We start from the raw sequence: 119,661 nt of genomic DNA on the forward strand, positions 1-119,661 counted from the left end.
CAGTTTTAACTTATTATTTAATATTGCTGTAGGCAAGAATGTACTGATAAACATAGAAGAACCAACTTGTGATGTCTTTGGGGAAGAATTTGAACTTGTTGTTTCTGAAAGGGTGGACAGAGCTCTGAATAAGCTGCCAAAGATGTGACAGGAAGGATGGTGAATGTCTTGATATGCCTCCTGGATCTAGTGATGACAGATAACTATTGCTGACTCTTTAAACTTCTCTTTAAGGAAAAGATATTTGGGAAAGATGGTAGAGCAAAGCTTACAAAGCTCAGTAGAAGAAGATTATCTTAAGTTTGTTGCCAGGATTTAGACCTGGGTACTGGAGATAAACTTTAATAGTAAATTTCATTAATAATCTGTGGTGGAAATGCAACCTTATTACTACACTGGATCGTTCTACAATCTTCAGTAGAATTGAACATAGTACCTTTCTGATGATTTGCAAAGGTTGGGGATTAGAGCCACAATTTATGGAGGTTCAGCTACTTCCTAAGTCTCTCTCTCTCTCTCTGTGTGTGTGTGTGTGTGTGTTTGTGTGTGTGTGTGGTTCAGCCTTTGGGCACTCCGATATGTGGTGCCTCAAGGCTTAGTCCTCTCTCTTGTTGAATATCTACAGGAAACCACTGGAAAAGGTAATCTGATACCGTGTTGTCATTATGTTGATGATAGTCAATTATACATCTCTACCCAAGACTGAACTCTTATTTTGACCTGGTGTTCAGAGGATATATGGATTTGGATGGCAAAGAATAAGTTGAAGCTTAATCCAAACAAGATGCAGTGACTGCTGATCCAGAAGTCAACTGATCTTGGGACTATTCCAGCTTTCAGTTTGATGTGGTTGTGCTTCCCCTAAAGGAGCTGGTTCATAATTTGGGTGTCTTTTTGGATTCACTGCTCCCTAGATACAGTTAGTCAGAATGGCCTTTGTACAATGTAGGTATTAGCAGGTTATTCACGTCTTGCTGGTGTTTGGACTATGTACCGTATTTTCCAGCGTATAAGACGACTGGGCGTATAAGATGACCCCCCAACTTTTGAGGTGATTTTCATGGGTTAAAAATTCGTCTTATACGCCGGAAAATACGGTAGTAAACTCTGTACAGGACTACCTAGGACTACCCAGGAATTGTAATTGCTCAGGATATGGTGGCCCTCTATACTTTCACATAGCAACTGCATTGGTTATCATTTGTTACCCAGTACAGCTCAGTATGCGGCTTATAATCTACAAGCTTCTATGTGATTTAGAATCTGGGGCAACAATAATAGAGCCTTGGTGGAGCAGTGGGATAATGCCTCCTTAAGTAACACCAGCTGCCTGCAATTAGTGCAGGTTCGCATCCCACCAGACTCAAGGTTGACTCAGCCTTCCATCCTTCCGAGGTAGGTAAAATGAGGACCCAGATTGTTGGGGGCAATAAGCTGACTTTGTAATAATGCTGCTTGGGGGGGGGGGGCGAAAGCCCTAAATAAGCAGGCATATACATTGAATGAAGGCTATTGCTAAGCACATTGGTTTGTGCTTAAAACTGTAAACCGCCCTGAGTCTTCGGAGAAGGGCGGGATATAAATGGGATTAAAAAAAATACTATTTGCTGTGAATATAAACTTTCAGCTGGAGGTATGATAGAAGAAAACATATAAAATATAAAAAAGAAAATCCTTGACTTTTTATGTGACATCGATATGGAAATTTGAAGTGTTGCCGTCAACTGTATAATTTTCCAGAGTCATCTTTTCTAAACATATCCAACTTCTTGTTTTCAGAGGGCTTAATTGATCATTTTCATGGCCATGCTCCGAATCCTTCTTAAGGTGCAGTGTCAGTTGTTTTCAAGGTGCTTATCAATCAGTCTCTTTGTGATATGCTCTAGATTCTTTCCAGGTATCAACATCAGACTGACAGTATTTTATTGAACCTTCGTTCTTCCCTTTTTTGAAGAGATGTTTGCTTTCATATCCAAGTTCTGCCACCTGTTCTCCAAATTTTTGGAACATAATGTAACCCTTCAATACTCTAGGATGCAAATTATTTAGCTCTGAAGGTTTAAACACAAAATACACATTCTCTTACTACGTTTCTATCAGTCTCAGGCTAATTTCTGTCTTGATTCTGCTTATCACACTTCTGATGGGGGGATTGGGGGAGGATTGAATTACAATATATTTGAGAAGTACTTTGTTTTCAATGTTCCCTTTTAGAATTTAACTGGTTTCACTAAACAGCCGGTATACTAATTATTTTCTTTGTATTTTAGTTGGCATATACTTATTTCTGTTATTCCTAGAATTTTTTTTAAATATATCTGTTTTTGGGTTCCTGGCACAAGCTCTACAGAACAAGACAATCTGTTTTTACTCTTGCTTTATGATCTGGCTTTTTTCATTTCCTGTATGGATTTTAAAAAAATGTTTCCAGTTCTGTATGACTTCTGTGTGTGTGTGTGTGTGTGTGTGTGTGTGTGTGTGTGTGTGTGTGTGTGTGTGAGAGAGAGAGAGAGAGAGAGAGAGAGAGAGAGAGAGAGAGAGAGAGAGAGCGCCCACATCAACGTCTTGGCAGGCTTTCAGGATTCTGTTTTGATAACCTATAATAAAGTTGCATTTCTGTAATCCTTAATCGCTAAAGAAAAGCTTTCTGTAAAAAGGTCATTAGGTTTTATTAAGTAATAATTTGTAAACTGCCAATAACATAGACAAGACTTAATGGAGTAACTTTTCCTCTGAGAAGTAGGCACATTGCATATTGCAGCTAAAATAGGTCATCTTGAATGCTATACTTCAACAAAATGGTCCAATACTGGAAATATTTAAGAAGAAACTGGCCAGCCATTTGTCTGAAATGGTATAGGGTTTCCTGCCTGAGCAGGGGGTTGGACTAGATGACCTCCAAGGTCCCTTCCAACATTATTATTATTAAAAGTGTATTAGAAAGCAGCCCGCTCCCCCTTATATTAGGATGAATATGCAATCTTTCAAATGTTGGTGGACTACAGCTCCCACGAGTTCTCAGCACTGGACAAACTGGCAAAGAATGATAGAAGTCAACAACATCTGGATCCCTTCCTGCAGATTCCTATTGTGTACTGGTGGATCAAGGATACCTGCCAAGCGTTAATTAACTAGACAGCTCAGACAAGAATTACAGCTAGAAGTTGTTTTTGTTTCTTTATGACACAATCCCATGTGTTTTCAGTGATTTTTCTTTCACTTTGCATTCCTTCTTAGTTATCTAATACTTGTAGATCAGTAATTTCTGGCAAAAACTCACCTAGCTGATATTTTAAAAAATGCTAGAAGTGTAGTCATCCTGACAGCATCAGTTAAGTTTGTGGAATGAATTTTTTAAGATCAAAAATCCTTTTCAAAACAGGACATGCTGACTTTCCTGTTTTTGTAGGAACTCCCATGTTCCTAGAATAGCATAGCAAGTTGTTTCCTGCTATGCTATAAACATGAGTATCAACTGATTAATTAATTAATTAATTAAGATTTATATACCGCCCTTTCCCGAAGGACTCAGGGCGGTTTACAGGGTATTTAAAAGAAAATCAATACAAAAGTTAAAACAAAAGTTAAAAAGATTAAATGAAACCCTGAGAAAAAATAAAAACCCAGTTAAAATTAAAAATTAAAAAATTCTCAGCCTGCAGACTTTTTAAGTTCCTCTTACAAATTGCCACTCTTGTCAAATCATTTTATATACTTTGCTCTGAACTGCAACCAGCACAAGTCACATACGTATATTTATTTTACTTGATCCTTTGGGGACACTTGTGTCATAGAGAAATACAGTAAACCAATTAAGGCCATACCCTCCTTTAGGAAGGAAAGATCTGAGAAAAACAAACAATATCTATCACATCTTACCATCACCTGAAGTCTTGGGGTATGTGGAATTTCTAGAAAATGGCAATTAGAATAACTTGTTAGGGCTTAATTCAGAGCCGAGAGAAAAGTGTGTGAACAGAGACAATACAAAGATTACATTAATAATAACATGCTTTATTCTCTTTTCAAGAGATTTATAAAGTTAACTCTTAAAAATTAGCTGCTGGGTGTTTCAGAATATTGGCACTTCTTGGATGTTGCAGATAATACTAGGCAGGCAAACACCACTGAATCTCTCATCTCACAATCTCCAGCAGATGCATGATGAATAGAAAAATTTACTCCAGATGCATGCAAACTCTATGGTACCCTATACCTATACATTAGCTGGGGCTAAAATCATCTCATTTATAATCACACATTTCCTCTCATACATATGCAGGGCAATTTATTTGTATGTTCTTCTACTTATACATAGAGTCAATTTGATGGAGTAGTTAAGTCACCAGCTCAGAAACTGGGAGATCATGAGTTCTAGTCCTTCTCTCCTGGCCCTAGGAAGGAGGCAAGGGCAAACTACTTCTGAAAAACATTCCCAATAAAATTGCAGGCAGTTTATCCAGGCAGTTGCCATGGGTCAAAAATGCCTGTTAAAAGACAAATTTAGAACAATATAATGCATTGGAACTAGAGAGCTGCTCAGAATTTGGTACAAGATGGGGGGCCTAGATAGATATTTTAAATAAATAAACTTATAACGTAAGAGGACTGTGTGAATTTTAAACTATAATAAGTATAATTTGATTTTATAGAATCTTTTTTAAAAGTAGCAATGGAACAAAATGACAAAGTGTAAAATGTGTCAGAATGTTGTGCTTTTACTTGCTAAATAGAAGTAAAGCAATATTTTGGATGGGGGACATAGCAACTGATCCCTTTAGAGCAGGGGTCCCCAACCCCTGGTCTGTAGACTGGTACCAGGCTGCGGCATGCCAGCAACCAGTCTGCACAAACAAAGCCCCATCCGTGGGACACAGGCAGCACACAAAACCACACACTCTCTGGTCTGTGGAAAACCTTTCTCCACAGAACTGGTCCATGGTGCTCAAAAGGTTGGGGATCTCTTGTTTTAGAGGGTTGTTTATAGGCCTATCATGCTCGACATACAAAATAATTCTCTTTTCTGAAACTTCTATTTGAAGAGATCAAATAGAGCTTTAGATGCATACAACAATAATGCAGTTTTCATGCACTTAATGCAGTGTCACTCATAACAATGTACAAGTCAGTTCAGACAATATGAATGCAATATCTGTCTCTCCAACAGTCTAGTCTCCATTTGCTTTCATATTATTTTATGTTATATTTTGCAATTGCCCATTCCTATATGGCACACTTTGGACACCAAAAAATTCAGGCAGAAGATGGTTAGCAAAATAAGAACAGTAGTTTAATATTGGTTTAAGAAAGCTTGATATAACATGGTTTTGATTTATAGGTATCCTGAAAGAAATCCTAAGGAATAAATAGCTTTTATTACCTTGTTATGGCATTTGCAGAATAGCAGAATAACTTCTACTGTTTTACAATTTCTAATTCCTGGGTACTATAAGTGTTTTATAATACACTCAATCAACTGCACAAAATCTAAACAACCATTAGTGGTAATAGTTTTATGAAAAATTATCCTATTACTAAAGAATTCTTACGCTATATAAAGAGCAAAATTAACTTCAGTGGGAAAGCAAAAAAGGTGGCTAATCTTTGTACTCTAAAAAATTTGTAGCAATCAAAGCATTGCTTGAGAAATTAGTCTTACTAATTTAACTTTATTCAGTCTCCTCTAATCTTCATTAAACATTCCTAATCAGAGAAATATTCATCATAGCCTGCCTTATAGCAACTAAAACATGTTACTTTAAGAACAAAATTTTCCTAAATGATTTTTTTCATAAAAATATAACACATATAGCAGATAAATGTAATATGTTTATATTTCCAATGATAATTATAATCACATATATAGAAGCATTGAATGCTTCTAACCGTTGGACTACTTGAAAGTGCTGTCTAGAAACTGTGCAATTCCTCTTCCACTTCTACGGATGGGTTCACGCATCATTTTCACTCCTGAGGGAATTACACCTTAAAAAAATGCACTACTGTCAATATATAAGCTACATTGCTTTACATAGGATTACACAGAATTTACACAAATTTAACACACATACACACTCCATAAACTCACCCATCACAATTTAAAATAAGTATGCCTTGGAAATAAAAAGAATCTCTATTCTACAGAACTTTAGCAGATAAGGAATGGAATATTTTTTTCAAAATGGGAAAATAGGAAAGGTACACTGAAATTGAGTCCAGTTCTTGTGATGATACGGACACAGCCCTTACATTTTCCTGGGAATGGCTTGCCACTGGCTTCTTCCAGAATGAGCTGTGATTTCCTAACTTAGCTATCTGAATTGTGTTGCCAATAGTTTCCTATCCAAGTTCTACCCAAGCCTGACCCACATAATTTCCAAGCCGAGACAAAACTGGCTAAGTGCTCTCTTGAAGCCAAAGATAATATAACCACATTAGGTAACTGAACTTCAAACAGGGTTATATTTAGAATTATTAGAAATTATTGTAACATTTTAATTTGTTCAAGAATAAACAAGCCTAACTGAGGTGCCAGTAAATACAATTGGTCAACAAGACATTTATTTGTGATTGAGTACAGCCTGTCTTCCTTCCCAGCCCCGGGAACGGAGGGGAGAACAGTTTGTCAGATTTCTCCATGGAAAACAGGACAGCATCTGAAAATGCAGCTATTATTATGGCAATCCCAAAGAATTAAGCAGGAAGCGAATGACTTTATTTAACACCTTTTGCCAGAACAATATCATCAGCTAGCTTGAGAAAGGTCAAGGTCACATTTTCTTCCAAAGCAAAAGAAACAGGGACACAGTGGATCAGTGGGTTAGGACACTGAGCTTGTCGATCAGAAGGTCGGCAGTTTGGCAGGTCGAATCCTGAGTGCTGCATAACAGAGTGAATGCCTGTTACTCGTACCAGCTTCTGCCAACCTAGCAGTTCGAAAGCACATAAAAATGCAAGTAGAAAAATAGGGACCACTACGGTGGGAAGGTAACAGTGTTCCGTGCGCCTTTGGTGTCTAGTCATGCCGGCCACATGACCACGGAGTCCTCAGACAAGCGCTGGCTCTTTGGCTTTGAAATGGAGATGAGCACCGGCCCCTAGAGTTGGAAACGACTAGCACGCATGTGCGGGGGAACCTTTACCTTTTTAGTAGATGAAGCTTATTAAGACCAGACATACGTAAGGATATACTTCAATGAGGAGAAATGTTATTGGATTTCAATTAGTATTATTTTTTAAGAGTAGTATGTTATCCTCACATTTGAATTTGCAAAATAAATCTCTACTTACCACTATGGGGTGTGGCACCATGATCCGTATTGAGAGATCTGAAACAGTTATCATTTCCAATGCTCTCAACGTTCCCTTTCTGCAATTCAAACATAAGATCACCTATATAGGTATGCTATGAAGAGACTGAATTTTGCAAGCTTTCCCTTTCCCACCTCATTCATTTGGTCTTCACTGTATTTTTTGCAAAGAAAGGCAAAGTGGATTTAATACTTAAGTGTGCCAACAACCAAAACCATTAAGCTACTTACAAATTTGTATCTTGAAATTCAAATTTTCCAAAACAACTTACGTACTGTACTATTAGTAGTAAAGCATTTTGAAATAATTATTAAAAACAGAAACATAAATAACGTATCTGCAAATACTAAAACTTGGCAAAGAGTCTACAAAAGATATAAACAATATTCATTTGTCCATAGACCATTCTTCCAAAGATGAAAGGTTCAACCAAACATTTTTTACGGTGAACTTCAGTCAAGTGGCAATGTTCTTAATGAGCAATGTTTTCTGCCTTGCTATTTTCCCATGAATCCATTTTACTGAGAATGAAGTGATGACATAAAATTTACCCAAGATAAAAGAGCCTGGAGTTCCCTTGATATTTTTCTGAGATTTTCTGGATACTTTTAAGCAGCACTCATAAAATTATTTTGCAAGATGACTATTCTTAGGAAAACTTGTTATTGACCCAAATCAATTCAAAATGGTATATTATCAAATTAGAGAATATTTACAACCAAACTACCAAGCTCAGAGAACACCAAGAATTCAACAATTTAATCCAGTTACATATAATCTAGTAAAACTATTTTTCAGACTAAGGATTGAGGAAGACCCAGACCTTTAGAAATAGTTTTGTAACTTTTCTATACAATATATACCTTTAAAACTCTACATGACATGGGTCCAGGGTAACTAAGGAGCCTGCCCCACTTGTGCCATTGGAAGAGGCCTGCTGCAGACCTTGTCTGTTAAGGCAGGGGTTCCTAACCTGTGGGGTGTTCATGGCCCCTTGCGCGTCGCCACATAGCAGGCGTTTGTGGCCTCACTCGTGCGAGCGCTCACGGTCCCATTCACGTGAGCAACAAGTGTTCGTACACGCATGTGTTCATCTCCCCCACAAAACCATCCCTTCTTTTCCCCCTCCCTCCCCCACCGCTCCAGGCCACCAATCCTGAAAGGTTGGGAACTCTGTGCTAAGGAACTGAAGGAAGTGGGATGAAGGAGAGGAGTTTTTCGGCCCAAGCAGAACATTCTACCACAAGGGGTGAGAACTCCCCCTCCCTTTTGGTCTTCCAGAAGGGTATCAAAACTTGGCTTCACTGGCTGGCCTCTTGTTCGTTTTAATCTTTTAATTTTTAAACTATTTTTTACTTGTTTCTGTAAGGTATCCTGCCCTAAGTTGCCTTGTAGGGGAGATGTGTGGTACAGACATTTAATAAATAAAAATAAATAAAAAATCAATAAATTTGGTGGAAAACTTCAGATATCTCTATAGAGTTGTAAACCATGTGCTTCTGAAATCTCTGGGTTAACAACTTCACTGTAAATAGGCAAAGGAAATAAAGAGTTATGAGATTCATAAAGGACATAGCTGTCCCAAATTAGTCCTGCTTGTTTAATGAAGTGTTCACACAACTGGCCCTAGTTATTGTTTTAAATGAATTGAACAGGGGAGATATTGGATGATTTTACAAAATAAATGAAAGAACCAAACTTTGATATTATTTGTTCATTAAGACTCCCTTTATGTATTTGTAGGACCCATGCTGATAACTTCCAATGGAAAACGGGAAGGGAAAAAACACTTAGCTGAAGACCTAATGGCATCACTTTAAAGCATAACCCAACAATCATTCTCATTCTTTCTCTCTCTCTCTCACACACACACAATCAAAATAAGCAGTATATCAGAAGAAAGAAAAAACAGTTAAATTAGTAAACTGACCTGGAAGCGTCCAGCATCCAGCACTATCATCTTAGGGTTTGTTGTGTTCTTGCAGTTATTCTCAGTTAGCGGTAAATGAGATGCAGTTAATTGGATTTCATACATATTTGCTAGAGAATTACTGATGCAGTATCTAAATTGAATATCAAAAACCAAATACTGAGACAACCTGTGTAACTGTCATAGCTGAAGAAAAATCCAAATGTAATTAATTCAAGTAATATGACCTGTACCAAGATGGCATCCAACTGGAAGTAAATCTAAGTAATTTTGTCTGACATGGTCTGCAAATTTCTCCACTTAGCCCTGTAGCTGCACCCCAGTGTTCTTCCTATACAAAAGGGTTGAAGTCACCTGAAATAGGGTTGCCAGTCAGCTGAGACACAATAAAGGCAGAAAAATACTGTTGTTTTAACACCCTTACCGCCATAAGTTGGGTATTAATAGTGGATCTAAACTACTACTGATCAAGTTTGTTCTTTGCTGACTGCCAGCAGTGCTCTAGGATTTTTAATCTGCTTCATCACCCTCAAGACTTCTGTAAATCATGGAGAATGGGATCCATGAAAGAAGAGGCTGCATGAGTATGATCCAATCCAAGGTGTTGGCTGCACTCCTATTCCAGGTGATAACCAAGACCTCAGTTGGATCATGCAGCAAACCATCAGGAAATAACCACAGCTTCCTTTGGAACTCATATAGGCCAATCAGTCACTGGGAGCAGGGAACTGAATAGGTATTCCTCCCTAGGTAGTGCAAGAAAATCCCAGTTACTAGGCTGTGATCTGAGCCTGAGAAAGGAGTCACAGAGAAATGGGTCTCATATCTTGGGGTGCAGTGCCCTGAATGCCCTAAAAAATTCTCAGATAAAAATTGCCACTCCCCTATCCTCACCTGGGCTCCCGGCTGATGCCACATCTGAAACCCAACACGACACATTTCCGAAAGGGAAACCCCCCTCCCCCATTTCCAGGCACACCCAGATCTCAATACACGGGCTCAACTGTGTATTATTTAAAGCCACTGCTACATTATGCATTTTTGTATTTCACTGTGCAGTAAAATCTTGCTTTCAGAGACTAAGGGAAAAATGTGCTTGTACAATTCAAATTTACGTAGCTACTTTGATCTGTATCATTCAAGTAGTTCCATTAGAGGGTAATACCACTTGCACCAATTAACATCATTTGTACCATAATATAATTTGCTCATTGAAACTTAACATTAAGAAAACCAAGATCATGGCATCCGGCCCTCTCAATTCCTGGCAAATAGATGGGGAAGAAATGGAGGTAGTGACAGATTTTATTTTCCTGGGCTCCAAGATCACTGCAGACGGGGACTGCACCCAAGAAATTAAAAGACGCTTGCTCCTGGGGAGGAAAGACACAGCAAATATAGACAGCACACTAAAAAGCAGAGACATCACCCTGCCAACAAAAGTGCATATAGTCCAGGCCATGGTCTTCCCAGTTGCAATGTATGGCTGTGAAAGTTAGACCATAAGAAAGGCTGAGCGCCAAAGAATTGAGGCCTTTGAACTATGGTGCTGGAGAAGACTCCTGCGAGTCCCTTGGACTGCAAGGCGATCAAATTGGTGAATCCTAGAGGAAATCAACCTTGACTGCTATTTAGAAGGCCAGATCCTGAAGTTGAAACTCAAATTCTTTGGCCACCTAATGAGAAGGAAGGACTCACTGGAGAAAAGCCTAATGCTGGGAAAGGTTGAGGGCAAGAGAAGAAGGGGACGACAGAGAATGAGGTGGCTGGATGGAGTCACTGAAGCGGCAGGCGTGAGCTTAAATGGACTCCAGAAGATGGTACAGGACAGGAAGGCCTGGAGGAACGTTGTCCATGGGGTTGCGATGGGTCAGACACAACTTCGCAACTAACAAAAACAAATAATTTGCTCAAATAACACAAAGGATTAATTATTAATGAAAATTATACTAATTGTCTGAATTACACATTGGAAAGTAATGGACTTTGTTCGTTGTTTGAGAGTAAAGTCTGAAAAAAACATTTGATATATCCTGAATAGAGGTCCAGGGAATTAAAGTTATATTTTGTTAACTGTTTTTAATTTTGCACTCGCTTTGTCCAGTCTAGCACTAATACATCTGATTTTAACTCTTAAGAAATCTCATGTAGCAGATTTGGCTAAATAGGTGGAGTTTCTGAGTGCTCTATATCTCTGAAGGACACATAAGTTAAATAAGACTTTTTATAACAGTAAGAAATACATTTCATAATATATACTCACACACATTACACTTATATATATATATAAATTCATGAAATATTTAAAAAGAAAGAAAACAATCAGGACATCACAAATTATAGATATATCCTCTTACTTAACGTTTAACATTACTGACAACATAAGCCTAGTAGTTGACTAGCACTTTACACCTGGAAATTTAAGATCAAAAACCTTGGGTAGAATTTAGCAACACAAAGTTCTGTTCACATAACATTTTTGAATCCTCTCTTCCTTCCTGCATCCCCTCAAAATCTGCTCAAGAGATTTGAGAGCAATGACAATTCAAATTCCATCACCAGAAATGAATATTGATTTTAGTTAACTTAAAATATATTCTTTCTTTAACATCATCAACAATACAAAAATAGCAGAACCTTAAGATAATTGCCAATTGTCAGAAAAGTCCACAAATTATTTGGAAAATAGCCTCAGACATCATACAACTGACATTCCATTCCAAAAATAGTTTTTTTTCTTCTTCTATTCAATTGTGTCTAATTGTTAGAAGCTGCATGGAGAAGTCCCTACAGTTTTCTTGGCAAGTTTTTCAGAACCAGTTTGCCATTGTCTCCTTCCTAGGGCTGAATGAATGTGTCTGGCCCAAGGTCACAGTTGTTTTATTATTATTATTTATTGGATTTATATACCGCCCTTCTCCCGAAGGACTCGGGGCGGTGTACAGGGCAATTAAAACACAATGTACAATATACACTATACAAAGTTAAAATAAATTAAGTTAAATTAGCCCTAATAAGTAAAACACATTCTAAAAGTTTAAAAATTAAAAAAAATTAAAATCCCAATCCCTCAGTCTAGGCCGGCAAGCTCAAATAACCACGTTTTCAGGTCACGGCGAAAGGAGCAAAGGTCGGGAGCCATCCGGAGCTCAACAGGGAGTTGGTTCCATAGGGCAGGCGCACCCACAGAGAATGCTCTCCCCCTGGGGGCCGCCAGTCGGTATTCCCTGACCGACGGCACCCTGAGGAGGCCCTCTGTGGGAGCGCACAGGATGGGAGGTTGACGCCGGCAGAAGGTGCTCCCGTAAATAATCTGGACCCATGCCATTTAGGGCTTTATAGGTCATCACCAGCACCTTGAATCTCACCCGGTTTGTGTGTAAAGTAGCCCTAGAAGTCAGTCTTTTAATTTCTCACTTCTTGCCTTAACCATTATACCAAAGAGCTTTTTATGTTTAACCAAAGTGCCAAAGCTTTATACAAAGTAAAATAAAAATGTATACTTACGCAATTTTCTTGCATGTAGCAAGAGCACAGAATACAATATCATTTTTTTCATGCCACTGACACCTAAATATAAGCCATATTTTTATAATGAATCCAGAATTTCAAATACATATTGAAACAATTAAGACAGAATTTAGAATGTTAAAAAAATGAATAATGTTGAGCTAATACATGGGAACCAACGTTAAGTACGGGGGATCTTGCAATTTTCTATTTAAATAGATTTTTAAACATTTTCAAAAGCATCTCAAACGTCTAGGTCTATTTTAGCCAGAAGACTAAAATCAAATCTACTTAGGTTAATCCCAATGTTTTCTGCATCAAAATATAAAACTTGCTAAAAAGGTAAATTTAAAATATACACGTGTACATATTTTACACATACACAATGTCTAAGTATTATAGTTCTATTGAAAAACTAAGTAAAATCACCCCCACAGTAATTATTAGCTGTTCACTCTATATATCGAACTCTTGGCAACTGTTTAGCAGATTAAACATTATACTTCTTGACTATTTTGTTAAATCCCTTAAACCAGTGCTTTCCAAACTTTTTCTTTCATTACCCAAAATCATTATCAGAAAGTCCCATCACACTTCAAAAACTGATTGCAAGTCCTTTCTCGGAGTACTGTACTAACTCTGAACGGTTTCTAAATGAATGCTAACTTGAGGGTAACCTGCATCATTAAAAACAACATTGCTGAATGATCTTTACATCAATTCTACAAATTATCCTTGAGAATTTCATTGATTTTCATCTTAATAAGAATACTTTGGGAGATTTTCTCATTTTAAAGCACGTGGCAAGTCAATTTAAATATGCTTGTTATGAGGCGTAATAGGTTTGTTGCTATCTAAAGAAAAAATATTTTTTACCCAATTTGGGGTAGGTTTCCCAGATTTCAGAAGCACTGCCTCAAAGACGACTTTGTGCTTTTGATCAAGAGAGATTTACGTAATGTACTTAGGTTATTACACGTTTTTATCCAATTCTAGTCACCGAATACAGGTAGTTCTTGGGTTACAACCCTAATTTCTGTCACTAAGCAAAGCAGTTAAACAAAACATCACAAGTGGGCTACTTAATGATAGCAGCCCTGGATGTAGTTGTAAGGATCTAACATTTTTCCTGCCCTAGATGAAATGCCTCTCCACTTCAACTCTTCCACCAACCTATCTCCTCCCCCATCTCTGTCATTTTGATGTACTCACCCAGCATGGATAAGATGGTACACACCATATTCTATCACCTACCTGCTGCTGCTCTTCCCCATCGCTCCCAACTAACCTTTCTCTCCTTTGCCTGTTCTCCACTGCCTCTGACGGCTGTCACAGAGCGGGCAGGGCACCAGATTCATTTCCCCCACACCCCGTCACCTTACCTGCAGGGCTCCTGGTAGGCCTGCCAGACACCAGCAATCTCAGCCTGTCACTGGCCTAGAGGGGGCTCTACATGCTCTGCACAAAATTCTACTGTTGTCCTGCACAAAAGGGGCAGCTATCTAAAGAGTAGCTCTCTGGATCCTGCTGCCCACCTGGACAGGGCTGCAAGTTTTCCATGCCACTTGCTGGCCTGGGTGAGCCTTCCACGGAGTAGGTAGAAGGGAGTGTTTTTGCAAGGAGCAAAGACTGCTGAAGCAGGATAGGTCCACCAGGAGCTGGGCAGTTAGGGAGGCACTGGTGAGGGATACCCTGCAGAGAGCATGGCTGACAGAGGCCCCACGCAGTAGATCTTGAGGCTGGCTGGTGTCAATGAGTCCAACAGAGGACAGGCAAAGCAAAGACAACAACAAACCTAAGCTGGGAACAGAGAGGATGGCAGCAGATAGAGGGCAACAGCAGAAGACAGTGGCTTTTTCATCTCAGTTGTACTGTGTAGGGTAGCCAAAGACAGAAATATGGGGAGGGGGAGGAATCAGTCGGAGGGTGGAACTGAAGTGGGCAGAGAAGAAGGAAATGAATGTGGGGTTCTGCAACGATCATAAATGCACATGGTGGCAAAACAATTAACACATATCAGCGTGGTATCTTTGGGAATCTTAACCACCAAGCATTAAATTTACCGTATATACTTGAGTATAAGCCGAATTTTTCAGCCCACTTTTTGGGCTGAAAAACTCCACTTCGGCTTATACTCCAGTCAACAAAAAAAAAGAACTGTCCGTTCGTTCGGAACAGGCTGCTGAGAGAAGCTGCCTCGCCTGCTGCGCCCCCAACAACCGCCGCTGCCGCTTTCCCCCCCCATCGCTCACCCGCTGCCCCCGAAAATGCCGCTGCCGCTTTCCCCCCCATCGCTCACCCGCTGCCCCCGAAAATGCCGCTGCCGCTTTCCCCCCCCCATCGCTCACCCGCTGCCCCCGAAAATGCCGCTGCCGCTTCCCCCCCCCCATCGCTCACCCGCTGCCCCCGAAAATGCCGCTGCCGCTTTCCCCCCCCATCGCTCACCCGTGCTTTCCCCCCCATCGCTCACCCGTGCTTTCCCCCCCCATCGCTCACCCGTGCTTTCTCTCCCCATCGCTCACCCGTGCTTTCCCCCCCCATCGCTCACCCGTGCTTTCTCTCCCCATCGCTCACCCGTGCCGCCCCGAAAATGCCGCTGCCGCTCGCCCGCTTGCTCGCTTCCTCGCCCGGGGACCAGCACCAGCCAGCCAGCCCGCCGGCGAGAAGCCCGGCCCGGAGGTGAGGGGAGGGAGCGGAGTCGCTCACCCGTGCTTTCCCCCCCCCATCGCTCACCCGTGCTTTCTCTCCCCATCGCTCACCCGTGCTTTCCCCCCCCATCGCTCACCCGTGCTTTCTCTCCCCATCGCTCACCCGTGCCGCCCCGAAAATGCCGCTGCCGCTCGCCCGCTTGCTCGCTTCCTCGCCCGGGGACCAGCACCAGCCAGCCAGCCCGCCGGCGAGAAGCCCGGCCCGGAGGTGAGGGGAGGGAGCGGAGTCGCTCACCCGTGCTTTCCCCCCCCCATCGCTCACCCGTGCTTTCTCTCCCCATCAAAGATTCTTGGAAGTAATGGTTGGAAAAGTTTGCAAGTCTTTGGGAAAGTTCAAGAAGTGAAAGGAATACCCTCCTCTTGAAAGACCAGATAAGGCAGACAGGGAGATGAAGAGTTCAACCGAGTTTCCTCTTTTGTTCAGGCATCTGCACCCGCTGCTTTTAAACTCGCCTGGCGCTGCAACGGCACCCGTTTCCCCCGGCGAGTTTTCCCTACCTGGCCCCTGCAGAATCGCGGCGGCGCCCCCGGAGAAGCCTACCCCGAGGCTGCGGCCGATTTTTCCTTCTCCTAGACTCTGCCGCCCAGAGCGTTGTTTCTCCCCCTCATGCGTGCATGGGATGAGGCGAGAAACCAACAGCCTGCGTCCGTCTCTCTTTATGTATATTTCTGTATATATCTTATCTCGGGATCTAGACCTTTCGAAGGAGAAGGGGCGGCTGGAGTTCGTGAGTTGCTGTGGGACCCAAGGGTTGGGGGAAGAGAGATGGGAGGGAAAAGGGGAGAAACCTGCCGCTGGCTAGTTCTTTGTCTGATCGGGGAGCCTGAACAAAAGAGGAAACTCGGTTGAACTCTTCATCTCCCTGTCTGCCTTATCTGGCTTTTTGAAACGCACCACCGGCTGCTCCGTCCAGAAGCCCAGATTCGGGAGGGCTGCTTGGCTTCCACTTGAGCCCATCTATGTCCGCGGGCCCCCCCCCCACTACCCCTAGACCTCCGCCGCCGGCGGAGGCTGGATCCGCGCTCCGCAGCGGCAGGGCGCGGATCCAGCAGAAAGAAGCAGGCAGGCAAGGCACGGAGATCCGGAGACCTGCTGATGATTGGGGAGGTTTGGGCACCTCCCCAAACCTCAGCAGGTCTTCGGATCTCCGTGCCTTGCCTGCCTGCTTCTTTCTGCTGGATCCGCGCCCTGCCGCCGGCAGAGGCTTGTGGAGCACGGATCCAGCCTCCGCCGGCATGCAGGCAAATCCTGCTAAAGGGCTTTCCCCCCCCCCCACACTGGATCCGCGCTCCGCAAGCCTCTGCCGGCGGCAGGGCGCGGATCCAGCAGAAAGAAGCAGGCAGGCAAGGCACGGAGATCCGAAGACCTGCCGAGGTTTGGGGAGGTGCCCAAACCTCCCCAATCATCAGCAGGTCTCCGGATCTCCGTGCCTTGCCTGCCTGCTTCTTTCTGCTGGATCCGCGCCCTGCCGCTGCGGAGCGCGGATCCAGCCTCCGCCGGCGGCGGAGGTCTAGGGGTAGTGGGGGGGGGCCCGCGGACATAGATGGGCTCAAGTGGAAGCCAAGCAGCCCTCCCGAATCTGGGCTTCTGGACGGAGCAGCCGGTGGTGCGTTTCAAAAAGCCAGATAAGGCAGACAGGGAGATGAAGAGTTCAACCGAGTTTCCTCTTTTGTTCAGGCTCCCCGATCAGACAAAGAACTAGCCAGCGGCAGGTTTCTCCCCTTTTCCCTCCCATCTCTCTTCCCCCAACCCTTGGGTCCCACAGCAACTCACGAACTCCAGCCGCCCCTTCTCCTTCGAAAGGTCTAGATCCCGAGATAAGATATATACAGAAATATACATAAAGAGAGACGGACGCAGGCTGTTGGTTTCTCGCCTCATCCCATGCACGCACGAGGGGGAGAAACAACGCTCTGGGCGGCAGAGTCTAGGAGAAGGAAAAATCGGCCGCAGCCTCGGGGTAGGCTTCTCCGGGGGCGCCGCCGCGATTCTGCAGGGGCCAGGTAGGGAAAACTCGCCGGGGAAAACGGGTGCCGTTGCAGCGCCAGGCGAGTTTAAAAGCAGCGGGTGCAGATGCCTGAACAAAAGAGGAAACTCGGTTGAACTCTTCATCTCCCTGTCTGCCTTATCTGGTCTTTCAAGAGGAGGGTATTCCTTTCACTTCTTGAACTTTCCCAAAGACTTGCAAACTTTTCCAACCATTACTTCCAAGAATCTTTGATGGGGAGAGAAAGCACGGGTGAGCGATGGGGGGGGGGAAAGCACGGGTGAGCGACTCCGCTCCCTCCCCTCACCTCCGGGCCGGGCTTCTCGCCGGCGGGCTGGCTGGCTGGTGCTGGTCCCCGGGCGAGGAAGCGAGCAAGCGGGCGAGCGGCAGCGGCATTTTCGGGGCGGCACGGGTGAGCGATGGGGAGAGAAAGCACGGGTGAGCGATGGGGGGGGAAAGCACGGGTGAGCGATGGGGAGAGAAAGCACGGGTGAGCGATGGGGGGGGGAAAGCACGGGTGAGCGACTCCGCTCCCTCCCCTCACCTCCGGGCCGGGCTTCTCGCCGGCGGGCTGGCTGGCTGGTGCTGGTCCCCGGGCGAGGAAGCGAGCAAGCGGGCGAGCGGCAGCGGCATTTTCGGGGCGGCACGGGTGAGCGATGGGGAGAGAAAGCACGGGTGAGCGATGGGGGGGGAAAGCACGGGTGAGCGATGGGGAGAGAAAGCACGGGTGAGCGATGGGGGGGGAAAGCACGGGTGAGCGATGGGGGGGGAAAGCACGGGTGAGCGATGGGGGGGGAAAGCACGGGTGAGCGATGGGGGGGGAAAGCACGGGTGAGCGATGGGGGGGGAAAGCACGGGTGAGCGATGGGGAGAGAAAGCACGGGTGAGCGAAAGAAGCAGGCAGGCAAGGCACGGAGATCCGGAGACCTGCTGACGTTTGGGGAGGTTTGGGGAGGTGCGCGCGCACCTCCCCAAATCTCCCCAAACTTCGGCAGGTCTCCGGACGGCGGCGGCTTGGGAGAGGTGCGCGCGATCCTGGAAGCACCGAAGCCTCGGCCGCGCGCAAGTCCTCGGTAAGTTCCGGGCGGTCACTTGCTTCGCGTCTCCTGAGGGAAGGGGGGGCGACTGGAGCGGGCGTGTTTCCTCGCCTGCTGGGCGCCGCGATTTGCCCAGGGAACGCGCGGGCCCCGAATGGCAGCGTGGAACGAGGAAGCGGACAGCCAGGGCTTCCCCGAGAGCCGCGGCCACACAGGGTATTCCTGTGTATTCAGGCTTGCAAAATGGCGGATCGAGCCTCTGCTGGCGGCGGAGGCTTGCAGAACGGCGGATCGGCTTATACTCGAGTCACGAACTTTTTCCAGTTTTTGGGGGTGAAAATGGGGGTCTCGGCTTATACTCGAGTCGGCTTATACTCAAGTATATACGGTAATTACTTGAAGATTTCCCCCCCCTCCCTGGTCATAGGAATAATGCATCCCTTTATAATTTTAAAAGTACTCTATTCCCCTGCTAATGGTCTTGTATGTTCTGAGAGTTTCAAGATACAAACTGAAATAATTATTTCTATGAACATTATGCAGTAAGGTAAAGAATCATCAAAACCATATTAAGGTGTAATTTGGGGGGGGAAAATTATTTAGAGTAGATAAAGCACTGCAACAGAGATGTGCAAATTTATGGCTTTTTCAGAATGTGAAAAGAAAAAGGGAGCAGATTAGAAAATATACCTAGTATTTCCTGAGTAATCCCACATGGAGGCATCCAGTGTGTTACACACCCAAGTTTTAGAAGGTTCTTTTTGAAGTTTCTGATAATACAGTTCCACAACAAGATCCTCCACATTTAAAAGCTTTAGATGATTGACTGCGCCTATTAAGAAAATAAGTTTTAACATCAAGAATATTAAGATATGTGTAACGGTATTTTCTCTATTATAAAGGTAGCAGTTTCTTACCCGTTTCTTTAGCCATATATTTTAGGCACCAGTTAACTCTGAAGACATCATCAGACTACAAAAATAAAAATTTGGAATTAAACATCTATTTACATAGATACTGAAGAGAAACAGAAGAACTTGCTTTCTCATGAAATGTCTTAAATCTATTATGGCTGCAATTTACTTAATTAGATCACCTTCACATTAAGATTAGCTAAAATGTTGTTTGATGCATTCTGTACATATGGATCAACAGCCCCTAAATCTCCAAACAAGAAATACAAATAATTATGTACAATATAGAAATAGAAATCTATAAAGTACCAATGTATTACAAAAACTAAATATTCAAAACCATGGAATAAGTTCTTACAATGATTGCCTTCCCATGCCTTTGTCAACTAATTTTTAACAAGATTTAATTATTGTTGCCTCTTTGAATTTTTTTATAATTTTAAAATTTTAACTTAATATTTCAATTTTTATAGTGTTCTATATTTTGATACTTTATTGTATACTGCCCAGAGTCCCTCTTTGAGGAAGATGGACAGTTCAGAAATGTAAAATATAAACAGACAGGCAGACAGTTGGATAGATAGTACATGAACTTAAATGGAAATGATTTTGATACCTATGTGAATCTTTTAATAGCGGGTCAAATGTTGGACATGTAGTGCTCAAAATTTGCCCTTGGTTTACATAAAGTTAGCAAGGCTTAGAATACTTTAATAATGGTAGAAGCATCAGACACCTATTTACTCTTAAATGTTTGAGGAACAAAACAGCCAAGAACTTTTTTAACTCTGAAAGCTCAGATTAGATGAGTTGAACAAATGCCTTTTAATTAATTAATGTAAGCAAAAGGCTTTATCCCTGTGGATGAAATCCTCTATGTGAAAACATATTTGGATGGACTTCTCAGAAATTTGAATGTCAAGTCAATGTACCTTACAATATACAGATGGCCAGTTGCCCCTTTGTGGTTTGATGAATGCATATAGGTCATGCAACACAACTGAGTAACTTGCAGTTGCAATATCAAATCCAGATATTGGAATTTTATGAGTAGCATCACCTAAAGGAACATTTGAAATATTTTAAGATGCAAAGTATCATTCATACATATTCTAATCCTAAGTATATTTATAGATTGTAAGATCTATATATCAGCTCTATGACCAAAGCTCAAATATCTTAATGATTTGATTTTTATTAAAATATTCAATAAGAACAAAACTAGTCTCATAGACAAGTAAATGTTTGTCATAAACATACAATACAATGTCCCTATATAAGGCATCTTTTTGAAATAACACCTTTTTGAACTTTGCTATATTATTGATTTAAAGTACTACCCATAAACAGTTTGCTTTATCATTCAGGGGAAATTCTAGCTTGAATTTTACCAAAAAATGTAATATTTAATGTTCAATCAATTCTTTAGATCAGATAATACAAGTGCCACAATGAGAGCTAAAAAAAAACTAAATGAAAGCTTTAAAAAAGGTATATAATTGTAAGGTTGCTGACATTTCCTAACAATGGCATGCTACACTGAAATGTTCCAGAAAAGCTGATACAATACCCAACTGCGGAAAAAAATGAGTAAAAATTTGTTCAAATTTCTTGACTAATTCTTTGTTTCAGCTTTTGTGTAATACTCACCTGCAGCCTGGCAATGAAACCGAAAACCTCGTGGTACTTCTCCTGCAGAGCACCAAAATCAAACAAAATACATTAACTTTGTAGGATAGCTAAATTCTTACTCAAATACCTATAATTTACTGTCAACTTCTTATGGTCACTGAATGAGAATTACCTGTACTTCTCTAGCAAGACATTAGCCAGATTTTAAGAAATTAAAAAAAAAAAGATCATAGGAAGTTTGCACTGACAAAACACTTTTTTTCCTGGAGATATAATGATCAATTAATCACAATAATATTGTCAGAGTTTTGGCCATTACAATTTTTATTTTTTCAGTATGCAGGAGTTACCAAACCAGATTGCTTGAACAATCCGAAACCTATTTCTTTTAGAATAGAACTGAATCTCTATGCCCCTTCTACTTTCAGATGAACCAGAACAAATTCATTCTCCCCTTTTTCCAACACTCACCAGGATTTATAAAATGATGCAATTCTGTAATTATGCCATCCTTAAGTGAATATTTGATACATCCAATTTCACAAGGGAGGAAACGCTGACTACAGTGAGGGGGCAACACTCCATGACTGAAGATATTCAGAAAGTAAAACGGAGTTTCGAACACAACTGAAAAAATGATTTGAATCAAATTAGCAATATATTTTATGTGATATATATATTGCTTCTAGATGATATGGGAGGGAGAAAAATCTAATAACAATAAATAAAATTTTAACAAAATATTTCAGAATGTTTAAAATTAGGATTCTAGAAAACTGAATGTCTGCATTTCATTGACTAAAATCTTGGTTGATTGGCCTAACTATTCAAGTTTCATTTCATATTGTTTCTCAATCTATGCTCTTTTATTAAAATTCTTGAAACATTTAAATGTTAAAACAAAACAATACAAAACCACAAATAACATGAAATGATTTATAATTAAAAATAGTTCATGGAATTAATCTGTCAACTCATGAAATAAGGATTAAGCAGTTACCAATCAATGTAAACAAAAACACAAGGTCAAAATAACTTATTTCAATACTAATTACCATTTGTTCCAACTCATTTAGTAGTGATTATCCCATCAGCTCAATAGCTTTACTTGACTTATCCTATAATCAGGCCCTTTTCATTCTTTGCATGCTGCTACATTTCTTGGACACTATTAAGGCCTTACTTTATATAAATTTCATTTTTATAATTTTCCCTACTGTTTCCTTGGGACCTCTCCTGAAACATATATCATCGCCTGACTCCTACCCCATTCACAGAACATTTAGACTAAACTGCTCAAGAGATGGCTTGTCTTTATGCTATACTTTACCTTGTTCATACTTAAATGGGCTTGTACGGTTTGTAACAGGAATCGTATCCTGACTTTGAGTAGGAAACGGTACTGGGACTTCTCTAGGTAGCTAAAAAAAAAATTGTTCATTCAATATTTACCAAATCAAGAAAAAACGTATCTAGAATGTTCCCTTCTAGGTACAATGCTGTTTGATTTGACAATATACATAGAAACCTGTGAATGAGCTTATGCCATGATACATACCATACAGAACTCAATTTATGAACATTTGTTCAGTGACGATTCTAATTTATGATAGCAGCAAATGAAAGGATGTACGACCTCTGCCTGAAGTTACAGCTGCTGTAACACCCTCAGTCATATGAGCAAAATTCAGGTATTTGGCAATTCATCCATCCTTATGACAGACTGCAGACTGTCTATCTTCCTCCATCCCATCTTGGGCCTTGTTTGGGCATTTTATTTTCTCTGTACAATTCCTTCAGGAAGCAGCTGATCCATTGTGTAGTCTTCCTGCACTGAGGCTGTTTGACTCCACCATCGCATAACTCGGTGCCGTTTTGGGAAATTCAGGAGATTGACTTTGGAATGGAGAGCTGGCTGCTCCATCCCTTGGCTTCCCTATGTAGTACAGAGGTCATGGGGCACAGTCCTGAAATGGGCACCATTTAGGAGTAGTCCTAATTCATTGCAGCTAGACCCAGCAAGGTGAGACAGACCCAAGGCCTGTGGGGACTCAATGGGGAAACAAATCAGACCCAGGGTAAGCAAAACATGGGGTGTCTCAGGGGGTGGGTGAGGCCCTAGGCCTCATATGAGTCAAGAAGGTACTGCAATGGGATATTGAGTTAAGCCTCTTCCACCAGAGGCACCACATGCTCCTTTTAGCAGCCCACATATTCGCCTAATGAGCATAAGGAGAGCAGGAACTGGAGTCGTTAAGTGATCACATGGCCACCTGACTTAACAACCATCACAACTTGTGACTGTTAACAGGCAGGCTCTGTTATGGTCATAAGTCAAGAACTACTGATATATGGGATTGTCATTTATGTAAACGTGTAGCTTTCTACATGTATACAGTATGTAAATGGAATAATAGCAGCATTATTGAATTTATTATGTGTATATCCGTTTATAATATTTTCATGCAAACACAGCAGGGCTGACACTATCAAGAATGCTGGGCAGCTCACTAAAATAAATTAAGTTTCTAGAAACATTGCTTTAAGCTACACATACATCCATGTTATCAGAATAGGAGCCATGCCATTTGCCTTTCCTCAGTTGAGCAAAAAAAAGTCTTTAGGAATGGGAGGACAGTAATACCTCTACTTTTACATTTTTCCTTCTATTCTTGTAATTCTGAATATCCTCGCAGGACCTAGAAGTAATTATAACACATATTTCCAAACATTGCTAGAAACCTTGCTATTGAAACTTCCCTTCTATTTTTAATAGAGTAGCAAGGAAAAAAATTCAATGTATAAATATGACATTAAGGCTCTAATAATGGGGAAAGTGGAAAGAAAATTATAAGCAGCAAGGTGGATAGACTCCATTACAGTGGCAACAGGTGCATTATTTGGGAGACTTGAAAAAAAGGTTATGGATAAATTATCATAGAAAAAATTATATGGTTATCAGGCATCAAAAACAATTTGATAGCACATAATCATAGGCTGCTAAACAACCACTGTAGCTATCTTCATTTTTTTTTATAAAACTCAATCTACTGAGATGAACCTAGACTAATCTGCTCTCCATTACAAACATGGGGAAAAATGCAGAATCCATCCAACAAGAACCTTCACTCTGTACCTTTCTCTACATACCTACAGATAAATTTTATTATTTATTCTCCAATTTAAACTCAATTGTGCTTGAAAGTAAGCATATTTACAGGCTTTAAATATTTCATTCTTCTATTTACCTTTTCTGCTACTTCTGACTTGGTAGCTTTCCACTGACGAGCCATTTCTGCATACTTTTCTTTTTGCTCTTTATTAAGCATCTTAGGAGTAAAAAAACAATTAAAAAAAGCCTTGAATTCTCTCTCAATGATGTTTTCTGCCAAATCATCCACTGACTTAATCCAACAGGTTTTGGGCAGTACTGATTTGGGAAAGTCAAACGTGCCTAACGTTCACCCTAGTCAAATGTTAGATTTAAGTTCAGTTACTTCCATATGGTGCTCTTTCCCAAGTGTTATGTAATAGATCAACGCACCTTACTCTGAATAAATAGTGTCAGTGAAAGGCTGAAACATCATTCTAACAATAATTATTTTAAAAGTAATATATCTTGTTTCTACATCCAAAAACTGAGGTAGGAAACAATTTATGTACTGTAGTGCTGCCTAGAAAACAGGCATGAAAGGCGTTTGGATGATTAGGCATGAAAGGCGTTTGGATGATTATGGGCAGCCTCACCTTTTCAACCCAACTCACCTCTCAGGATAGTTCCTTTGGGGAAAATAGGAACAGGAACAGGGAGGAGTATTAGGTTTGTTTGCTGCCTTGAGCTTCAGCTAAAATAGTGAAGGTAGGATAAAAATCTAACAAACTAAAATTCTATTTTAGAATAGTGAAATTGCTACTGCTGACATTTAAGGATTCTAGCAACGCAGGTATAGTTGGAAAGCGAATCTTGCTTAGGTCAGAAAACAAATTTGCCAATCCCATCAGTATGGCTAAATAGCGGTTATTACAGCGCTTGGGAAAGTTTACTCAGATCAATTCCGTTGGAAAGAGTTTAAGCAGGTGTTCACGTTTTGCAGCTTTCCTCAGCAAGGTTCGGAAAGCAGTAAAGAACAAAAAACGTCTTAAATTTAGGAAGAAGCCTTTTTTTTCTTTTAAGCAGTGAGCACGAAGCCCCATTTCTGAAAGACCTGTAACTATGGCTACCAGATCTCAGCTGCAAAAAAAATCTAAAAAAGAAACCGACATAACCACCGGCCTGATTTTCGCCCTCCAGATCCGACGGCTTTATTACTTCTTAACTCTGCGACCTTCCCTTGCCTCACTTCAAAGCGGCTTCTAGCGTTACGCAAAGAATCTCGTAGCGGCGACATTTAAGCTTTTTCCTTGCATTATATATATACTAGGAACGGTCGGACTACGTTATGAGACGCTACAAATAACGAGTAAGGAAATAGCAGGTCTTTTCAAGTCGAAGGGCTGGCCCATTCCCAGGACACTCCCTTCGGGTCGCCGGGGCTCCCTCACCGCCCAGGCATCGGAGCAATACGGGATGGCGTCAGCGACGCTAGCCACAGTCAGGCCCTGCCGCCTCAGTTCCGGCAGCTTCTCCAGCACGAAGAAATAATAAGCGTTCCGCGCTCCTCTACGGCCCGCCATTTTTCCCCAGCACGCCTGTGGAGAAATTGGCGGGTAAAGAGAGGGGCGGCTCGCCTTTTTAAGGGAAGAAAGGGCCAATCCTGTTCCGCCTTTCTGCGTCCGAGGCAGCAGGTGGCTAACGAGAAATAAAAAAGCGGGGCCGAAGGAGTTCATCGGTCACCTGAACGCGGTCGGGAATGATTTTTGCTGTCTTCTTTCCAGGGTCTTTCAAACACCCCCCAACCCACGCCTTCACCCGCACCCAAAGGGCCGTCGTTTAAGGCTTTCGTATCTGGGCTGCAAAAGTCGGGTCGATCGCTAGGTGGCGGGAAAGAGTTTTTGAGTTCTGTCCCAATGCCTAGCTAGGGGTGTTGGAGAAAAAAACGGTTATTTGTTTGGTTTTCCCAAAAAGGGGTGAGAAAGCAACCGTGGTGAACAGACTGCTCGGTATTTTAAAATCAAAGCAAAAAAGAGTACCTCAGTCTGTTCAAATGTTTGTTTTTCTCTTCTTGCTAGAACAAACAACATAATGTTACCTTTGGAGAGTAAAGCCCCACTCCCACTCTCGTTAATACTTTGGTGGAAGAAGACTAAAGTTAACAGTATGGTAACGGATCTAATAATTAGAATTAGATCTGATAGACACAGCGCCTGAAGGACTATGGACAGAGGTTCGCAACATTGTAGAACAGGTAGCAACCCAAACCATTCCCAAAGAAAAAGAAATGCAAGAAAGCGAAATGGCTGTCTGAGGAAGCTTTGCAAATAGCTGAGGAAAGGAAGGAAGCGAAAGGCAAGGGAGAAAAAGAAAGATACACCCAATTGAATGCAGAATTCCAGAGAATAGCTAGAAGAGATAAGAATGCCTTCTTAAATGAACAGTGCAAAGGAATAGAAGGAAACAATAGAATAGGGAGGACCAGAGATCTTTTCAAGAAAATTGGAGAGATGAGGGGAATGTTTAATGTAAAAATGGGCATAATAAAGGACCAAAATGGCAGGGACATTTCAGAGGCAGAAGAGATGGCAAAATTACACAGAAGAACTATACAAGAATGAGCTTAACATCCCTGATAATCACAGTGAGGTGGTCACTGACCTCGAGCCAGACATCCTAGAATGTGAAGTGAAGTGGGCCTTAGAAAAGCTGAGCAACAACAAAGCTAGTGGAGGTGACAGTATTCCAGCTGAGCTATTCAAAATCTTAATAGCTGACGCAGTAAAAGTGCTACACTCAATTTGCCAGCAAATTTGGAAAACTCAACAGTGGCCACAGGATTGGAAAAGATCAGTTTACATTCCAGTGCCAAAGAATGTTCAAACTATCGCACCATTGATCTCTAGGAACTAGAGATCAAATTGCCAATATATGCTGGATCATGGAGAAAGCTAGAGAGTTCCAGAAAAACATCTACTTCTGCTTCATTGACTATGCTAAAGCCTTTGATTGTGTGGATTATAACAAACTGGCAAGTTCTTAAAGAGATGGGCGTACCAGACCATCTTAATTGTCTCTTGAGAAACCTATATGTGGACCAAGAAGCAACAGTGAGAACTGGACACGGAACCACTGATTGGTTTAAAATTGGGAAAGGAGTCCGGCAAGGCTGTATACTGTTGCCCTGCCTATTTAACTTATATGCAGAGCACATCATGAGAAAGGCAGGGCTAGATGAATCCAAAGTTGGAATTAAGATTGCTGGAAGAAATATCAACAACCTAAGATATGCAGATGATACCACTCTAATGGCAGAAAGTGAAGAAGAACTAAAGAGCCTCTTGTTGCAGGTGAAGAAGGAAAGTGCAAAAGTTGGGTTGAAACTTAACATTAAGAAAACCAAGATCATGGCATCTGGCCCTCTCAATTCCTGGCAAATAGATGGGGGAGAAATGGAGGTAGTGACAGATTTTATTTTCCTGGGCTCCAAGATCACTGCAGATGGGGACTGTAGCCAAGAAATTAAAAGACATGGCAAATCTAGACAGCATACTAAAAAGTAGAGTGATCACCCTGTCAACAAAAGTGCGTTTAGTCAAGACTGTGGTCTTCCCAGTTGCAATGTATGGCAGTGAAAGTTGGACCATTAAAAAGGCTGAGCGCCAAAGAATTGAGGCCTTTGAACTATGGTGCTGGAGAAGTCCCTTGGACTGCAAGGAGATCAAACTGGTCAGTCCTAGAGGAGATCAACCCTGACTGCTCTTTAGAAGGCCAGATCCTGAAGCTAAAACTCAAATACTTTGGCCACCTAATGAGAAGGAAGGACTCACTGGAGAAGAGTCCAATGCTGGGAAAGATTGAGGGCAATAGAAGAAGGGGACGACAGAGAATGAGGTGGCTGGATGGAGTCACTGAAGCAGTAGGTGTGAGCTTAAATGGACTCCAGAAGATGGTAGAGGACAGGAAGGCCTGGAAGAACATTGTCCCTAGGGTCGCGATGGATCGGACATGACTTCGTAGCTAACAACAACAACAACAGATCTAAACCAAAAACTCACTTCTGCAATTTTTTATCTTACTGAAGGAATCAACATAGCATATTTTATTTTTACTTATTCATTCATTCATAGTCCACTTTTACCATTTTTATAAATAACTCAAGGTGGTGAATATGCCTAATACATCCTATTTTTTTTTACCACAACAACCACTTTGTGAGGTGGTTAGGCTGAGAATGATTGGTCCAAAGTGACTCAGCTAGCTTTCATGTCTAAAGTAGGACTAGAACTCACTGTCTCTTGGTTTCTAGTCAAATGGAGCTCGTGCGGGCATACTTGCCCATTGCTTGTGCAAGTGGGAATCCTCATGAGTGCGCTCACTGGCCATTTCCACAGTGCAGTTGCAATCCCCTTATGGCCCACAGGTTGGGGACCCCTGCCTTGACAGGTAGATCAAGCTGGCCCTATTAATTTTTTTAATATTTATTTTTTTAAAGAAAAGTCTTCAACAGGGTCCAGTCCAAGCTGGAAGTAAACAAAATGGAGACTGCTTTAGAAAGAAGGTTGTAGTTTATTGAAGAGCAAAGCCAGACAGAAGCATGGCTCTGGGAAAACTGACCACATTGTGGTGGGAGTGGTAGGTTTTTATACCTTCCTGGCTTTTGTGTTTGGAATTGTTCCTGTTTGAGGCTTTGTATTTCCTGTATCATGTACTTTCACCTGACTCTTAGTGTGCCTTTCTGGTATTCTGATGGCTCTGGGTTAATCCTTTTATGTCCTAAAGGTCATTTCATGCTTCCCTGGGTCTGTGGCTGATGGCTATGTCCTGTGTTGGGTTTTTTTGGGGTGAGAGGTTGTTGATTCTAAGGATCTTTGTCTTTTTAATCCCATCAGCTCCAGATTCCTGGCTCCAACCTTCCTGAATGGATTATGATATCTGCATTTCTACAGAGTTGGTTTCTGCTTGTGGGAGGAATTGTTGGGGCTATTAGGAAAAACTGGGCACCCTTTTCTGCCTTTTAAAGATCCTTTGAGGAAATATATTTGGCCTTTTTAAGATTTCCTACTCTGGGGGGGGGGATGACTTCCCACATATTTATTTATTACTACTCTGGACATTGGGCCCCTGCTGATTTGAGGTGCTATTCATTTATCCTTGAGTCAGCAAGAAAGTACTTGGAATTTAAGCCTGTTTCAAATCACTGCAGTCATTCAACTTACTTCTTGGATGGATATTGAAGCATTGGGTGTGTTTATGTTGTTACTGAGAGTGTGAATTAAATCCAAGCAAAGATTATGATTATGTGCCATCAAGTCATTCCTTAGCAATCACATAGATAGTATTTTTCCAGGATAAGACAAAGGATTAACAAAGCAATTTTATAATTTTATAGAAAGGAAATAAATATATAATTTATTCAACTTATAGGTAAAGGTAAAGTGCTAGTTGTTTCCGACTCTAGGAGCTGGTGCTCATCTCCATTTCAAAGCCGAAGAGCCAGCATTTGTCCGAGGACGTCTTCCGTGGTCATGTGGCCAGCATGACTAGACGCCAAAGGTGCACGGAACTCTGTTACCTTCCCACTGTAGTGGTCCCTATTTTTCTACTTGCATTTTTACGTGCTTTCGAACTGCTAGGTTGGCAGAAGCTGGGACGAGTGCTCACTCTGTTACGCGGCACTCGGGATTTGACCCGCCAAACTACCGACCTTCTGATCGACAAGCTCAGCATCCTAACCCACTGAGCCACCGCGTCCCTCAAATTCAACTTATAGGGACAGGCAAGATCTATCTACTAGTTATAGCGTGTATGATAAGAGTCCAACAGAACATGCCCTTCATATGTGCCGAGAAAGAAAAGCAAAAGGAAATGGTATTAAATAGCTCTTCATTTAGGCCTTAGACAAGGAGAAGTGAGACCCTGGTTGCATCATTCTTATCAGTGTTTATCTTTTTTATGTTTTATTGGTTTGATGTAATTGTGAGCTGCCCAGATTCATTGAAAATCAAGTGGCTTACAAGTTTAATAAATTATTATGTTAGCAATTTCTTAGAGAACAGGCAGAATAATAGAGAAGACAGAGAAATTCTATAAATCTGTACATAACTTTCTAGTCAAGCTCCACTGCCTCTTTGTGGCCAGTAGATCACAATGTGTCTTGAAGATAACTGGTGACTAATAGGTTTTTTTTGCCTACCATGAGGCTTTTTCTGAACAGTATTGAAATAAATGAACCTAATCCAATCTGGTCTAACCTCAGTACAGATAAGGGTATCTTAAGTGTCTCCTGCTATTTTTGTTTTTGAAGTAGATCACTTATAACACATTCAGCCTGAAACTGCAAAATCTACTAATTTGTGGAGAGACATTCCACGCCAATCTTGAGTTCATAGATTCAGTGTCAGTCGCACAAAGAGCCACCATTAACTTGAAATGGTAGCAATACTAAAAACTAACTTATACTAGTGTTCTCTCCTACCCTCCAGCTCATTTACAAGGGAAATCATATTTCTCAGTACCATTTTCCCCAAAGAAACTACTTTTATGAGAATTTTTGTGATTTTCCTTTACTGCTAAGTTACGTGTATCTAGGAGCAGAAATTTGTGGGTGACAACTCTGGCACCTGTTCTGCTATACCACATCGTGCAAATAAAAAAGACTGCTTTTGGAATGCTAGCTAATCTATAAGTATGCAATCTATAAGTACGCAAAGCTGTTGTATGGAATAAAAGAGCAGAGGAGATTGGGAATGAGTCCTATACTAATTTTTTGGCCAACAAAATGTGCTTCGACTGGTTGGAAGCTTTTATTGTGCAGTTAAACAAAGAGACTTAAGCATTGTGTAGTTAATAGTCTTGAGGAAATAATGGCTAGAAAAGAATACCCATACTTTTAGTTTTTGACAGATTAAATTGCTTTCCTAAAGTCAAGAACCTACATTTCCCTTGTTCCATTTGCTCTATTAGTCAGCATAAGCAGTTTCTTTTCTGTGATCTTAGGATAACTTAACCACCTTCTTTGAAATGCTCAACAATTCATTACTTTCAAATGATTAATTTGAATAGTTTAATTTCAAGTGATTTATATTTTTTTGTTTTGTCCTCAAATAAGAGTAGGTTACATTGAGGGCATGCTAAACTTGGTTAAAGTGTGTTATAGAAAGTACATTTGTGACAATGGTTAACCACAGAGGTTTTCGGTAGTTTGTGACAAAAGTACTTTCCTCAGTTTCTTCAAGGCTTTTTCTAGTTTTTATAAAATCTAGTTTATTGACATCATTAAAGAGGCTGGAAAATGGTTTTATATTAGAACATCTGTATGTGCCTGTATGCAATAGCATTAAATAGGTGCACTGCACAGCTTGGGAAAGAGAAGTCTTTTCCCATACTGTCTATGGTGCTTCAATTTCTTTCATGACTCTTTAAATTTTAATTTACTTTGATTAAACCTAGGTGGCTCAGTGGGTTAGGACGCTGAGCTTGTCGATCAGAAGGTCGGCAGTTTGGCGGGTCGAATCCCGAGTGCCGCGTAACAGAGTGAGTGCCTGTTACTCGTACCAGCTTCTGCCAACCTAGCAGTTCGAAAGCACATAAAAATGCAAGTAGAAAAATAGGGACCACTACGGTGGGAAGGTAACAGCATTCCGTGCGCCTTTGGCGTCTAGTCATGCCGGCCACATGACCATGGAGACGTCCTCGGACAAGCGCTGGCTCTTCGGCTTTGAAACGGAGATGAGCACTGGCCCCTAGAGTCGGAAACGACTAGCATGCATGTGCGGGGGAACCTTTACCTTTTTAAAGTTACTGGAATATCAACTAAACTATGCAAACCAACAAGTCAGGACTGGAATCATTTTATAGTACTGTCTAGCATCAGTAATGTCATATTTGGCTGATTTTTCTGTGTAAATACACTCATATGGTGTTTCCATTGTTAATCTGCGCGATTGTTGGTTATTAAGTAAAAATTGTGCAATTATGCCCTTGTAATAGTGATTTTTCTCAGATCAATTCCCTATTATTCTTGGCTGGCAGCAAATTTGAAAAGGCGTCAAGTTATAAAAGATATTATATTGTAATCTCCAAAGCCAGGAACTCTGTTGCTGTTACTTATCAAATGTCATGTTGTAAGAATTGCAGCATATAGATATTAATAAAGTCAGATATCAGGTGACAGCACCCAGTAGGATCCAATAGCAAACTCTTTTTCTACAATATTTGACAGAGCTTTTTGCTTTGTAAATATAGATAGCTTCATGACCTTCAAAGCAGGAAACTAAATATAGACCTTGGTAGTGGTGGGATTCAAATATGTGAACAACTGGTTCTCTGTGTGGATGCCACTTCCAGAAGTCCATTCTGGGCCTGGGCAACAAAACATTAGCTACCGGTTCTGCCGAAGTGATGTGAACTGGCTGAATCCCACCACTGGATCTTGGGGAGACATGCATTGTCTGACACTCTTCTAAATAGTTTTTGCTTTGTCCTTTATTGTACAGTGCTTGATAGTATGTTGTCCTTAGAAGACCAACATGGCAACAGCTTCAAAATATCTGATGAGCATGTACAGATTACATCCCTGTTTCTGATTGTTGTTAAAATGAAAGACTGCATAACATACATTCATTGAATTCAGCCAGAAACGATATAATATGAATTAAAAAGCTTCAACTGTAATTTATTTATGGTTTAAAAACATTTGCATAAAATCAACTCAGGCCAATTTATTGTAATGTGAGGTGAAAGATTCCACATAGAGCGCAAGCACAAGGGAGTGGTTATAGTGCATGAAGAAATTCACTTATTGAATAATATGAAATCAATGCATGCATTCACGGGTACTTTCTGTGACATGCCAGTGAATGCAATGAAGTAATTTAGCAACATCTATTTGTTGAGGGCTGCCCGATACTCACAGAGCTATAGAAATCACTGTTTCTATGGAAATTGCTGCAAGGTAAAAGTAGTGCTGAAAAAATGGGTAGATAGACATAAAGGAACAGCTAATTTCCAAGTACAAAATTTCTGCAACATAATTAAGGGTCTGAGTACTTCAGTATTTCTTAAGCACAAGCCAGATGATTCATAGTTAATTGTGGGACAAACATTTTGTACCACTTTGATCCTGAAATATGCATATATGAAGATGAATTGTTGATTATAGCTATATCTCATATTTTATCTGATACTGCTCTACATTACTACATTAACCTCCTATTTTATTCCTGTACAAACACTGGAGAAAGTGCAATACAATACACAGCTTTTATAGAAGTGTGGTTATTTTGATTGAGCCCTGGTGGTGCAGTGGTTAGAATACAGTATTGCATGCAAAGTCTGCCCACAGTCTGGAATTCAGTCCGTTCCATCTTTCCGAGGTCAGTAAAATGAGGATCCAGATTGTTGGGGGCAATATGCTGAGTTGTAAACCAACCAGAGTGCTGTAAAGCACTATGGGGTGGTATATAAGTCTGAGTGCTAGTGCTGTTACTATTGATTTACTAATAGAAGAAAACTGCTTTAGAAGTATTTGTAGTTATGTTCAGAGAAAATCCATCTTCCTGTATTGAATCATTGTCCTTCCTTTTTACCACAATGTAAAATATATCTGACAGCTGAATTAGGTATTTTTCTTTACATAATACAGTAGGTAGATTGATACTGACAGTGTTCTTTGGAGAAAAATATTTTTCCCAAATGTTCTGTTTCAACCCAAAATAAGTGTGCAGTCAGTTAAGAACTGAACTAGTAGTTGGGATGGCATCAAAGGAACTGAAAATTAAATGTATGTTTATGAAAGCAGGTGTCCTATCTGAGATGGTTTGAGATCTTCTACTATTCAATATTTTTAATACGGTAGTGATTTGAATGTAAAGAGGGTGTGGGATACTTACCTTATTTGCAAATGACACAATATAGGATAGAGTAGCTAACATATAAGAATACAGAAATACCACTTATAATGAGTTTGGTAGTTGGAGAAGTGGTTTGAAAATAACAAAATATAATTTTATGTAGACATATACAAGTGTCTTCACTTTAGAAACAAAATAAGATGCTCAGATATAGTTTGGAGGACATCTGGATAATAATAATTGTGAAAAAGTGCAATAGTAATTGATTGCAAACTATTAGCCAGCTATGTGATATTACTGCAAAATAGCAAATGAAGTGTTGGAAACTTTTGCATCAATAAACATTTCTAAATCACAGGAACTATTTTCCATTTTTTCTGCTCTAGTCAGATTCCATCTTGACTTACTGGGTTGAGTTATAAGTATCTTAAGAAGACTTCAGAAAAAAAACGAACAGGATCAGAAGGGCAACAGAGATGATCCTGGGATTAGTTTTATGAAGAGAATAAAATAGTTTCAGGGGGGGAAAATAACTCAAGGGGAATATGGTAGCATTCTTTAAAAATTGAAGGACTTTGCCTAAATGGAAGCTAAAGATTCATTCTACAGTCCAGACATAAAAAAGCCCCTCATTATAGTAGGGAAAATTCCAACAATATAAAAACCTGCCTTTCCAATATAAAAACACTTCAGCAGTGCAAGCATTTATTGAGAGACGGAGTAGAATATAGTCAAGAAGTGGCAACACGATCATAGGTCTGGGCTGTTTTAATTTTAATTTTTTTTGAAAGGAATTTCAACTTGATGACCTAAATCAGGGCTTTTCAAACTTTTCACCCATTGTACCACTTTTAGGATATGGCAACATCAGAGTACCACCAGTTGCCTAGCAAGATGTCAAAAACTTGACGACCAAAAAAAACAAAGGGAAAAGTGATGAAGTAGTAGTCCTTGACTTACAACAGTAGTAGTCCTTGACTTACAACAGTTCACTTAATGACTGTCTGAAGTTACAATGGCACTGAAAAAAGTGCCCCCCAAGCCACAGCTGAGCAAGACACCTGCCTGCCTGCCTGGCGGCGCTCTTCCTCCTGTCCGAGGTTTTCATTGTTGTGAGCATTTTTGTTGAGGATTGGCAGCGGGGGTGGGGTGGGGGGTGTTTAGTTTTTATTTTTTCCCCCCCTCTGCTGGGTGGTTGCAGCAGGTTTTGGTCACTTCACATGACCCTGGGACACTGTGACCATCATAAATATGAATCAGTTGCCAAGCATCTGAATGTAAATCACAAGACCCTGCAGATGCTGCAACATTCCAGCTGATCGGTGCTTCTTCTGGGCTCAGAAGAAGCGCCAGGATCAGTGCTGAGCTCCAGCTGGAGCCTGGTGCTGATCCTGGTGCCTCCACTGAGCCCCGACAGCCCTGCAGCTCCAGCCATCTCTTGCTCAGGCTTGTGCGGTGCTGCCACCAGCTCAGCTCATTCCCCTCCCCCACTACCACTTTTCTAGGATGGTCGCGTACCACCTGCCAGGTGCCAATGTTACACAGGTGGTACCCGTACCACTGGTTGAAAAGCCCTGACCTAAATGACCACTTTCCCCATTCTGATTCTATGATTCAGTGCCCCCTGCTAAAAATGGCTCCCAGGGATGTCAACGTTGAATAACAAATAAGATAATTGTTTCCCTTCACTTTGAACGTGTAAGTAGTCCGTGGTATTTCATGTATATCCTCTCTTTAGAGCAACAGGGGTCCCCAACCTGTGGGCCATGGCCCACTACTGTGCTCAGGCTGGCCAGTGCACGCAGGTGTGTGCATGCACTCATCCCTACTTGTGCTAGTGCTGCTGCCGCGCAAAAAACGGGGTGCCGCACGGTGAAAATGGGGCGGTGCTAGCACCTGCATGGTGAAAATGGGGCGCTGCTAGCGAGTGTCACACGAGCGCTAGCTCCGCCCCTTTGCATCATGCGTGCTTACGGTCCCATTTGTGTGTGCGCATATGCATGCGCATAAAATGCTTCACCCTCCCTTTCCCTCTGGTCCGCCAACCGAAAAAGGTTGCAGACATCTGATTTAAACAATTTTTTTTAAAAAAAAAAATGCAATACCTCCTACAGTGCACTGGGTGGTAATATAGAATGTTCTGTTACAGCTTAATTTGTCTTTGTCCCTTCTGTTTCAGCCATATTATTACAAAGTATAAATAGATACATTTAAAAATGTATTATAAATCCCTTAGCCAGTGAAAAGAAAACAGTCAAGTAGACAATATTAATGGAGTGGGTTTTGAATGCAAATGATTTAAATAAAAATAAATTAAATTGGGTAAGCCAGTGGGGGCTGTGTCATTATTCCAAATTGAGATATATTTGTTTTATAGGTACATTTGTTTCAACTTTTGGTGCTTCATGAGTTGATGCTTGCTCTTCCAGCAGGGTACATCAGCCAGTAAGTTTTGATTGGGGAAGAAAAGAGAAAATTGCATATTAAAAGACTTTTTTAAATGTTTGGAAATTACAGCATATAGAATAATATGCACAGTATTATCCCACGTCTATTATTGTTACTAAATGTATAAAATATATAGGGAAATCATTCATATTTTAATAACATTACTTTGTGGTACATTACAGCTTGAAGGAGATTTCACCACTAGATTTAATGGAATAAGACTAGAACAGGGGTCTTCTAACTTGTCCCTTTTATGACTTGTGGACTTCAACTCCCAGAATTCCTCAGCCGATGTTCCTGGCTGAGGAATTCTGGGAATTGAAGTCCACAAGTCAGAAAAGGGCCAAGTTTGAAGACCCCTGGACTAGAACATGAACAGCACAATAATCTATAGAGTTTTAACAGTTTGTACTTGATAATTGCAATTACCTGTTACAAACGGCATCTCCCACTAGCAACTTACAGTGTCTTCTACAGTAGGGCTTTTCAACCAGTGGTACGGGTACCGCCTGTAGTACATTGGCACCAAGCAGGCGATACGTGACCATCCTAGAAAAGTGGTAGCGGGGGGGGGGAATGAGTTGAACCAGTGGTAGCACCGCACACCACCTGAGTGAGAGATGGCTGGAGCTGCACGGCTATCAGGGCTCGGTGGAAATGCCAGGATCAACGTCAGGCTCCAGCTGGAGCTCGGTGCTGATCCTGGCGCTTCTGCTGAGCCCAGAAGAAGCGCCGATCAACTGGAATGTTGCAGCATCTCCAGGGTCTTGTGATTTACATTCAGATGCTTGGCAACTGATTCATATTTATGACAGTCACAGTGTCCCAGAGTCATGTGAAGCAACCACCCAGCAGATGGGGGGAATAAAAACCAAACACCCCCCCCCACACCCCCACTGCCAATCCTCAACAGAAATGCTCAACAATGAAAACCTCGGACAGGAGGAAGAGTGCCGCTGGGTGGGCAGGCAGGTGTCTTGTTTGGCTGTGGCTTGGGGGGCACTTTTTTCAGTGCCACTGTAACTTCGAACAGTCACTAAGCCAACTGTTGTAAATCGAAGACTACCTGTACTTCATCACTTTTTTCCTTTTTTTTTTTTGTTCATCAAGTTTTTGACACCTTGCTAGGCGACTGGTGGCACTCGGATGTTGCCATATCCCAAAAGTGGTACAATGGGTGAAAAGGTTGAAAAGCCCTGTTCTACAGTAATTCAATTAGTGTTCTGCCAAAAATCATAGTGTCAAGGACAGCCTTTACAACAGTTCAACAATGGCTGGAAGATGCTATGAAGACATTATAAATCACTTGGAGGGAAATGGGCACAGAATTTCCATTGCTTACTTCTTCCCTCTCTCTAATTTGTGCAAACACAGAGATAAATGTAGATAACTACTCCCTTTTTCAGTTTTTCTATAGTAGTGTAAAATTAACCACATGAAAATCATGCAACTTGATCTAAAACTTTAGTTTCTTCTTTTAATTTTCACCCACACCATTTTAGATACGGTTGGTCTTTTCAGGCAGGCTGTTTGACCCTAAGAATCTCCAGTGATGAACTCCTCTCTTTTCCTGGACACTTTCAATTGGACTGCCATGTGATTTGGAAACTCTTGTTAGCCTAAGAATGATGTCAGGGGAGGTGATAGTTTAAAACACGATAAAGTTGAAGCTTATTTTGAATCTGAATTTGGTTCGAATAAAGCAACTGGCTAACAGTGATTTTCTCCCCTGCCCAAGATTTGTAAACAAAGCAAGAGAGAATAGGATTATTAGAAGAGAGCATTGCATGCTTTTGTTTCCCCCCCTAGCAAAATGGTAGCTCCCATTCAGAACTCTTGTCTATTCACACACTGAGTTGTGTGGTGGGAGACTTGCAGATAACGGAAAGAACTCTTCTACGTGCCACTTCCCAGTATTCAAAGCAAGGAGCTTTATTTACTTTCTGGCTCTGCTTTCTTCCCTGCTCTTCTTCTGCTCTGGACACACTGCAAGATGGATAGGGTCTCACTGGGCTGGACCACTTTCCTGTGGATGACAGGTAAGGTGTTTTTTTCTTCCTTTTCTTTCAGTTTCATTGTGGATTAAGAACTTTTTTGGATTGCAAACGAAGATTTTTGGATTTCTTTGCAGGCACGCTGTTTCCTTGATATTATATAAAGGTTCAAACAGTGAGAGGCACAGAGAGCAAAATGCTGAGCAAATAGAAAACAGCGTATTGGACATGCAGTCTTGTTCTATATATCAATAATGTGCCTGTTTCTTCATCACATAACCGTTTAAGAGATTTTTTTCTCCCCCTTTCTTGAAGTTCCCCTCTTGATTTGATTCAGTGAGACTTAATCTGGGAATAAATTGCCACAGTACTTAGTGAGATGAAAAGCATAGATTACTGGAATATTTTTCTTTTCCTAAGGTTGCCATCTCTGGAATTTCTTTGTAGTTGATTCCATGCAAAGAAATACATTTTGTAAATCCAGAGAAAATATGCAGAATTAGTATGGCAAGGGCAGGCTGAAGATTTCTTTGAGCTCTAAGACAGAAACAGTTTCCCACACAAATGTCTTGATTAGAAAAGCTGTCATGATTACCCCTTTTGTCCGTGCACCACTAATACAAATTAATATTCTCAATTCTTTTATAAACGTTGAAGAATCTACAGATCATAAATCTACAATAAGGAGGAAATTATTTTAAAGCCATCCTGTAAAAATCTAGCATGTCTTGATACGGATGGGAATGGGTAAACATTCCAAATAATATCAACCAATCAGCCTTCCAATTCTTGCCTTAGTCTGCAATTGTCTGACTCTAAGAGCTGGAAAACTGGAGGAGATTTTTAAGCTTTCAGAAAGTTTACCCCCCATTGTAGTTCTCATCCCTATCTGGGCTACAGCTTGCCAGCATAAGAAAGTTTGCTGTTTCTATCTATGTCTATCAAAGCTCTCTGATACCCTGAAGATCCAGGTAATCTATATTTCCTTCTGTTTTATGGAACTTCTACAAATAGTTGTTCTTGCTTTTAAAGCCAGTGTTCACTTTGTCTCCCAAATCCACTATGCTCAGTCATTGAGCCGTTCTGTTTGCAGATTGCTGAAACTGTAGTGTGCTGATGGAAGCCCGGAAGCCCTGTACTTGTGTGTTTTCTAACACAACAGTGGCTTAATTTAGAGAGGTTAAGGAGTGTTACATTAAGGTGAACGAATGATAGCTTACTTGAGGCATTCTAGGTAGCTCTGCAGTACAAAATAATTCTTGGTGTCAGTGTATACAGTGTGAAGAAATGATTAAGAGGCAGGGGTCATGAAATACCCAGTTGCTGGCATAGGCATAATGATGGCACCCCGATGTGTTTTTCTGCCTCCATTTGTTCTCAAGGAGATATCTATCCAACTTTACTGTCTACTAACTGCAATGGCTTGGAATTTTAAAAAAAGGAAGGGTCATATAAAGTGCATGAGGGTAATCCTAAAAAAGGGAGATTAAAATACTCTAGCATTGGATAATATGCCTTTATTGGTTGATTCTGACTGTTCTGAAATTCTGTTTGAAATAATATACTCCATTATATCTTTTAAAACTGCTATTTTCCTTATTACTCCTCAGGACTCCCTCAAAAAACATGCTATCTAGCTTTGCTTTTATCAAATCTGTTACTGTATAGAATTATATACATAGCGGTGCAAAATGACTTTTGCTATATGTAAAATAATCTCATTAATTTTATACAGCGAAGTATAAAATTTAACAGAATTGCTTTCAGAAATCATACCTATATAAAAATAATGCCCGGAGATGCCTTGGGATAATTCTGTGTCTAAAGAAGTGGGAAAGAAATCTTCAGGTTCCCTGTAAGATTGACACTTCTATGAACAGAATGTCATCTAGTTATTTCTACTAGGAGTGGAGGAAAAATATTATTTTGGATCTAAGTATAGCTAGAGAGGATCCTAGGGTTGCCAGTACTGCAATATTGAAGTTACATAAATAGGTTTAGGTTTATGCAACTACATATAGGGTACAAGAACATACATGAACCAAGGAATTTTAGCATAAAAATAATCTGAAAAGATTACCGTACTATTGCTAGTATCTTTGAATAAATAAAATATAGGATTGGTAGTTAGGTCTGGTAGAGGTATGTCAGTCATCTATCTATCTATCTATCTATCTATCTTCATTGCATATGGTCGTCCTTTGTTTGCTAGTATCTTTGAATAAATAAAATATAGGATTGGTAGTTAGGTCTGGTAGAGGTATGTCAGTCATCTATCTATCTATCTATCTATCTATCTATCTATCTATCTATCATCTATCTATCTATCTATCTATCTATCTATCTATCTATCTATCTATTTCTTCATTGCATATGGTCGTCCTTTGTTTATTTAATTTATACACTGCCCATATCTATACAATGATTCTGCCAATTGACTATAGGTAGTTAACAAAATTTAAGGGTTAAAAGCATCCTAAAACAAAACGGTAAAATAATAAAACATAATAAGGTGAAACATACTGTGATAGAGGACCAGCCAAAGGACTCATACACAGCACATTCATCTAATTTCTTGAACTAGCACCTGAGAGAAGAAACATGTCTTCAGGGTGTTCTTAAAGGCTGGCAAGATGGGGATAATGAATTTTATTTGCGGCTGGGGGAATTGTTCCATAGGGAAGGGTTTATGACAGAGAAGGCATTATTTAATTGATGGGACTTGATACATGTTAGCCATGCCAGGTTGTATATGGGAGGCAGAGACAACTGGAGACCTATGATTCTATAAATAACCATGCAGTATGCTATGAAGAACTTCATAGTCAACTACCATCAACTTTAATTGTACTTGGAAGCCCAGTGTCAGCCAGTACAATTCATGCAATAATAGTGTGACATAGTTACACCAAAGCGCATATTCTGAATAAAATGTAATTTCTGGGTGTTCTTCAAGAGAGGGTTGCTGATCATAAGATTCCACAGGGTAGTTATAATCTTAGTAAACAATTAGTTTTTTTCTATTTTAAACATCTTTTCAATCACCTTCATTGGACGAATGCTAGTGTCTATGGAGATTCTCAGTCATGTTCCAAAGGAGCTTTTTAATTCAGGAGGCAACTGGACTTTCTTGTTTTTGTTTGAAGATACTTTGCTTCTCATCCAAGAAGCTTCTTCAGCTCTGACCATCTTCTTCAACTCTCCACCATCAAGTCAGAGCTGAAGAAGCTTCTTGGATGAGAAGCGAAATGTCTTCAAAGAAAAAAAAGAAAGACCAATTGCCTTCTGAAAAAGCACCTTTGAGAGGAATGCTAGTATTAGTCATTTGAAACAGGAGAAAATTATCCCTGTTCAGTTTCTCCTTGCACAAGTTTGTATAATTCAATTATATCACCTCTGATCATTTGTTCTTTTTTGTGTTAAATAGTGCCAGATATTCATGTCCTTTCTTATTAAAGCCCTTGATGACTTTAGTTTCCTTTTTTCCTAGCTCTTCCTTTTCAAAAGTAATGACTAGAACTGAACACAGTACTGGAAATATAGATGAATTCAATAAAAACACATTATAATGCTGACAATTTCATTTCCAGTCTCATTCCTAATAATTCCATAGCATGGATTTGACTTTTCTCACAATTCTGGATGAGTTGACATTCTATGACATTAAGGTCTATTTCTTGTTAGTTATAGACAGCTTAAGAAATTAAAAGACGCTTGCTCCTTGGGAGGAAAGCCATGGCAAATCTAGACAGCACACTAAAAAGCAGAGACATCACCCTGTCAACAAAAGTGCGTATAGTCAAGGCTATGGTCTTCCCAGTTGCAATGTATGGCAGTGAAAGCTGGACCATAAGAAAGGCTGAGCACCAAAGAATTGAAGTCTTTGAACTATGGTGCTGGAGAAGACTCCTGCGAGTCCCTTGGACTGCAAGGCGATCAAACCGGTCAGTCCTAGAGGAGATCAACCCTGACTGCTCTTTAGAAGGCCAGATCCTGAAGCTAAAACTCAAATACTTTGGTCACCTAATGAGAAGGAAGGACTCACTGGAGAAGAGCCTAATGCTGGGAAAGATTGAGGGCAATAGAAGAAGGGGACGACAGAAAATGAGGTGGCTGGATGCAGTCACTGAAGCAGTAGGCGTGAGCTTAAATGGACTCCAGAAGATGGTAGAGGACAGGAAGGCCTGGAGGAACGTTGTCCATAGGGTCGTGATGGGTTGGACACGACTTTGCAACTAACAACAACAATAGACAGCTTAGAACAGAGCTTTTGGCCACCAGGGACTGTTTCTGTGGAGAGAGGTTTTTCGTGGACCGGAGGGGGTGTGGTTTTGTGTGCTGCCTGCATCCTGCAGATGCGGCTTTGCTTGTTTGTGTGGCCTGGGTGCTGGCATGCCATGGATGGGTACTGGTCCACGGACTGCGGGTTGGGGACCTCTGGCTAAGAAACACCATCTGGTATATATGTGATGTTTCTTTTCCATCTTCCTTGTGTATCACTTTGTATTTATTTAAATTGATAATCATTTGCCACTTGGCTGGCCATTTACCCAGCTTAAAACAGTTCACAATTTTTGTTTTTCACTACTATATGATCTGGTATTAACTGCAAACTTGACCAGCTTCACTTCTTATTTTTTCTTCTCTTTGCTTTTTTTTTAACCAATTAGCAGTCCATGAAAGGGCAGATCCTGTTGTCCCATGATGGCTAAGATTACTCAGAGTTTTTGATGAAGAACTTAGTCAGAAACTCTTTGAAAGTTCAAGAGTACAATTTCAACAGAATCACCTCTATCCATGTAGTAGTCAAAGAATAAGTTACATATTTATGTTCAGAGGTGAAAAACTCTGTTCAGTTCTTTAAAGAAGGTAGTTGCCATTGTGGTCGAGTGATTAATTATTATGTGGTTTCTATGCTATCGCAGAATATACTTATTATCTCAGCCTGCTTTAAATATGTTGATTCTTCCCAGAAAAAATTAGTAATGGTTTGGGAATGTATCCTATATCTCCGTAGGAAATACAAAGACTTCATTTAATTTATAATAAATTGTTGCTTAAGTTGATTCCTTAGGCCAGACATGTAAAACACAAGGCCTGGGGGCTGGATCTGGCCCGCAAAGTGGTTTCATGTGGCCTGCGAAGCCATCCTGGAAACAGGGAGGGAACGGCCCCCACTGCCTTGGCCCTGGCCCAGAGACCCTCCTTCTGCCAGAGACCTCAGATCTGTCCCACTCCTGCCCAGGCCCCCACAGGCACCCTTGATGCAAACCATGTAGAGCTGGCCACGCCCACCCAGTAGGTCATATGCACTCTGGCCACGCCCACCCAATAGGCCACACCCACCCGGCCCCCTGAGGGCAACCGCAATGCTGATGCGGCCCTCAATGAAATTGAGTTTGACACCCCTGCCTTAGGCAGTTACCTCTTAGAATATATTTAAAACTGCACTTAATTCTCTTTAAAGTTTTTTTTGTCATAATGTTTCTCAAATTTTTGTTTTTATTTCTTATTGTTACCTTACATTTTTTTGTGCATTTGTTTATGCCTCTTATTAGTTCAGGCTTTCAGTCACCTGAAAGAAATTTAACTTTTACAGTTTTTTAGAAGCTGCTGGTCTATTCTTGAACTTGGACCACTTTTTAATAATTCAGTTGAGTCTCATTAGTGTGGTTTTAAATAATCTCTGTAGAGATTTTACCTTATTGAGTTTTAATTTCAATTTCTTTTGTTCTAGTTTCTTCATTTTTGAGAATTGTTCTCCTATGGTGAATCATTACTGTGGAATCAAGATTTTTAAAAAAAATCTTACTAAAATTCCCATAAAATAAGATTCCTATAGGCAGTATTTGCTACTTTCCCCCACAAAGGAACAGATTATCCTAAATAAAACTGTTGATGCAGTGTTTGCCAATGTAGTAAATGCAAAGAAGTAAGAATGTTTTTCCACACTTGTTCCTGAGGTTACCCTTGAATGTGAGTTTGTTTGGTGAAGTTTGCTACTAGTCTATTTCCATAAATAGGAAACAATTTATTTCTCAGAACTTCTTGGAATCTCAGAATAAGCAAACAATAAAATGCTGCTTAGGAGCATCATCATCAAATGCTCTCATCATTTCCACATTCTGGGCAGAACTTGGTGCGTAGCAAAATTGCCTAACACATCCCTGGGGAAAGTCCCAGGGATGACTCAATGCCACTAGCTAGATGCAACCATCTCTTTGCAGGACATCTCAACAAATAAATTCGCTGCAAGAATTTACAGTATTGAAATGTCCTGCAAAGGGATGGCGGTAGCAAGTTTGCAGTGAGGACTCAGCAGCGAGAAGGCTGCCCCCTGCTGGCTGCATCGAGCCAGCGGCATAAAGTCTTCTCATTCTGGTCCTAACTACCTGTTGCAGTCCTTAAAATCTATAAAGTACTATATCTTGGACATACCTCTTTGATTGTCCTCCTGTCCTGCAGTTGTTTGATGTATCAGGTGAATCAGGAAATGATTTGTCCACAACAAAAGACTAAAAACCAAATCATTAGTTTTCAAATCATAATACAATTACTAAGAGATGAAAAACTAGATTTCATGTATGACCACTTCCATGTAACAGGCCAGAAATATTCCGGAACAAATCCATAGTTGCTATGCTACAAATTCATGAACTCCACTCAAACTCCAACCCAAGGATTCAAAATTGAAGACCCCAGTATCCAGTGAATTTTTACCATGCGCCAGAAAATTAGGCCTAAGAATAAATGAAAAGTGTACAGGAAAGTGGTTGTACACAATCAGAATACCTTATCCAGCGTCAAAACAGCATCAGCGTCAAAACAGCATCATGTCCTATTCAGTAAGTTACAAAGACTACTGGCTTGTATGGATGGTTGAAAATGGTCTCTCATGTTCCTTATATGCATATAATATAAGTGTAGACCCTGCACTTATAGACAAAATGCTTGGAGGAAGAAATATAACATGATGTAAGATGGTGGGAAATAGAATATACTCAAATAGATAAGATGTGTACTTTGAATAATAGATTTTGTTAAGAATTGTGATAAAGGAAACTGGATACCAAAAATTTGGAAATTATAAATATCAAATGTCAATTTAAATATTGACAGGAAACTAAAAATTGGGAAAAACTAACTACAGAACATTGACTGTTTACAAAGATTGAATGTTAAAATAACTAGGATATGTATAAGCTAAAAAATTATTGATAAATGTAACAATGCTATCTTTACTTAATGGATATAATAAGAATTGTATTAGTTTAAATATGAGACAGCAGATATTAAGGGAAAGGAGAGGAAATATTTGATGTGGTAGTTTGAGATTTGTACTAAAGATTTTTGTTTGTTATTGAATTATTGATTAACCCAGCCGCCACATTGCTTTTTAAATACTTAAATGTAAAATTAGAAAATCAATAAAATATTACCCCCCCACCCCCCAAAAAAAACATCATTTTTGCCAATGTCTTTACCTGAAATACTTTTGAGACTGTTATATTTTACAGGACTAATACAAAATAGGTTTTTCTATATACCCCAAAATGTTATATTTAGCAGTTGAAAATAAGCAATTGAGATCTATTCTTCCTCCCCCCCTGTCCTTTTTTTTGATGACACTACTGCTGTTTCTTTCATTTCTAATTATTTACTTTTTGCATTTTGAGGCTTTTCTTTTCAAAATATCTTTTTATGTAAAGTATTAGCCACCTCCGGAAATTTTGCAATTAAAAGACTCAGTTCTTTAGAGAGCTGTGAAGTAAGAACAATACCATAACTATGTGTAAATCTCCTGTAAAATAAGCCACATATTCTTGATTGCAATCAGAATTTTATTTATTAACATGACTTTTATTTTTTCCCCTATAAAATATTCAAGGTGTCTTAGAGTAAGCCAAATTTGCTTGGCCTTGCTCTTATTGCAATACTGGCAACAGCAGTTCATTTCAGTCAAATTGCAACATATGTAGGTTACCTATTTCTTTTTAAATGCTAACGAGACATTTTGAATTCTCTTGATGCTGGTATCTTTCTTTTTAGCTAAATTTCTAAATTTTCATGGTATTATTTCAAGTGTTTATTTGAATCTTAGCACAATAGGAAGAGAGATTTTCTATCGACCTGCCTATGGCATCTGTCAAATGTCTCCTCCCCTTTCGGTGACTAATGCCATGCTGTGATCTGTTTGTATATTTCTTATAAGGTTTCTTTATCAGTTTGAAAAGGAAAGGTTGGAATTAAATAAAATGTATGTAAAGCTGAAAATAAATGCTTGAAATTCGAGTTTTGTGATACAAACATCTTTTAATACTGTTATATTGAGTTAGTGATTAAATAGATGACTGCAGGAAATTCAAAAATATATCAACATAGTTGCCAAGAAGTGTCACCTGTTCATATTTTATGGAATTGGCCAACATTATCCCTTCAATATTTGAAGTAACATTTAGCCATTGTGACTACCAATTGTTGATAAGTAGCTTAAAATTAATGAAGCTTAATTTTTCCCTCAATTTTTCTTTATATTATTTTTTGTTCACCTATGACCAATAACATATAGCATATGTTGCCTGATTTTTCTTGAATCACAGAGGGAAAAAGGCATGATGCTTAAGCAGTGCACTATGTAATGACTTATTATAATATATGAGTAAACTAAGCTTGCATAATATAGGAAATTTAGTTTTTAAAAGTAATTCAGCTACAACCCATGATTTGAAGACGATTTGTTTGAAGTAACTCAGAATTAAGATTAGCCTCATTTTGCTTCATGGTTCATTGAAAATGGAAGCAAATCTAATTCATAGATACGACTTGACAAGCCACTGTTATTTATGGTTGATAAAACAGCAACTTATCATTTTCTAGCATTAGCATTTTCTGTTATCTTGCTATCCATGTTCTTTTGGCATAGTTTCTTCTAATGTCACAATTAGATGATAAGTCTTAGAAAGTAGCCACCTCCCATTTATCATTTGGGAATGGGCATATTGAAGAGATGATTTATACCTTACAAGTTGGTAACATTTATGGTTTTGCTTTGTAGCTGTGACTGAAGCAGTGCATGTTATGGTGCCTGACAAGAAACAGGTAGCAATGCTCTTTCAACCAATTGTGCTTCGATGCCGCTTTTCAACTTCTTCCACACAACCAGCTGTGGTGCAATGGAAATTTAAATCCTACTGCCAAGATCGCATGGGAGAAGCTCTGGGAGTTGTCTCTGCCGGGATCCAGGCAATAAACAAGAGGAACTTGGAATGGGATCCGTACTTGGACTGTGTGGATAGCAGGAGAACAGTCCGCATTGTGGCATCCAAACAGGGTTCGGTAGTCACGACTGGAGAGTTCTACAAAGGAAGAGAAATCTCCATTCTCCATGGTAATTCAACCTGCTTATCATTTTATTATGACTGAAGTTTTTCTTTCGCTATTATGAATAGTAGCATATAAAATGAGGTAATAGTATATTATGTTATGAATAGTACAATAGTACAGTATATTATGAATAAAGGTAAAGGTAAAGGTTCCCCCACACATGTGTGCTAGTCGTTTCCGACTCTAGGGGTTGGTGCTCATCTCCGTTTCAAAGCCGAAGTGCCAGTGCTTGTCCGAGGACGTCTCCGTGGTCATGTGGCCGGCATGACTAGACGCCAAAGGCGCACAGAACGCTGTTACCTTTCCACCATAGTGGTCCCTATTTTTCTACTTGCATTTTTACGTGCTTTCGAACTGCTAGGTTGGCAGAAGCTGGGACGAGTAACAGGCACTCACTCTGTTACGCGGCACTTAGGATTCGACCCGCCAAACTGCCGATCATCTGATCGACAAGCTCAGCATCCTATCCCACTGAGCCACCGCGTTCCTATATATTACCTTTATATTATGAATAGTTGCATATAAAATCAGGAGCATACAAAATCAGGAGCTTATGAAATGAGAGCCAGTTAAGGCACCAGACTAGAAAGCAGAAGATCATGAGTTCAAGTCCTGCCTTAGCCATGAAAACCAACGGGGTGACTGGGCAGTCACTCTCTCTCAGTCCAATCCATCTTGTTGTGAGGAAAACAGGTGGAGGAAGGTGTGTTGGATATGTTCGCCCCCTTGTATTATTTGTAAAAAATAATAAAGGCAGATACAAATGAATAAATAATAATAAATATATTTTATTTTAGAGCTTAGTATACTGCTTTAATTATAAAGGTAAAGGTTCCCCCGCACATGCGTGCTAGTCGTTTCCGACTCTAGGGGCCAGTGCTCATCTCCGTTTCAAAGCCGAAGAGCCAGCGCTTGTCCAAGGACGTCTTCGTGGTCATGTGGCCGGCATGACTAGACACCAAAGGTGCACGGAACGCTAGTTTATTATAAATATTTAATAGCACTCTTCATAATACCCTGTAAAGTTTACATTTAAAGGTATCTACACATTTTAAAAAACATTAAAATGAACAGGGCAGTTGCAAATGATGGCAATATAACTACATTCTAAGACATGTAGAAACAATTATCAAAAGTAAATAATTCTTAAAAACATGATAAAATGAAAAAAGATATTTTACTCATAAAAAGGAAACACAGTAAACACTAATCAAATTTTTGGGGAAAAGCATGACAGAATTTTGGATATTATAATTGAGAAGAATTATATAAAAATAGCTAATTTCTTTCCTGATTACAATTCGTCTAGTATCATGCAGTTGAGAATAAAAAAAAATGAAAAGTTGTTTCATTGAGTTGCAATTTTATTCTCACTAACTTTATTCCAATATCTTTGATTCTTGTTTCAAGTACATAAGGGGAAATAATTTCCTGTATACCACTCATCAAAGTTTTACATAAATCTTGTATATCTTTCATTTGTGTCCACAAGCTCTTTAATTTTTTCCCGATTTTTTTTAACTTTTGGTTCCTTCTCCATGAGTTGTAAAAGCAGTAATATATACAATAAATTTTAAAGACATTCCAAATACTGTAAGCAATACATTTGCAAATGTTTGCAGAATCTATTTAATAAAAACAATCAAGTCATATTGCATCTGTATGGGATGAATGTGGATAAATGATAGACAATAGAATCAGTTTGTTGACGTGAGAAATCAGAGTTCAGTTTGCCCTTCAATAAACTAGTGAGCAGTTTGAGGGTTATTTATCATAAGAGATTATGTTGCTCAAATACTTGTTATCTTTAACTTTTCCTGGGTAAGGATAAGGATTACTTTGCCATAGGCATCCTTTAGTAAATTTTGGCTATATAGGAATTATATAGCCTTGAAAGTGGTTTAAACTTTAAAGCATCATCTCACGCAGAATTCAGTCACTACAATTTTGTGTAATTTATCTAGATAGAGCCATTTTTATAATTCTTAAATATTTATTGGCTTCCTTTTTGTTACTAGACCCGATTGATTTTGCTGATTTACTCCTTTAAATTTCTAAATGGTTTGGAAACGAAAGTGAAAACACACTTCCCTTCATTCTGTCCTTTCTTGCATTAAGATTTTCAGAGGAGTTCCTACAGTATAAGATTTCATTATGCATGTTGAAAGAAATTAGCTTGTTTGGGTACTGCTCAGGCATTGAATGCTTTCTGAAGGAGGTATAATTGTTGCCAATAATTGTCCTTTCCTAGGTTTATAAAATGTTTTTAATTGAGTCACTTTGTTTCCTGATCTGATAATAGTACAGTAATGCTCTTATTTTGTAATTTCATGTTGTTATAGCACAACCCTTTGTGTGTTAAAGGTTGAAATGTCTTCACTCTGCAATGACACACAAGTACACACACACACACACACATACACACACACAGAGGGGGAGAGAAAGAGAGAGAGAGACTCTCTCAGGAAATGTTTCATTTAATCTCAGCAAAGTATTTCTATATTGGAACAAGCTGTTCCAATCTTACCAAAAGTGTCCCACCCTAAAACAGGTTGTTCTGACTGTGGAATGATTTTCAGTGTGAGATTTAGGGTTGGAAAATTCCAGTCTTGTAGTATTTAGCAGACCTCCACTGGATGAGCCTGCATTCACTTTGAATAATATATTTTTTCAACGCAGTATTGAAAAGCATCAGATCTAGATAGTCTAATTCAAATTTCTGGTGCAAAATTATTTCTTATTTTCCCCTGTAGTCTCTAATTTTGATCTGAAATTCATACGATTTGAAAAAAAGGCTGTAGTTTCTTTTTATACATGTAGTCCTTGACTTACAACAGTTCATTTAGTGTTCAAAGTTACAGTGGCACTGAAAAAAGTGACTTATAACCATTTTTAACACTTATGACCATTGCAGCATCCTCATGATCACATGATTTACATTCAAATGCTTGACAACTGCTTCATATTTATGACAGTTGCAGTGTCCGGGCTCATGTGACCATATTTTGTGATCTTCTGACAAGCAAAGTCAATGGGGAAGCTAGATTCATTTAACAACCATGTTACTAATTTAACTGCACTGATTCACTTAACAAATGTGTCAAGCAAAGTTGTAAAATGGGGCAAAACTCACTTAATAAATTTCTCACTTAGCAACATAAATTCTGGGCTCAATTGTAGTCTTAATTTTGATGTCTCAGAAGCTGAAAATGCTACGGGTACAGAGAATGTTGTTAACAAATGTCGTAGTTGTAAATATGGCCACTGAATTACATCTGCTAAATGATACTTGTCTCTTAACACAGTGTAAGAAATCAAAGACAAAGCTAATAGCATGAGAAAGGGGTAAAAGGTAAAAGAAAAATGGAAAAGAAAAAAGATTCAAAGTAGTAACAGTTATAAGTACAATTATCAATTACCTCTTATTCAATGGGTACAACATGCAGAAGCTATTTTTTCTGCATGGTAATCCTCAGTTAGTGATTGGTTGCTTAGTAACTGTTTGGAGTTACAATGGACCTCCTCATATGAAAGAAATCGATCGATCTTATTTTATAAAGTTCTCTCCAAAATTCATAATCTTCCAAAATCTTGAATAAGAAAGCCCAACTCAAATTGTCAAGGGCCTTCTCTGCATATAAGAAAATCAGTGCTGCTTGTTTTTCATTACATTGCTTCAAATATTCCAATATCTTCAAAACATTTCTGACAATGTCATTTACTTTTCCTGTTAGGTAAAACCCCACATTGATCCTCATTAATAATTTGTTGCTAAAGTGGTTGTGAACAATTTGAAATGACTATTCAATAATGATATCAGCCTAAAGCAGGGGTGTCAAACTGCCGGCCCGCGGCCTGGATGCGTCATGGTGAAACTGCCCCCACCCCATTGCCAGCAATGGAAAAAAAGTTGCAATACATCGTGACACGTCACGTGATGTTGCGAGTTTGACACCCCTGGTCAAACGTACTTGTGAAGTAAAATAGTTAAAAAAAACTTGTGTGACAGTCGCTGTTTCAAAAAACTTAATTGCCTTACTCTCTGAAGAGTTCTTGATTTTTCATGTAGTATTTTTAATGAATTAAATTTCATTATTCCAGATAAGAAAAATCAATATTGTTAATAAAATCTAGATTTTAGGTCTCTCTGTCTCTCTGATTCCTATGTCATGGTTCCAACAGATGCAATTCTTCAGAGAACCTTGAGGCATTGTTTACTTTAAGGCGTCTTTAATCAAAAGAGCATAGCTTTCACACATACATGGTCAAGCCGAAATCTGGATTCCCCACCCCTAAGCACACAGTATCAAAGCACAGTTCCTCCCTCTAATTAACTGTCATAAATCACATTCTCCAATTAGTTTGAATTGTAAGCTTTCCCTCCTGTTAAAGAAACCGCCAAATTCTTATCTTCTCTTATTTCCAAACAGCCTTGAGACACATTCTTCCTACTCCCCCTCAGCATCAACTAATTCTATCTCTAAAAGTAACATACAAGTTTTCAAGAAGCAAAGCTGCCTCTCCACATGTTGTCAGAGCAAGAACATCTGATGTTAGCAGCGTTGACATCCTGCTTGTTTTATATTTTCTGTTAGATGCAGACCTCCATATTGGAAAATTGATGTGGGGAGACAGTGGATTGTATTACTGTCTTGTCATCACACCTGATGATGTAGAAGGCAAGAATGAGGAATCAGTGGAGCTACTTGTTTTGGGTGAGTTTTCTTCCGTACTTATATCTTATGTAAATGTGTATTTATTCCATAAATATTAAGAAAAACAATTCTTGTAAATCTGCATCAGTATCATTCATGGGTTCTGCACTTTGCATTGCTTTTTGATGTAAGATGAGGCCGGCAATACTGTTTCACAGTCACTTTGCACTAATTTAACAGTACTGTAGTGTAATAACTGGCACATAAGTGTCGATTTTTTAAAAGAATAAACACTAGATGATCAAATTAAAAAGAATGCCAGAGGAAATGTATATTTTAATGTTCAGATACAAAATTTAAAATATACCGGTAGCATATTTTATATGGCCCTCAAAATGCTTGAAACATTGTTTTAAAAGATAACAGTAAGAAAAATCTTCCAATCAAGCCAAACTAAATAAATCTCAAAATTTGGGGACAGTATAAATGGATTGACACAGTAGCTAATTGTCTTATTTTTCAAGCTAGATGTCAACCTCCAGCTGAAAAGCCCAACTAAGAAAAACACCAGAGCCATTAAATCCTCTAATGTAATTTTTATTGAGCATAATCATTTGGTAGGATCAAAGTGAAAGCTAGCTCTGAAGAAAAGGCGGGAAGCAAGTAATTAAAAGAATGAATCTTCTCCTCTCCTCTCTGACAGTTCAGGTCACATTGTCCAATACATCTCCCAGTAATTGTTATGAGAAGAAACTTTGGTTCGCCAAAACAACTTTTCCACAGTTCCAGCTTTCTCACAATGATAAGAACACCTATGGATCCAAATTTCTCTCTGTCTCCTTCCCTGCTCTCTTGGCAAGCTAGAAGCACACAGCAGTCCTAAAGGCAGTAGGGTTCATAGCTTAACACTAGAATTGAACCGGAAAGCAGCTACAGACCAGATGATACTGTGTGAAATATGTGTATCCTAGTGTGATGGTGCTTGATTTGTTCCTGAATGCAGATTGGCAGATTTTACAGGCCAGCTACTGGTTCTGCCCATTACTCTGAGGGGCTGCCACAAAGAAGAGGGGGGGTCACGTTATTCACCAGAGCACCAGAGGGAAGGATGAGAAACAATGGTTGGAAACTGATCAAAGAGAGAAGCAACCTGGAATTAAGGAGAAACTTCCTGACAGTGAGAACAATTAACCAGTGAAACAGCTTGCCTCCAGAAATTGTGGGTGCTCCATCACTGGAGATTTTTAAGAAGAGACTAGACAGTTACCTGTCAAAATGGTATAGGTTCTCCTGCTTCAGCAGGGGGCTGGACTAGAAGACCTCTAAGGTCCCTTCCAGCTTCTATTCTATTCTATTCTATTCTATTCTATTCTATTCTATTCTATTCTATTCTATTCTATTCTATTCTATTCTATTCTATTCTATTCTATTCTATTCTATTCTATTCTATTCTATTCTATTCTGCCACCATATATATCAATTTAAACAAATTCTTTTGAGAAATGGTATATAGAGCAACAAATAGGCTTTATTATATAAAATTTAACAAAACTTTTTTTCCTAATTTCTACCTTGACATTTATGACTGATCTTTGATATGTTATTTATTTATTATTTATTATTAATATTTCTATACCGCCCTTCTCCCGAAGGACTCAGGGCGGTGCACAGGGCAAGAATAAAATACAAAATTACAAATATTAAAAGAAGATTAAATAAATGCCCATTAAAACAATTAATACACTGCATTTATAAAAAACCCCAAAATACAACAATAAAAATACAAAAATAAAAACCCCACCAATCCCCCATCAGGCCAGGCCGGCTTGTTCGAACAAAAACGTCTTCAGATCGCGGCGAAAGGAGTTATCCTATATTTATATTTATTTATTTATTTATTTTAATTCCATTTATATCCCGCCCTTCTCCGAAGACTCAGGGCGGCTTACAAGCTTAGCAGTAGCCTTCATTCTATGTATATGCCTGCTTATTAGGGCTTTCACACACACCCCAAGCGGCATTATTACAAAGTCAGCTTAATTGCCCCCAACAATATTGTCTATAACTTGCTCCTAAACACCTTATACCAATTCTATTGTCTTTTATTGCTTGAGCTTAAGTCAAAATCTCCACCCACCATTTAACCACCTTCAGTTTGGCTTCTTGTGCTGTCAGCTGCTGTTCTAAACTGCAGCTGAAAGGTTGACTTGGCAGTTTCTCAGTCTATGTTGGCAATAAGAAAAAGAAGGTACTTTACCAGCTGGCTAAAGCTTTTCAGCATTTCTGCTGGAGCAGTGAAGCTTCTGGGCTGTGCTTCTCCTTTCAACTTGTCTGATGCTGGTTTCTGAAGTCCAAGCTTGCTCCTCCTATATCATCAGTTGCCCATTGGAGCTGATGACACCACTCCCTCAGCTAAAATCCATTATTTCTCTTCCCATACAAAATAAATCTTTCTTCAAATGCACATACACACTCACACTCTGGACCTCACAGCTTTTCCTTTTATAATTGGAGTCCAAGTGTGGTGCAGTGTTCTTCAGCTCCTGCTTGTCACTGCAAGGTTTTCCTTCCACAGGATTGAAAGATGCTTTTCTGCTTATGGGAAAAGCCCTTTAAATTTCATGACAGCAGCAGATTTTTTGGGTCTGAATCCTTCCATCCTTTCCATAGTTCATGAAAAAAATAACCAATATGTTTTTGCTGAACTTCCAAAAATTTGTTTTTTAAATAGAGTTAGCTGGTAACAAATACTACCGTATTTTTCGGACCATAGGACGCACCTGACCATAAGACGCACCCAGTTTTTAGAGCAGGAAAACAAGAAAAAAAATATTCTGAACCAAATAGTATCAGTATACTAAAACAGGGCTTTTCAACCTTTTCATCCATTGTACCACTTTTTTTCTATTTATTCGAATAGAAAAAAGATTATTGGAAGATTAACCTTTTCTTAAATGGGTATAAATTTTGTCTTCACAATTTGAAGATCTACCAATATTGGTATTTGGTGTTGTTTTTTTTTGAAAAACTGTGCCACATGTGTTTTGCTTAGTTTTTTGTTAAAAGATTTAAACTTGTATTATACTATGATTGCTCAGTGAGACAGTGTCAAATACAGTTCTTGACTTATGACTACAGTTGAGCCCAAAATCTTTTTTGATAAGTGAGACTTTTGTGAAATTAATTTTGTCCCATTTTACAACCTTGCTAGCCGCAGTTGTTAAGTGAATCACTGGAGTTTTAAGTTAGTCACATGGTAATTAAGTGAATCTGGCTTCCCCATTGACTTTGCTTGTCGGATGGTCACAAAGGTTGATCACATGACCCCTAGTCATTGCAATTGTCATAAATATCAGACTGATGCCATGCATCTGAATTTTTATCATGTGACATTGGAGATGCTGCAACAGTCATTACTGTGGTAAATGGTCGTAAGTTGCTTTTTGCAGTGTCGTAATTTTGAATGGTCACTAAATGAACTGTTGTAAGTCAAGGACTATCTATAAGTAATCTTTCTGTTGCCAATGGACTGTGTAACAATTTCTGATTTAAAAAAGAATATTTTAATACATTTGGCACAAATGAAAGAAACTTTATTTTTGAATGTGTGATATATGATCTTTATAGAAAAATTCAATAAGAGATACATAAATGTAGTATTTGTTACTAAATGTTTTCGAATTAAAAGGCTGCATCATGAATATGATTTACAGTTGAAATTAAAAATGATTCTAATACAAGTTATAAAATAACATTCAGAGGAATTCTAGGACAGTAGGTGATATGATTCAAACAGTTGTCCATTTAGCCACCTATCACAATGCAGTATACATTTGCTGCTTGGAAATAAGTGTAGAAACCTCCTATTACTGTTATCCTTAAATTGCAGTTTTTTGAGTGCTAAAATAATGCAATTTCATTGCAGCTAGTGCCTCACTTGGAGAAATGTTCTTTGAATTTGCCTTAGTAACTGGAGTATTGATTAAATTTTATAATTTATTACTCTGAAGGTTTCAGTTGCTTATATTGTGTTTAATACTATTCCAGTTACTAACTGTCTAAGATAGTGAAACAACATGATTTCTGAACTGTAAGATCCATAGTAGTCAGTAAAATAGGTAGAAAACTTATTATTTTTCTCTTATAGTACCTGGCATAATGTTTAGAGGTAATAAGGACTATTATCTGGCTGAAATTCCCCAACATTAGCTTGGAAGCCGAGAAAAAAAATTGTCCCCTAGAACTGTACCCTAATTTCCCAGATCTGCAAAAGATCAACACAAATAGCTTGTTGAAAAGGTTATCTGATTCTGAAGAGTTGTCCGTAGGTCCACAGTAAAGCATTGTTTATATCGCAGCGATCTTCATCAAAAAGTTGACAGAAGGAAACCTTCATCAGAAAAGTATTATCTAAATACTTCAGGTAAGCCTGAAACAATTGGGAACAATATTTTTTGGAGTGATGAAACAGAAATGGAATTGTTTCACCATAATCACAAAAGATATACTTGGAGAAAAAAAGGATGAAGCATTTAAAGAAGAGAACATCCTCTTAGGCATGGGGGTGGCTCTATTAATGGCACCAAGTGGCACAGAAAATACTTGTGTGGGTGGACAGAAGAACTGATTCCATTAAATATCAATACATCCTAGAAGCTAATGTCCTACAATCAGCAAAAAAAAAGAAAAAAGAAAAGAAGCTAAAAGGTTTGGGATGACTTTACAGTTCCTAGATTTGGATATTATTGAGAATCTATGGGAAAATCTCAAACGATAAGTGTGTACAAGGAGACCTGATTATTTCTAAGACAGAAAAGTTCTATAAGGAAGCGGGGTGGGGGAACAGCAACAATAGTCTGCTAGGTACCCACAGGAAACATTTGGAACTATTATTTCTACCAGAAGAGGATTTACAAAGTACTAACTGAAAATGCACCTGTCATATTCACCTGCCATATTTACATATTATTTTGAATATGTACATAATTGCACATAAATAACATATATTCAAATTTGCAGAAAGATTGATTTATATTTGTATTCTGCCATAAATCAAGACTCAGTGGTTAAAAATATAGAAGTTGTGACAGATCCTGTTTACTTAAAAAGGTAAAGGTAAAGGTTCCCCTGCACATGCGTGCTAGTCGTTTCCGACTCTAGGGGCCGGTGCTCATCTCCGTTTCAAAGCCAAAGAGCCAGCGCTTGTCCGAGAACATCTCCGTGGTCATGTGGCCGGCATGACTAGACGCCAAAGGCACACGGAACGCTGTTACCTTCCCACCGTAGTGGTCCCTATTTTTCTACTTGCATTTTTACGTGCTTTCGAACTGCTAGGTTGGCAGAAGCTGGGACGAATAACAGGTGCTCACTCTGTTACGCGGCACTCGGGATTCGACCCGCCAAACTGCCGACCATCTGATCGACAATCAGCGTCCTAACCCACTGAGCCAACGCGTCCCTCCTGTTTACTTAGGAATCATTAAAACCTAAAAATTGAGGAAGAGAACTCTATAGAAAAGCCAGGTTTGAGTAGTTTCCTAGAACGTTTGGAATATTCTTTACTTCGGGATAAAGAGAAGGCAATTGTCAAGTTCTCATTCACTTCATCTCATGTGGATTAGGAACCCTAAGTTAGGCCTGTCCCTGTATGGAGTAGGCTAATTCTTCTTGGAAAAGATGGTCCTTTCGCTATCTAAAGGGGATAACCAGAATTTTGAAATGGACCAAGTTATTAACTAATACAGTGACTGAGATGTTGGGATTATGTATAGATAGATAAAAATCTATATTTAATTATTGTAATATAGGCAGAAAACATCCAGATTCAGTCACAGTTTTATTCCATACAAGAGGGTTCCCCAACCCCCGGTCCATGGATCAGTACCAGGCCGCGGCATGCCAGCAACTGGGCCGCGCAAACAAAGCCCCATCTGCGAGATGCAGGCAGCACACAAAACCACGCACCCTCTGGTCTGCGGGATAACCTCTCTCCACAGAACTGGTCCCTGGTGCCCAAAAGGGACCTTTGCCATACAGTATTAACCTTGTGAACTCTAAAGCTTCCTCCTTCCGTTACATATTCAAGATGGACAGTGATTAATATTTACATGTTACTTATATGTAAAGGTGTAGATCTATACATATGTTGTTTATAGTATGTTTAAATGTGGGTTATGCATGTGTACACTTTGAGAGCAAGCAACTAGATTTTATTTTTAATGTGTGCCATTGTGCCCACAGTAAAAAAATGACAAAGGTTATCTATCTATCTATCTATCTATCTATCTATCTATCTATCTATCTATCTATCTATCTATCTATCTATCTATCTATCTATCTATCTATCTATCATCTATCTATCTAAAAACCGTAACAGTATAACAGAGTTGGAAGGAAACTTTGAGGTTTTCTAGTCCAATCCTTTGCTCGAGCAGGAGATCTTATACCATTCTGGACAAATGACTGTCCAAACTTTTCTTAAAAAATCTCAAGTATGGAACACCCACAATTTCTGGAGGGAAGCTGTTCCACCGTTTAATTGCTATGGCTGAATCTGCTATCACTCCTTAAGCCAACAATTACACTTGGACTATTTGAAGCTTCCAAGTCATCTTAAAAAGGAGTCCACGTTGCATATGACATGTTGCAATAGTTTACATATGTGGTGACAAGGACATGAGTAATTTATGATGGTTTCTCAATCTAATTAGGCCAGTAGTGTGATCTCCTCAATAGGCACAGGGTGTAGCAACCACCGCCCATGCAAATATCCTGTGGCCTGACAGGGCTTTCCATGATCCTATGCTCTTCTTTAGGACTCTTTTATATAATTTTTACTCTAACCTATAAGTTAGGGGTGTGAAACTGCCGGCCCATGGGCCAGATGCATCATGCCGAAACCGTGCCTACCCCATTGCCAGCAATGGGAAAAAAAAGTGATACGACACGTCACATGATGTTGTGAGTTTGACACCCTTGCTATAAGTATTGCAGCTTCTTCAACTATCTTCTATAACAGTGATGGCAAACCTTTTAGAGACCGAGTGCCCAAACCGCAACCCAAAACACATTTATCACAAAGTGCCAGGGCTGCATCAGCATTGTGGTGCCCTCAGGGGGAGCAGGGAGCCACCTCTGAGTGCCGCCTCTGGCATGCAAAAACTGGGGGTGCAAAAATGGGCCACCATGCTGTGAGACACAAAAACGGCCACCGCTGCACTGCAGGGTGCAGATACAAGGCACTGCACCATGCAAGAATGGGGCAGGGTTAGTGAGTATCACGCAGGCACTCGTCCCGCCCCATTTGCAGGGTGTGCGTGCTCGCGGCCCCGTCCGCGCATGCACACATGTAAAATGCTTCCCTCTCCCTTTTCTTCCAGTCCACCAATTGACAATGTTTGGTGACCTCTGCTCTACCACCTCTACTCAAGCTTGCTAGTCGTCCACTTCGTCTCCTTTGTGCTGGGCGGGGCTCCTGCTCCAGGCGGTGGTGGTGGCCTGATGGACCTGCTGCTGGCGGCGGTGGTGCGCATGCCAACATCGAGGGCTCTGAGTGCCACCTCTGGCAGGCGTGCCATAGGTTCGCCACCACTGTTCTATAACTTGTATGACACTGCTGGCAGCTTCTTCAGTCTGTGTTCAGTCTTACCCCTGCCCCTTTAACAATGCTTTGAAATACTACTTATTGCCCAATGATCTCCCCATCATTCCTTATTACTTGCCACCCTCAGCCATACACTGTTAACAAAGGTTAGTGGTTCAATTCAAAGGCCTCAGCTACTAAAAGTTTCCATGGTAACAGCCTGCTTGGCTATTTCTGTTGTCTGTGAAAACTTTGATCTCTGGCAAATTTTGCCACTGTTTTTGACAATCCCCCAAAAAAGAGAACTGAAGGGAAAGCAGCTTTAATTCTATCTGAGGGAGCAAGGAGGAATTAATTAAATGATCACACACTGTTAATAAATCTCCCAGAAGATCGCTGGATGCCTCTCTGATTTACAAGAAACACATTTCCTGTTCTGTGCACTTGAAAAAGTTACAAAATGCTTAGGTCAAAAGAATGTTACAGCTTGGCTGCACACTTACACGTTGGAAGTTTTCCTTAAAACCTCCTAGAACAATTCCTGCAAATTTGCACAACTATATAACTATGAACAATACAGTTGCCCTCAATAACATAATTATGATATATTTTTATCCTATGCTTACATTCACTTGTTGTCAATGTAGTTGCATGTTTGCTTGTTTCTTTGTTTGTTTTGTCATTTTGACCATTTTTCTTTGCCCTGGTTCGTAATCTCATGCATATCTTCGTACACCAAGGGATAAAATTCCAAGAGTTCCAGACCTTATTAATTTCCTGAGATTTCCATAAATTGTCGAGTATGAACCCAGTTGCTAGTTGCTTGTCTCATTTCTGTGAGAGACTTTGCACCTAAATACTGTCTTAAAAATGCTTCCAGATTCAAAGATGTTTGTTCAGCCTGGTTTTATCTTAGTTTTTCCAGACAATAGGATGGCCTTGTTACCCACAAAGATAAAAACATGATACAAAGAGGACAGTATCTTCTTTTACTAATCTTATGCTTTACTGTACAATGCTTTACATATCTAGAATAAAAAATATACATTTATATTGCCAAATAACCAGAATATCAGCAACCGCGTGGTGGCACAGTGGTTAGAATGCAGTACTGCAGGCTACTTCTGCTGGCTGCCAGCAGTTCAGCAGTTCGATTCTAACCGGCTTAAGTTTGATTCAGCCTTCCATCCTTCCAAGGTCAGTAAAATGAGGACCCAGATTGTTGGGGACAATATGCTGACTCTGCAAACTGCTTAGAGAGGGCTGTAAAGCACAGTGAGGTGGTATATAAGTATATCTCAGGCAAACCTCATATTTTGTAGAATAGAATCCAAACATCCCAAAGCTACAGTGATCATCTTCCTATAGGATAGTATGTGTAATTTATTTATTTTTATAGCCTATTACCAGTTTGTTTATTTTTTCAACCCTAATGTTTTCTTGTTGGGGAGAATTGAAGGTATTGTTTTGTCTTTTGTACCTTTAGGGTCAGTCTAGCTTTTCTTTGCTGTTATTCCATAACTAACCTCTGGGAATATGTCTCCTTTCTGAATTTTATACATTCCTGTCTTCTAAACAAAGCACTGGATAACAAATATTTTGCTTCCTACACACTTTTACGTGTATCTTAGATTTTTGGCTGCTAATCACAAAAATAATCTGTAATTTAACCTATAAAGTACCATTTTATAGAAATCTTCTGTTTTAACCCAGTGGCTACACACATAGAAGAAACATAGGAAAACATGGAAATGTCGTTGAAACACATCCGGTATACCAAGTACAACTAGACTACCTGTAGAGATCTAAAATAAGTGGCTCTACTGCTTGAAAGGCAGCTCGGATTTAGGTTGTTACATATGCAAATGGTACAACTGTGCAACAGAGTTCATTACGTTAAATAGAAAGAATTTGGTTCCAAGACAGAAGAATGTGGTACATGAACCACTTGTTGACCTGACCAAGTTATTTTTGGCTCCGCTTCACATACAATTAAGATTGATGAAAATTTTGTGAAAGCAACAAACAACAAAATAATGGGACCAAAATAAATTGCCTGGAAAGCATTCAAGGATGTCATTGAGAATTTTCTTGGCAACCACAGAGCACCAAACTACATCCAGCTGCTTGACAAACTTCTTACAGCATACAAAACAATAAAGCACAACATGCCACTGAAGATTCAATTTCCGCATTCACACTAGGACTTCTTTCCTGAAAATCTAGGTTTAGTTAGTGATGAACAAGGTGACAGTTTTCACCAGGACATTGCCACAATGGAGAAATGCTATCAGGACAACTGGAATCCATCAGTGCTGACTGATTATAGTTGGACATTGCAATGAGATGCATTGGACACTGAGTACAAATTAAAATCAGCAGCTGAACTCTTGTAGCCCTGCTGAACTCATGCAGAGTATAGGAAACATTATACAATTAAATGCACTATAGTATTAAAAGTTAATTTCATATTTTTCAAGATTCCTACATGATCACAGTGATTCTGAAGTTATATTTGTATGCAGTTTGAAAGGGTCTATTGTAAGTTTTTCAGGACGCAAAACTTGAAAAAAATTGTTATCCACTGAAATCACGGCTAGTTGCTTTTATTGCTTTGCTCTATTTTTATTACAACTTGATTGTATGCAGAGCTCAGATTTCTGCTTCAGCATGATAGGCAGCAGGTGGTTTTACCAAAATGACTGAAAAGCAGCTGTTACGTGTACTTTGCACAAGAGGTATAATCAGTAGACAGTTGGAATGAAGAAAATGATAGCATGTGCTAGATTATTATTAATGAAAGAAGGGTAAACTTGCTATTTGAATATTCAAACCTTTTGAGACAGACCTAAGAAATTGGGCCATACAGAAAGCATAGCAGGGAAATAGTTGCTCTGAAACATAGGCATATGATAACAGGAGGGGTTTTGTCTGCATTAATAAAAAGAATCTATTAAATTTCTTCAGTTTCCTATTCAATAAGGAAAGGCAATAACAAAAGGAACGAGGAGTGATGTGTTATCTTGGATAGCTTAGTATGCTATTTTTACTTATTGCATTCTATCTGTCTATCTATCTATCTATCTATCTATCTATCTATCTATCTATCTATCTATCTATCTATCTATCTATCTACAACGCTCTCTACATGGGGCTGCCCCTGAGGACCACTCAGAGGCTTCAGCTGGTGCAGAATGCAGCCGCGCGAGTTGTGATGGGAGTCTCCCGATACTCCCATGTAACACCTCTTCTCCGCGAGCTGCATTGGCTTCCAGTTGCCCTCTGGGTGAGATTCAAGGTGCTATTGATGACCTATAAAGCCCTAAATGACATGTGCCCGGATTATCTAAGGGAGCACCTGCTGCCAGCGTCAATTTCCCATCGTCCTGTGTGCTCCCACAGGGAGGGCCTCCTCAGGGTACTGCCGGTCAAGGATTGCCGACGGGCGATCTCCAGGGGAAGGGCGTTCTCTGTGGGTGCGCCTGCCCTATGGAATCAACTGCCAACGGAACTCCGGACTGCCCCCGACCTTAGTTCATTTCGCCGGGACCTAAAAACCTGGCTCTTTGAGCTATCTGGTCTGGACTGAGGGGTTTAATGTTTTTAAATTGTGATTTTAATTTTTGCGGCTAGACTTAATTTAATTTTATTTTAATTTTATATTGTATTGTTTTAAAATTTTGCCTTGTAAACTGCCCTGAGTCCTTTGGGAGTAGGGCGGTATATAAACCGAATTAATAAATACTAAATAATAAATAAATAAATATCTGTCTGTATTTCCTCTCCCTCTCATCTCACCACAATGCTCAGGCTTTGATTTTGAACTGAGTTTGGCACCTCTGTCAGACTTGGATATATTGCATTGTATAGTTATGAGGACAGGTGAAATGTGGAATAAATGTTCTTCTGTGCAGGAATGAAAGCTTGCTTCACACAGAAAAAATGTCCCTTACTTGAAACAGTCCTAGGACAAGTGGGTAGTACCACTTATTGATATGGGATATTTACTGTATATCAGCCCTATTCAAATACCACGTTAATTCATACCTGTATAGGTAAAGGTTCCCCCGCACATGCGTGCTAGTCGTTTCCAACTCTAGGGGCCGGTGCTCATCTCCGTTTCAAAGCCGAAGAACCAGCGCTTGTCTGAGGATGACTCCATGGTCATGTGGCCGGCATGACTAGATGCCAAAGGTGCACAGAACGCTGTTACCTTCCCACCGTAGTGGTCCCTATTCTTCTACTTGCATTTTTATGTGCTTTCGAACTGCTAGGTTGGTAGAAGCTGGGACAAGTAACAGGCACTCACTCTGTTATGCGGCACTCGGGATTTGACCTGCCAAACTGCCGACCTTCTGATTGACAAGCTCAGCGTCCTAACCCACTGAGCCACCGCATCCACCGCGTCCAGCCACCTGTATACCTCACTTCAATCTCTAGAAGATGAATAATTATTGTTATTTCATTTTTTAAAAAATTATTCTTTTTGGCAGCTAAGAGTGGCAAATTATGAAACAATGGAAGCAATGATATGATGATGTCTTTACCCCCTCTTTTTCGGGCTTGTGTGTGTACCTTTATTTGTTTTGAACCCAACAGGAAATTACAATACTCTTGTCCAATTGTTTGCCACTGATTTTGCCAATGCTAGTATATGAGAAGTGGCAGAAAGGGGGTTAGAATTAGCATGCTAACTGCAAGTTGTCTCCACACTGACTCTCGGGGCCTAATTGCATCAATAAGCTGTAATAGTTCTTTGGTCTTTATCCTAATGTTGAAACACTGTCAGCAGCAATTTGTTCTATGATGTCACAGACTACAACGTCATAGAGCACAGGTGTCAAACTTGATTGCGTCATGTGACATATTGTGACTTTTTTTGCCTTTGCAGAGCCAGGGTGGGTGTGGCCTGCACGTGACGCATCTGGCCCGTGGGCCGCCAGTTTGACATCCCTGTCATAGAACAACCGTGAAGTCATTGGAAAAGATTTTCAGAGGCCATGATATATCTATATCTACAAAAATGACAATAGGCAAGACAGTATCTGCTGTGGCACTCTCAAGTGAAAGTTAGATTTTGAAAAAGCAAGGGTATTAGACAAGATTCCTGACTTAACATGGACAGCCAAGAAAACAAACAAATGGATCATCGAACAAATCTCTCAATTATAATATCACAGCTTATCACTTTCTCTAAAACTACAAGAAAATTTTTTTTCTTCCCATATTTCAACCATGAACAACTCTCTTAATAAACATTTACTGAGTAAAATTGAAAGATTAGGTTTTATTTATAAAGAAAAGATGAGATATGGAATAAAAGTTTTGGTTGAAATATTAGAGAAAAAGTTAAGCTGTTAAAAATATTTATACTGGTCTTGATGAAGTGGCTCATTATTTCTTTCTATTTTTTGCTTCTTTTTTTAAAAAAATATTTCTCCTTTTTTCCCCTCTTCCCCAACTTTGGACACATTATGTGAAAGCCTAATTCTCTAGTAAAAGTTCTAATCCTGGGAAAAATGGAAAGAAAAAGAAGACTGTCAGCAAGATAGATGAACTCAGTTATAGTGGCAATGAGTGCACTGTTGGAAGACCTGAAAGATCAAGTTAGGGACAGATTGTCATGGAAAAATATATCTATGTGGTTGTTGAGACTCAACACCAATCTGATGGCACATAATAATAAAAAAGATGCCTGGTTGAAGTTGCCCAGAGTTACCATGAAATAAGATGGATGACCTATACATTTTACAAACAAACAAATAAGTATAAGAAGGAAGGGAAAATCCTCATGTGCTTTCATAATGTATTTACTTTTCCCCTTTTCCATGGTTTTTCATGTGATTTCTCATAAAGTGCCTATTAAATGCATGTTTTATATGCTTCAAAATCATATGACTTTAGATTTTCACTTTAGCAGAAGAAAGTCGCCTTACCTATGATCTTTGGGATTGTTTGCAAAATTTTGATAACTCTGAATAGGTAATGTGGCAACTACGAATGAACATATTATGTATTGTGCGTTATAATATAAAATTGACAAAAGTAAGAAATAATCTGTTAATTGTGTATCATTATATCTCTGTAAATCAAAAGAAGGTTATTGGCTTCTTTACCCAGCAGTTTACATCAGGCATGTCAAACTGCTGGCCCATGGGCCAGATGTGTCACACCAAAACCGCTCCCACCCAATTGCCAGCAATGGGGAAAAAGTCACGATACCGTTACGCAACATCACGTGACGTTGCGAGTTTGACATGCCTGGTTTACATCCTAAAATTTGACACAACACAGATGATAGATAAGAGGGTTAGAAGCCAGCTAGAAAGAGGGAGGGAGGGAGAGATTTCATATCCTGTATTTCATTTGATCTAAAAATATGCATTCCGTTAGAACTGTTTAGCTTAATTTCAGTGCACAATGAGAATAAAGGAATTTTACAAAGGCTTTTCAAAACTTGAAAAGTCACTCAATAAGAAAAAGATAGCACATTTCTGAATAGTTGAGTGTGATAGAAGAGATGATTCAGAGGCAATTATATACAGGTAGTCTGCTTAATGAAAGCCCTGTTCAGTGACAGTTTGAAGTTACAATAGCACTGAAAAAGTAACTATATTTGGCTCTTACATTTATGACTTGCATTTTTACACTTCACAGCTGGCTACTGACAAGCTAAGTCATTAGAGAAGCTGGTGGTAAAACTACTAGTTGTGATGTCTCACTGAATGATCATGTTGTTGAATGACAGAGTTATAGGTCCCAGTTGTGGTCATTAAGCAAGGACTACCTTATTCAGATAATATGAGTGAAGAAATAGTTGAAGACAAAATCAGAAGACCATCAAATTACAGATGAACCTTTTGTACTGAATTAAGGAAGGCAGCATAGGAATATAAAAATGGTGGTATAACTAATCTGTGGTATATTTCTTGATTGCTGGTTTCTTTATTGTTGATGGTTAATTCTAACAGGCAGAAACTATTCACTATTTTAGTATCTTCTTTGTCAGTTCTAAGTTGGGGCTGTTGTCATTTTTTTATTCTTTATATTTAATCTTAGTTTTATTTTTATCACTAGAACATCCATATGATTTATATTTCCAGCTATCAGTGTAGTGTGATCAGCACAGGAAGGGTTATTGATAGTTCTCTTCCAAATTTAAAACCACTCCCATGATCTTCCAATATGGCTTATCTCAATGTATATTTAGTATATAGGTTGAATAAATAAGGAAGATTATATAGCCTTCTCTCATTTCCTTTCCAACCTAGACTTAAAATCTGAGTCACCATGTTTCATTGGCTTTCTGACCTGACCTGTGTATACATTTTGTATGGGGACCTTAACACGTTGTGATAATCTGAGATGTTCTGAGTTTCCCATTTTAACTAGACACAAGTGAGGCTTTTGTTTAACCAATGAAACACATATTGATTCAGTTTTGGCATTCTTTGTCTTTTCAATGATTCTGTGTAGATCAACTTTGGATGTTGGATGATCTTAAGTGTTATTTTGTAACACTTCATGTAACATGAAATTAAGTATTTTGTATGATACTTTGCTATTAGGTTTTTCTTTGTTATTGGTGTGTAGAATGACCTCTTCCAATCAGCTGGCCATTGTCTCATTCTCCAGATTTCCTGGCATTGTTTGATAGAACATTTATAGATTCTTCCTTCGCAGCTCAACATATACTCCTCCCATCTTTCTTTGTTTTTCTTTGAATTTTTGTTTTTCTTTGAACTTTTGTTTTTCTTTGAATCTGTTCATTTATATTCTTTAGCATATCAAACAGAAACTGGAATGTCCTTCTGAGTTTTAAAAAGTATTTCCTGATAATCATGGGTGAAGAACCAATACTGAATAACATACATAACCCCTTCAAAAGATATTTACTTCTTCATGTGACTGCTAGTTCAACATACATTGATAAGTATAAAAGAAGAACTGAATGATAGGAATAGTTTTGGTCAGTGGTTCTCAATGTTTTCTTCACCACAGACCCTTTTTAAATACCGTGTAGGGCACAAGTCTTCAACCCGCGGCTCCGGAGCCACATGCGGCTCTTTCAGCTGTCCCCTGCGGCTCCCAGTCCTCTGCCATGTGCAGTCCAAAAAAAAAAAAAGTGGGACTAAAAAAGTTCAACCAATCAATTCAAATATGCAGGGTAGGTGCATATCTTGCCTTGGCTCCATTCTTCAGTCAAACCCTGTTCTGCACATGCATGCATGTACGCGCATGCGCACACAGTTTTTGCGGCTCCCAGTTTTTCCTTTTGTGAGGGAACCGGTTCCGAGTGGCTCTTTCACTGTTTCAGGTTGCTGACCCCTGGTGTAGGGTGTAGGCCATGGACATGGACCACCAAGTCTTAAGATTTAAATCATAACATTTCTTCAAGCTTTTGTGGACCCCCCTGTAACGACATTGTGGCCCCAAAGGGTCTGTGGACCAGAGATTGAGAACTACTGGTCTTGGTAATTTCAAGATATTCTGATCTTGAATCAAATGCTTTTAAACAGTCATTCCAAACTGATGTCCTGATCATGATATATTTAATTTTAATTTGATGCTTGAATGCAAGCTAATTTGGGGTGATAATTCTAGAACTATATACACAAGATGCCATAATTCCCAATTTGTATAAATTGTAGTGCGTTATATCCAGAAGGCCTCATTCTTAGGAACGTTAGAGTTCTGTTCTGAAAATTCTAGCAATTCGACATTTGTCGATCTTTTCCTTAATTTTGCATTCTCTCCTCTTTAAGAAATAAACCTATGGAAATATCAATATGTAGTCACAGCTGTTTTATTGTTTGAGTATACCATTTTTAACTTCCATTTTCTCATATGGTATTTCCAGCAGCTTCAGAACATTTCTTACCACAATCAATGTGTGTGTTGTTTGTCCTTTCTATATATTTTTGGTTCACATGTTGCTCATCCCTGTAGGAAGAAAGGTGGCCTTCAATTAGCAAGCATTCATGACAAGCCTGTGTGTTATCTCCCCCTTCGGTTGCTGTGGAAACCACCGGTATTAAAAAGAATGGCTGGGTCAGCTGTGGAGTTTTTCAGCAGCCTCCTTAACAGCTGTTAAAAATAAGAATCAGGAGAATTACACACCGGTAGGGAGAAGCGTTGTCACTGAATTAATTCAGTGCATAGAAAAAAAAAGATTGTGGCAGAATTACTTTAGGTTTAAAGCAGGTTGGTTATTGGGAGTGCTGCTGATGCATTCAAATCTACTAGCTGTTTCAGATTTAGGCGTTGCTATTCTACCCAGCATTTTGCTGAAATGGTTAATAAAAAGAGAGCTTTAGTGAATTCCATTACAGATTTTCTTTCTCAGAACACTGGTGAACAGAAAGGGAGGGAGAAGAAATCTGTGAAACCAGAAAAGAAAATAATTTTTGAGGTGTGTACAGTGTCTGAAGAACATTGTATTTTTGGAAGCCAGCTATTAATCTCTCTTGGAAGTGGAGCATCCAGGATCATTCCTGGCAGTCCTAACTAATAGGGATGTTTGCTAAGACTTGCCAAAACATGAATAGATAATATTATTTTGTTTTATACTGATCATAGTTTAGGAATATTCAGGGCGATAATTCTCGAAATCTGGAGATATTTTGCATCAATTTTATTGTATTCTTCCTTTTCTGTTGGGCTTTGCTGCTGTTGCAGGTGCAGAAGTTTAAAAGTAACCAAGATTAGATTTTAAGAAGCCATTTCTTAGTACATTTATAGTTTTTAAACTTGAGGTACATATAAAAATTAGTTAATCTTGGCAAACTACATGAAACTGCATTTCTTTCCAAGACCTTCCCTGCCCTGCTATTCCTATCATATTTCCTGTCAAAATTTCCACATCCTCTCCAGCTGCTGTCTTACTTAATGGGGAAAATAGAGCTATTAGACAGGAAAATAACATTTGAAAGTTGCAGTTAAATTAACAAAAAAATATAGCACAGTGGGTAAGAAAGTAGTTTTCCACAGCGAGACAAACATTTCCTATCTTTTACAACAACTCTTAAGAAAAGGAAAGTGTTTGAAATTGGAACGTGGATTTCTTTCTCTCCAATCCCCAAAAAGAGAAGTGACATAAGTCTATTGTCTCAAAAAGCCCCAAAGCCATGGATGTTGGTAGCACAGTAATTAAGTAATTAATGCAGTACCTGCTGTATATAAGTCAGAATTTTGACTTAGGTTGCCAGTCACGTAAAAGTGAGTTACAGCTGCTTTCCTTTCATTTCTCAAATACATGTTTACCTCTTAAAATATGCAAAATGCAGGGGAAGTAATAGTAAGAAGGTTTATGCTTTGTTAAGCCATGGAGGGCTTAAGTACTGGCTTATGTCTTTATTGTTTCTCTAGCAACTACTCTTTTTCTCACTGTGTTTTATTTAGAGTGGTAACATTCTATCCACAGATATTTCTAGCACCCCCCTGAAACAAGTTTAAAATTTGAACTAAAAAAATAATATTTTGTGCATTTTACGTATCTCAGATTTAACAATATTAAGAAATTTGAACATCTGAGATTTTGAAAAGTGCTGACCGAATGATTAGTTTGGTTGGGAAAAAAAACCCTGTTGGCATACAATCATATATACTTGTGAAATAAATGCAGTATTCTAAATAAGCTCCGTTTGCATGGTCATGAAAATATTTTTTATTTTTAAAAGAAAAATGAAAATCCTATGTGAAAGATCATGTTTGTCATTCTATTACATCAGACATGTCAAACCCACGACATCACATGATGTCACACAACTTATTGGGACTGTTTTTCCATTGCCGGCAAAGGGGTGGGCACGGCTTCCGCGTGACATGTCTGGTCCATGGGCCGGCAGTTTGACACCCCTGTATTACAACTCCAAAGAGTTACTCATGATTAATGGTTATAATACAGAACACTATAAAAAGCATTAATGAACTACAACAGATCACAAAAACATAGTTAGAAATGTAGGTATGAATGTAGTGCATATTTTTGCTTTGGCAGTGGACAATTATAATTGTGGGGTCCTTGGTGCTCTCTGAGCTTTGTGGTTTTCTTGCATGTGTTTCATTACCAAACTAGATAACATCAGTACAATTATAATTAACAATTATAATTAAATAACACAGACAGGTTCTTCATGAAGATGTTTTGAAACTAATTATAATAGTATTAAAAATCAAAATTAATCCAGTTGATAGCCATTGATTCTTTAATGAGTTTTTGTAATTCACAAATAATAAGGGTTTGGTGTCTGCTCAGAGCCCATAATTGGAAACGTCCAAAAGTTAGGGATTTTTGGCAGACATTTTGCCTTTCGTGCATACCATGCACACTTGTCTGTGCATCTTCCAATAATCTCAATTTTTCTTTGATTACCACAATAAAGAACTTTGGTTTGCTACAAGCAGTGGTTCTCAACCAGTGGTTCATGGACCCCTGGGGTCCAGGATGTTGTCACAGGGGTTGAAGGGTTGAAGAAATATTATGATTTAAATCTTGAGTTAAATCTTGGAAGTCCATGGTCATAGTCCGTGGCCAGAAAAGGTATTTAAAGAGAGTCTGTGGTGAAGAAAAGGTTCTAAAGCTTTTCAAGTTAGATTGTTTGAGCTGGTTTTATTTATTGTATGCTATCTATTTTTAGATATTTTTTCCTGGTCTTTACCAGTGGAATGTAAAGTTTTCTTCCACAAGTGCAATGCTATAGAAGCAAATGTATGCCTCATGGTTGCATGCATAAAATAGGCCTCCCATACTTGTTCATTATGTGTTAAGAGTGGGAACAGGCTCTGAAGATATTCTGAAACATATTCACCTCTATCCCTACTGCTTTAATTGTAATATTTCGTACTGATTCTTCCTTAAATGGTTGTTGAAAATTTTCAGATCTGTCTGAAAGATCTCAAATTTGTTTGGAATCGGTTCCCAAACCTTATATGACAGGCTTGAATACATCTTTAAGAAAATCAATAATATACACATACATTGAATGCAACATTCAATATAGAATCTGAGTAGTAATAATAAATTCTGCTCATGTGATAACTTTCATATTCATCACAATATGAAACTGTGAAGTTTGTTTCTTTAAAATGAAGCTTGTCCCATGTTTTGCAGCAGTGTTCTGTTTTATTATGCTTCTTATAACAACACATGAAAGCTGAAATATGCAGTTCCAAAGAACAGATAGATAGAAATTCAATTCCAAATCATGCTAAAACTGTTAGCTGAGTAATGAGTGGCCTAAATGTGAACAATGAAATGAGTGGCTTAGAACCCAAGATGCAGAAAGCATAGCCATTTAAAATGGTTATAATAGTGCCTGGATATATTACATGCATACAAATAATATGTACAGTAGCAAAAGCGATAGCATTTAGACTTATATACCACCCCATAGCACTTTATAGTACTTTCTGGGCAGTTTACAATGTAATCATTATTTGCACATTGCCCCCAACAGTCTGGGTTCTCATTTTACCGACCTTGGAAATAAGAAAGGCCGAGTCAACCTTGAGCCCCATCAGGATCAAGCTCCAGACTATGGACCGTGTTTGCCTGTAATACTGGGCTTTAACCACTGTGCCACTGGGGTTCCTAGTCCTGTAAATAATGCAGAAAATTTATGTAGTGTACGCCCTCAGAGGTTAAAGTAGCTATAACCTTTGCACTGAGCCCTCAAGAATTAACCTCAATTGATACATAAATAAAGCCTTAGTCCATTTATAAAGGAAAATCTTTTTTTTAATCTTGAATTTTTATTGAAAACAAAAAACAAAACTCCCCCAAAAAGGTTTTTTTACAGAACTGAACCAAAGAAAGAAGCCAAACAAGACATTAAAAAGTGCTTTTAAAAAAAGGACTCAAATACATATACATATATTATCGCTCCCTAGTTGAATACTAATAATTATATTTCAACAATATTAGTTTTCCACCTCCTGCCAAAGAGGCCCCAAATTTTTAAACCTTTAAGTCTATTTGAAAATTATTAACCTGTCATCTACCTCTTACATTAATAACAAAATAATAATAATAATAATAATAATAATAATAATAATAATAATAATAATAATAATAATAATAATAATAATAATAATAATAATAAAAAATTTTATTTGTATACCGCCCTTCTCCCGAAGGACTCAGGGCGGTAGAATAACAAAAAAGGCAAGATTAAAATTTAAAAACCTGTTAACAATATTTTTGTATTCAACTTATCTATCTCAAAGCATTGCAGCAATTAACTCTGATTTGTCCTGTTTACTTCTTAATAACATCTGTCAGTTAATGAAGTGTAATAAATCCATTCTCCAAAATCAATCTATCTTCCAAAAGAGTCCAGATGAAATTGTTTTCCAGTGGAATATAATAAATCCATTCCCCAATCTCCCTCAGTCTTCTTAAGGGAGATCAGTTTATCACTTAACCATTTGGTCAGTTCTAAGTTTGTAAAGTCCATATTTCTTTCAGCCTTCTCCACTGAATTTGCCAATGTCAAACCAAGTTCCTTTTGTAAATCTAGTTCAGCTGCAGTTACTTGCATCTGGGCCTTCTTTGTAGCCATTATTATTTTGTCAAACTTTTTTTAAAAAAAGTTTATATGTTAAAAGGCCGGCTTTTTCACAAATGCCAGCCACAAGTCGCTTGTCTGTAAACTGATACATTATTTGTTCTCTTGTAGCTTAGCAACCCGAGATAAGAAAGCTCTTCAAGGACCAGGAACAAAGAATGCTGAAGTGATATTCCTCACAGTGAAAAATGTCTAGAAAAACAGCGAGCGTATTTTTTTTTGAATATTTCAATCCAAAATTAAAAGAATTTTTTAAAATAAGCTCCAAGCTTTTTGCAAATTAATAGAATGCAAAATCTCTGAGTGAAAGTTCAATATAAATATATAAATCAAGTCAAGACACTTTCACCATCTAAGAACATGCCATAACTTTCTTAAAGAGAAGCAATAGTTATTCAAAACAGCAGATCCCCAAAAAGAGGCAGAGAAAACAGATAAAGTCTTAACGGGATTAAAATAAGTCAGCATTCAACTAGTCAATTAACTTTTAGAGATAAAAAGCAAAGTAAAATAGAAACTTCAAGTGATTAAAATTCAATCTGGCTTAAAAAATGATCAGTCAAGAAGAAAAGATAGATCACCTGATTTCCCGGCCTCTCCTACTGGGAACTGTAATCTTCAAGATTCCTCTTCCCAGGTGGGTCCATGGTCGTCCAAAAGTCATCCTGGGTCATTCCTAAGTGCTTCCACTGAAATCCAGGGAACAACCCTGCCAAAGAACCAGCTTTGGCAGCAAAATCAGCAGATTATTAGCAGGAGAGAAAAATCCTCTTACTGTTCAGCAACCATCTTGGGGAAGGATCCTAACAAAGGAAAATCTTGATGTGGTAAAAGAGCAATTACTTGCGCTGATGGCAACCTGAATCGTCCCAAATGGAGTTGTGTCCTGCTTAGTTAAGATAAAGCATATGATGTTAAAATCTACCTAAGTTGTGTCTAAAATTTTGCCAGTGAAACTTAATGAAAATCAAAACATGAAGTGATCCATGTGGACCAAATATAAAATGCAGAACAAGAAAGGCAATATTCATACAGTATTAAGTTCATCCTAAGGTGGACAGCATTGTGGGTGAAGCTTCTGAAAATTGTTTAAGTCCTTTAGGTAAACATATCAATAGGTAATGGTCAAGAGAACACAAAAGATGATCTGTCAAAGTCTAATGGTATCAGCTAGCATACTGCAGCATTATATATGGAATATATATATGGGTTATCTTAGGGAGCACCTGCTGCCAGCATCAATCTCCCATCGTCCTGTGCGCTCCCACAGGGAGGGCCTCCTTAGGGTGCCGCCGGTCAGTGAGTGCCGGTGGGTGATCCCCAGGGGGAGGGCGTTCTCTGTGGGCGCGCCTGCCCTGTGGAACGACCTGCCTGTGGAACTCCGGACCGCCCCCGACCTTCGTTTGTTTCGCTGGGACCTAAAAACCTGGTTGTTTGATTTATCTGGCCTGGACTGAGGGGTTTTAAATTTTTAAATTTTAAATTTAAATTTTAAATTTGGGCTATTGTTATTTAATCCTATTTTAATTTTAACTTTATCTTAACCTTTGTACTGTTTTAACTGTATTTAACTTTGCCCTGTAAACCTCCCTGAGTCCTTCGGGAATAGGGCGGTATAGAAATCAAATAAATAAATAAATAAATAAATAAATAAATAAATAAATAAATAAATAAACAAACAAACAAACAAACAAACAAACCTTATAATGAACATGTTACAAATATGTAAAACAGTAAGCATTTCATCACACTGTACTGACAAGAAACAAGCAGAGGTGATCAGTATTCTGAAAGAGCATGTATAGGCTTTATACGATGCAGATCAATGAGCTTAATGTTACGACAAAGAATGGGGAGTGATTTTCCTGCACTAACTTCCTTCTTTCCATTCCTCCTGGTCTTTTCTAGGCAGGACAGGGATGCTTGCTGGTCTCTTACCCAGTTTTGCTGTGGATATTATGTCAGGTACTCTGCCATCTTAACACTTTTCCGTTCTTCTATTTTCTACTGCACCTTGTTCATGAATTTATTCTCTGCTTTTACTGGTAGCCTGAGTTCATTTACCTCTTCAGTAAGTTTTTGCAATTTATGGAGGATGGGGAGAAGTGGCAAGATTTTAACAGGTCAAGATGTGATGTGAAAAGAGTGTTTTACTGATTTATTTGTTAGATTTATATCTTGCCTTCCCGCCGAATAGCTCAGGGGCTAGGATTGTGTAGGTGAATTAGGATACTTCATGGGAAGTATGTTTTATCTTCTAAACACTATTTGAAGTATACAAACTTTCTTCTTGAAATTATTGGTATAATTGATATGATTCAGGCAAATATTAAAATCAAGGTTGAGTGAATTTGAAGCCTGATTTTATAACCTACTATTATTGTTTCACACCATATTCAGGAAGAAAGCTTACATTATTTAGAGGTCAAATTTACTGTATTCTTAAAACAATGTTCCCATTTGTCTATGGAGATTCTCAGTCATCCAGGTCATGGTTGTCCCAAAGGTGTTTTTTTCACGAGGCATTGGACTTTCTTGTTTTTCTTTGAAGATGTTTCACTTCTCCTCCAAGATGCTTCTTCAGCTCTGACTGGATGGTTGGAGAATGGTAGGATTTATACTCCTTGTAGACAGCTGGTCATTTGCATTTTTTAGGGAGTCGTTGTTATCTGTGTCATCAGGGTCGCCTAAGTAGTGCAAATTGGTTTGGAGCCTTCTTGGAACTGTTGAAGGACTGTGTTGTAGACTGGAGATAGATGATGTCATATCTCTCTCCCTCTGTTGGGAGAGGGCTGTTCAGTTTTGACATGGATGGTCTCTTTGACCCCTCTTTCTTTCCAGTGATGCTCTTTGTCCAAAATGTGGACTTTGTTGTCTTTAAAAGAGTGGTCTTTGTCTTTTAAATGCAGATGCACTGCTGAATCTTGTCCTGATGGGTTTGTTCTCCTATGTTGTGCCATACGCTTATGAAGTGGTTGTTTTGTTTCCCCAATGTACAGATCTGCACATGGCTCACTACATTGAGGTCCATATATCACATTGCTCAGTTTGTGTCTGGGTGTTTTATCTTTGGGGTGGTTCAACAGTTCCAAGAAGGCTCCACACCCTTTTGCACTACTCAGGTGACCCTGATTACACAGATAAGCCTCCAGGGGCTTCAACGATTCTTTAAAAGAATGCAAATGACCAGATGTCTGCAAGTAGTATAAATCCTGCCGTTCCCCATCATCCAATCAGAGCTGAAGAAGCTTCTTGGATGAGAAGCAAAACGTCTTCAAAGAAAAACAAGAAAGTCCTGTTGCCTTGCGAAAAAAGCACCTTTGGGACAATGTTCCCATTTAAAACATAAACAAGAAACAAAAATTATTTTTATGAGTGTATTGCATGGGTCTACTTTCTTTACATCATCATCTTCCCTGCTTTGGCTCTCCTACTCCAAAAAAAGATCCTGGCAATATAAAGACTGGCCATTCTTTATGTCATGCAATATTCAGAGCAGACTTCACCAATATGTTTGGTTTTTTTTTAGATGTATTGGTTTTCATTCTCCACAAGAATAATGGCTGCCTGGGTTCATTGGATTTGAATACCAAGATTTATGGACAGTGCCACATTAGGGAATTTTGATTCCATTACTAGCCTTCTCTACCTAGTCTACAGTAATTAGTTGCATTGTTCTTAGATGCTGATTCCAGTTACAACAATTGGACATATATATTCTAGTTTAAACAAAAATTAATAAAGAATTGTTAAATTGTTTCCTGGTCTTTTGGATAAGATCAAGTGTACTTAAAAATCTAAAGTTCTCTTTCAATAGTACAGCCTTCTTCATAAATCCAATAAAGTCATAATTTTAGTTACATAAAGTGGTCATCATTTTAGCTTGTAGTTCAAATTAAGGATAGCTTCTTTTCTATTGACATTTAGAAAGACCACAAAGCTATATTTCATTTGTTGAAATAAGGAAATAGCTGACCTGGGAATGGCTATTTTCAAGATTGATTATTTATAGAAATGAATATTTATAGCCCTGGTGGGGTCCTTGGTGCTCTCTGAACTTGGTAGCTTTCTTGCTGTCATTTTATGTTACCTACTAACTGATGATCTTACCTAGTGTGGTGATAATATTACCTACTTTGGTAATGAAACTTCTGCAAAGATACTACCAAGGTGGTATCAGAGAACACCCAGACAGCATAAATTGATTATTGCTCTATGATATATTTTATTATGAGCTTTTATGATATGGCAACTTTATGAAGTTTGAATTATTGTATATTATAGTTACACTGCTTTTATTATGTCATTTATTATTAATTATTTTATTTATTATTTCATTGCTTGATGTATGTCAAAATAATCCCATACCTTAACTTCAGTAATATGCTAGATGGAAATCCTCACCATCCCGCATGTCCAATTTTAATTTTGGCTGTTCATCTAGCTAACAAGTTCAAGTTTCGACTAGCAGAATAAATACCCATTTGAAATTAGCAAAAGGGGGATTTTGAGGTTTTCCTTTCAGGCACATGTGTGCCATTATGTTGCTATTCTCCTTGATTACATTATACAGTGTATTACTCCTTATAGACCTTCTCAGGAAATACTATTTCTTCTGTCTTAAATAATTCTAGGACTGAGATTCGTGGGTCTAGTTTTAATTTCAACTGGTTTACATTACGCTATAAAGACTAGCACTTCTTTTTAGCATATGTATTCATTTATTATTTGTATTTTATTGAATATTAGTTATTGTTTGACACCTCCAACTTTTCATTCATTTATCTTTTTGTTTACAGAATGGATGTTTGTGGGCTTGGTGATCCTGGGCGCTTTCCTTTTCTTCCTCCTGGTTGGGATTTGCTGGTGCCAATGCTGTCCTTATAACTGCTGCTGTTACATTCGTTGCCCTTGCTGTCCAGATACTTGCTGCTGTCCACGAGCATGTGAGTGACTGTTTACAGTGTGGATCAAAATTTAAACAAATCTTTCATCAAGATACGTTGTCTGTCTGGCATATTTATTTATAGAAAGAAAGTTTATGTGCTGGTGATGACCTATAAAGCCCTAAATGGCTTGGGTCCAGGATATTTGAGGGAACACCTGCTGCCGGCATCAAGTTCCCTTCGTCCTCTGCGCTCCCACAGGGAGGGCCTTCTCAGGGTGCCGCCGTTAAAAGACTGCCGGCGGATAACACCCAGAGGGAGGGCCTTCTCTGTGGGTGCGCCTGCCCTTTGGAAACAGCTGCCCGTGGAGCTTAGGACTGCCCCCGACCTTCGCTCATTTCGCCGGGACCTGAAGACCTGGCTCTTTGAGCTTTCCGGCCCAGGCTGAGAGTTTTAATTGAGGTTTTTATATTTCTACTTCAGGGATTGAATTTAATCATTTTTAATTGTTTTTAAATTTTTGTATTGATGTTTTAAACACCTTGTAAACTGCCCTGAGTCCTACGGGAAAAGGGCGGTATATAAATCTAATAAAATCTAAATCTAAATCTATATGGGCTTGAAAGCTACAGTTAAGAGTACATATAATGCAAAAATCAGTATAAAAAGCTAAAACCTAAATTATCTGGCCTTTCAGAGTACTAAATTTCCTATAGATGTTGTTATCCATGGGATAGCAACAAGATATTCCCCATCTAGGTGAAGCCATGTTTAACTAGTTTTGTGTAACTACTAGATGCTGAATAAAGTTGGACTAGTTTTCCAAGTTTCTGAACTTGGAAAATATTGCTTTAGAACAGGAGTCCCAACCTTTCTGGCACCAGGGACTGGTTTTGTGGAAGACAATTTTTCCATGGACTGGAGAGAAGGGTGATGGTTTTGCGCATAACCTAGATCCCACACATTTCCCTGCTGCTTGCATGGCCTGGTTCCTAACAGGCCATGGACTAGTACTGGTCTGCAGCCCAGGGATTGGGGATCCCTGCTTTAGAACATTTTTAAAACATGTCTGTTGGTATAACTACCTTTGGCCTTTTGTATAACCAAGTTACTGTTTTGTTTTTTATTAAACTTGTGACTATCAAAGTCTTTTGGCAGTTTACGATAAGATAAGGTAAGATAATCTTTATTGTCATTTTTTACTGTGGGCACAACAGCACACATCAAAAATGAAATTTAGTTGCCTGCTCTCAAAGTGAAACACATACATGACACTCACCTAAAACATACTATATACAACATATGTACAGACCCACACCCCTACATATACATAACAATAAAATTTATTTGTACTGCTAGTGTAGGACAGTGTACCTAATTGTGAGATTTTTTTTCTGCTAGCACACCCAGATTTTGTCAGTCTTCTTATCTGCAGTTCTACAAGCTTTCTCAAGAGCTCATCTTACAAGTGTTGAGATCTTTGGAATTAATATGGAGAATGGCACAGACAATTTGCAAGTTTCTCTAGTTTCAATTAGCAGATATATTTACAGCTAGCAGAAAGCCACTATTGGGTGTGATTTTGCAATATTAACTTTTAAAAGTGTTATTTTTTTTAAAGCAGCTGTTTAATTTTTGATGATTTAAATGTTTTTCATAACATTTCAGCAGCTTCAATCAATAGTGGTAGGCTAGATGAGACTTAAATTCATCTGCAAATTCAGTTACTTAAAAAAGGACTGGATTATTGTACTGGAGAAGATATGTATGCTTCTAAATTCTCATTGACTGAATGTATAAAATGGTACCCATCTTTCTGAATCAAAATGACTATATGATGAGAAAGAACATTCATATGATTTCTTTGTGCACATTTTTGTTTGTATTACTCCTAGTTTCTTACCATATCTGTTCAACAAGTTGTCTTTTATACTAACTTGAAGCTGTCAGTGGCAGTAAAAGTAAAGGTAAACTACTATATGATTAAGAGAGGAATCATTGTGTTCAGTGATGTACAAATAACCAGTTCAAAAACCAGATTTGGCTGGGGAAGCAATATGTAAACTAAGTGTGTTCTGGGATACCTTCTAGTGAGATTGCTTCTTTAAAATGAGTTCATTATATTTCCATTACAATCCTTATTCCCCCCCCCCAAATATCCTCCCCACTCTAAATTTCCAGGATTGAGGAAACACAAGTCTCGCAAATCTTCTGGATTGTGCTCAGCTAATGGTTTTTAGGTTTTCTGTTTCTGCTTCCAGTCCTGAGATTCTCTGATGGCCTCCCATTCAAATAATGATCAGGTCTTATCCTTGTTCACATTCAACCAAGATTGACTAAGTATCATCTGTTAGCTGGACCAGAGAAGGACAGTTATTGTTTGATATATTTGAAGTATTACTTGTTACTCTTTTTTTCAGTGTATGAAGCAGGAAAAGCTGCAAAGGCTGGATATCCTCCAGCAGTCACATCAATCCCAGGTCCATACTGTATTCCTACTGTTTTGGGTAGTGGAGTCCCATCTCATGCTGTCCTTGTGGAGAAGTCACATTTACCTCCCTTGGCACCTAGTGAATCTGGTGCAGGAGCACAAAGTGGTAATCTCTTCGTCTCTCTCTCTCTCTCTCTCTCTCTCTCTCTCTCTCTCTCTCTCTCTCTCTCTCTCTCTCTCTCTCTCTCTCTCTCTCTCTTCATTTCTGGAATGTTAAAATAATAGAATGTAAAACAGAATCAGTTAGAAAAGCATAGAATTTCCTTATCCCATTTTGATTTAGTCAGTTGACAAATCAATAAAGTTATCCAAATATTATCTTGTCTCTAAATGTCAAATGAAGAACTATAATTTATGACTGTCTAAAATTTAGGAGCGGTTGTGGCAGATATCTAATTGGGAATGCTTCTGTTTCCAAAGGAGTAGGGAAATCATGAAGAAGACTTGAGTTCTGGGTTCAGGGAAGATTACATTTCATTGATGCTGGGATTCCCAATTAAACTCAAGAGAAAGCTATAGTAAAGAGAGAAATAAGTGGAAGCTGAGCCAAGTCAGATGACAACCAGCCAAGTAGGGTGTAAAGATGACAACCACCACTTTGAAGGGGACCTGGAAACTTCCCCCATCATCAACAGTTAGAGAAGGATTATTATTTAATAAAACATATTTCTAAACACTTAAAAATTTAGTACATTTATATATCATAGGACAATGACCTCCTAATGGCATATTAGATATTTGTTTCCTAGAAAGACTGCATATACTAATCACTTACTTCTCTATGCAGTGCACAAGGGTTACCGAATACAAACCGACAAAGACAGAGATTCTATGAAGGTGCTATACTACGTTGAGAAAGAATTGGCTCAGTTTGACCCAGCCAGAAGGATGCGGGAGAGATGTGAGAAACAGTTTTATCAACTATTTCAAATTAATGTCATCCTTGCTTCTATTTAAAATATTACGGAATTTTAACACAGACCTCCTCATGCCATGCTCATCACTTTATTGTCCCCTTTAGGTCAGGGCTTTTCAACCTTTTCACCCATTGTACCACTTTTATGATATGGCAGTAACCGAAAAACCACCAGTTGCCTAGCAAGGTGTCAAAAACTTGATGACACCCCGCCGCCCCCCAAAGGAAAAAAGTGATGAAGTACAGGTAGTCCTCGACTTACAGTAGTTCACTTAGTGAACTGTTCGAAGTTTACAACAGCACTGAAAAAAAAGTGACTTATGACCATTTTTCAAATTATGACTTGTTTCAGCATTTCCAGGGTCACGTGATTTACATTCGGATGCTTGGCAACTGATTCATATTTATGATGGTTGCAGTGTCTCAAGGTCATGTGATCCCCTTTTGCAACCTTTTGACATGCAAAGTCAATGGGGAAACCAGATTCACTTAACCTTTTATATTAGGGGTGTCAAACTCAATTTCATTGAGGGCCACATTAGCATTGTGGTTACCATGGGTGGGGTTTCCTTCCTTCCTTCCTTTTTCCCTCCCTCCCTCCCTCCCTCCCTCCCTCCCTCCCTCCTCCTCATTCCCATTTCCTTCCTTCCTTCCTTCCTTCCTTCCTTCCTTCCTTCCTTCCTTCCTTCCTTCCTTCCCTTCTTTCCCTCTTTCTCATTCCCATCTTCCTTCCTTCCTTCCTTCCTTCCTTCCTTCCTTCCTTCCTTCCTTCCTTCCTTCCTTCCTTCCTTCCTTCCTTCCTTCCTTCCTTCCTTTGCTTCTGCAGGGCTGTCAGGGCGCAGCAGAAATGCCAGGATCAGCGCTGGGGTCCAGCTGATTAGCATTTCTTGGGGGCTCAGCAGCAGTGCGAGGATCAGCGCCAGGCTCCAGCTGATCGGCGCTTCTGGGGGGCTCAGCTGAAGCACCAAGATCAGCGCTGGGCTCCAGCTGATCAGTGTTTCTGGACGGGTCACCGATCCTGGGCTCCTGCCGAGCCCCCATAGCCCTGTAGAAGCGCACACCGATCCTGGGGCTCCTGCCCAGCTCACTCGCTCGTCCTTCCCCCAAAAACATGCCGCTCGCTAAACATGCCGCTCACTCATGTGCCCTTCCCCCGAAAACACGCCGCTCACTAAACAGGCCAGTCGCTCATTCACCCTTCACCCAAAAACACATCACTCGCTAAACCGGCCGCTTGCTCTCTCACCCTTCGCCTGAAAACAGGCTGCTCGCTCTGTCTCTCTTCACTGCTTTGGTAAGAAAAGCCTATTCTTTTCTTGCTCTTTCCCTCTCCCACCAAAACCTCCCCCTTTTATACTTCTCTTCTCTCTGCCCTCCTCCTCCTTTTCCGGGTGCACCGGAAGCTCCAATTACCATGTCACCACATGCGCCGATCCTAGGGCTTCTGCCAAGCTCTGCAGTTCTAGCTGATCTCCTCCAGGTCTGTGCAGCGCTGCTTTAGCTGGTTCCCTTCCCCACTACACTTGGCTATGGGGCGTATATCACCTGCCAGGTGCTAAAGTACCACTGGTGGTACATATACCACCGGTTGAAAAGTCCTGCTTTAGGTAACACCTGTTCCAGGTGTTGTTATCAATCTATATTGCCCCCCCCAAATATGCTAATTTTCAAAAATCCTTAGAGGAAGTTTTCTGGAGGCTTGATAATCACATCAATTAAGTTACACAAGCCTGTTATCTAGTTTGCATGTTGCAGTTGGAAGGAGGTTGGAGCTTTCATGTGACTTTTTCAATAGAGTACAAAAATACTCAATTGCATGAGCCCCTGCATGCAATGCTGTATGGAATAAATCCTTCTACTTCAATAAGAATCAAGGGTTAGAACTTTAGAACTGCCTATTTCCTCAATTGCTAATGAATGTATGACTTACTTTGAAAAAGTATTTTAAATATTGTTTATGTGATAAACTAGTAATATATAATATAATCCACTCTTCACCAATTTTCTATAAACTTGTTAAAGGGTTTAACAAGTACTTTAGGAAGAAGATAAATTGGCTATATTACCATTTCCATAAGTTCCACTGTGCATAACTGAGTAATTCATTGAAGTGGTTTTTTTCTAAAGAATATTATAGCAGGTGCATGTCCACAAATTGCTACCCACGGATATTATATTTCATCTCTACCTGTACATAGCAATCATTTCAAGTGAAACAAAATAGCGACCCAAGTCATTGACTCATCTAATCCTCTCAGATTTGATGAATTGGGGGGGGGTGTTATGTAAAAAATAATAACTGCTGCTATCTATTTTTAGCATACGCATTCAATAGACTCACTTTATAAGAGCCAGTACGTTCTAGCACTCTCAGACATGCAGGCTGCTTCTATCAATTGGTAAGCAGACTGAAGGAATGACTTTAAACACAGTTTTGAGAAAAACTAGCAAATTACATGGTGTTCTACAATACTCATCACTGAACATGCTGCCATTTCCACCCACTGAGAATACTATAAAAAGGTTCCCTCCAGATTGGAATGCCTAGGATCCAAATGTCATTGCTTGCTGGGGGATAAGCAATGGGGGTGATGGGCGGGAAAGATCAAGTCATTATGAAAAGCTACATTTACTTAATTCTACAGAGCTGATCTGTCTTCCATAGTGTGACTGAGATCCCACATTTCTGATAGCGTAGAACTAATGCATATGAAAATGTTTATGTTATAATATAAATATCATATTGGTTTTATATGCTGTTCTCTAAGCAGATGTCACTTCAAAAGCACCACTTTTTAAGATGTCATCTATATGGGATTTTTTTCTGAGCTTTTTTCCTATTGATCTGCAGACAATATTGCAATATTTTTAAAATGAACCAATCCTTAACATTAGGCTTACCAGACATTTATTTCTTTAAAAATCTTATTGTCTAGCTACTGTTCAAAGAAACCTGTGGCAGTTATAAACCATAAAATCAAAATAAAGGAATAAATCTAAGTAAAGTAAGCAATGCCGTAATCTTTCTGCATTCTATACTAGCAGCAATTTTGGGGTCATCTTCAAGAATAACAGGCCTACATCAAATTAATTGCAGTAATTCAAATATATGTTACCAGGACATGGACTGTCCCTGCAGCTGCCAGGATTCAAGTGAGAGAAGAAAATCTAATACCCCAAGACTGTGTACCAACTCCTTCATAGGGAATAAGTAGTAGTAATCTCCCCCAGAATTGAAGATTTTTCCAGTTCCTAGACCATCAGTCTACAGAGTTTCCATCTTGTCGGATTCAACTTCTGCTGATTGATCAAATTCCAGGGGAAAGTAATCTACAAAAACACCTGTAGCTGTTAGAGCTAGATGTCATCAGTATACAAGTGACGCTTAACCCCAAATCTACTGATTACTGCACCAATGAATTAATGTAGATATTAAACAAGAATGATAAAATAGATCCTTGTAAGAACCCAGAGCTTGGAGCCAGGAACTCTGCAGCCCCTTAATATTTTCTGAAATAGGCACAGAGCCATTGAAAAATAATGCCTCCAACTTTAGCTGTAGATAGCAAAGTACTAAGATTAAATCCAGGAGAGAATAGAAAGTTGCACTCATCCAGTCTTTCTCATATAATCTGTCATCTAGTAAAGAAACCAAAGTAACTTCAGTGCCAAACCAGGCCTGAAAGCAAACTGGAGCAGGTCTAGTGTATCAATGTTCTCCAATTACTCATAAATAAATTGTCTCTCATCCCCTCAAGCATTTTGCCCAAGCAAGAATATCTGTAATAAGGCAATAGTTCTCAAGTATCTCCCAAGTCTAAGGTGTGGTCTTTAGAAAGGATTAAACTACCACTTCTTTTAGAGCAGAGAAGTTATTCTAAGGCAGAGGTCTACAACCTTTTTCGGTTGGTGGACTGGAGGGAAAGGGAGGGTGAAGCATTTTGCGCGTGTAAACAGTGAAATAGTTTATGCAAATAGATAATGTTCAGGGTGGTATGAGCATCTCAAAAATGTTATCTTCTCTAACATTTTCCCAATAACTACTATCTTTCATTCCAGACAATAACACCATCTCAGAGCTCAGTTCTTTACACGATGGGGGTGCCAACTTCCGCCAGTCTTACCGTCAGGTGTGCAGGAAAGCACTTCCTCCTTCAGGAGACATGAGTGGTGATGCTGAGTACTGGACAGGGGTTGTTAGTGGAAGTGGTACATCCAGGCCACAAACACGTTCTGATTACAGGGAAGACAGAGGAAGCTTCAGAATGAGGTGAGGTCAGTGGTGGAAAGTGGAAACGGAAGACTATTGCTTTTCAGTATTTTTAACTTTCCTGATTTATATGGATGAATAGCAAGTATGAACATAAGGCATTTAAAAGATCTGATATCCTGCACCTGGATATGATAAATGTAAGGAAGGCCAGTTTGATGTAGTGGTTAGAATGCTGGGTTAGAACCTGGGAGACTGTGGTTGTTGAACCTCAGGCATAAAAGCTAGCTGGGTGACTTCATGCCAATCACTCTCTCAGCCCAATAGCCTAACACTGTTGTTGTTGTGAGGAATGATCATTATGTATACTATCTTGAGTTGTACAAAATAAAGGTGGGTTATACATTTAACAATAAATAAGGTAAGTTACAAAGCTAGTTTTGTATAGCTGAAGCACAATAAAAGGGCATTGTCTTATCTGAACAATGTATTGTGGAAGTTGTATCTTTTGGGCATTGTCAGACAGCATAAAACATCTAACATCCAAGCACAGCCTGTTTAGGGAGCCATACTGTATGTCAACCATCTGGATAGTGTAGATTGGTACTGTATCACATTCAACAAATCATACTTAAAATAAATCATCCTTTAAAATAATACATATTTATAAGGTGTCTTACACTCTATAATACATAGTGGAGAGGTAGTATAGTACAGATCATCTTCACTTTCTTTGTGCTCAGAAATAGAGCAATATTTGAAGTGATTGACACAAGATAAAGTCCAACTCCCTCTTTCTTTCTTTTTCTTCTCCCAAAATATTATATTGCTGTTTTGTTTAGCTTGCAACCAACTACTGTGTCAAGACTTTCGTCATCTGTACTATTACCAAGCCAGGATTTCCCCAACACACGTAATAGTCATTCTCTGAGCCATGCTATCTCAACTTAGAGGAAAGATGAGATGTCAGAAATAACATATTTGGAGTATTATTCCCTTAGTTGATTGTTCCTATCCAATCAATAAGATGCTAACTACCAGTTAACAGGCTGAACTCTGTGAGCTTAAGTCTGAATCATTTGTACTGAGGTAAAAAGGTATGTTGTGGAGTCATGCATGTGGATTACCCTTATTGTAACTCTATTAGCTATAGCTGAACAGCGCAACGGATGATTTGCCTGGCAAAGGGTCCAGATTCAATAGCTGCAAATCCAATTGAAAGGAGCATGTGGTAGGAAAGAGCTTTTACTGGAGGTCTTTGGAGAATAACTTTTTCAGGTAACCTGGATATAAAAAACTATATGGATAAAAAGTTTTGACTTTGCTTAGGTGTATAGTTTCCTCTGCTCTAGAAATAGGGCAATCAGTGTTAAAAAAAAAGAATTTTCTACTACTCACTTGGGTGCTGCCAGTACAAGTACAGGACTGCTATAATATTTCAAATGTTCCTCTGGGAATTACTTAGATTGGCTGAACAGACAAGTAGGTTACTAATTAATCTAAAAAAATAAATTAAACCAAAAATTCAAAGCATCTCTTTTATGTCTTACCCAGCCAGCAGAGATCAAAGTCAGAAATGCTTTCAAGAAAGAATTTTTCTTTCGGAGTGCCAGCTGTCTCCATGGATGAATTAGCAGCCTTTGCTGAATCTTACAGTCAACAGGTCCATCGGACTGAGGCGAGTCAGGAGCCACGGCACTTTGAGAGGACAGGATCAAGGAGGGGGCCAATACAACATCTGGAGAATTCAGATGATTTCTATAGCAAACGCAGGGGAGGAAACCGTGAACCAGTAACAGATCCAGACCGGGAATGGAGATACAGCCCACCCAGGAGACGTATGCATGAAGAGAAACACCTGCCTAGGCTAATGTGTCGGACACCTGGAGGAAGTCAGAAGTATGATCACTCCTACCTCACTAGTGCCCTTGAAAGGAAATCTCGAAGCTATGATGAGAATGGTGAGCATAGTGAGACGCCTTCAAAGCTCAGCTCACAATCCAGCCAAAGGGGAGGATCTTACTATGCTTGGTCACCATCATCAACTTACAAAGCAGAACAGCAGCAGCAACAACCTCCACAGCAAGAGGAAGGAGAAGATACTCTGCCACCTTACAGCGAGAGGGAATTGAGCCGGGGTTTTTCATACAAAAACAGAGAACAACCTAACTTCAATTCATCAGAGAAGAAGAGGAAAAAAGAGCCCCCCAAAACAGTGAGGCAATATCTTGATACCCTTGTGCCAGGGCTAAATGGGCGGAATGCTTATTGCACTTTGATAGAAGAATTCAGAGACATTGTGTACTCTGGATTTAATGTTAAAATTGCAGTTGGCAAATAAAATAAAATTAAAAAATCACCACTTTGTCTTTACCCCAGGGAATATTGATTTTACACCTCAAAGATGCATTTCAAAATGTGGCCAGATGAAAAGGATAGTGCAAAATTTAGTCTCACAGATTAAGAGAAAATATGAGTGAAGCAAAATATGAATTCATCAAATGTGTATCATGGGTAGAAGGGTAAGCCATGAATTCAGTAGGAATTGCCTTAATGTCATTGTAATTTCATCAGTAGAGAGATCATTGCTTATTAATTTACACCTATAAGTTAAAGAATTTAATATTAGGCCACACTTGAAAGACATATTAATTTATTTCTGGGTAGTTGAAAGAGTTTTTTATGAAATGAATTTACAATGTGTACTTATCCACTGAACAAGAATGATAGCAAAAAGAAAAGGATTTTGTATTAGACTCTGCTCAGATGGTTCTCCTGCTTGTGAGATTTTATTGGTTTCCATTGACATCCCGTGATGAACCAGACTTGTGAAGAGTAAATCATGAAAGTGCATACATTAAAAGTCTGAGCATACAGGTAATCCTTATTAGTGACTGCCTTGGGCAGCCACCATTCACATTTAAACTGTGATGAAAAAGTTAACTTTGTGTCCCATATCCACATTTATGATCTTTGCAGCATCTGTTTCTCAGTGACATGTTTGCCATTATTGTCAGTTAGTACTCCTCCCCTCCCCCACTCACAGAGCAGAATAATTGCCTAACCAAACTTTCCATCACAGCACAGTGCATTGCTCAGATATGCTAACCACAAGTTAACAGCCTCAGCTCTGTGATCTTTGTTAGTTGATAGAACCATGCAACTCACAGCTGCTGCCTGAAATTGACAAGACCCAAATCAGTTTCACACTAAAGCCATTCCTTTGTCTCCTGAGCAGCTCCTGGCTGACAGCTGGGAGTATGCTAAGCAAACAGCTGGGTCTACTGTCTTCCTTTTGATGTAGTGCATTATGTGTCTCTTATAATTCCCTTTCTCCCTATTGAATGCAAATGCAAATATCTATTCAGTTCTAGCTAATTATCCCAGTGTTGGGGAGAGTATTCTAAAAGATAACAGAGTGGCGAAAAGTGGCTATTTAAGCATTTGTATCTTTCTGAAGATATAAAGCATAAAAAAACACCTGGAAGTAATAATATAAAAACAGTTGTAGTCGCATTATTTTTCACTTCCTGCTTGAGTCACAAGTCCTAACTGTGGTCACTGAAGGACTACCTATATTAAATGAAAACTACAGGTTGTGCTTATGAGAAAACAGATTAAAGCAGACATGTCAAACACAAGGCCCAGGGCCCGGATCCGGCCCGCGAAGTGGTTTCATGTGGCCCGCGAAGCCATCCTGGAAACAGTGAGGGAACGGCCCCCACTGCCTTGGCCCTGGCCCAGAAACCCTCCTTCTGCCAGAGACCCTCAGATCTGTCCCACTCCTGCCCAGGCCCCCATAGGCACCCTTGATGCGAACGATGTGGAGCTGGCCACGCCCACCCTGGCCACACCCACCCGGCCCCCTGAGGGCAACCGCAATGCTGATGTGGCCCTCAATGAAATTGAGTTTGACACCCCTGGATTAAAGGAATGAGGACAAACTGTCCATAAGCGTGTTTTTTTAATGTTCCTATGAATGAATAAGTAATTGAATCCTAGCCACCTTTCTTTTCATGATTATACATAATAAATCATTAAAAAAATTCAATGAAAACATTCTTACTGATTATAGTTAGCACATGCAAAGCTTCCAGATCATTTGGAACTGACTTACAGAATGGTCTCTTGGCCTGAAAATAGATGCCAAATGGCCACTTTGTTCTGTTCCTTGTGTCTTCTCTTTCTTCCCAGGGATAGATAAAAAAAAATTCTAACCATTGGGCAAAAGCTTTTTTTTTAAGGAAGGCTGAATCCTTGATTTCATTGAATTGTGCATTCCATGTGAAAAGAAGCACACTGGTTTTTTTTGCCTCTTTCACATGGAGTAGAAGAAAGAGGAGGAAAGGGAAATTGTCTTAACATACAAAAGTAAATCAAGAGCTTTCCTCTCATTTTCTTTCTTTCCTGAAGGGAAGTCTTTCTTCTTTTTGTCTGAAAGAATAATCACTTGACTACACATTATTTCATGGTCCTGATTATTGTATTGCTAGGTGATCATTATTTCAAAGGAGAAGGGCAAAAAAATAGAGTTCCTTTGATGGACTATGTACATGGGAGATTTTCAACTCTAAAAAAGAGGAATACTCTTAAAAAAGAGGCATTCTATTTTTTCATTATTTTCAATTGGAGGGCTACATGGGTGTATCTTAGGGATAGAATGTGGCAGAAATCCTTTTCATTTTATGGTTTTTTGAGGAGGTGGGCCTAAAGCATTGATATGTTAACCCCATCTGTGTTGATTGGTTTGATATTTTATAATTTTTTGCTTCTCTTTTCTTGTTTTTCTCAGAATGAATTCCCAACAAGGATGTCCCTTGTGGTTTGATGTTGCTATAGAAGAGTTGTCTTAATGGACTGGGAAAACAGAAGCAAAGTCATGAAGTCTTAAAGAAATAAATGCTTTCATAGGGTACATTCAGAGATTTACATGTTTCATCTTGTGAACTGAGACCTTATATCATAGCCAGTGTTAGCCAGCTGCTCTCATGCGGTTGATGGACTAAGGCTAAGCCTTTGGAAAGGAACAGCTCACTTTACCAGGAAATGAAACACAAATGAAACTTTTGGCAAGTTTATCCTCAGATGTCTTTCTGCAAAGGTGCTGCCTTTATATTCTTCTCTTGAGCCCTCTCTGGAACACTTGCAGTTTTAGAGAAGCTACTTCAGTGTATAGTAGAATTTTTGTCTTCTGATATGGCAGACTTCCCACATGCACTGGATCTTATGTTTCACAGGAAACATTGCCACCAGTTCAGGGAGTTTGCCCCATTTCTCTGCTATCTCACGTGCAGACAGAAATAGAGACTTCATATAAATATTTAGTGACTGTTGTAATTTAAGAAATACTGTTTAAGAACATCTGGAAAAGGAAATCTTCCATCCTTTTGGAAATGGCCTGAAACAGAGATGTGGAGCATTGGACTATGAAGGACGAAACAGCAATGTATGACATCTGAAGTTTGTTTGTTATTGTTTTTTTAACGTCCTGTTCATTCAGTAATGGGAGATGCCAGTGAGATTAATGTTTTATTTTGAAAGTGAAACTCAGTATATTTTGCTGTAATGAAAATGTTCCATGTTATTTCGCTATTGTCTGATATGATGTATCAGCATTGCCTTACAGATAAAGTATAGCCATAAAAGGTTTCAGCTGGGGTTGTTGAATGGTCCTATCATAAGAGGAGCTGAAGCTCCGATTCTGCTGACAATACTCTTTGGACAATTATTATTGTTTTAGAAAACCAATTGGGAGGAGACACTTTAACTAGAAAGAGAACAATGGGATGCAAAGAAATCACACAAATACAGGAATGCATACATATAGAGAGAAAATAAAAACAGAATATATCTATAAATCTCTTTCTCTCCATTTTTTTATACTTATACACAGATCAGTATTACTTTGTGATTGTTATTACTGGTTGATACTACTCTTAAAAGCAATAGAAAAAAAATCCTGAAAATAAAAATGTTGGATAAACATGATCATTAAGAACTACTTCATGTTCTGTATTTTTGTAAAGCATTAATAGTCTTAACAATTGGGTGGCAGCATTAGCAGCTTACAAAACTGTTGAATTTGGTTTCTTTTCTATCATGTTGAAGGCATCAAGAAATTTAAACTTAAAAAATCCTCAACATTTTCCCATGCATATTTTTTGTAAATAAAAAGAGTTTAAAATGTTAAAACCTTGAAAGGTTTCATGTGAAGACCTAGAAAATCTTAGACAGTTTCCAATCTTACTAAATTTTTAGTACTTTTTATTTTGTTATGATTAATCTAGCTTTATCTTGTAATATTGCAGAAGCCATGTTGTCACTTTTCCTTCCATTAACAAATAACAGCAAGAATTCCTTTTGGTTGATATCGTAACATAAACCATCTTATTTTACTGTGACCTCACTAGCAAGACAGTTTGATTTCTTTTCTGAAAAGTCAGGGTTTTGTTTTGTTTTTGATAGGAAACTCATTTTTAAGTTTCATCAATATCAGAAAATATTTCAGAGTTCGCAGAAAATCAGTACGTTGTTGGACAAATAATTAGAAACTTCCAGTTAACATCTTTGTCATAAAAAATTATATTGTACATACAGATGAAAAGGAGTGCCCAAGATATATATGAGATTTCAAATCCAAGGTCAGTTAGCATTTTGCTGGAACTCCAGAATTTTTAGTTCATAATAACAGAAAGTCATCAGCTTGGGGTAATTCAGCTACCCATATATAAGCTTAGCGTATACAGTAGCTTTGTATAGGTAAAAGATCTCTCTTAGTGGCTCTCTCGGTTGTACTTTTTTTTATGCTTGTATGGCTGTGTCCCATTCATGGTAAATGAAATTGCATAATCTATCAGGATAATTGACCTATTGACTAGGTTCATATATCATAATAGACTAAGGCTGAGTTTAATTGTGATTTGATGGAGAAGTGAGAAGTTTTTGTTGGCAACATACTATACATACTAATCCATAAATATACTAATTCATCAATCCATATATCTAACATACTAATCCATAAATCATAACATACAAATTATACATTGCACTCAGCCAACAGTACATTATGCAGTATCATGATGTGAAGATAATTGATACAATATGAATATACCTTGAAAGCCCCAGAATAGTGTATCTAGGGTAATGGATGCCTGTTAGACCTAAATGCCCATTATACCCAAATAGGGTCTTACACATGCATATTTTTCATGTACATATTCAATATAAAATAGTGGATTTTGTCTTTTGCAGCTGAGGGCTGCTCGAGCTAAACCCAGTAAACTCAAGGTTTTATATGCTATCATTTGGAAGGCTTCACAACCAGCAAGGCAATACATTTTTACACATCAGGTAGTCAACCTCATATTCAGAGTCTTATAGCAGAAGTTTCACAGATACAGCATGGCTAAATAAATTGCTTTGTTGTAGATAAAATGTTATATAATGAACACAAAAATTAAACCCTGGGTATACTGTAAATGTCTAAGTGTTTAACTTATATCTTTCTATCCTGATTTTTTGAGTCAACACTTCGACCATTCTTTTTCTGGTCTTAAAAATTAGAGATAACTACTGCACTCCAATGAAATCATGCTAGTTTTGGCTCTTACACCATTCCACTTGGTAACTCTTGGTTATAAAGAAAAACGGGAAATACATTTTCTAAACAATCAAGCCATCACATACATATGTTCTGATCCCAATTAACCTGTAGAATCAGGCCTTATGGAAGGAAAGTAGCATATGCTCTCCTCAAGATAATTTCATATAGACTGATTCATCTCAATAAATCACTGCTGTTTGTAATTGCCACTTGCAAATGATAGAACATAAAACCTTGAGTTTACTGGGTTTAGCTGAGCAGCCCTCAGCTGCAAAAGGATACTCCTTGTGGATCACTCCAATGGACAGTTTCATTCAGCTGCCCGTTAGTTCTACCTTATTTTAATGAACTGCTTATAATAATAAATAATAAACCTTTATTGTCAAAGTACAACATGTGTACATTGAGATTAGCTGAGCCTCCCCCTGTGCTCTCTCCCCCCAACACACAGTGACAACAAACCCTCCATCCCACCACACTATGTGAACCAACTATACCACACACCGGCCTCCCAAGTCAATTCTGCATAAGATTATGTCCCATTTAAAAGCCTAACAGCCCACGGATAAAAGCTATTTTTCAGCCTGTTGGTACGGCTGGCTATATTCCTATATCTCCTACCGGATGGTAGGAGAGTAAAGAGATACCGTCCAGGGTGTGAGTCATCCCTGAGAATCTTCCTCACTCTTCCAAGGCAATGAGCCCTGGCGATGTCATCCAGTGGTGTCAGGGAACAGCCCACAATGTCTTGTGCTGTGCTCACTACCCTCTGTAATACTTTCCTATCCGCAGCTGTCAGACCAGCATACCAAACCACAATACCATACGAGAGGACGCTCTCTATGGTAGACCGGTAAAAGAGGGTCATTAGCTGTTGTTCTACCCTGTTCTTCCGCAAGATCCTAAGAAAGTGAAGCCTCTGTTGGGCCTTTCTAGCCACCTGGGTTGTGTTAACTTTCCAGGTCAGATCTTCACAGAGGTAGACTCCCAGAAATTTAAAGGAGGAAACTCTCTCTACACAATCCTCCCCGATGTAAAGTGGGGCAGGTTCCTCCTTTTTTCTCCGGAAGTCTAACACCATCTCTTTCGTCTTGCCGATGTTTAGGTGCAAGTTGTTGTTACTACACCATATGGATAGTTTTTGTACCTCCGCCCTATATGCTGTCTCATCCCCACCTGTAATAAGACCCACCACAGTTGTATCATCTGCGAACTTGATTATACATTATTAAGGATTTTTCTAAAGTAGAGTTGGTTGATGTCTTCTTCTCCATGATCCAATAATGACATTACTGGAGCTTCCCGTTCTCCAGCGTTTTGGCTGGGGGAATCCTTTGCCTGAATCAAGTCTTCACCGTGCTATTTTTACTGATAACAGAGAAACATTTGTGCATTCTCAACAGGGGCTTCTACTAAGTTATCAGAGAACCCTGATAGGAAGTTGCCTTTGGGAGATGACTGCTGATAAGCTCAGCTTGACATTGAAGGGGGAAAAAAATTAAGGTCTTTTCCTTAATCACATTCATTCTTGGATGTCCCTGTCCAGCATTAGGAAGGCTGGTTCAATTCAAAACTAGCTAATCACTCTCAAATACTATTTTAGGCTTGAGGTGGGCAGCCTATATGGATTGTGATATATGTAAATTCATAAAGATTATATTTCTACTGCATTTAATAAAAATAATAACAACAATAATAACAACAATAATAATAATGTTGGGAGGGACCTTGGAAGTCATCTAGTCCAACCCCCTGCTCAGACAGGAAACCCTATACCATTTCAGACAAATGGCTGTCCAGTCTCTTCTTAAAAACTTCCAGTGTTGGAGCATTCACAGCTTCTGGAGGCAAGTCGTTCCACTGATTAATTGTTCTAACTGTCAGGAAATTTCTGCTTAGTTCTAGGTTGCTTCTCTCTTTGGTTAGTTTCCATCCGTTGCTTCTTGTCCTGCCTTCAGGAGCTTTGGAGAATAGCTTGACTCCCTCTTCTTTGTGGCACCCCCAGAGATATTGGAACACTGCTATCATGTCACCCCTCACCCTTCTCTTCATTAAACTACACATACCCAATTCCAGCAACCCTTCCTTATATGTTTTGGCCTCCAGTCCCCTAATCATCTTTGTTACTCTTCTCTGTACTCTTTCTAGAGTCTCAACATCTTTTTTACATTGTGGTGACCAAAACTGGATGTGTGGCCTTACCAAGGCATTTTAAAGTGGTATTAACACTTCACGTGAACTTAATTCTATCCCTCTGTTAATGGAGCCTAGCACTGTGTTGGCTTTTTTGGCAGCTGCTGGCTCATATTTAAGTGATTGTCCACTAGGATCCTGAGATCCCTCTCACAGTTGCTACTATTGAGCAAGGTACCAACTATAAAATACCTGTACATTTGGTTTTTCTTGCCTAAATGTAGAACCTTACTTTTTTCACCATTGAATTTCATTTTGTTAGATAGCACCCAATGTTCAGGTCTGTCAAGATCCTTCTGTATCTTAAGCCTATCTTCTGGAGTGTTGGCTATTCCTGCCAGCTTGGTGTCATCTGCAAATATGTAGCCAACAACTTTAAGCTAAATACAATAAGCTGCATATTTAACTTAAAACATTTCAGAAAGTTTCAAAATAAATATATTTATCTGAATGCATGTGAGGACAATCTGGCTGCGACATCCTTTACCCCATTGATTGCCAGAATTCATTTGATATTTATCTGAAAAGATGGTCATCTGATACCACACATAATTGTGCTGGATGGACTTGCATTACAGTACATTTACACTGACTCTGTTTTCGTCTCTTCAGTTCCTCCAAAGTTGGCTGTGTAATTTTGAGAACAAAAATAATCACTTCCTAACCTGGGCTGTGGAAACTGTTGTAAAAGCAAACATCCCTTCACATACATGGTGCACAAAAGAAAAACACATTAATTTCTTACAAACATACATGCATATCATCCATGGATTTATTTTATTTACATTTCTATGACCATATATTTTTAAAAGAAAATAAGATGTCTACCTCCTACTACAGGGGTGTCAAACTCGCACCGTCACGTGACGTGTTGCTACGTATTGTGACTTTTCCCCCCCATTGCCGGCAGTGAGGTGGGCGCGGTTTTGACATGATACATCCGTCCCGTGGGCCAGCAGTTGGACACCCCTGTTCTGCTATGTAGTCTTTCAAAACCATCAGAATAATTTTTTAAAAATACCTAGGATGGCTGAAGCTCAAGTCCTTTTAATGACAGATGGCTTACTTATCTCATTTAAAAGAATAGCATTGCAAAACAGACAAAACTCAAACCATTTTCAGTCTCAAGCAAACATACTTGGCTAATTTCTCAAAACCAGATGCCATTGCGCAGATCCAAAGCTAGTTTTAGTTTTCAGACTGATCTTGTGAAAATTCCTCAGTGAACACGAGACACCTTCTGCTCTCTGTAAACTTGAGCGCGTGCATTTTATAATATATTCTTAAGATTACAGCACCATCTTGTGGCCATACATTACACATTTGCTTATGATGTTGCCTGTTTGGAAGGGTAACCTTGCTGACATGACAAGCAGCAAGCAAACCCTGTTGAAATAAATAGGAAATACTTGGAACCAGTTAATAAATCAACATCTTTTTAATTGCTTCCTAGAGGTAAAATGTGTAGTAAATTCCTACTTGCCATAAAAAGTCACAACATTGTTAGTAAATACTGAGAAAATTGTTACATTTTCTAGAGTAGAGGAATATGCATGGATGACTTTACTTAAACAACCAAGCTCAGCACCAGAAACCCACAGTGGTTTCAGTGCTAGGATAAGCATTCCTCTGTAAATTAGTTTAAATCATTATGTTTGGAAAGAATATCAAGTGGGAAATTAAAAAAAAGTAAGATTGATGATTGGTATTCATAAATATTTTTTTTTTTTTATTTTAATTCCATTTATATCCCGCCCTTCTCCGAAGACTCAGGGCGGCTTACAAGCTTAGCAGTAGCCTTCATTCTATGTATATGCCTGCTTATTAGGGCTTTCACACACACCCCAAGCGGCATTATTACAAAGTCAGCTTATTGCCCCCAACAATCTGGGTCCTCTGGGTCAATCTGGGTCAATCTGGGTAATATTTTATATGATGTAGAAATCATCTTAGTTAATTGGCACCTTGCTGAGTTTTATACTCCTTCAATATTAATTCTTGTACCAGAAAATGTTTATCTCAGAATCTTTCAAATCCAAAGGTGACCCAGCTAAATTAATACACTCCTGTTGCATTAACAAAGATTGGAGAGCGGAAGCAGTGGCTGTGATGCCACTTCCACTTCATTTTTTTTAAACTTTTAATAAATATGGGCTATAATGGGGTCCTTTGGATTTGTGTAAGAGCAGTAGAACTGAACTGAACTTCTTTACGAAACGATACAAAGGTGTATACATGGAAACTCTGCTCCAGTTGCATGCATCTGATTCTCAGCTATAAACACATGCTTATCATACAACACAATATGATTCACGAATGTTGCCTTTTTACATCCATAGAGAATGTTGGAAGCATTGGGGGCTGATAATTTCAAAAGGTGATCTCCCATCTAGTATTACTGTGCAACCGTATCTCTGTGGTCCTTGTCAGGGTGGCACAAAAGTGAAATAGCAAAATCATAAAATAATGTGAGCAACCCCTCTTTCCTTATGCATTGCGTGTGTTGTCTCTTTAACATGAGGAAAGGCAAAACACAGCTAAATCTTGGGAAATAGACTGCTTGTGATTCAACTTCCATCATGACTTCATCTGTTGAATAAATAATTTTATTCAACTTTCATTCAATACTCAATTTGGGTCATGAGAGATTGGGGTTAAGAGAAGGGCAAGCCTACCCCATTGTTACTCCTGACTGGTAGCATTTACTCACTGGCTGGTTCTGAGATAAAGAGGACAGGCAGCAAAGCTGGAGGTGCTTTGCTTATCACTTTGTTTATGGCAGGGTAGGCACATACTGTATCCCTGATCAGGACAGTATTTTTCAGCAGTGACTTGGAACAGAGGTAATAATGAAGGACATAGATTGCCAAGGGGAGCTGCAATTTTCATGTGTTTTTTTTCTGCTGACTTGAGGATGGATGGATAAGCATTTAAACTCAGAAGTGGGGTAAGGGCCTATAATTCATCCAGGATGCATGGTGGGAAGACTCTGACCAGACTGTGTCTTGTCTGTTGGCCAAGCACTAAATACATTTCATGCCAAAACTTTGTATGTGTATGAAGGGGGGAGGGAGAGGGAGAGGGAGGGAGAGAGAGAGAGAGAGAGAGAGAGAGAGAATGATTGCAGTCAGGTATATACTGTATGTATAAAGGCAGCTTTCCTGAACAAAGAACCACTCATAATTCCGTAATGTAGAATCCACTCCAAATTTCATACTAATGCATACTAATGGCTGGTGGGGACTTGCTTCAAAAGTAAGAATTAAAATCACACATTTCAAAAATTCCTGCTTATATCAAGAGGAAAATCTATATTGCCACCATCTGAAATTGCAGCTGGTTCATTATTTAAATAAACAAAAAACAATGTACTCAACCAATTGTTTAAATTACCATAATATACTAGACCATATACTAATCAGAGATATTTGATAGTTTTTATAGTTCCCCTAGTCTCTTCTTCCTTGGAAGCTGTTATTTATATTTTTAAATATGAAGACCATATTATTTTCTTTTTTCCCCTTCAAAAATACACATAAAACACATCAATCCTATTGCTATAAGCAAATAAGCTATTGAATTTTTGTTTAATTTATCAGTTCAATACCTTTGCCTAAGAGAATGTGGTGGCTCAGTGGGTTAGGACGCTGAGCTTGTCGATCAGAAGGTCGGCAGTTTGGCGGGTCGAATCCCGAGTGCTGCGTAACAGAGTGAGTGCCTGTTACTCGTCCCAGCTTCTGCCAACGTAGCAGTTTGAAAGCATGTAAAAATGCAAGTAGAAAAATAGGGACCACTACAGTGGGAAGGTAACAGCGTTCCGTGTCCCTTTGGCGTCTAGTCATGCCGGCCACATGACCACGGAGATGTCCTCGGACAAGTGCTGGCTCTTCGGCTTTGAAACAGAGATGAGCATCGACCCCTAGAGCTGGAAACGACTAGCATGCATGTGCGGGGGAACCTTTACCTTTACCTAATATTAATCTGGTACACAGATCAGGCTAAGCTAAAATGTCATAATTTCTCATGATTTTAAGTGTTCTGTGAATCTAATTACTATAGTCTATAAATTTTGATTTATGGTTTGTGTGTTTGGTAAACCTAGTGAATTATGTCCTGGTCAACAGACCACAGTTAAGGAAACCATATATGAACTTAGATATTGAGTTAACATAACATAAAACATATTATAACATATTAAAATATATGAATCCAATCATTGTGGCATAAGCTACTTAGGGAAAAAAATCTCCCTGTCTCTCTTTCTCCATGTCCACAGGGTATGATGAAAAACAATCAAGATGGCAGTCACAAGAGTATAATCAAAGTTCCACCAGTTTTTTTATGTACATCACACATGGAGACATCTGCATGCACCCTGCAGACACCTATGTTATCTATTTTACTGTTACAGAACTATAGGGAATAGTAGAATCATAGTTTAACCTTCTGATGCAGGAACACAAATGTTAATACCTCTGTGGTAAGAAACACTTGAGGGCCTTGTTGAGTTCCAGATGTTTGCAGGTGGACAAATATTGTCTCTGTTGTTGTTTTTTTAAAGAGGACTTTCAGATGCTTTAAATTGGATTCTTGTACTGCAGAGAGGGTTGAACCCAACAGCTTGAGTGTTCTGCTGAGCAATATGGTTCATCAGGTTTATACATTAACGGAGCAGCAAAGGAAGATAACTATGATTGCCCAGGGCTACTAGTGAAGGAGATTTTATATGTTTAATCTTGCATCAGAAAAAATATGCCTTGCTGCAACAGTGAAGCAGATGTTAATGTGCTTGGAAAGTGGAAGATTATCTTTATAATTAATCACTGATGTCCGATTATTGTATGTGCAAAAATGGAAAGACTGTGAAATACCCACAATGCTTGGTGAAGATGACAGCAGTAGAAGACATGGCATAGTAACCTTGTTTGCTTAGAGAAATATCACTAACTATAGATTTGACCACCAAGTTTTTGATTTCTTTTTGGTGGCCCCTGATCTCTTGAAATTTTACAACATAAATTCAGCAATTTTTTCCTTTCCCACAACTTGTTTTTAACACAAGAACATTAAACATAAGAGTCCTAAAAACAGAACAAAAGTAATTTTGCTTAACTAATCTAATGGAGCATACACATACAAATAAATAAAAATAGTTAACTCTGAAACCAGAACTAATTCTGTATGCAGCAGCTTGAGTTAAGAGATAGAAACAGTCCATAAGCCATTCAGAGTTCTGTTGAACAGCTTACCTGCTATATATCCATAGCCTTAACATGTGCTAATGGGCTAATTTATTCTTGCAAAAATGATCAGCCCAAGTACTAGGGCTGTGTATTGTCTCTCAGCTCAAGGCTTTATTAACTGATTTGTTATTTGTTATTTTTTTTACTGTTGAGGTAAAGTAATATTTTTTTATGCGATCAGCTGATGAAAATATTAGGAGTAGAGTTCTTAATTTAAATTATTTCATTTAATCTGTTGGGAATAATTTAAAATAATTATTTTCAGAATATGATTCTAATTCTAAAGAAGACAATAATTCTAATCAATATGAAGTCATCTCATTAGGCTTTTATTTTAAAATATTTCTGGTGGCCCTGAAGTCATTTGTATATAATTTTGGAAAATGGAAAAGAAAGACAGGTGATAAGAGTTGTGGTTATCAGGGGAAACAAAAGTAGGTTGAATGGAATGAGGATTATTTAACTAAGTTTTGGATAAAATGAGATATCCTCAAGAATATGTTTGATTGATTTAATTTGATTTGATTTATTATATTTATATGCCGCCCTTCTCCCTAAGGACTCAGGGCGGCTCACAACAAAAAAAAACTTAAAAAGAACATGAAAATACAAAATTTAAAAAAGCATTAAACAGTAGATATGTTCAATACATAGTAATTTAACCCCATAAAACCAAATTTAAAACCATAGTCAGTCCAGGCCCGATTGTTGAAACATCCATGTCTTCAGGTCACGGCGAAAGACCGAAGGTCGGGGGCCATCCGCAACTCTGGAGGGAACTCATTCCAGAGGCTCGGCACGCCCACAGAGAAGGCTCTCCCCCTAGGGGTCGCCAGCTGGCTTGCTTAACCGACGGAACTCTGAGGAGGCCGACTCTGTGGGAGCGAACCCGGCGATGGGAGGTTGACAATGGCAGCAGGTGGTCTCGCAAATACCCCGGGCCTAAGCCAAGTAGGGCTTTAATGGTAATTACTAGCACCTTGAATTGCACCCGGAGGACGACCGGAAGCCAATGAAGCTCACGCAGGAGTGGAGTAACATGGGAGTATCGAGGAACTCCCATAAGTACCCGCGCGGCCACATTTTGCACCAGCTGAAGCCTCCAGGTGTAGAGGGCAGCCCCATGTAGAGAGCGTTACAGTAATCCAGGCGAGAAGTGACAAGGGCATGGGTGACCGTGCATAGGGCATCTTGGTCCAAAAAGGGGCGCAACTGGCGCACCAGGCGAACCTGTGCAAAGGCCCCCCTGGTCATAGCAGTTGAATGTTCTTCCAAATTGTTGAATGATCATAGACTGAATGCAAAGGTAGTTGATAAAAAGGTTATAACTTGGTCAGAGGAAACAAAGAATGAGGATCAATTTGTGCAATAAGTATGTAAGAAGAGTCAATGAGTTCTCAGGAACATGAATTCTGGGGAAATGATGGTTTCATGCAATTGATGAAACCCTCAGAAACAGAGAAACAAAAAAGCAATGTATGAAGTGTGTGGATATGCTAAAAGCAAGTATGGCTTGCAATATATTTATATGGTTTAAGGTCTCTGGGAACAAGCAAGACTGCATTATGTAAGTGCGAACAGAAAGTTTCTGGAATGTGTCATACAAAATGAAGGAAAATAAGTCAAATTGTGCGGAGATCCAGCTCTAGGCTCCTATTACATGGGGCTCAAATCTCTTTCTGCTCCTATTTAACATCTATATGAAGCTGCTGGGAGAGAGCTTCAGTATCACCAGAATGCTGATGATACCCAATTATATATCTTTATACCAGCCAGGAAAGTAATACTTGTTCAGGTGCTTGCTCAGTATCTGGGAACTATAAGGGTCTGAAAGGAGGGAAACTGTGACTCAATAGCAATAGCACTTAGACTTATATATTACTTCACAGTGCTTTCCAGCCCTCTCTAAGCCGTTTACAGAATCAGCATATTGCCCCCAACAATTTGGGTCTTCATTTTACTGACCTTGGAAGGATGGAAGGCTGAGTCAATGTTGAGCCGTTCAGAATCAAACTCCTGGAGTGAGCAGGTACTGCAGTACTGCATTCTAATCCTTCCCCTCACGCCAAAATAATTCTACTTGGTCTTCTGCCTATTTGTTCCTGGGCTTTTTGTCTTTTTGACATCCTTATCTTTTCTAGGGTCACTTTCTTAAATCCCAGCTTGTGTCTATGTCCTTTTAATCCCAATCATACCATCCCCCACTTTCCTTCCTAAAAACTGATTTGCCAACTGCTTTAGTTGCTGAGCAACTGAACTGTTTGTGTATTCCTTATATCAGTTCAGTTAGAAGTTTTATTCCCATCAAACAGAACAAGTACCGTAGTTTCCGGCATATAAGATGACTTTTTAACCCATGAAAATCTTCTCAAAAATCAGGGGTCATCTTATACGCGGGTGCTGAAACTTTAGGGACAAGGCTGGCTGGAAAACCTGGAGTGGATCTCTTAATTAGTCTGCGCAGGGAAAGCGGGACCAATTGGAGAAGAAGCTGCAGTCTGTGATTTTTTACAGGCTGGGGTCTGGGTGTCTTTCCTTCTAAAGTTGAAGAGCAGCTGTAATTTATCCCAACTTGAAAGGCAGGTGGGGAATACAGAAGTCAGAGCAGCTGCTTAGCTCTAAGGACACTTGATTCAGGAGCTGGGCGGGCTGGCTGGAAAACCTGGAGCGGATCTCCCATTTGTTTTTTTTTTTTTAATCCCATTTATATCCTGCCCTTCTCCAAAGACTCAGGGTGGCTTACAATTTAAAGCACAAATCAATGTGCTTAGCAATAGCCTTCATTCTATGTATATGCCTGCTTATTAGGGCTTTTACCCCCCCCCCCCACAAGCAGCATTATTACAAAGTCAGCTTATTGCCCCTAACAATCTGGTCCTCATTTTACCTACCTCGGAAGGATGGAAGGCTGAGTCAACCTTGAGCCTGGTGGGATGCGAACCTGCACTAATTGCAGGCAGCTGTTGTTACTTAAGGCTCTGCGCAGGGAAAGCTTTAGAGTGAATTAGGAAAAGTGAAAAAGTGAATTAGGAAAATAGGGAATGGTTGCTGGAATTGGGTATGTGTAGTTTAACGAAGAGAAGGGTGAGGGGTGACATGATAGCAGTGATCCAATATCTCAGGGGCTGCCACAAAGAAGAGGAAGCCAAGCTATTCTCCAAAGCACCTGAAAGCAGGACAAGAAGCAATGGATGGAATCTAGTCAAGGAGAGAAGCAACCTAGAACTAAGGAGAAACTTCCTGACAGTTAGAACAATTAACCAGTGGAACAACCTGCCTCCAGAGGTGGTGAATGCTCCAACACTGGAAGTTTTTAAGAAGAGACTGGACAGCCATTTGTCTGAAATGGTATAGGGTTTCCTGCCTTAGCTTGGGGTTGGACTAGAGGACCTCCAAGGTCCCTTCCAACTTTATTATTATTATTATTATTATTATTATTATTATTATTATTATTATTATTATTATTATTATTATTATTATGTTTAATCCACTTGCAGTTTTATGTTTACATGTTTGATGACAAACAGCCTTATGTTTATAAGTGACAGTTTTCCTACTAAGTACCTGCATGTCATAAGCATTTGAATTAAAATTACCATATTAAAATCAAATCTGATGTTTTTTAATTTTTATTTGGTGTGCATTGGAAGGGGGGTAGTCTTATACGGCGAGTATAGCCCAAACCCTATAATTTAACAGGAAATGTAGGGGGTCGTCTTATACGCCCAGTCGTCTTATACGCTGGAAAATACGGTAATTAGATGGTGACCTGACCTAAAACCTGTCAACAATTTTATCAGTTTCTTCTCTACTGATGAGTTCTACATTTTGTACTTCTTGAGATACATTTTATGCTTCATTTGACTAGGGTTTTCCTCTTTGATGTTCTTAAAAATGATTTTGAAAAGCCTTCTTCCAAATTCTGCTTCTACTCTGCTAAATATATAGTAATGCTAATTAGCACTCATATCAAGATTCTTTGACACTTGCAGTTCTTTTACCACAGTCAGCAGATATCATCCTAGAGACAAACAGTTAGAAAAAAGCCTAAAATGAAATAGAAGACAGAATCAATGAATATTTTAAAGACTCATATTCCGGATTCATAAAAGAACATGAAAAAGCCTACATTTCTACAAGAACAGTTTTGGAAATGTTGAAAAATTTCATGCTGGACCAAAAGAGAAAGGGATAATATAAAATATTCACTGACTTGTTAGTAATACTATTTTAAATTGAAAGAATATACCTTAATATTGAAGCATAGACATAGATAAATATAGGTTAAAAAAAAGAAGTATATATGTTCTTTAATGAAATGGCTATTACTTTTTACAGTAACATATTTAAGGTGGATGAATTGAGCAAGATCTAAGTATCTCCCAGCTTTTTTTCCCTATAGGTAGTGCTTGCTTATCAGCCAGCTGCTTATCAACCGAAATTAAAATGGAATCCCCCAAAAGATATCTACAACCTGATTTTGAAGTTCTGACAGCCACCCGCCTAGCTGCTCTCATGTGATCACATTTTGGGTGCTTGGCATCTGGATGACATTTACAGCGGTTTGCAGCATTCCACATTCATTCAGCATGTTTTGCCGGTTTCCAAGCAGTTTTTGGCAAAAAAAGGCTACTGGATAAAATGGATTCCTTAACAACCGCAGCATTTAGTTAACAGCTGTGACATTTGCTTAATGACCACTACAAAAAGGTTGGGCATGGTCATATGATGACCTGCTTAATGACTGAAATGACCGACTTTTAACCATAATTCTGGATTCAGTTAAGGTTGTAAGTCAAGGACTACCTGAATTGTAATCTTGTTGCTACCAAATTGGAGACAATTAATTAGAGAAATAGTTATGGAAAGATTGCATCCTTTTTTCTGAATAAACTTTCCCAATCAAAATTTCAACTCCAGCAAGCATTAGAGATTTTTCCTCTTTATATTAATGATAACCATCAGAGAAAAAAAAATTGTCACATGGGACACCTTTGGATTCATTTTGGTAAAAAAATATTTTGAATACTTCCATGTTTAGACTAAAAAGGCTCTTTTGTGTCTGGTTTAAAACTGATTTACATTTTTTTTAAAAAAGCAATTGCCGTTGAGTTTATTCTTCAAGCTCAAATTCATAAATGTGGTTGTGTGGTTGTTGTAGTCAACGGTACTGTCTAATCTTTCTTGAGTAAGGGATCAAGGGCATAATTAGATCTACTATTAATATTCATTGCCCAGAGCCTTTAAACTGTAATCTGATTCATTTCTTGATTTTCAAGGCTATTATTAATTACTGATAACAATAATTCTATAGTACACTAATCAGTAACACAGTGCCCAGAGACACCAAGGCTGTGCGATGTCACTAGATAGCAACATATGTAAAATATAAAAAATGACAAAGATCTTGCAAAACAAAAGTTTGAAAGATGTCTGTATTTTATCATCAGATTTAGGTCACTCTTATTGTTTTAATTAATTGCACTTGCAACATGGTGGGAGATGAATTGATTGTTGATGATTGCCATGTTACCTTCACAGATAGAGGTACCATTTTTCTCAATATCTGATATTGGGGTATACAAGCAAGAATAGGTTATTTCATCCACAATTTATTGGTCGGTTTCTTTAGAAAACAATGTATTCTGAAGTTCTCAGTTCTCCCTTTATAGAGAAATAGTCAAACACATAGTTACTACTTAAAACAGGCCCATATGCACTCTGGAGACGAGTCAACAAATGGGGTCTCGCACCCAGCAATCTGCAGAGCATCACCTCTCATACTACCAGAGATTTTCAGATAACAATTACCATATCCCTACCTTGGAATCTTATAGTTATACTGCAGGGCAAATCTGAGAGAGGAAACCACCACCACCCCATTTAAGCCCAGCCAGGTTTCAGTAATCCATGCCAGATCAGCCCGATCATCCATGATCAAGTCACAGATGAGGGAGACCATATTACAGATTGACCTGGAGTTCAAACTCCTGCAACTGAAAGACTGGGACTCTGAGGGTCTGTTGACTAGGAAATGTGATCGATTGTGGAGGCTGCAGGTCCCCTGGAAAATATATGACTGAAGATCCCCAGGGAAAAGGGATTATGATTATAAAATGACTAAAGAAGCTTATATAATGTTGTTGTTGTTAGCTGCGAAGTCGTGTCCGACCCATCGCGACCCCATGGACAACGTTCCTCCAGGCCTTCCTGTCCTCTACCATCTTCTGGAGTTCATTTAAGCTCACACCTACTGCTTCAGTGACTCCATCCAGCCACCTCATTCTCTGTCGTCCCCTTCTTCTCTTGCCCTCAATCTTTCCCAGCATTAGGCTCTTCTCCAGTGAGTCCTTCCTTCTCATTAGGTGGCCAAAGTATTTGAGTTTTAGCTTCAGGGTCTGGCCTTCTAAAGAGCAGTCAGGGTTGATCTCCTCTAGGACTGACCGGTTTGATCGCCTTGCAGTCCAAGGGACTCGCAGGAGTCTTCTCCAGCACCATAGTTCAAAGGCCTCAATTCTTTGGTGCTCAGCCTTTTTTATGGTCCAGCTTTCACTGCCATACATTGCAACTGGGAAGACCATAGCCTTGACTATACGCAGTTTTGTTGACAGGGTGATGTCTCTGCTTTTTAGTGTGCTATATAGATTTGCCATAGTTTTCCTCCCCGGGAGCAAGCGTCTTTTAATTTCTTGGCTACAGTCCCCATCTGTAGTGATCTTGGAGCCCAGGAAAATAAAATCTGTCACTACCTCCATTTCTTCCCCATCTATTTGCCAGGAATTGAGAGGGCCGGATGCCATGATCTTGGTTTTCTTAATGTTAAGTTTCAACCCAAGGTTTGCACTCTCCTTCTTCACCCGCAACAAGCGGCTCTTTAGTTCTTCTTCACTTTCTGCCATTAGAGTGGTATCATCTGCATATCTTAGGTTGTTGATATTTCTTCCAGCAATCTTAATTCCAACTTTTGATTCATCTAGCCCTGCGTTTCTCATGATGTGCTCTGCATATAAGTTAAATAGGCAGGGCAACAGTATACAGCCTTGCCAGACTCCTTTCCCAATTTTGAACCAATCAATGGTTCCATGTCCAGTTCTCACTGTTGCTTCTTGGCCCACATAGGTTTCTCAAGAGACAAATAAGATGATCTGGTACGCCCATCTCTTTAAGAACTTGCCACAGTTTGTTATGATCCACACAATCAAAGGCTTTAGCATAGTCAATGAAGCAGAAGCTTATATAATATGCTGGACTAAAATGTGATTAGTTAATTTGTGGTTCAGTGTCCTTAGTTTGTGACTTGGTGAGTTGTTGAATCAAAGCAATTGGGGTATTTCAATAAACCATTGTTGTGTATAACATCTTAAGTATATTTTAAAATGCAGAAAGTGACCTTGTCTAGAAAACTCCCATGAAGTTAGCAAAGCATTCTCCTCAATCCAGGAAACCTGAAAAATCTCAAATACAGGAACTTCCATAAATGAAATCTGAGAATAGCTCAGTTGTCCAATGCTTGGCTTTTTGCAGTAAGTACACAAACAGCCACTTTGGAGCTCTTTCTCACCTGGAAGGCCTTAATGAGAAGTTCCATTATTAAACCAATGATCCAAACCACTAGATATAAAAAGGACTTTATTGGAAATAGTGAAATATAAGAAAAACAAAAGAAGGCAACAACAGAACATATAGAATTTTGAACAAATTGTAACTGAATTATTAATAACTGAATTAGTTATTTATTACCTCCATGAACAAAGTCTTCTGTTTCAACAAATATTCAGTTTTCAGTGAAGAGAGGTTAAATGGAGATAGGCCGTCTAATTCTTCTGAATGCATGGTGTTAAACAAATCTTCTTATACCTCTTTTTTTTCTTAAGCACCTTTTCCAGTTTTATAGAATGTGGAGGACTTTGACTTGTCCAGTACGAACTGGACTTAGCCAGGTCCCCAATCTTTATTGCCAGTGAATCCAACAGGTACTTTGCCTTCCCTATGTCATGCTTAACTAAACTTGACATACCTAAACACTGGAGAATCTTTACTCTGGCACATTGTTATTCCTTCCCCTCAGCTGTCCCTGAAGGCCAATACAGGAAGATTCTTTAGCCAGTGAAACAATGACCCATGACTCTGGACACACAGAAACAACACAGCCTGTGCTTCTCCCGTGCCTACATTATAGAAACAGTCATACGAGCCTCATCTCAGCATTACTTCACAAATACCTATACAGGACAAGTCTATACCTCCTTGCTGCTTTGAGATATCAAGCCTGCTTCAACATACAATGTTGCCAGGCTCTGTGCAGCAGTGCTTAAATTTTTAGTATGATGATTAATACCATAAACTAGATTTAATGAGCACCTGGTTCACCATGCTAAATTTCTTCATAATTTGATATAGTTTTCCAAATACAGTACTAACCTTTATGCTCCTCTATATTCATCTAAGATTCCCACTTCTCCTTTTAGACTTTTATATATATATAATTTCTGTTTTAATATACATGTTTTTTATATCTTTTAGTTTTTCATATTTTTTTAGATTCTTATGTATCTTCTATGCTTTTTAATTGACGGTACCCTACCCTACTTATGCTGGTCTATGACCATAATAAAGATTTGATTTAATCCTATGAATAGAATTGGAAATATCACTTTAATAATAATTCAATATACTTCTAGAAAGGGACATGGTGGCTCAGTGGGTTAGGACGCTGAGCTTGTCGATCAGATGGTCAGCAGTTTGGCGGGTCGAATCCCGAGTGCCGCATAACAGAGTGAGCGCCTGTTACACGTCCCAGCTTCTGCCAACGTAGCAGTTCTAGCACGTAAAAAGGCAAGTAGAAAAATAGGGACCACTACGGTGGGAAGGTAACAGTGTTCTGTGAGCCTTTGGCATCTAGTGCCAAAGACCACAGAGATGTCCTCGGACAAGCGCTGGCTCTTCGGCTTTGAAACGGAGATGAGCACCGGCCCCTACAGTTGGAAATGACTAGCATGCACGTGCGGGGGAACTTTTACCTTTACCTTTATACTTCTAGAATAAGAATAGAATATAGCTGGAAGGGACCTTGGAGGTCTTCTAGTCCAGCCCCCCGCTCAAGCTGGAGAACCTATACCATCTCAGACAAGTGACTGTCTAGTCTCTTCTTAAAAATCTCCAGTGATGGAGCGCACACAATTTCTGGAGGCAAGCTGTTCCACTGGCTAATTGTTCTCACTGTCAGGAAGTTTCTCCTTAATTCCAGGTTGCTTCTCTCTTTGTTCAGTTTCCAGCCATTGTTTCTTGTCCTGCCTCTGGTGCTTTGGTGACTTACATGACCCCCCCCCCTCTTCTTTGTGGCAGCCCCTCAAGTACTATAGTACTGCTATCATGTCTCCCCTATTTTTTTTTCCTTTAGACTAGCCAGACCCAAGTCCTGCAGCCGTTTTTCGTATGTTTTAGTCTCCAGGCCTTTGATCATCTTAGTTGTTGTTCTCTGAATTTTTTCTAAACTCTCAACATCTTTTTGTGATATGGTGACCAAAATTGGCTGCAGTATTCCAGATGTGGTCTTACTAGGATTTTATAAAGTGGTACTAATACTTCACGTGATCTTGGATGTGAGGGCGATCTGGCTGCGACATCTGTCACCCCATTGATCTCCAGGGTTGATTTGGCTGATCTGGCTGGCCAGGTGGGCGTCCCCTTCCTCCCTCACCACTCCATGTGTGTCCCTCCTGAAGCTGCGCGCTCGGTGGAAGAGGACAACCATCCCAGATAGAAGGAGTGTACCAATCTTTGGTCAAAGGTATACTTCACATGATCTTGATTCTATGCCTCTGTTTACATAACCCAGGATTGTATTAGCTTTTTTGGCTGCTGCTGCACACTGCTGGCTCATGGTCAAGTGATCATGCACTAGGACTCCAAGGTCCCTTTCACAGTTACTGTTTTTAAGCCAGGTCTCACCCAGTCTATACTGGTACCTTTGCCTAAATGTAAAACTTTGCTTTTCTCCACATTGAAACTCATTTTGTCGGATAGGGCCCATTGTTCAAGTTTGTCAAGATCTTTTTGGATCCTGAGTTTGTTTTCTGGGGTGTTGGCTACTCCTGCCAGTTTGGTGTCATCTGCAAATTTGATGAGTTTCCCTTCAATTAGTTACTTAACTAACTAATCTTAACTAAATACTTATTACCTTTCCTCCAAACCAAACATTTATGCCCTGAATTTTGCCTGTGAGCTTATTATTTATTTACCCAATTTCTATAGCCGCCCAACTCTGGATAGCTTATATTTCAAAAATTATAAAACATTTTAAAAGCATTAAAACAATAAAAACACCTATAAAATAAACAAGTAAAAACAGCAGCCGTGATGCTTAATCAACTGACAATAAAACCAAGAAATGGGGTCCTTACAATATTCCAAACCCCAAGACAGGTACATAGCCAAGTTTTTAAAACTTTGTAAAAAGCCAACAAGGTTGTGGTCATTCTAATCTCACTGAGGAGAATATTCTGTAAGACAGGGGCTACAAAAAAAAGTCCTTCTTTTGGTTCCCCCTGGTTGACACTTTTTGGCTGACAAGATTTGCAGTACACCCATTCTGTTGTAATAATGGTTTCTGTATTTGTAGAAATAAAATGGTAATTGTTCTTCACATTTATTCAATAGTGCTTATAGATATTTCAGACATGACTTTTAATGAAGAGGATGTATAGAATCAGGGAACGTGAATGTAAAAGCCAGAATCTGCCAATGGGTAAGGATTATACATCAAAGTCTTTTCCATATTTCAGCTTTCAGCTGCCTGACTACAGTGCATAAAATGGCTGGAAATAATTCTGTCTTAAGGGATCATTTTCTGAATTTCAGCCCCCTACTTTGCTTTGACCATGGCAGGCATAGTAACCAACTGAAATGGAGGGGTTTGCTTATAGGAAAGGAAGCACAGCATGGAAGCAGGACCACACAGTTTGAATAGCAAATATGAAAAATACTAACTTTGATTTTCAGCCACACTGAAGGAAATTTCATTAGCAATTGGCTATGAATAGGAATATACTGTAAGTGGGTTTAGGTCAACATCAGACATTCGCGCCTTTAAGAAATTACTTTGTGCTAGGGAACCTGGAAATTCAGTTCTGAATGAGAAGGGACAGAATAAAACCTAACTATTATCCTAAGTTATTTTAGATATAACTGAATTTGCCTTACATGCTAAATATTTAGTTCAGGAAAAATTTTATTTTTTTTGTTTGACATTTAAATAGTTTTTTTAAATTCTTCACCAAATTTGTTGGGTAGAAAAGAGAAAAAAGTAGCATTTCTCCAGCAATTTCTCAAGAAAAGCATTCCACTGCAGGATGATGCTAATACTCAGTGCTTTTTTTCTAAAAAAAAAAGGTGCCGGAACTGTCATCTTAGCGGCCACAGGAGGCGGGGGGGCAGGGGGAGCATTGCTGCGGTCACAGGTGTGAGGGGTGTTGGTGGTGGGCTGCCCCCCAGGGCTGGAGCTGGTGCGGCTGGTGCTATGGGAGCAGCGGGGCCCGCTCTATATGGCGGGGCTGTGCGGGGCGGGCGGTGCAGGCCAGGCGATGCAGGGCGGCCACTTAGGCACACAGGGCGAGGCGATGGTGGCACAGGTCCAGCACCAGGTAGGCCACCAGCCTGGCTGACACAGGGAAGCACAAGGAAGGAGTGCCAATGGACTCCACAGAACCCACTTCCCACTCCTTGTCCTCTTTTACTTACCTAGTTGAGATAGTGTAGTTGGGCAGCAGGGAGGGATGCAAAGTTCCTGCCAAATAGCCTTCACTGCAGACAACTTGCCGGTGCAACATTTGCTGGCCAGGTCTTTTGGCACACTCAGCAGCAATTCCTATTGGCTTTCAAAAGCCAATAGGCTTTTGAAAGCCAATAGAGGGAGTAGCATAGCTTGTGCAAAAGCTTTTTTCTTTTTGTGCAAAAAAGGGTGCCGGAATGCCATTCTGAGCATTCTATGAGAAAAAAAGCCCTGCTTTTATGTTTTAATCTTATGATTTTAAAAATATTGTAAGTTGCCCCAAACTTTGCCAGGTGCATACAAATTGCATACAAATATTATATAATTGGTAAATAAAGGTAGAACATATGTTAAATATACATCAAATGATAATATGCTTCCCTACAAAGTCAATTCTTGCTCAATGACAGACCAAGGAGTTAACTCAGAAAGGCAAGAGGAAAATCTATAAGAGGTCTGTGCAACTTGTAGAAGGGAAAGGCCCACACTGATAAATTAAAAATCTTTGTGGTCTGCAAAGGAATGCTGGTGGGCTAATCAATGATTTGGTGACTAGAGGAGCATCTACAGTGTTGGAGCTTGTGGTCATGGTAAGCCATGGAGGCACTAGGCAACATGACTTTCAGGGCAGTGGTGGTGATTTTATTACTTTTTTTTTTAAAAAAAAGTCTGTGCTCTGTCCAAGGGTACTTGGTAGGCTGCATGTACAGGCCTGGTCTAGAATTTATTTTGGAGCATTCAACTATCTAGAGCAGGCATGTCAAACTGATTTTGTTTGAGGCAACTTCTTATAAAAGAATTGCCATTAATTTGTTTTAATAAAATAATTTAAATCAATTTTTCACTTGATTTCAAATTAAATGAATTATATTGGTTGACAAAAAGATTTTTTTTAGTACAATTGCCAAATGCAATAAACTGGTTTTAGGTATATGTGTGCACTAATTATTTCAACACCAATACATTTTAACAACATATTCCATTTGTAAATGAATGCAAATGCAAATTATACAATTTTTGTGCAAAAATAAAACAAAATAACAGATTTAAGAGCTATTATCATTAGTTATCCTTAGATGAAAAATAATTCAATCATCCAAAACTTTGTTATACTGTATTTAACGAACAGATGCTTTGGGATTAAAAAAAAAAGACTGACTACATTTGATTGTGTATCACCATGGCATTAAAACAAAATTTGAACAGTGTATGAAAAATAAAGGTTCCCTAAATGTCTGCTGGCTATATCTATACATTTTCCTTGATAGCATATCACATATAATTGAAGATTATAATTAGTTCCGTGTGCACGTTCAGCAAGTGTGATGTATTTGTGCTGGCATTTCTAGGCCTCTTTCCAACCACATCCAGAAAAGTTTGTAACAAATATTGGAATTCTTAAGGCCATGTTTTGTATTTCCCAGCAATCTGTTACTGGAAGGAAAAAGCAATCCCTGCTGTGTTACTGATCCCAGAGAAGCATTTGCATGTATGCAGGTATCCTTAGGTGCCATAGTTATGGATGAGAAATATTGGTTGCAAAGTTGGCATTTCTGAATGTAATACAGATATTTTGGACTTATTTTTCTTTCTTTGCATGTCTGATATTTTTAAAATGGCATATGCTACTGACTACACTTATGCACATATGTAACATCTTTTGCTAGGATACATGACCACTGCTTGTCCAGAATGTGAAAAGTGAAAGATTGTGACTAAACAAAATTTTAATGTACAGATAATACCACCAGAAATTATTTTAGCCTTTTTAATAAATGTTGTTATTGATGTTAACCTCACCGTGGAAAATATCATATATTGTTATGTATATACTAGATTAATTATTTAAAGACTGAAGTGCAACATAACTAGATTCTAAATAATCTATTTTTCAAAACACACAACAGTCCAAACAGTAAAAGTAAAGTCCAAATTAAGAACATTTGATTCTTAAGAATTGTTTAATTTAAAGTGGTTTAGATGTAATAGAAGGTTAGATTCAAAATAGTTTTCAAGAGTCTGTACAAAAGATATTATTTTTTTCTAGCATCAGCTAAATTAGACATATTACATTGAGAAAAATGTTTGATTTCATTGCAGAGATGTTAACAGAGGAAATAATTATTTTGTTATCTAATTTTACCTTCCAAAAGACTGAAGCAGATGAAAAATGTGAGGTTCTTTCCTGTTGGCTTTTCTTAATTAGCTGTTTTAGATTCTAAAAGTTTAGTTCCCAAAGAAGTAACCCTGTAAATAACTTTAATGTCCTCCTGTAGGGCAGGCTCTTTTATGACTCAAGGACTTCAACTCCCAGAATTCCTGAGCCAGCATGACTCAGCTTGAAAACCTCTCCCTTTCCCCTCAGCATGGCTGGCTCAAGATTTCTGGGAGTTGAAGTCCATGAGTCATAAAAAAGGGCCAAGATTGCCTAGCCCTGCAATAGGCTTTCAGACAGAGCTTTTCCCCCCCCCCCAAAAAGGTGCCGGAATGCCATTCTGAGCGTTCTATGAGAAAAAAAGCCCTGCCATTACTGAAAAAGGAGAAAGAATTATTCTGTTGATCCTGGGAAATTAATTGATATGTAGAAAGTTAGGAAGGCTTTAGACTAACAAAGAGATGAACATGCAATATACTCATATACCCTTTGCCACCTGTTAAGTGCACTTGCACTCAATATAAGAATTATCTAGAAATTCTCTTCTCCCTTGAAAATGACAATTCCTGTCATTCCAACAGAAGTAATTTCTCTTTTTGCCATACTGAACAAACAATGCTAAGAAAATACAGGAGGATTCCTCTGCCTTATTTTTATTATGCTTACCTCCTGGAACCAAAAGAAGGAGCTCGAAACTAAGTTTTGTTCTTACAGTATCAGAGCCCACCACCAATTTCATGCAACTCCCTCTTCAAAAATAATTTACATTCTAAAATTTTGGGCCCAGCTACTATATGAACTTCCAACAAGGTCTGTAATGTAGCATTACTCTCTGACATTATAACAAAATAAAAAGGCAGCTATCAGGGATGAGGGCTGGCTAGAATGCTACTGCTGTGTGCCATTGCTACTCAAGAGTGATAAGAGCTTCTTCCAAAGCCCAAAATTTCTTTAGATATGAAGTATTTTTTTATTTTTTTTATTTTAATTCCATTTATATCCCGCCCTTCTCCAAAGACTCAGGGCGGCTTACAAGCTTAGCAGTAGCCTTCATTCTATGTATATGCCTGCTTATTAGGGCTTTCACACACACACCCCAAGCGGCATTATTACAAAGTCAGTTTAATTGCCCCCAACAATCTGGGTCCTCATTTTACCTACCTCGGAAGGATGGAAGGCTGAGTCAAACTTGAGCCTGGTGGGATGCGAACCTGCACTAATTGCAGGCAGCTGGTGTTACTTAAGGAGGCATTAGCCCACTGCTCCACCAAGGCTCTTACTGCAGTCTTCTCTTGAGTCCTTCTCTGATCACCTATATACAGTATTTTCACATTTATGCCTTGATTATTCTGAGAACATATATCATGGGAAGACCAGAAAGAATGGCCTAAAATAATTGCTATTTCTAAGAAATAAAAAGAATGATTTGCTCTCAGTCACTTCTTTTAGAATTCTTGGAACAAAGAATCTTATGTTCTTTCAATACTATCATGTTTTGAACCAGGTTGTAATTAATTAATCAGTTTCTAAGTCCACATGACATTGTAAATCAAGAAGTAACTACACATTTTGGGCTGTGCAATAACACAGGCTAAAATGGGTTTGGCTCTTTTATAGTTGACGATGTTGCTGTGGAAATATAGACACAATTGCAGGATCCCATTCTCTTCATCTACCTATTTTATTTAAGATGGGAGAAGAGGAGTAGCCTATTAGCATGGAGTTGGCGCAAATCCAAAATACAAAGGACAAGGGCATCCAGGGGTACCTTCCTAATTGCAAATGTCTTTTCTCCCCTCTGTGCTGGCTTGCAGATGTCTGGAGATTCAGATGACTGCTTTTCTCACGGAAGGCTATTTTTGTCACATCTTAGATCACTGAATTTTTTTTTTAAGAGAGAGCAGTAGAGATAAAATTAAGTTATCATGACCTTCAGTCAGTTCTATTGCTTTTAACAAGAGTCTGATATTTTGGGGGTTATGTGGGGAATCCACCAACATGCTAACTGTAAACTTGACTCTGCCTAATTTTCTTGTAAAATAGAAGTTTTACCAGGCAATGGAAAATATATTATATATATATATATTTATTTATTTATTAAACTTATATACCGCCCTTCTCCCGTAGGACCCAGGGCGATTCACAAGGCAATTAAAACAACATTACAATACAAAAATTAATAACAATTAAAATAGATTAAATTTTCCTTAATTAAAATCTAAAACCCGTATAACTCTGATTAAAAACCCAATTACAATAAGTTAAAAAATTAAAAAATCCTCAGTCCTGGCCGGAAAGCTCAAAGAGCCAGGTCTTCAGGTCCCGGCGGAACAAACGAAAATCAGGGGCAGTCCTAAGCTCTACGGGTAACTGGTTCCAGAGGGCAGGCACACCCACAGAGAAGGCCCTCCCCCTGGGTGTTGCCCACCGGCAATCCTTTGCCGGCAGCACCCTGAGAAGGCCCTCCCTGTGGGAGCTCACAGGACGAAGGGAACTTGATGCCGGCAGCAGGTGTTCCCTCAGATATCCCGGACCCAAGCCATTTAGTGCATTGGGTCAATATATATGCAAATATGGTATACATTTATACCATGCAGATCATAAATATTATATGCACAACAAATGTATGTGCTATATTTCTATGTTGGTCAAAATTACATTTTTAATACAGCTGAAATATGAACAAGACTTGGTATTAATATTATAAAAACCATGCCGCTATTACTGTATTATTGCTATTTTTCCTACATTAGAATTATCTGGTTGCCATGAAAGTGGCATGATAAAAAAAAAGGTAGGTAGCATGATATCCCAAATCCACAAAAAAAGGGAACCAATTACATTCTGATGCTAATGCTCCAATCATTCATTTCTTCTTTGGCTTAATTCATTAATGTACACACACATATGCTCAGTTTTTACATGAGGTTAGCAATAATTTGAAGGTGAGAGATGGTGCCAATGGAGGGCGAGCTGGAGTGATGGACTACAGTGAAATGGCAGTTTCCTCGGAGGGATGGAGCACATTCCAGAAAGGAGAGAGAGAGAGAAGAGGCAATAGAATTCCAATAGAAGACAGAGGAAGAGGGTAAGGATATCCATGTCCTAGAATCTCCTAGGATGTATCGCTAAGTTGGGAGTAGTAAGAGTTTCAAGATTCTGTGTACTGTATGTAAGCAAATAAAGAACTGAACACTGGCTGGAATGTTCCATTTCAGACTTAGACTTAGCCTGACAACTACTTTTGTAAAAAAATTCTTTCTCTTTTCATATTTGGTCTACAATAATGTTTCTGTTTCAGTCTATAAGAGAGAATATTCATATTCTGGCAGTCCCAGCAGATGTTATAGAATAAACATAATTGTTCTGACATAGACCAATTACAGGTAATCCTGGTTTAATGACCACAATGGGAGACCGGTAACTTGGTCATCAAGTGATGCAGTTGCTAAGTGAAAAACCCATGACTGCAATTTTATTTCAGCTTTCCTTTTCTCCCACTCTCCCACTCTTTGGAATGCTCACTCCCGTACAGGGATAATAAAAAGAAAAGGGAATTCATGTTTTTATTTACATTCACTGGGGAGAAAGAAATTTCAAGAGGGTAAGCAATTACCCAGTAGAGGATATACATTGAAGGGAATGCAGGAGTGCTGCTGTTTGCCTAGAATGCTCATGGCTATGAGTCCCAAGCTGCTTAGGAGGGAAAGAAACCTGTCGGGATGAAAGTGTTTAAAGTCTGTCAGTTACAGGCAGCAGCTGCAAGCTAACTAGTTAAGGACAGAATGCTGAGTTTGTTATCTTATGATTAATACTTGTGGGAGAAGTGGCACATTGTTGAGATTGTTTAAGCAATCTCTACCCATTGCAGCTAAAGAAAAAAATGAGTCAAGTATACAATGCATGCTAACTGACTGTAATGGTGAACACATGACTGAGGGAGAGATGCCGTGAAAGTTGCAAAAACAAGCATTGGTTACAAAGTTACTTCTTCATCACTGACGTAACCTCAAACAGTCACTGCCTGAGGCTATCACTAAGCAAGTTCTACCTCTACAAACCAGTCGTTATTTTTGTTCTCAGCTTGTTAGGTTGCTAGAAGGTAATAATAGATTAATTTTAATATTTCATAAGAAATACTGCTTCTTATGGATAGATATGAAACTTCAGATGTGTGACATTTGCCATCTTCCTTGGTCATGATTTACGCTAGCTGGAGATGATAAGGAACTGGGGACCAACCACATTTGGAAGGCTATAGATTTCAGCTGTGACTAGTAATATTCTTTATAAATAACAAGTCTTTATGCATTTTGAGCTTTCCCTATTGGTTTTCTTTCTATAAATGTGGAACATAAATATCAGTTCTCCTTCATGTTTAGAATACTGTATATTGGCTGACCTTATATGCAGTACAATATGGATAGGTAAATAGAATTTTGCAATTTTGTCCCAACACACAACTAGCTTTATTCACTGTTTCTAGTCATTTAATGACTTTAGCTGGATGATGCTTTTTAAAAAAATAAATAAATAAATCCATCATTATTCGCTTCATATATTTAAGAAGACTTTAAAACAGGAAACT

At 39.0% G+C, this 119,661-nt stretch overlaps 2 protein-coding genes across 4 annotated transcripts; one reads left to right on the plus strand and one right to left on the minus strand.

Annotated features, from left to right (window-relative positions):
- Positions 1-5,400: 5,400 nt before the first annotated feature.
- On the minus strand, positions 5,401-25,854 carry MAEL (maelstrom spermatogenic transposon silencer). 3 transcript variants are annotated; one of them, XM_081328085.1, is made up of 12 exons: positions 25,573-25,854; positions 24,279-24,359; positions 22,361-22,451; positions 21,502-21,657; positions 21,049-21,090; positions 20,331-20,458; positions 19,402-19,456; positions 19,175-19,316; positions 12,749-12,811; positions 9,242-9,374; positions 7,291-7,369; positions 5,401-5,985 (listed from the first exon to the last, which is right to left on the minus strand). In XM_081328085.1, the coding sequence occupies exons 1-12, from the start codon at positions 25,702-25,704 to the stop codon at positions 5,894-5,896; spliced, it is 1,194 nt and encodes a 397-aa protein (XP_081184211.1). In that variant the 5' UTR covers positions 25,705-25,854; the 3' UTR covers positions 5,401-5,893. The 3 variants fall into 3 exon arrangements, with proteins under 3 accessions (XP_081184211.1, XP_081184212.1, XP_081184213.1); XM_081328086.1 differs by lacking the exon at positions 25,573-25,854 and adding an exon at positions 24,796-25,461; XM_081328087.1 differs by lacking the exon at positions 21,502-21,657.
- Positions 25,855-38,416: 12,562 nt separating this feature from the next.
- Positions 38,417-91,373, plus strand: ILDR2 (immunoglobulin like domain containing receptor 2; the record flags this gene model as incomplete). The annotated part of the gene is made up of 10 exons (XM_081326520.1): positions 38,417-38,462; positions 47,473-47,805; positions 52,397-52,516; positions 75,515-75,571; positions 78,406-78,552; positions 80,913-81,089; positions 81,771-81,884; positions 85,959-86,169; positions 87,664-88,324; positions 90,902-91,373. The coding sequence occupies 10 exons, from the start codon at positions 38,417-38,419 to the stop codon at positions 90,935-90,937; spliced, it is 1,902 nt and encodes a 633-aa protein (XP_081182646.1). The 3' UTR covers positions 90,938-91,373.
- Positions 91,374-119,661: the final 28,288 nt, after the last annotated feature.

Source organism: Vipera berus, assembly GCF_964194415.1.
Source record: "Vipera berus genome assembly, chromosome: 4".
Classification (NCBI taxonomy): Eukaryota; Metazoa; Chordata; class Lepidosauria; order Squamata; family Viperidae; genus Vipera; species Vipera berus.

Excerpts from the sequence above, each read along its gene's own strand:
- MAEL (XM_081328085.1), bottom strand. The coding sequence starts at position 25,704 with ATGGCGGGCCGTAGAGGAGCGCGGAACGCTTATTATTTCTTCGTGCTG. Across the intron at positions 21,091-21,501 it reads GCATCATTTTATAAATCCTG|GAGAAGTACCACGAGGTTTT; the intron begins GTGAGTGTTGGA and ends GGTGCTCTGCAG. Across the intron at positions 9,375-12,748 it reads GCTACATGCAAGAAAATTGC|ATACTGCATCAGTAATTCTC; the intron begins GTAAGTATACAT and ends TATTCAATTTAG.